This window comes from Hyperoodon ampullatus (assembly GCF_949752795.1).
Source record: "Hyperoodon ampullatus genome assembly, chromosome: 10".
Classification (NCBI taxonomy): domain Eukaryota; kingdom Metazoa; phylum Chordata; class Mammalia; order Artiodactyla; family Ziphiidae; genus Hyperoodon; species Hyperoodon ampullatus.
In genome coordinates this window covers 81294627-81420176 of record NC_136923.1, presented here as the reverse complement: position 1 = coordinate 81420176, position 125550 = coordinate 81294627, and the positions used below count along the sequence as shown (strand labels likewise).

The 125550-nt window shown below is 43.8% G+C and overlaps 4 protein-coding genes and 1 pseudogene across 7 annotated transcripts; all 5 read left to right on the top strand.

Moving 5' to 3' along the window:
• Positions 1-20429: 20429 nt before the first annotated feature.
• LOC307059232 (uncharacterized protein) lies at positions 20430-20549 on the top strand (the record flags this gene model as incomplete). Its single annotated transcript, XM_079713045.1, has 1 exon — positions 20430-20549. The coding sequence occupies one exon, from the start codon at positions 20430-20432 to the stop codon at positions 20547-20549; it is 120 nt and encodes a 39-aa protein (XP_079569171.1).
• On the top strand, positions 20545-51431 carry CILK1 (ciliogenesis associated kinase 1; the record flags this gene model as incomplete). Its single annotated transcript, XM_079713044.1, has 13 exons — positions 20545-20679; positions 24014-24068; positions 28492-28613; positions 29619-29698; positions 36308-36440; positions 37695-37866; positions 40138-40305; positions 42583-42894; positions 44264-44460; positions 44568-44716; positions 46791-46919; positions 50187-50309; positions 51277-51431. The coding sequence occupies exons 1-13, from the start codon at positions 20579-20581 to the stop codon at positions 51429-51431; spliced, it is 1896 nt and encodes a 631-aa protein (XP_079569170.1). The 5' UTR covers positions 20545-20578.
• Positions 51432-59394: 7963 nt separating this feature from the next.
• GSTA4 (glutathione S-transferase alpha 4) lies at positions 59395-73289 on the top strand (the record flags this gene model as incomplete). Its single annotated transcript, XM_079712950.1, has 6 exons — positions 59395-59484; positions 65947-65998; positions 67484-67616; positions 68494-68635; positions 70438-70569; positions 72460-73289. The coding sequence occupies 6 exons, from the start codon at positions 59395-59397 to the stop codon at positions 72580-72582; spliced, it is 672 nt and encodes a 223-aa protein (XP_079569076.1). The 3' UTR covers positions 72583-73289.
• Positions 73290-88601: 15312 nt separating this feature from the next.
• On the top strand, positions 88602-103494 carry LOC307058965 (max dimerization protein 1-like; annotated as a pseudogene). The gene is made up of 5 exons: positions 88602-88682; positions 91222-91273; positions 92478-92607; positions 95250-95391; positions 102679-103494. The product of its transcript is annotated as a max dimerization protein 1-like (transcript).
• Positions 103495-107914: 4420 nt separating this feature from the next.
• LOC307058828 (glutathione S-transferase A2) lies at positions 107915-116282 on the top strand (the record flags this gene model as incomplete). 3 transcript variants are annotated; one of them, XM_079712521.1, is made up of 6 exons in its annotated part: positions 107915-108001; positions 110071-110122; positions 111344-111473; positions 113139-113280; positions 115077-115208; positions 116071-116282. In XM_079712521.1, 6 exons carry the CDS (start codon positions 107915-107917, stop codon positions 116194-116196), a joined length of 669 nt encoding a protein of 222 aa, XP_079568647.1. In that variant the 3' UTR covers positions 116197-116282. The 3 variants fall into 3 exon arrangements, with proteins under 3 accessions (XP_079568647.1, XP_079568646.1, XP_079568648.1); XM_079712520.1 differs by having other exon boundaries at positions 111341-111473; XM_079712522.1 differs by lacking the exon at positions 115077-115208 and having other exon boundaries at positions 111341-111473.
• Positions 116283-125550: the final 9268 nt, after the last annotated feature.

Below are 125550 nucleotides of genomic sequence, written 5' to 3'. Positions count from 1 at the left end.
ACAGTTAAATTCCACTATCGTCACAGGCTGTTGTAACGACTAAACTTTTTAAAGACACGGTCCTGGAGGTTGAGAAAAAGAGGCGCTCAGAAGAGTAGCGGTAGGAGAGAAAACAGCCCCCCGCAACGCCCGTCTCACTACAGATCCCATCATGCAACGCGGGAGGACGTTGCGGCTCCACGGCTCCGAACCTCGAGTCCTGCGGAGACGGCTCCCGCGGCGCACTGGGATTTGTAGTCCGCCGTTCCCCGTAGAGCGCCAGCCCTCACTTGCCGTCCGGACACCGCTTCTTACAGCCCAAACACCTGATTTCATTTCCGCAGAAGACACTCTTGTTTGTCAGGCGGTGTATTATTTTCCCACACTTTACATTGTTTTAAATACTGAATTTTGAATGCTCTCTGCTCTGTGTAAACCTAGTCTTGGGGCTTCTTACCTTCATTCAGCAAACATTTATGTAGTCTCTAAAGTTTCTACTAGGTGTGGGGTACCAATAGTCATCAGGTTTCCAAGATCCTACTCGTGGTTCCACGGGTTCACAAGAGTTTAAATCTCTTATCCATTATTTTCTTTTATTCTATTTATTTAGATCTTAGTAATGCAGCACATTTTTCTTCAGAAAATAGAGGCAAAAAAAAAAAAAAAAAAAAGGGAGGGGTTCAGAATGGTGAGCCACAATAAGGAAGCCCCAACTGCTGTCTTTTAATATTAGAATCCACCCTTCCGATGGGTGTGTTTTCATTTGCATCCTAAGTTAGCTACCTATAAAAAGTACATTCTTGTTTAACAGGGACTAAAAATTTACTAGTTTTCAGTTTTTATAAGAGACTAGGGCTTAGGTCTTTTAAGGATGATTTTCCTCCCAATGACATCTTTCAAATTGTATTTTGAAATTTAAATCAGGGGAGAAAGATTAGATGTATGGATTTATAATAGAAGAAAATGTTATTTGTGGCTCATGAATACAAAATATCAGTTTTGCAAATGAGGAATGGGGTATTGAAATATTTTCAGAACGAGTCTATTTCATTAAACTTGTTGAATGCTTAGTCAGTTAGCACAGATGATTTCTATTATTCTAGTAAATAAACAAAAAAGTTTAATAAAATAATAATTCATACTTTTAACAATAAATTGAGCACCTATTTTATTAAAACGCTGTTATGTTTCATAGCTACTAATTTTCAATTTTAGGTCAGTATCCACTGTATCCACTAGGCTTCTTTACAGGGTTGTATTATCTCATCATATTATATAATACTTACGTGGTTATAATTTTCCCGAGGCTAGGACTACTGACCTAAGCCACTTACTAGCCCAGTGGACCCTTGTTAAAGGTAGATCAAGACAGTCCATTTGCCAGTTGCTTGGACAACTGAATTTGACTAAAACTGATCATTTAAAATACTTTAAAAATCACTTTTTCTGGGAGTAGTATATGATTTTTTAGGCTGCCTCCTGTCTCCCTATCTTTTCATTGACAATGACGTTCAATTTTCATTTGCCATATGGTTTGGGTGTTATATATGTAAACATGAAGGTAGATAAATGTTATACGTTTGCCAAGTGGCCAGATGACCCTTTCCCATTTGAGACAGGAAGTCTAAGGAAGTTTGTCCTGTATCTTGTAGGTTTCTTCAATAGAAGCAAGAAGAAAGAGGGATTCGGGCCTTTTGCATAGATTCGTCTTAGAAAAAACAATCTTTTCGGTTCTTAGAATTCAAAAACAAAGATAGTGAGAGAAAATTGATATGAGCTGGGGAATTTAAACTCAGAGAAAGATCCACAATGTGTGAAAGGATTACTGCTTTATTAATTAAAACTGTTGCTTAGGGCCGTGTGGTTTCCCTGACCAGTAGCATCAGCACCAAAATTCTGGGGAGAGGGCCCAGTTATATGTTTTCACAAGCTATCCCGGTGATGCTGATGCCTCCAACTAAAGCCCCCTTGGCTTGGGGCAGTTATGTGAATTTAAATCGAGGACCTCAAAGCAATTTCTTTTTTCAAAGTGGTTCAGGGCCAATCCTTATAGGATGATTTACCTCCGCAATATAACTAACGACACAAGTGACAGTGTTTAAAAAGTGTTAAGTGTTAGACTTCACATAACTAGTCAACACACAGAGGACGATTCTGTAGACCATTATCTAGTCTGTTCCCCACCTAACAATCCAGTTTTCCAAACTAAAGTTGCTCACAGTATAAAAACTCTTGAAGTTCAAATGGATGCTAACAGGCAGTCTGGTTTTTATTTAAAATTTTTTTTATTATGGTAAAATATATATGACGCAGTTTGCCACCTTCAACCACTTTCGGTGGCACTGCAGTTAACGTTTTTTAAAGCCAGAAAAGTGTGTTCACCTCGATCACCTGTAATGAGATGTCCTCCGAACATGCATCCTCAGCCTGCACTTCTCCATCCTGATGCCCGAGGCAGCCGATCTGCAGTAAGGCGAGCTTGTGGAGCTGGAGGGCGCGTTGGCGGTCGGCGGGCCTCAGGGACCCTGGGCTCCAGCGGGCCCCGGGTGGAGAGCGGAGCGCGCGGTTCGGCGCCTCCGGCGGCCCGGCCGCGGTGCAGGGACGCGCGGGGCCAGCGAGGGGGAGCTGCAGGGTAACTTTTCCCAGGGAAAGAGGCCGGTCGTCCCCACCAGAAGCCTCCCTGCCTTTTGTTTGTTTTCCTGCCGGAGGCTGGAGAGCGGCCGGGTGCCCAGCCGCTCACCATGCGCGGCGCGGCCCGCTCCCCTCGGCGGCGCCCCCGGGCGTCCCTACGCGGACCCCTCGGCCCGTCCTAGCGGGGGTCGCCCTGCTCCTGCTCCCGCTCCCGGGCCGGTTCGGCGCCCGCCCTCCGAGAAGCCGCGCTCCCCGCAGGCGCGGGCCCCCGCCTGTGCTCGCGGCGCCGGTAAGTGGGGTGGGGATTAGGGGCTTCTGCCGGGTGACCTGTCACTCGGGGTGATGGACCGGAGCTGCGAGGGCCCCCAGTGCAGTGGCCCCGCGAAGGATCGGAGGGCGAGGGAGAGGCTCTAGGGCTGTAGTTTCTCTCCGCGGTCCTGTGGGTCTCTCCCTCTTGGCAGAAAAACTCCCGCTTCCTCGGAGTCTGGAAGATTTTGGTGGGTGTTTACCTTTTGGCGTTAAAGAAGGGAAAGATCCCGGCCCGATTTGAAGCCCCTTTGGTAGGATATGGAGGACCTGCTTTCGGAATTTTCCTGACTAGGCCTTTGACTGTCCCGCAAGAGGTCTGAGCAAGAAATCCTCACACATTTATGTGCAACCATTTTTCACTGGGTTTCTTTCTGCTCTGATTTCTTTCTTACTAATCTGAGTAGATGTTATGAGAGGGATGCTGAAGGACTTTACAGAACCACCGTTTCTTTTATAATGCACCTTTTAAAGTTTGACTTTGACACTAGCATTGAGGGCTTTTACTTTTAAATAAAAAAGTAGTTGAATGCCTTATTCTGCAGAAAAGAGTATTCGTTTCCACTTATAACTAAATAAAGAGCTGCTTTTGCTAAAGCTGAATTATACTAAGAAAATATCACCCTGAATTTTGCATCCAGAGCTAGACTTCTCTAAGGTATTGGCACTTGCTTTCTATTTTTGCCTGGAGCACTCTTTGTAGCAGTTTGATAAGTACAGTTTTCGTTTCTCACATTTTCCAGTGAGTGGGCTTTCAGGATGTGCCCCCAAAATGAACTGTACTATTGCTGAATATAAAATTAAAATGAACTTTAAATTTGTGTAGCTAACATATAAATTATTAAGAAGAATTTGTGCCTCAACCATATGTTAGCTGTGCTAAGAGTTAATGTATTCATAAATATGCACATTTGAAATAGTTTCTGAACAAAGCACTGCAATTTGGTAAAGAATTTGGCCTTCCTATTTGAGGACCAGTAATTGTGGGTGTAGAAATAAGAGCAGTGGTGTGATTCTTTATTTAAAATGATACCCTGTACCACTGCTTGCTTCCCTAAGGTCCAGCCCTTATAGTGACCCTGCCTGTCCACTTTACCTTGTCCCCTTCTCCAGAGTCAAAACTAGTGGCAGGGCAAAAGCGGGCAACCACATTTCTAAGTGAGACCAGTTTAGTTTCAGATGATGGAAGGATGGTTGGAGGGTTGATGGAGCTTGTTTGAGTGGGCAGAGGTCTGTCCTAGCCAAGGGAACTCAGCATTTAGTCACAAAGAAATGCTTTTTTCTCACTGAAGTTTCTTACCTACAGACTGTGTGTAAACAGGCTACCAGGATAAAGAAGCCAGGCTTTGGGGGTTTTATGTGTTGACTGTTTCACATCATCAAAGCTCTTTTTCTACTTTCATTGTTTTCTTCTCATTGTTTTTTGAGGTTCCCAGTAATGGTGGAAATCCTGTCAGTCTTGAACCTTTTGGAATTCTCTTTAACAGTCTTTTCCTTCATTTCCTTCATCCTTGCTATCAATGAGTCATGAAGACCTTTGACATGTGATTTATACAGCACCCTCCCTCCATATTCTAATCCAGAGGCTCACCCTTCCGCTCCTGCAGACTGGGGCAGCCTCTGAGCTAGCCCCCCAAGCTGGCTCTTCTTAGTAAGTCCTCACTGAATGTTTGCTGAATGAGTGGATGGATGGATGGAATGCATGAATGAATGAATGAGACACACACCTTCTGGTTTCTTCATCTTTTTGTCCATCTAGTCTTTTAAAACTATCAGTTCCTCACTTCTCTCCTTGCCTTGCAGCTCTCAGGTCCTCTCCCTTCTCAACTATCTCAAGTCTAAAATAATTTGCCTGATTTTTAAGGCCTTTCATAATCAGGCCTCACGCCTCCTATCTAAATTCTATTTTCAGTTCAGCATACATCTTTGCACTCTATGGGTGTGGTCTTCTTTCGAGCCTGGTCTACTAAGGGGGCCAGGATGGTTCCTGCTCAGATCGCTGTCCTAGAAACCCTCACCCCTCTCCCCCAACTCCTGTGCACATCTTACCCTTCCTCAGAGGAGGAAGCTAAGTCCTCACTTCTTCTATAACATCTTCTGTAACTATTCATTTCTCTTCTCTCTCTTGCAAGTCTCCAGATACTTGTTTCTTTTGTAATACACCTTTTAAAGTTTGACTTTGACACTAGCATTGAGGGCTTGTATTTTTATTTATTTATTTATTTATTTTGGCTGCGTTGGGTCTTTGTTGCTGCGTGCGGCTTTCTCTAGTTGCGGACAAGCCGGGGCTACTCTTCGTTGTGGTGCGCGGGCTTCTCATTGCGGTGGCTTCTCTTGTTGTGGAGCACGGGCTCTAGGCGCATGGGCTTCAGTAGTTGTGGCTCGCGGGCTCTAGAGCACAGGCTCAGTAGTTGTGGCGCACTGACTTAGCTGTGCCACCACAGAAGCCCGAGGGCTTATATTGATCTCTCATTGGTTTAGGTTATTTTAAGCCTCTTTAGGGCAGGAGCCATATTTTCTACATGGTAATGTGGGGTTGTGGGCTTTGAAGTCAGGCAGAATTGAGGTCAGGACCTCACTCCTCAGTACTCATGTGGCCTTATGGATTCTCCAAGCATTAGTCCTTGCGTGTAAAATAGGGGAAATGCCTCCCCACCTGGCTGCAGTGTGGAGATGGTCTTGGTGCCTGAACAGCACCTGGAACACACCTGACAAAAATCTGCTCAACCCTCCAGTGACTGGGAGAGCCCTGAACATGTAGCAAATATTTGGTAGATGTTTGTCAGCTAACTTGGAGTCAAGTCATGGCTGGGTCTGGAGGCCCAGGGGATGGCAACCATGCAGAATCCTTAGTAAGTGTTATCCTGCCCTTACTTAAAACAGCTTGAGCTTAGGTTATTCCTGGTGACAGCTCTGCTTCTGGGATCTGTTGCTGTTTTTCCGTCTGAACCTTGCCAGGAACACGACTGCCTTTAAATTTTTTTTTCACTGCTTCTTTGCGGCAAGCTCCTCCATTTCATTTTGCAGGATCTTGCTGAGTTGGAGTTGTACATAGCACTTCTGTTTTTCTGCTTGTGAGGGTATGTGTGAGTGTATGTATTTATGGTAGGACGTGTTGCCTAGCGATTTCTTGGCAGAATTCTGGGTACAGTGACCTTTCTGTGTATGTTGATCTGTCAGCCTGTGAATAGTGTCTTAACTGTAAATTGTCTCATCAGCTCTCTTGCTTGACCGTGGCCTTCTGAGAAAGGCCTGTAACTAGAGCATCAGAAACCTCCTATCTGTGGGCCTCAGTGTTTGTGGTTGCTGTAGGTGACCCGGAGAACGTGCAGAGGTGTGCGCCAGATGACTTACACACATATCTACAGTGTAACCATGTCCTAGGTTGTGGCTGTGCTTTCCTTGAAACAGTTTTAACTTCCTTATTAGTACACCTGTGTGTTCAAGAAAATTACCTGGTAAAAGCAATTTGCTGAAGTAAATCAATACCTGGGGCAGATTGCATTAAAATGCTAAGTTATGGAAGGAAGAAATCAGAGGCATCTTTACTTGTAGCCAAAGAAGTAGAAGCAGTGGAGGGTCCCCTCGAGATGGTAACCAAGGTTGATGTAGAATTCACACTCACTCTCTCTGCTTCTCGTGAGGTGCTGTCTGATGCTCGGAAAATTCTACTGCTCAACAGATCCTAGGGAAATACTCAGTCCAAGCGGAGAGCTTCCTTTCTTGATTCCTTCCAAGGAAACGGAAGCATCCTTGCACTTTAAGTGCCTGGCTCACTGTGCTTTGAAAGTCGAAACCTTCGTAGAAAGAAGTGCCTGGGTTTGGACTCACCTGTGCAGCTGGCTTCAAATCCTGGGAGCGCTGACTTTTGAAGCTGTCTCAGAGTTTGAAGAAAGGACGTCTCTGGAGAGCTGCCACTTTTGTTTTCTATGTAGTTTCAGGATTAGCAATACCTTCATGTACTTTTTGCAGAAGGGGAAGTGGGAGCATTTGTTACCTCTTTCATCGACTATGAAAACATTTCTTATATTCACACATTTAAAACTCTGCTGCCCTGAAGGTAACAAGAATTCTGTCCGTTGGGCTGCAGCATCTCCGCTGTAAAGTGAGGGTGTGTAGGGCAGTGATCATTCAGGTCCCTTATAGGGAAAAAAGGTCTGATTCTATAGCCAGGTTTCCTCAATATTATACTATGCCTGTGTTCAACTTAGGTCCTTTTAAACTGAGCATTCAATCTATGCTAATTAGCATTAGGTTATATATTACCTTACTTTCAAGTTTTCCTAGATTTTGTTTGTCATCCTCAGTTTTTTTTTATTTAAAAAATACTGTTTTTAAAATAAAATAACACAACAGTGTTATTTCCACCATGCTCTTAGTAGCCACTTGATAAGTGTACAGTGATGGCTGAGGGCTTGTGAGAGCCACATATTTGTGAGGATAGATCAATGTGAGTCATTTTTTATCTTTCTGTAGGTGTAGTGTGGTCTGTGATAAAGTGCTGATAACATGTGACTGCTCTCGTGGTTAATATAAAAGATAATGGCCCAGAACCAAGAAGATAAAGGAGTAGTGGTGTAATGTCCAACTACATATTTCACAATACCATGAAAGTTAATCTGCATGAGTTTGTAGTTCCAAGAAGACAATAGTTAATGGTTCTGTCCTCTTGGACACTGCCTGTGCTTTGAAAATGAATGTACTGATGATTGATTTAACTCAGGCAGAACCGAGTGAGAAAAACGTAGGTTATATATGCCTGCCTGTCATCTTAGCTGTTAAAAAGCAAATGTTTTCCTAAATTGTTATAAAAGCTTTTAGAAGGATTCATAATTTTTGTGCCCTAGTCTCCATAGAGCTGTTCAGTTTTGCAAAGAATCCATGAGGGATGGCAGTAGGAGTGGGGTTGATGGTATAGGAAAATTAACAAAGTGACCCTTTATAAACCCATAAGTTACCATTCATTACTTTATTCATTCAACACATCTTTATTTTGAGCACTTGTTTGGGCCACCCGGGTGCCAGGTACTTGTCTGGTTGCTGGGAATACAGTTGTGAACATAACAAAATTTCTGCCCACAGGAAGCTTATATTCTCGGGATACACACAGTCTGTATATGTAACCCTGTGACCCACGGGTAAAGGAGGATTATGTGGAAAGGGCTAAAGTACTCTGCCTCCATGCAGGGTTTCCTGTGTTTCAGGGGTCCACACATCATGCCCTGCAGGCATGTCCTGCTGGCTGCCTGTGTTTGTAAATAGACTTGTACCGGGATGCAGCCGTGCCCATTTGTTTCCGTGTCGTCTGTGGCTGCTTTTGTGCTACAGCAGAGGATTTGAATAGTTGTGCCAGAACCCTGCCACCCTCACAGCCTAACGTATTTACCGGCCCTTCACAGAAAACATTTGCTGACACCTGCTCTATTTTATTTTTATGTTAAGCCTTTACGTCCTCGATATGTTTTATTGATTTGTTTGTTGTTACACATGGTGGTGAAGCATCTTACGCTGCGTGAGATCAGCCCTGAGTTAAACATGCTGTGATATTTGAGGAGCGCTTGAATGTGTCACATGTTCTGATTCACTCCCTCATCTTCACCTCGCCCTCCCTTGCCCACCCTTAGAACAGAGGGTGGCAATCAGGTGAGCAACTGGGGCTGGGACCACGGCCACCGCCTGCGTGAAGCTGGGGGACTGTCACCCCAACTCATCCGCAGTCTCCCACAAGTCAGAGGAAAGTTATTCTTCCTCTGGGTCTTCAACATTTCCTTTCCCTTTGGTTCTTCACAGCCCACAGACCACATAGAATGATGGGTCCTAGTTTAGAACTAATCTACAAGCAACGGAAGACTTTACTTTAGGTTTGGGGCACAGCGCCCATTGTGGGAGAAGTGATGGGAAGCGGTAGACCCTTCTCCTGGGATTTAGGACTTGGTGCATGAATTCTCCTTTCAGAAGCTGGAGTTGAAGGATGTGAGGGAGGTCAGGGCATGAAACAGTCTCTGGGGAATAGAAGAGGGCAGCCCAGGTAATGGACCCTCTTCTCCCATCCTTCCAATTAAGTCAGGAGCCAGAAGCATCCTTAATGTGCTCCTTGTCACAGGAAAGGCAAAGCACGTTCCACAATAAAGGAGGCTCTTTTGGCATTGTAGCTGCTGTCTCCAGTGCAGAAAAAAGCACTGGTCCAAGAGGCAAAATATTTAAAGGACATTCTTGCTAAAATGTATGTGGGCAGAAGAATTAGGTCCCAGAGAGAAAAATTAGAAATACAGATGTACTATTTTTAGTACCTTTTTAAAAGAAATGTAACAATATTAACTTTACTCTTGTAAAGTTATGAAATGTTCAAACCTAGAATTCATGCCAGTTAAGGTAAAATGGAACTCAGAAGTGCCAGGAGAAGGGCCATTGAGTGATTTTGCACGTGATCTAGTTTTCCGATGAGGACAGGTGGAAGCAATGGCATCTTTTCAGTGGAAAACGATCAAGGCTCAGGGAGAAAAGCTCTTCACACAGGTCTGAATGGTGGAAGTGGAGCTGGTAAACCACGACTCCCAGAGATGCCCACTTTTGCGTACAATTTTCTGTCTCCTATCTTAAAATATGAGTAATTGTGGCATTTATTCAATGACTCTTAAGTTTTCAAACTAAAGAGCGGACCACCCTGTGCCTGGTTGGTTTCCCAGGCTGGGAATGAGCAGGGCACCCGGTGTGAGATCCTGGCTGTGAGCAGATGATCTGCCCTACTGAGGACTGAGCCGAGGGCAGGGAACTGGGACAGACCGCAGGAAGGTTTCCCCAATGTCACCTAGCCAGAAGAACCATAGCATTCATTTCAAAGTTTGTCTGGAACCCTTTGAAAGCGAAATACAGCTGTGCTGCTCTGTGAGTTGGGTACAGCCTAACCCAGAAGCTGAAGGCCTGATCTGACGACACTGTGGGGACCTTTCTGTGATTCTTTGGGACCCAGTAATCCCAGCACCATGGTGGGAGGGCCCAGGCAGCCTGCCTGCTTTAGCCTTTCTGCAGTATTTACTATTCTCCCATTTCAGAACTTCAGAACATTTCTGCTCAGGGCAAACAATCTGAGTACCATGACTTTGCACATGAAGAAATAGAAGCATTCTGTTTTGAGATACTTACCAAGGGTGGTACAGAAGATACATAGCAAAGACTAAAATTCATGTTTTGACCATTCAAACCATGAGTTCCTGCTAGTGTAGGCGGAGCATGAGGTATGAGAGCAGAGTTGAAAGAAGCATGGTGACTGTCCGGGACAGGCCTGCGTGTCATTGACCACTGGGGAGGTGGGGACAGGGCACCGTGGCCTCTTGGGGAGAGAGCCGTTGGCTGTGTCTGTGCAGGTTGGGGCAGGAGGCCCTGGAAAGGTGATGTTTGAGCTGGACTCGGAGGTAGGAAAAGGAGTAGATTCTGAGCTTTGGTGTCTGGCTGAGACAGTGAGACACTTATCCTGCTCTGGACGGGAGACGATGTATAGCACACAGGGTCCCTCTGGGGCACCGTCTGCTCTTTGCTAGCTTTTGTGCATGTGATGGGAAAGGTGGAAACGTTGATCTGTTTTTTTTCCTTAGACAAGTGCCAGCTTGATTCCTGACCCAGAGAGTCACAGAACCACAGAATAACGGAGCAGGAAACCACCTTGCTTCATTAAGTCCCGTGCCCTCACCTCACAGAAATTAACCCGAGGACCAAGAGATGCTCCGAGTCACAGGTGGTCTGTGCCAAGTGGAAACTGGGACTCAGTTCCTCTTTGTCTGCAATCACTTGCCTCCCCTGTAGGCAGTGGCTGCTGGCAAGGTCCCCGCTCGGTCCACTGAAGTTCAGTTGTAGAATGAGGCCAACTAGAGCATGGCCACATCACCGGTTTCCATATTTGGACTTTGAGCTACAAAGTACTTCTTTTAATTCCTCTCGTTCTCAGATCCTCAAAAGATTTCATAACCTTTGGATCTTTTGCAATCTCTCCCTTAAGTTTGGTGCAGTCGGCCCAGGTTCCTATCTCACTGCCAACACTTATTAGTTACATAACCTTGAACAAGTAGCTGGTGTCTCAGATTCCTTATCTGTAAAATAGGGGTAATAATAATAGTACCTACCTGGTGCCGTTGTGAGGACTGAATGGATTAATATATGCAAAGCACTTATAACAGTACGGTATACATAGTAACTTCTGAAATTATTATTACCTTTTTGGCTTATTTGATATATTAGTAAGCTACGTGTGGATTGGTTATCGTGAGTGATTATCCAAGTTCATTCTTGGAGTCTGAGTGGTATTTAGAAGTACTGCCCATTAACATGTTAGCTGATTCCCCAAGTTAATGGATGGGCTGTTACACCCCATTCCCTTCACAGGCAGTAGTGACCGTCTATACCAGGAACTGTGAATTCAGATGCTCTCAGGGGCAGAGGAGGAAATGTCAAAGGATCAAGGAAGCTGGATATGTGCTTGTTAAACAGTAAGGAGTTGTTCTTCTCTTTTAAAAAGAGAACAACAATTTTTCTTTCCCTCCAGTTGTTCTTCGAATGAGGTTTTTTCCAGACTTTTTCCTTTGTTACTTTTTTTTTTTTTTTTTTTTTTTGCGGTACGCGGACCTCTCACTGCTGTGGCCTCTCCCATTGCGGAGCACAGGCTCCGGACGCGCAGGCTCAGCAGCCATGGCTCACGGGCCCAGCCACTCCACGGCATGTGGGATCTTCCCGGACCGGGGCACGGACCCATGTCCCCTGCATCGGCAGGCGGACTCTCAACCACTGCACCACCAGGGAAGCCCCTTTGTTACTTCTGATATAGGCAGAGGAATAGAGAAATATTTTTCTTCTTGTAAAACAAGTGGCCGTGAAGGTGCAAAAATAAATGGCAACTAAAAAAAAAAAATTAGCAACTGACACGACATTCATTTTAGGGACACAGGGAGGTTGGGGACAGTGGCGGGATAGAGGGCTCACGCTTGGCCTAAAAGCCCAGTGACCACCCTTGTCTAGCTTTTATTCCTACGGAGGACAAAGGACCTTGTGTTATCAGCTCTTCAGTTTTTCTAGAGCTACCCCAAATCTCGCTATTTATATGAAAGTTCCCATTTTAAAATATAAACTCAAAGCATATCTGTGAATTCCATCCTCAGGCTGCCTGTTTGCAACCCCTGGTCCACACAGGGTAGAATCTCCATATGCTAATGTCATCTACTGAGATTTCAGCCAGAATTGTGAAGTCTTGTCTGCTTTGTAGAGTTAAAGAGAAATACTCTCTATCGTTCAAAAAGGACTGCCTTTGTACATTGGGTAACTAAGCATTAGATTCTTGATTTCATTCCTAAGACACTAAACTTTGTATGACTAGAAACCACGGCTGCCATAGCTCAGATGACTGTGGGAGTCTTTGGGAGGTTTCATTGGATGGTAGTATCTCTCCCCTGAAGATATCAGGTCCTAGTCCCTGGAACCTGTGAGTTTTTCCTTAGTTGGCAAAATAGACTTTGTAGATGTGATTAAATTAAGAAATCTGAGATGGGGAGATAAACCTACCTATCTCTAAATGGAGATAGGTTTAGTGGGCCCTAAATGGAAACACTAGTCCTCATAAGAGAGAAGCAGAGGGAGATTTGATACAGAGAGGAGTCAGTGTGACCACAGAGACAGAGACTGGAGTGATGTGGCCACAAGCCAAGGAACACCAGCAGCCACCAGACGCTGGAAGAGACAAGGAGGAAGTGAGCCAGTACCTCTGGAGGAGGTGCCAATACCTTGATCTCGACCTAGTGATACTGGTTCTGGACTCTGGCCTCCAGAAACGTGAGAGAATACATTTCTGCTGTTTTAAGCTACCAAGTTTATGGTAATTCGTGAACAGCAGCTGTGGAAAACTAATACTGTTAGTAAGGAAAAAATTTTTAAATTGGTTTTTGCCAGTGATGCATGCATGGATCAGTAAATGACATGTCCTTGACCAGAGAAATTAGCCATTATTTAGGGATCAGTGGCCCTAAGCCTTCCTTGAGATTTTTGGCTAGTGGTCCACATGGTGACTTCTTGCTTGTACAACTGTAGCACTCTGGTCATCTCTACCCTGCCAGAAACTTACCCCAAGGGCCATTCCCTGGTCACTGTGTGTGTTCCAGAGGAATGCTTTCAGTTGTCCTTGACAGAATATCTGATGGTGGCTTCAGCAACAAAGACTTTTGATTAGGTCATATAACAAGAAATCTAAAGCAGATATTTTCAGGGATCGTGCAGCAGCCCAGTGATGTCATCCAGGATTCAGCTACTTTCTTTTAATCCATCCTCAGCAGTTGGGATTCTCATCTTTAGAGCTGATGTCTCATAATCACCAGAAGACTGTCTCAGCTCTGAATATTACAGCTTTATACAACCATGTTCAAGGCAGAAACACAGGGCAAACTCTTTGTCAGCTGTCTCTATCAAAGAGTAGATTCCCTCCCAAAAGGCCTTCTCTTCCCTCACCAGCTCACTTTCCTTTCCGTCTCGTTAAGTCAGAGCCATAGTCCCACTCCTAAACAGTATTCAGTGGGAAGGAAGTACAATAGAATTGTTTGGCTTGGCTTCAACTGATCATTGTTCATGCCCTGGGGCTGTAGTAGGTGGCTGCCATCCCTGATTGTACTGAATCGTGAATAAAATCAGAGCTCTATAAACTAAGCAGCAAGAGGAACGTTGCTATTGGGTAGGTCAGCAATGGCATCAGTCATATCGCCCTTCTTTTTCCTAGTGCGTTGTCCGTCACCCTGCTGTTTTCCCAGAGCAGCAGTGAGTTTTTGTCCTTTCCTTTCAGAGTATAACATGAGTCATCATATTCAAGCCACCACAAAAATGATGAACAACTGGACAATACTGATCTCAAAAGTCAGTAACCACTTCCTGCTAGGATATGCTCAGAGTTCACTATGGGTTGAATGCTACTTTTTGTCTAATGCTAATTTGAATAATACCACTTCATTGTTTTTAGTTTATGAAATAATTCAGTAGAGAACAGAAAGCTCAGATAGTTGTCATGGTTCTGTTCTCTAGATCTGTATATAGTGTAACTAATTCTCCTCTCTGATGATACTCCTTTGTACCCTTAAAACAATCCCCACAGCTTCCTAAGTCCCTTTTTCTTCATGTATTCTCTGTTTCTTCAACTACTCTTCTCGTGCTTTCATTTAGGCCCCTTATTATGTTCTTGAATATCTTTCTGGAAGCTTGTCATCCAAAGTTGAACAGTAATTCAGGTGTATGTTGAGATTGTCATGTCCCTTGTTCTGGATCCGCAGCTGCCATGTTGCAGAACTCCAGTGGACACCATTCATGTAGTGTTCTATGAGTACCCCAGAGTTGTGCAAGGTATTAGCATTGTCTGAATGTTGTCCTCCTAATAAGAACTCCAATAATGCACTATCTTTGGGGGAAAAAAAGTAAAGCAACCTTAGAGCATCTCCAGTGAGAGGTTTTGCACATATCTCAAATTCAACACCTTAGAAAACAGAACCCATTGTGTCTCCTACTCTCTATAACATTCATCCTGTCTGGTGCCTTTGTTCAGGCCTTCCACATATTTCACCTGACTATTGCAGTACCCTCCATCTAGTCTCTCTGCCTCTAGTCTCTCTATTCTAACATCAGTTTGAATAGTCCAGGGGGGGTCTCCCTCATGTCATTTCCCTGCTTAAAAGCCCCAGAGAGCTCCCGTGTGGCAGGGTAAAGACCAAACTCCTGCGTGACAGATGTACGCCCTCACAGCTGGGTCCCACCCTAAGTTTCTAGCCATTCCCTGCATTTCCTTACTGCCTTCTGTGGCCTTTATGTCCTAGCCCTGTACTTCACAGTGGGGTTGCATATTACAGTCCCCTGGAGGGCTTTCTAAATTATCAAAACTCAGTCCCCAACCTCGACCTGACTCTTAGAGGTGGGGCCTGGGCATCAGTATTTGTTAAAAGTTCCCCAGGTGATTCTGTTGTTCACCCAGCGTAGGAACCGTAAGCTCTCGTGAACATGCCAAGCTCTTATACCCACCAACCTTTTGCAGAGTTTCCTCCATCTGTAATTCCTTTCTCTCCCTTTTCTGTGTAATAAAGCTTTGCTCATTCTTCAAACCTCAATATTACCTCTTCTCTGAAGGGGTGTCTGATCCCTCCCTCCTCCCAAGAGTTTGTTGCTCTCTCTACCATGGGCTTATAGCGTTTCCTACATTTTCCATGTACGTGTTGATCAGGAGTTAAAGGAAGGACCCTTCTCTTATCCATAATATGCCCCAGAAGCCTTGCATAGTGCTTGGCATCTTGGTAAAGTTTGAATAAAATTGTCACCCTGACTTCAGTGCCTGAAGAGACTCTAGTCTGATCCATTTTACAGTCGGTATGTAATTACCTGAAATAAAATTAAAAAGCAACCGCCACGTGTTGGTGAGGGTCAAATCTTGCCAGAGAAATGGAATTTTGTTCTATGATAATGTGACAGACAGTAACAAGGAGGAATCATAGGGTGACTGTATACTGAATGAATGACCCACTCTATCATGATTTCAGTAAAGTTCTTAATTTTTTCAAGATAACTTTTTCTCAGTGATAATCTAGGAGGACATTGTTCCAATTATGCAGTTTTAGTAGATGAGGAACTAACTATCAAAGAAAGGCTTCTATGATTAATAATTGATAGATATGAATTATTATTAGTATATCTAATGCCATTGCAAAAAAAAGTGGGGGAGAGCCCACAGGCTACTGGAATGTAGATCGTTATTAAGTTTTGGGTGCCACAGTTCATCAAAGACATGGAGAAATGTGTGAGGATTCAGAGATGAATGCCAAAGATAATTAAAGGAGTGGAAAACAGGTCCTATGAGGAAAGGTTGTGTAATTACAGCAAGAGGAGGTTGAGGGATACACATTTGATTACTAATTTGATGTACATCACATTTTCGTGAGATAGTTTCTTTATATTCACACACAAAAAAACAAAGCGTGAGGAAATAAGCTTAAATTAGAATAGGCCTGTTTCGGTTGGACATTAAGAAAAATACTCTAACTGGATTACAAAATGCAAATCTGATCATGTTATTTTCTTGTTAAAAAAAAACCCTGGTGGCGCAGTGGTTGAGAATCTGCCTGCCAATGCAGGGGACACGGGTTTGAGCCCTGGTCTGGGAAGATCCCACATGCCGCGGAGGAACTGGGCCCGTGAGCCACACCTATTGAGCCTGTGCATCTGGAGCCTGTGCTCTGCAACAAGAAAGGCCACAACAGTGAGAGGCCTGCGCACCGCGATGAAGAGTGGCCCCCACTCGCCACAACTAGAGAAAGCCCTCCCACAGAAATGAAGACCCAACACAGCCAAATAAATAAATAAATAAATTTATTTTTTTAAAAAAAACTTAATTGATTTCCCATTGTCTCTAGGTCAAAGACTACTTTAAAAAAATAAATAAATAAAGCATGTAATTTATGAGTTAGCTGATTTTTGACAGATCAAAGTTCCAGTGATTTTTTTTTTAAGGAAGATGACATACAACAATGATTTGGGAATTTTAATTTGTTGGAAAATGAAATTATGAATGATGCAGAAATCATATGTCATATCAAAAATAGATGGAGATAGATATGAAAAGGAAAAAGAGAGGAAAACAAACACAGAGCCCAAAATTGCTTATGTTGTGGCCCAAATGCTCTTTCTATGTTATGCTGAGACACACCTTGAATCCAAAAGAGTCCACAATGCACAAATCGTGAAGTGGAGGAGCCATGATGTATGATGTGTTCTGTCTTATGAGCAAGTTCATATTAGGTTTTATTAGGTAAATCTACATTAAAATGTTTTAGGCTGAAAAAAATGCTTAAGATATGTATTATCTTTTTAAGGATTTCCTTCCTCTACCATTTTGAGAATTTTTTTAAACTTTTAGTCTAGAATAATTCAAACATACAGAGTTGCAAGAACAGTACAAAGAAGACCCATACACCTTTTCCCCAATTTACCTTGTGTTAACATTTTACCCCATCGTGTGTTTGTTCTCTCTCTCTCTCTCTCTACACACACACACACACACACACAGAATTTTTGTTTTACCACTTGAGAATAAATTGCATATATTATGGCCCTTTGCTTACAAATCCTTCAGGGTGTATTTTCTTAGAATAAGACTATGCTGTTTCACAACCACAGGACAGACATCAACTTTAGTAAATTTAATACAGATACAATACTTTAATCTAGCATCCATATCCTAATTGTTTCCATTAATGACCTTTATAGTGTTTTCTTCTCCTTTAGTATAGGATCCAGTCAAAGCCTTATGTTTTTTGAAATGTCATTTGAGGCTCTCAGCAAGCAAACTTCTGGGGTTAACTCTTTCCAGTTCCAAGCTCCCACCTTCCCCTCCACCCCAGATTCAAGCCCCTGTGCCTTCTTTTCTGCTCCTTGGAATGCTAGAATCCCCTACATTACAAAACACCTACTTTTCTTTTTCCTTCAAGACTCAGTCTTTTATGAAGACTCTTCTTACTGCCCTCCTGAGCCCAAGTGGAATCAACCAAGTTAGAAGCCAGGGGGCTTTCTTCTTAACCCCTCCCCACATCCTGTACCCTCAGTGTACATGAAATATCTTAGTGCATATTCATGAGTATGCATCCACCCACTCTCATCCTCTGCCATGAGACTCTAAGATCTTTAAAAAAAAAAAAAGGACCATATTTTATTGGTCTTTGTATCCCCAGGTATTAACATAAGGTCTGTCACACAGGAAGTGCTTTATAAATATTTATTAATCAGCAATAGAATCTATCACTGTAAAGAGCTGCTGAAGGAAGTTGTAAATTGTCTGATCCTGTAGAGCTTCAAAAGAAGGAAAATGCTCTTCAAACCAGGGGACTTAAAATGGTTCTGTGGGGAAATGGGAATGAGTGGGAGAGGGGCAGGTAGGCTTGATCTCTAAAAGGTTTTCCAGTTATATGGTAGAATATGGTGAAATCAGGAATAACCTTTACAGTTCTTAAGGTTTCTCAAGGTCATGCAAAGCCTTCACAAAAACATAGACTAGAATTACTTTTTAATTTTTAATTTTGAACTAATTTTAGACTTTCAGAAATGTTACAAAAATAGTACAGACAGTTCTTAGCGATTCTTCACCCAGCTTACCCTAATATTAACATCTTCTATAACCATAGGACAATGATCAAACTCAGGAAGTTAGCATTGGCACAGTGCTGTTAACTAAACTATGACCTTATTCAAATTTCACCAACTTTTCCACTAATGTCTTTTATCTGTTCTGGGATCTTATTCAGGTTCTCACATTGTGTTTAGTTGTCATGTCTCCTTCTTTGCCTCCAATCTGTGACAGTTCCTCAGTCTGTCCTTGCCTTTTATGATCTTGACACTTTTGAAGAGTGTCGGTCAGTTTTTTGTAGCATGTCCCTCATTTTGAGTTTGACGTTTTCTCATGAGTGGATTGAGGTTCTGCTTTTTTTTTTTTTTTTTTTTTTTTTTTGCGGTACGTGGGCCTCTCACTGTTGTGGCCTCTCCTGTTGCGGAGCACAGGCTCCGGACGCGCAGGCTCAGCGGCCATGGCTGACGGGCCCAGCCGCTCCGCGGCATGTGGGATCTTCCCGGAACGGGGCACAAGCCCGTGTCCCCTGCATCGGCAGGCGGACTCTCAACCACTGCGCCACCTGGGAAGCCCGAGGTTCTGCATTTTTGACAGAACACCACAGAGGTGATGGTGTGCCCTCCTCAGAGCATCATATCCAGGGTACATGGTGTCGTATGTCTTAGTAATGTTGATGTTGAACTTGATCACTTGGGTAAGGAGGTTTCTGTTAGATTTCTGCCTGTGGAGTTACCATCTTTCCCTTTGACATTAATGAATGTCTTAAAGATATTTTGTTTTTTTGGCTGCTCCATTTGGCTTGTATCTTTGTTCCCCAACGAGAGATCGAAGAAACTGGGCCTGGTAAGTGAAAGGGTGGCCAGGGAGTTCCCAAAGATACTTTGAAACTATGCGAATAGCCTGTTTCTCCTCAAACCTTCATCGACCAATATTTGCATCCATCGGCGAATCTTGTCTGCAACAAATTATGACGTTTGCCTAATAGCGAATTTCTTATTTCCCTCTTTCCTTCTACATTTATTGACTGGAATTCTTCTGGAAGGAGAAGCTGCATTGACTGGATTTAGATGCAGAATGTCACTTATTCTATCATTCTTTTCTGATCTTTTGATTTTTCAGATTATTAGTTTGACAGATGTATTTTTTTAATGTCTTTAGTGTTCTTATTTAAGCATTTACATTTTATTAATGTTTGCCTAAAGGCATTGCAATCACTTAAGTTATGTACTGCATTTTCTTCATTATAGGCAGACTGAATGACACTCAATTTTATAAATGAGAAATCAATGACTTATCTTTTTCTTTATAAATTTATTTATTTTTGGCTGCATTGGGTCTTCGTTGGTGCGTGCGGGCTTTCTCTGGTTGCAGCAAGCAGGGGCTACTTTTCCTCACATATGTGGGCTTCTCATTGTGGTGGCTTTTCTTGTCGTGGAGCACAGGCTCTAGGCGCGTGGGCTTCAGCAGTTGTGGCACGTGGGCTTCAGTAGTTGTGGCATATGGACTCTAGAGCACAGGCTCAGTAGTTGTGGCTCACGGGCTTAGTTGCTCCACGGCATGTGGGATCTTCCCAGACCGGGGCTCGAATCTGTGTTCCCTGCATTGGCAGGCAGATTCTTAACCACTTCTTCACCAGGGAAGTCCCATGACTTATCTTTTTAAAGAACACAACTGAAGGACTTTAAAAGAGACACATCCTACATGCAGGCCTTAAAAAATTACTAGTTCTTGGTTTAGCTTCTGAATATATAGTAATAAAAATAATATTAATATAAAATACTGTTGTTGCCTAGCCACAAACAGTTCATGGAGCACATGTAAGTTCTATATCAGGAGAACCTTAATTTAAGCATTTCTTGGCCTTTGTATGTTTACATTGTTAATTGTAGCTGAATTACACAGAACACAGTATATTTAGCATGGATTCTTGTAGCTCAGCAATTTCCATCGACCATAGTTATCATGTCATGTTTGCCTACAGTGGTTAGTCAGCAGAAAGGCATCAAATTGCAGCTGATTCATTTCTGAGTCAGTGATAAAATTACTTTCCAAGAACGCTGTGTCTCATTTTATAAAAAATTGGAAAAGAGCATTATTTAGACCAGAGGTTAACAAACTTTTTTTCTTGTAAAGGGTACAATAATAAATCCCTTAGGCTTTGTGGGCCATACAGTCTGTGTCACACCTACTCTGCTGTGTAGTGTGAAAGCAGCTGCAGACAATATGCAAGTGAGTGGGCATGACTCCAGTGTTCCAGTAAAACTTTATTTACAAAAAACAGGTGGCAGGCTGGGGGTTACAGCTGGCCCCTGATTTAGACAGACATAGAATGTACATTAACATTTATCCTTGTCTTTCATTTTTTTCTATAGGCAGAAGACTCATCTTTGAAAATATGTATTTGGGAGATAGTCACGTTCTATTGAATACCTTGTGCTGGTGCTGCCATAGAAAAATCTGGTTACACTCCGGGGAGGTCTGCTGCGGCTGCAGGACTGATCCGCCTCGGCCCTGAGATGAGTGTCCGGCCTGTGCGGGCACACCATGAATAGATACACAACCATCAAGCAACTCGGGGATGGAACCTATGGTTCCGTCCTGCTGGGAAGAAGCATCGAGTCTGGGGAACTGATTGCTATTAAAAAGTAAGTTTTATCCTTCATGCTCACGAATCCATCCTCAATAACACATTGTCAACATAGTTTTAACTCTATGCTCTCCATTCCTCATCTGTGAAAAGTTTCTACAGGGGAGGCATGGAGAAGAATCTCAGACATTGGTTGCTGTGGGTTAGATGACTGTGAACTCTGGGATGCTCATGTTAGAGTCTTAAACACATCCCCATGTTAGATGCACTACTTTGCATACAGCTCTAGTACTTGTTCCCAGGATCTTCTCATATGGGGAGTTAGTAACAAGCAGATTAAGAAATATTTTATAGGAAAGGAAACTGAAACTGAGAAATGAAATGACTTATTTTGGATCCTTTACACATGTGATAGTCTGGTGACTACGGTTTTGCTCCCCCCATCCCACTCGCCCTTTGCAATCTGAGTCCAGACCCATTGTATTAGTTATCTGTTGCTGCATAATAGTTTACCCCCCAAAATTGTGGTTTAAGACAACTATCTCACAGTTTCTGTGGGTCAGGAGTCTGGGCCTGGCTTAGCTGAGTTCTCTGCTTTGGGATCTCTCATGAGGTGGCAGTCAAGCTGCTAGCTGGTGCTGGGATCTCATCTGAAGGCTGGACTGGGGAAGGATCCACTTCCGAGCTCACTCACATGACTGTGGGCAGCATTCAGTGCCTTGGGGGTTGTTGGACTGAGGGCCTTAGTCCTCTGCTGGCTCTTGGCTGGAGGCTGCCCTCAGTCCCTTGCCATGTGGGCCTCTCCAAAGAGCAGCTCACAACATGGCAACTTGCTCCATCAAGACATGGAAATCAAGAAGGCAATGAGAGTCTTCAACCAAGATGGAGGTGACATCTTATTGCATTTGTAAACTAATCACAGAAGGGGTATCCTCTCAAACTGCTGTATTCTATTGGTTAGAAGCAAGTCATTAAAAGAAGGGGGGTTATGCCAGTTTGTGAATACCAGGAGGTGGGGGGCTTTGGGGACCATTTTACAGTCTGCCTGCCACATCCATCTATATCCAGTTGCCTTCTCAACATCTCCATTTGGATGCCCTGAAGACATTTCACACTCATCATACCCAAAACTGAACTTACATACAGCATATAATGCCTGTCTTGATAAATGACACATTTCCATCCCCGCAAAGTCGGGGAGTCCCCCGACACCCCTCCCTGTGCCCCAGCATTGGTCATCTGGTCCTATAGACTCTAACTACCAGATATTTTCTGATCCACCTACTTCTCCAATTCCCCACTGCTAACCTCCCATTCAACTCATTATCATTTACCACCCCTGCCTCTAGAATACTTTCCTCTCTAGGGTTCCTGGCTTCCATTCTTACCCCTGTCCATTCCAGCCTGAAGGAATTATATTAAACACGTGAGTCTAATTGTCTAAAATCAATTGTACCAAACCTTCTTTGCTGCCCCATCGTGTCCCCGCCCCACCTGACTTCAGCATGCTGGGGTATGCAGTGATGTGCCCGCCACCAGTATCCCACCTCAGGTGCACGTGCTTGGTCCACAGAAGGTCCCCAGCAGGACTGAGCCCCCATTGCCCACTGCAGTGTCAGCTCTGTAATGTGTCCTTTCATGGGTTTCCCCCATCTCTGTTCTCAGGTTCCCTGCTCCTTGCCCTGGGTTCCCGGAACCACCTCCCAAATCAACTCCCTGCACCCAAGTCCTTGCCTCAGGCTCTGCTTTCAAGGATCCCAAACGAAGAGCTTTTAATGTCTTCCTATCAGTTTTAGGGTCAAGCCCCCAATTTTACAACTTGCTGCTTCACTCGGCCCCTGCCTGTTTTCTTTGGCTGCATTTCCTCCCACTACTCCCTTGCCTGCTTTGTCCTGGCCACACTGGCCTTTCGGCTTCTTGAACTCACCAGATACCTTTCTGCCCTCTGTCTTCCCATGCTACTCACTACCCTGTGCCTCCGACCAGGACAAATTCTCCTGGTCCTTCAGGTCTTGGTTGAAATACCACTTCACTGGAAGGCTGTTTCCTGATACTCTAGACAAAATTAGGTCACGTTGGGGTCCACTTTCATGGTGCCCTGTCCCTTCCCTTCATGGCACTCAGCACAGAAGTCGATTGATGACCTGCCTTCCTGCTCCGAGGTTGGTTCCATGAGCAACGTCTTGCCCATCATTGTGTCTCCAGTGCCTGGGCCTCTGCCATGTGTAGCAGGGGCTAAAATATATCTGGGGCATGAATAAAGGAAATGGTCACTCAGCTGGGAGACAGTGTGGGACAGACTCTCAGAGTGAGGGGGAGAGATGAGACTTGATCTGTTATTAGCCAGCAATGAGACCCTGGTGAAATGGCATAACTTCTCTGTTTCTTAGTTTCCACCCATCCCATCTGTCTCATGGGGCTGCTGTAAGATTCAAATGAGATGATGTGGTTGAAGGGCCATGAAAGAGAGAACCCTTAGATTTCTGGCCAGCTCACCAGGCTGTCTGTCTCTCCCCTCAGGCTCTGGACCAGGGATTGGCACACTTTTCCTGCAAAGGGCCAGACAGTAAATGTTTTAGGCTTTGCAGGCCATGTGGTCTCTGTCATAACCCATCTCTGCTGTTGTAGTGGGAAAGCAGCCATGTATCATATGGAAGCAAATGAGTGTGATTTTATTCCAACAAAACTTCATTTATGGAAACTGAAACTGGAATTTCAGATCATTTTCACATGTCACAAATCATTATTTTTCTTTTGCTTTGTTTTTCCCAACCATTTAAAAGTATAAATGCCATTCTTGTCTCATGGGCTGTATAAAATCAGATGGTCGGGTGGAATTGGCCCATGGGCCATAGTTTGCCAACCCCTGTACCGGAGTGTCCATCCCTGTGCCGTCCAACATGGTGGCAAGTAATCATATATCATTTAAATTTAAATTTAAAATTTAAATTAACAATTCAGTTTCTGTGTTGCCCTAGCCTCACGCCAGGTGCTCAGTAGTCACCTGTGTCTAGTGGCTACCATACTGGACAGTACAGAACATTTCCACCAATACAGAAAGTTCAATTGGACAGCTCTGGTCCAGATAAAATAAGCCTGGGAGTTTTTCCTCCAGGGCAGGGTTAGCTAATTAGTGACAGAGCAAGATAGCAGTCCAGGCCTCTTTGAAATGCCCTCATGCTAACTCTGCTGGGAAATTTTGTGCTGGAGGATTGATTGCACTGCCAGGTTTTTAAATAAAATGCTGTTTTGGATAGTACAGTATCTGGTAGAAATTGGAACCCACTTTAAGCACTGCTCTTTAGGTTCAGAACGAAAACATTTGTTTTTAAGATAAAGCATAGCCAGTTACTGGGAATAAATGTGCTATTTGTTTCTTTCTTCTCTTTTAGAATGAAAAGAAAGTTTTATTCCTGGGAGGAATGCATGAACCTTCGGGAGGTCAAGGTATTTATTAATACACAAAGGGATAATTTATGGTATGGTTGATTAAAATAGCTTTATACATGCATAGATTTATAGTTGATACAGTTTGAATTGTTTCACTGATGTTGAAAAAGGAGGCAGATGATAACGTAATGCAGCTGACAGCTGAGAGGAGAAGATTGCTGTGCTATTTATGTGTGTGTACTTTTTTTTTTAGTTTTTTGATGTGTGTGCATGTACTTCTTTTTAAACCTTGGTAATAGTGCTGTTAACTAAACCACAGATTTATTCAACTTTCACTAGTTTCTCACTAGTGTCTCTTTTCTTTCAAATGGTGATGAAATACACATAATACTTACCTTTTGACCATTTTTTTAAAGCTTTGCACAATTTTGTTTACATAGCAAACTGGACAACATTAGAAAATCTGTCATACCATCCAGAAGTTGAACATATGTATTAATCACATTTTGTAGCCATCTCTGGAGAAGGCTCCTTTGCACATTTTCTGCAAACAATGCCTATGCATTAAGGTTAACAACAACTCAAAGGAAAGTGGCAGGTTGCCAGGTAGATAATCAGAGAAATAGTCCAGATTGTTAGAATAGCGATAAAGGTGTCCCGTGCTAGAACCCAAAGGACTCAAAATAGATATAGAACTGCGTATTTGACCTAAAAATGGTACAGTTCAGTGGTATTATGTACTTACATAACGTTGTACACCCATCAGAATGGCCCATCTCCAGGACTCTTTTCATCTTGCAAAACTGAAACTCTATGTCCATTAAACAATAACTCCCCATGAATCCCTCCTCCCAGCCCCTGGCCAGCACCATTCTACATTCTATCTGCCGACTACACTAGGTACCTCATATAAGTGCAATCATACAGTATTTGTCATTTTTGTGACTGGCTTATTTCACTTAGCAGAATGTCTTCTAAATTCATCCATGTGTCAGGATTTCCTTCCCTTTTAAGGCTGATTCACATTCCATTGTATGGATCTACTATATATTGTTTATCCATTCATCCATCGATGGACACTGGGACACCTTTGGCTATTATAAGCCTTCCCATATCTTTAAACTCCTTTCCACTGGCTCCTTGTCTTCAGTCTATCACCGTGCCCACCGTTCTGTCTAACCAGGCTCAGCCCTCCCTCCCCTGGAGCTCCCACCCCTTCCCCTTCCTGACCTTACCTTCCAGAGCACCCCCTCCGCTGTCACTTCCCCCCACCACTGACTTTCCACTTAACTGAATCAGGCATTCACCTCTGCAACTCTACGGAAGTTGCTCTCCTAAAAGCCACCAGCTGTCAAGTCCAGGATCACTGGGACTTCCCTGGCGGTCCAGTGGTTAAGACTCTGCGCTGCCAACACAGGGGGTGCGGGTTCGATCCCTAGTCGGAGAAATTAGATCCCACATGCTGTGCGGCGTGGCCAAAAGATTAAAAAAAAAAAGTCCAGGATCATTTTCTCAGACATTTTCTTGTCTGTGGACCTCTTCCTCCTCTCCTCTCCCAGGTCTCTGTGACTCTGCTTTGACCCACCTCTTCTACCTCTTCTTGCCTTTCACCAGTGGTTCTATGATTTCAGCCTTTAAGTATGGATAATTCCTCACATTCTCTTCTCAGCAATTTTCTCCTTTGCTCTGGCTTCTCCTCCTGGGTGATTTTATTCATTTCCCCTTGCTTCAGCAGCCCCATCACATCTTTTCTCTTTCTTATGCATTTAGACCAGGGGTCAGTAAATAGCCCACTGCCTGTTTTTGTAAATAAAAAAAAATTTTTTTAAACGGTTGGAACGCAGCCATGTCCATTTGTTTATGTATTATCTGTGGCTGATTTCACACTACACTGGCAAAGCTAAGTAGTTGCAGCAGGGACCATATGACCTAGAAAGCCCAAAATATTTACTCTCTGTCCCTTGACAGAAAAGTTTGCTGACCCCTGCTTCAGTCCCATATATCCAACTGCTTAGTGGACATCAGCGTCTGAATTTTCTAGAACGTCTGCCTCCCTCAGTGCTCATATTTTCTCCCTCTTGAGTTAATTATCATTTACCCCTGCACTCAGAAACCATAGCTCATAGCAGGGGCCTGTGCTCCCCTCTCCACACCTCTCATCTCCCCAGCACTCAGCTGTTCACTCACACACCATCTACCATTTATTGAGCAGCTGTTATGGGCCAGGCAGCACCTTACGTGCTCTGTCTTATTTCATCCCCACAACCACCTGATGAGGAAAGTCTTAGTATCTTGAATTTCCTGATGAGCACAGCTGAGGCCCAGAGATTCCGTAATTTGCTGGAGGGAAACACAGCTCTAGGCAGCAAAGCTTGGTCTCAAGCCCAGGGTCTGTCAGAAGACTTCAGTGGGCATCCACCTGGCATCCGGGCAGTTCTCATCCCTCCGACACCGGGTGGCCACTCGCTTCCACGCCCGGTCTCTGAGCAGCTCCCTCCTGACGTGCCCTTGCCCTCCCACCGAGTTTGTCCAAGCCTGATTCTTCCTTCAAGTCTCGTGTATGAGACTCTCACCGACCACTCAGAGCTTGCAGATTACTCCTCCTTGAAGCATCCCCCTGATGTGCTCCTTCTCTGCCTGATACGACTGTCCCGCCTCTACATCTTTTTGGAAGCCTTTCCCAAGCCAAAACAAGATGCCTTCTTTCTGGAAATATACCTCTTGAAAATGAATCACATGAAGTCCTCCACAAAATTAATTCATGTTTTAAATTAATTCTTTTTCTATTAAACTGATATAGACTTTAACTTGCCCCTGAGCCTCACTGAGAAACAAGAGCTGGAGCCACTCTTAGACTTGGGCCAGTAATTCATGCTCAAAACACACTTGCGGCAGACGGTATCCTACTCCTTGCCTAGAATTCTCTTCTTGCAAAGCTTTGAAACCGACTTCATTTTCCTCTGAATGCATCTGCCCTGTTCATTCTGCTGCTCATCCACTGGACACCTCAGCCATTGCTGGTGGTGCATTTTAAGCAAACAAGCAGGAAAGACGCCTGCAGTCCACGAGAGTCTGGTGAATGCTTACAAGTTAGGCAATGCTTGCTACTCATGGAGAACCAGAAATCTAACCCAACTAGAAAAAGTAATCAGCCTGTTGGGTCATTCTGGAAGGATCTGGCCATTTGGCCAAAACAGCTGAGTATTTCCTGCCAGAGAGGCACTTGGCAAAAGCTTGTCTTTCAGGGAAGAGGTTCCAGAAGAGTCTTATTTTGTTCTCATTCACTGGCCGTATTTCCTCCCTCTTCCCAGCTGCTTGAAGTAACTCGGTTATATTGCACATTCCCCAGCTCTGATCCCTTGGGTGCGTTGTTACTGAGTGTCCTTCCAGATTTGGCCACTCATGTTAGCACTTTCATCTTCAGACATTCTGTTTGTTTTATAGAAGGAATGTTCCTTTGAAGGAAATTCAAAGATAAAGAGGGCTTTACAATTTATTATTATCGGACTCACGTCTCTATGAGGAAGAGGCTTTTTGAATGAAAGGGCTCAACCCCCTGCCACGGTGACCCCTTGAGGCATTCTTGAAGGAGACGGTCTATCAAATTCTGATCACCTGGTGAGCAAACCCACAGCTGGGTGTCCGGCTGTCACACATGAACTGGATTACTGCTCACCAGTATGAAAGTGTATTTGTTCACTGTGGACAGAGCTAGTGATGCAAATGGAAAATAGCTTGCGCACGGCTGCACTCACGTGTGTGTTCCAGGAATAGGAAAACCACACATGCGCATGGGGAATAATCACAAGGTCACTTACCATTTTCTGAGCCACCCTCTGTTCCTCATCCCCCGCTTGACTTTTTTGCCTTTGCTGTTCTTGGAAGCAGAGGTGTCTCTCCCATCTCACCTCAGGGTCTTTCCAATGAGATTTCTCCTCCTTCTCCCCTCCTTCTTCTCCTTTAACACTCACCTTGTAAGGAGCACTATACGTCCCATGGACACACATGTGTCCGAAGAAAGTTGGGAAAATCAGGCCGCCAGCCTCTGTCTGAGCAATTTCCTGTTCAGAGTGTCTGCAGACTGCTGGCTGGTGATCTCAGCTCCCAGCAGCTGCCTCTTCAGTATCAGATCAATCAAAGCCTCAATGGATTCCCCTCTGGCCACTTTCATGGCGTGAATTCCATCACCTGGAAGGAGTGCACCCAAAATAGCCCTGGCCCACTGCCTGGTCCTGGGGGCAGCCAGAAGTTCCAGTTATGGTCAAGTTCTTACCTCCTGGTCAGTTAATTGAAATAGTTTTTCTACATAAAGTTAATACCAACTTCAGAGAAATACCATTTATTAACATATTGTCAATAAAAAATGAATTGTGACACTCTGTGTTTCTAGAATTAGGTGTTTCTCCCTAAGTAGATGTGGATTTACTTTTTTCAACAGCAGACTTGCCCTAATTTTTTGTTTTTCTTCTTCGGCTTTCAGTCTTTAAAGAAGCTCAACCATGCCAATGTAGTAAAATTAAAAGAAGTTATCAGGGAAAATGATCATCTTTATTTTATCTTTGAGTACATGAAGGAAAATCTTTACCAACTCATTAAAGAAAGGTACAGTGTGGTCATCATGATCTTAGAAATACATGTTGCAAAGTGGATGTGTTTTCCTTCTGCTTTTGTTTATTTTGTTCATGCTGCTTGGCCTTGGCTGTTTAAAGCTGCCCAAGAGATGAAGGGCCCCACCTGCATTCCTGCTTTGGAGGCCCTGTGATAACGGCAGAGAAGCTGCTTTCAGTGCAGCCGTCTTGAATGTCTTAATAGGTTATTCACCCTAACAGGCTCAGAGATTTAACAGGTACTCTGCAGCTCTCCTTCCCACAGGACTGTATGGGCATAGTGACCACAAGTGAGGGGTGTAGCAGCTTCATTCATTCTGAACCATCCATCGGAACTTCCAGGTTCCTTTCAGTGCCTTTCTTACTACAGTGCACAGGGCTCGCATGCTGGGGAGACAAAGAAACTAATAAAAAAACTTACCTGTGATGGTCATTTTGGACCATTTTGGAAAAGTAAACCATGTAGAACCTCTTGGGCACATTTTCCTGGTGGCAGGTGAATGCCATTCAGAGCATCCTTCTGAGTGATTTCAGTGAACAAATATCGTTTCCATTGTCAATAACAGCAGAGAAGCTGTGTGGTTTGCCCAACCAGGGGAAAATGTCACTATCCACTGCATCTCATAAGCCCTTCATCTGAAGGACCTCAGATTTCCCCCATCAAAAATTTTTAAGCTTTAATTATATTATGGAGAGAGGAGATTTTTATATGATACATTGGAGGGAATTTTTTTTTGGTTTGTTATTAAATGTTTGATGGTTTCTTTTTTGTAACATAACTGGATATATTTGGTGCTTATAAGGTACGCTTTCTTACATGGATAAGCAGTTGTTTTTCTTTGATCTTTATTATCAGAGGATCTAGTCAAATTAGCATGTCAGCAAGTGTTTTCTTAAATTCTTACTGTATAACCAAAAGAACATGAAAACAGGGGCTTTGTTTTCATTAACAAATTTCATAAATCTAGATTTATAACTTTTTTTCTTCTGCCCTATACAGAAATAAGTTGTTTCCTGAATCTGCTATAAGAAATATCATGTATCAGATATTGCAAGGACTCGCATTTATTCACAAACACGGTAGGTGATTTGGAGTATTGTGCTTTGGAATAGCAGTGAAATGCTGTCATCAGGTAGAAGATGTAGGAAGCATCAGTGTCTTTTGTAATTGACTCCCAGAAAAAATTGAAGAGTTGAGAGGCTGACAATGGATTTTGGAATATATTATCTTCTGTAGCTTGATTTCTGAATTTCCCTCATTATTTATCATGTCTATGTGTTCTCATTCTTTAGGCTTTAACATTAAGCTTGTTAGCTACAGATCTAAGAGTTATTCCTGACCATTAACTGGTGTATTAATCAGGAACCTACGATTAGAATTCATAGAAGCTTCACATATGATGTTTAACCTACTAACTAACACTGCTTTGCTGTGACTTTTCATTTTTTTATGTATTTCAATTTCAGCTTGTTCAGAAGGGTACAAAGTGGTCTAACAAGATCTATGCAACCCAGGAAAATAAAATACACTTAAAATAAACAAAGAAAAAGGCAAAACAAGGCATGGACATAGCCGGGGTGAGGTTAATTGACAAAATACACGTCAGCAAGTTTTACTTAAGTAGAAGAAGCAGGCCACAGATGTGAGCCTGAGTTTGCTGTCAGACAATGCAGAATGTGAAACACGACCAATTACAACCTACATGGTTCCTCCGAGGTAGAAACAGTTCAGTTGCTCAAGAGAAGCAGAACTGTTCTTGGTACTGATACCAGAGAGGTTTCTGTCATGGATCCTTATGTAACATGACTTTATGGTAAACACAGTGACAAGTTACATGGGACAGTTTCAGGTCCTCTTCCTCAATATAGGCCAATTACATCACCTGATCAGAGAAAATGGTCCTACTGGGGCCCAGTATGATTCACTCTGGGGATGGTCTGGTGAGCCCAGGGAGAGATTTAAGGCATCCAGAAGAATGGATGGTCATATACCCTTCAGGAAATCCTCCATCACTATTGTTCTTAGCTGAGCTTTTGAACAGTATTGAGTAGCAATGTATTTGTAGTTATATTTCCAGCAAGTCCTGAGGCATTACTAGTCTGGGTTACTAACTGGCCACAGACCCAACTTGGTTTGGGTCGATACGTTCTCATGAACGCAGAGCCTCGGGATGGACGTGTCCACCAGGGGAGCCAGGAGTCCCTCAGAAGGCCATTTGAGGTTGCTTTGACATACAGACAGATGGCAAGCTGATCTTGCATAGGCAGAAATCTGTTCCCTCCCAGTCTAAGGGTATCATTGCCATTGCAAATATTGCACCAACCAATGAGTTTCATTACCCAATAAGAAAATTGGGCGGAAGCCCTTTGATGATACAGTCAGTTCAGATTTGACGCAAATTGGCAGTGAGGGGAAAAGACATTGTGCTGCATGGTACGTCTGGGACCCTTCCCAGCCTGCTCTGTGACCCCTAAGCAGCCATCACATTTAGAGGCCAAACGAAACACAAACAGACAAACAGAGGCTGTCTGTACAAGTTCTTGGAAGCTGCGGGCATGTGCTGAATAATTGGAGAGTGGTATGCAAGCCCGTGAACCAATTCTAGTAAAAAGTTTTCAGTAAAAGGTATCTCTGATTCCACTGACACAGGTAGAAGGGGCACTTTTGCCACAAGAATTTCCCAAGGGATGGTATGAGTTTGCAAAACGCTGAAAACTTCTGGTATGGTGTCTTTAGGGACAAATAGGAGGAGAAGGGGGCACTTACTAGATTTGAGAGCCCAGGAAAAACAAATGATGAGAAATCAAAGGGATTCTCCAAAGAGAAAGGTCAACCAGAAGTTTTCACATAGGGACCCGTCATAGTGTCTCAGTTACTGGGGCTCTTTGCTCAGTACTGGGAACTGCATGGTGGATCTATAAGAAAGTTGATACGTGTTGGCTTTCTCTTCCTTTCCTTTTTGTTGCTTTTTGTGAGACTCAGATAGCTGTTGCCAGAAACAACTTGTATCCTTTTATCCAGGTCTCTACCAAATCCCATCAAATCAACACAGATGCGCACGCACACACACGCACCCATACTTGTGCATACACACGCACACATCTGCGTGTACACATGCACATGTGCACCTACACATACGCTCTCCCCTCAATACCCACAAATGCACATGTATGCACACACACACGGTACATATTCGTATCCAGTAATTTAGCATCCCTAAATTATTGTGTCAAAACACCTCTTTGAAACTCTGCACTGTCAGTCTTCTTTGCACACCTTACATACTCCGATTGTGTTCAGAAAGGGTGGAAGGGAAAGCTCAGTTAAGGACGGTCAGACCTCCTTTGCTTTTCTAACCCCAGCACCATGCTTCTCCCTAAGATTCTTGTGGAGACTCTCCCCCAGCTGAGTGCCAGTTCTAGTTTGAGCTTAATATCATTTCATCTGTTACTTTATTTGTTTCCTTGCCAGTTTCTCAGGTAGAGAGGACAGGTGGTATCTATTCCTTTCAAAGAAGAGGAAACTGGGCTTCCCTCGTGGCGCAGTGGTTGAGAGTCCGCCTGCCAATGCAGGGGACACGGGTTCGTGCCCCAGTCCGGGAAGATCCCACATGCCATGGAGCGGCTGGGCCCGTGAGCCATGGCCGCTGAGCCTGCGCGTCCGGAGCCTGTGCTCCGCAGAGGGAGAGGCTACAGCAGTTAGAGGCCCGTGTACCGCAAAAAAAAAAAAAAAAAAAGAAGAGGAAACTGAGGTTCAGAGAGGTTTAAAGACCTGCCAAAGGCCCCCCTGCATTAAAGCAGTAGAGCGGAGATTAGCTCCGATATCTATGCCCATTTGCTACACTTCTCTAGAAAAACCTGTCTCTTCTCACAGAGAACAGAGAACAAGAAGTGAAGAAAGTGGTGACAGTAATTGGAGGTGGGATGGATATTCATTTTGCAGGTTCTATCTCGTTTTCATTGATAAATGATTTTTGAAAACTTTTGAATGGTTTTCATGCGGTGTTGACTTAACTTTGGAGCTTTATGTTGTTCTTTTCTTCCAGTCGCGGAAAAAAAATAATCAAAAGTGCTTTGCAGATTTGTCTTGTGAGTTTCAGGCTCCTCCCTGTTGTCTGGTTCTCACTGTGAGAAGGTGCGTTCTGTCCCTGGGAGTGGACTCCTTTGGGAGCAGAGAACAGAGCCGCAGGTGGTTGCCATGGCCATGCCTCATGTCAGTGACTACTTCCCCCCACAGGGAATGAAAACTCAGCTCCACTGGGTGCTGATCGAGCAATGCCAAAGCATATATACTTTGCAGGAATTAAATAATTAATGCAAACCATGTTTCATCCTTGTCCTGCCCTTGCAGATATCCATGCAGGAAAGCCAGAACGCCTTAGGTGGCTTAAAGGACAATGTTTGGCCCCAAGAGGTGGTTCTCTGCTACCATGTTTCACCACTGTCTTGCTGTGCATGACCTTGAGTCAGCCCTTGGCCTTTCTGTGTGTTGCTGTCCTCCTGGCCTTCTTGATAAAAGCACTGTGGGTTTAAATTCAGTAATATCTGTGAAATTACAACTTCCCTAGCAGGAAGGTGTGCTACAGAAATTCATAATGTTTAAGTATTCTCTGGTTATTTCCATATATTCCTATCAGATTCCTCATGAACAGAATGTGGAGGGGAGAAAGCCTTCTTTGTGGCTTGATGTTTTTCTTGCCCAAGGGTTGTTAATAAAAAGAGGAAGCTCAACGCATTTTCTGCCAGGATGAAAGAGAAAATCCCTCTGTTATTCGACTGACATGGGGTACCCTGAAATTAAATTGGAGGCCTGTTCCTGTGTTCTGAAAGCCAAACAATTTCGAACAGGAAGATTCTGTGTTAACAGCACTTTGCTGTTGCATGATCTCTGAATAACCCAGCAATAAGGGTTTCCACTGTGAATCAGAAGCTCAGAGGGAGACGTGGGCTCATTGTTACAAGCCTGAGTGCACACATCAGCAGAACACGTACCCAGCCAGGAGTCAGATCAGAACTTAGTGCCACCTCCTCACAAGCGGGGTGGGGGGCACGTCACCGGCCTCGCGAGCCTTAATTCTTATCTGCAGCAAATGGAGCTGTGTCTGCCTGTCCCCCTTGCCAGGTTGTGAGGAAGATAAAATGAGAGGATCCGTACTATTGACAGTGACAGGCTCTTGCAAGGTGCAGATGTGCCAAGCACTGCACTAAAAGCTCTACAAATATTGACACGTTGAATCCTACAAAACAACCCCATGAGGTAGATGCTGTTATTTCCCCATTTTGCAGAGGAGGAAAGTGAAGCACAGAGAGGTTAAGTGATTTTCCAGACAGATTTGAAATCAGGCAACCTGATCGGTCTACACACTTAACCCCTATGCGGCGTTCCCTCTCATAGTGATAAAATCGTGATGCTTTGTTAAAATAGAGATGAAAAGTAAACGTACATGACAGGAGAGTCTTATACCTTAAATTACCAAGGAATAGAACTCATGGGTATAAGGCTGATAATAGTTATTGCTATTATTCAGTAATGAAAAGAACAGAGGGCCAGATATTCTACAGACATATTCACAAATGCTTCCTAGTTATAAAGGCTTATCCTCGAATACAGTATAACAGATGACATATGTCAACTGACAAATACAGTTTTCATCAGTCATTTTTAAAGAGTCTGTTTGCAGTTAAACTTTTTTCCTAGCCATTTTCCCTCTGATAGTTTATTTTGGGCCTGAAGTATGATCCATAGAAAGGAAAGCTGCTTAGAGGGATAAATGGGGAACCAGAATCTTCTCTCTCCTCATTTCATTAGTGCCCACGTTCTCTGTGGAAGTAGGATTAAAGATGAGTTAGCTGGGAAAGGATAAAGCTTGACCGATGGGAGGAGGTGGTCAGTGTGTACTGGAGCGTGACCTGTGTGGAAGCAAGGTCCAAGGTCTGGGGTCCAAGAATGATGCTTGTATCTGAGTATAGTTGATGTGATAGGATGAACTGAACAGGGAGAAGATGCAGGTTTGCTGAGTGGGTGTTATATAGGTGGTGGCAGGGGCAGTTGCAGTGGGGCCTGGGGGTGGAGGACATTGCATTATCAGAGAAATGGCACTTAAGGTTTGGAAACAACAGTTTAGCCCAACTAGAGGAGAAAAAGGGAGTCTAAGAGGAGAGACAGGGTGAATCTGGACTTGAGAGGACCAGCACCACAAATCAAGATTGGCTGTCTGGATCGACAGGACAGAGCAGAGCCGGATAGTACAAGAGCTCTGACACATTTCTTGGTAGGATTGTGACTAATTCATCCCCCGCCACCCCCATGACTCACTTTTCCCATCTGTTCGGTAAGAAAATGATGTCTGCCGTCTCTTTTTTTTTCATGCTTTTGATGCTCTGAGTGTTTAGGAAGAGAGACCATCGGTCTCACAGGTCATATGTTTTAGGGGCCACAGGAGCCTTGCTGGATGCACTGGCAAAAGATCCCTTTCTCATAACTGCTTGCGTATTTACACATTTTTAAGTCAGAGAAAGGGCAGAAAGGACAGATAGGAGGTATTTTGATGGAAAATGTGACACAGCTCCATGACTGTCTGGGGACAGATGGGTCCAGCATAACTACAAGCTACCTGGATATCATATCAAACGTTCAAGAAGGGGAGATAATTTGGGAGAGGAGAAGAGTGGTTTGGGACAGGTCAATGCAAGGGTGGCAGGGACATCAGCTGCTGTCCCATCAGAGACACAGGTCTGGAGAGGATTTAGCAGGCACGTTAGAGGTGCAGACTTGAGCACATCAGCACAGAGGTGGTTGAGGAATAGCTGACATCTTCAGTGATAGCTCTTCCTTCCTCCCGTAAATGTGCTCCTTAGAATCCAACTTCACAACATTGGTAATGGTGGCAGGTAACCAATAACCCCATCAGCAGCATTGACACAGTTGTATTTCCGGTTTTGATGACCCATTGAGATTTAGACTCAGGTAGAATGATGTCTGTCAGTGATTCTCTCTGCAAGAGGAAGGTTTGGGGTCTTCAGAGGCATGTAATGCTGATCTGTGGGTGTTTGAGTCTCTCCTACATGTACCCCTAAAGCCCTGCGGTAGCTGAAACAGGCTTCCCATTCAATGAGTTATCTCTGCCTTTCACAATGTGAATTACAGATGTACCCCTGTGCTTCTTTACTGGGCAAAGTAATCAGTATTTGACATTTAAACATTTGTTTCAACACACACCAGAATCTCAGATACGAGTAGGTCATGTTCATAAATCCCTTATTTCTTAAACAAAAAATGTGATTGTGTTTTTGCTGTGATGTAAACTCTCAGTAACCATAAGACTTGTCTTTTGAAATGGTTTTAATCTCAAATTCTTTCTGGCTGACTGGGGCAAGGTAGGCATATTTTTTTCTTGGAGTGACAATTTCTTTTTGCCAAGTTATCTCAGCCCATAATGGAGTTTTGATATTTTAAAAGAAGTTTGCTCTCTTGGAAAAAAATTATGAAGATCAACTTTTGAATGATTTGACATTTTTGAATTTGTCAGGGGAAATGAATGGTCCAAAGGACTCTGCATTAACATTGAGATGAATGTAGAGCCTTCAGTGTCATACCAGACTATCACTGTCATGAAAAGAGCAATACAGCTGCAAAGAGTAATGCAGACACGATCTTGCCTCTGAATTCCTTCTCCACCACCTCTTCAGGCTTCTTCCATCGGGACTTAAAGCCGGAGAACCTCCTCTGTATGGGACCCGAACTCGTGAAAATTGCAGACTTTGGATTGGCCCGAGAAATCCGATCAAGACCTCCATACACAGACTATGTATCTACCAGATGGTGAGTACCATCTTCCTCAAAGGATTTAATTGCACTTCTTTAAAAATATACGATTATACTGAGGATAATATTAATGTTTGCATTTCTTATTTTTAAAGACCATTTAAAGACCATGCGATTATACTGAGGATAATATTATTGTCACAAATACTAATTTTCCACTAAGAACACCATTTGAAACACATATGTGTAGGAATGTTGGCATTGTACAAGCTTAAAAGCTTGTATTATAGGGGCTTCCCTGGTGGCACAGAGTTTAAGAATCTGCCTGACAATGCAGGGGACACAGGTTTGAGCCCTGATCCGGGAAGATCCCACATGCTGTGGAGCAACTAAGCCCATGCGCCACAACTACTGAGCCTGTGCTCTAGAGCCCTGAGCCACAACTACCGAAGCCCGCACACCTAGAGCCCATGCTCTGCAACAAGAGAAGCCACCACAGTGAGAAGCCCACACACCACAACAAAGAGTAGCCCCTGCTCACCGCAACTAGAGAAAACCCGTGCGTGGTAACAAAGACCCAACGTAACCAAAAATAAATAAATTTATTTTAGGAAAAAAAGCTTGTGTTGTAAACAATTTTAGAAGGAAGTCTAACAGGGAGCAGGGAACTATATTCAATATCTTGTAATAAACTATAATGGAAAAGAATCTGAAAAAGAATATATGTATCTGAATCACTTTGCTGTACAACAGAAACTAACACAACACTGTAAATCAACTATACTTCAATAAAAAAAATTTTTTTAATGGAAGTCCCTTGTGCTTTTCCATAATCTAAATAATATTCTGTATATAGAGCTTCCAGAAGACCTTTTCCTAAAAGAGTTGTGTAAAAGATTCTCCAAAGACCTGTCTGAAAATCAGCCAGTTGGTGTTATTAAAACTTTCAGGCTCTAAAAATTTGATTTAAGCAGTTGGCCATGACCAAGAAGAGCCTACAGACCACTAGTTCCATATTCTCTCTCGCTCCTTTCCCTCCTCTCTCACTCGCTCTTTTCCTGTTCCCTTTCACTGTCTATATTTCTTGAAAATGCTATAGAGCAGAGGCCTGTCAAGAAATGCTCCATAGAAAACCCTGTGTAGCAGAGCAGTCCAGCTTTACACTGCAGCTACGGCTGTTGCATGATGAGTCCATGCACCGCCCTGAGCTAGACAGAAAACAGAAATACGGAAACGCTCGGAGGAGCTGATTGTGTATTTAGTTTGCTTCTGACCGGCGGGTGTGGAACTAGCTTCTCCTTGGTCTTGCAGGTACCGGGCCCCAGAGGTGCTCCTGCGGTCCACAAACTACAGCTCCCCCATCGACATCTGGGCCGTGGGCTGCATCATGGCAGAGGTGTACACCCTCCGGCCACTCTTCCCCGGGGCCAGTGAGATCGACACAATCTTCAAAATCTGCCAAGTGCTGGGGACACCCAAAAAGGTAACGATGTGGGACAAAGGCCTGTGGGACAAAGCTGCAGCTTCCTGTGTTCCCTGCCGCCCGCCCTGGGCAGCACCGGCTCGTTCTGGATCTTCCTCGCCCTGGGTAGTCCTCCACGCCCTCCTCCTCCCCTGCAGTGGAAGACTTCCTGGCTTCCTCTGCTTTTCTGCTCACGTCCTCTCCGCTCCCTTGCAGAGCTTCTGCGTTCTCGTGGCTACAACTCTTATCCGTGCAGAAGTCTCCTAATGTGATCTGTAGCCCTCCCCCTTTCCTTTATAACTCTGGTCACAGATTTACATCTTTCTCTGGGATTTTTCCGGGACACCCTCACCCTCACCTCCAACTCAGCACGTCTGACCCAGACTGCTTTTTGTTTCGCCCCCAACCAGCCTCCTTCGCTCATTCCCCACTTCTGCCTGTGGTCCCATGACATCCCAGAGCCCAGCCTTGAGGCTGAGTTTCAGTTTTACCTTCTTCCTCTCTCCCTTGCTCCCCTTTTCCTTTATCCCAGCAGTTGGCCCATAGGTCCTGCTATCTCCAGCCAGTATCTCAGACTGAAGCCCTGCCTGTGTCTGGGGAGGGGGGCACCTCCCCAGTCTTTCTGCCTTCAAGTCTTTTCCCTCCAGCGTTTCTTCCAGTCTGTGGCCAGACTTATTCCCCTAAAGAACAGCTCCGGTGCTGTCCTCCCCTCCTAAAAATATCTACTGCCCAGCCCCCTAACTCTCATTCCTTATCCGCCACTTGCACCCCTCCTGGCTCTGTGCTCTAGAATCTCCCGCTTCTGCCAAGTGCATGTCTCACGTGCCCCAATCCCACTCTTCTTCCAAGACCCTCGTAACCTTTCTCTCCCTATTCCTCTAATCTCTGCATGTTCAACTGTGTCCTGTGTTATTAATATATCATCTGTGTACATAATCTGTTTCCTGGACCATAAGCTCACCCAGGGAACGGATTTGTCTTGTGTTTCTTTGCATTTATTTTACACATCCTAGCACCGTTGCTAGTACAAACCAGACCCTCAAAAAATTTTTTTTAATTATCTGAAGGGGGCTTCCCTGGTGGCGCAGTGGTTGAGAGTCCGCCTGCCGATGCAGGCGACACGCGTTCGTGCCCCGGTCCGGGAAGATCCCACATGCCGCGGAGCGGCTGGGCCCGTGAGCCATGGCCGCTGGGCCTGCGCGTCCGGAGCCTGTGCTCCGCAATGGGAGAGGCCACAACAGTGAGAGGCCCACGTACCGCAAAAAAAAAAAAAAGATTTCCAGACTCTCCTGCTGGAATCTCTCCCTCCTGTGGATGACTGTATCTCTACCTCTCTTGTGACCTTTGTTACTTTTTATTTTGTGTTACTGTGTTTTTAAAATAAATGTCTTATTTTCTCTTTTGGATCATAATATCTTTAAGGACAGGATTTATATTGGATTATTTTTTGGATACCCAACAACATTAAGTATATAGGAGGCCCTCGGTAACTAAGTGAATGAATGATACAAGCTATATATTCTGCCACTTCACTTTAAAAAAATAAAAAGCAATTACATCAGAATGTGTCTTATAAAACAGGAGTTTGTTGGAACTAACAAGGATCTTAAAGACTGATTGCTCAGCATCTTCTGTCATTCACTCCAGCACTGAGTGCCCCATAGGTCTGATGCATGAAAAAGTGGAGGACTTGAGACTAATAGCTCTCCTGACTGCTGGGTTTCTAAGCGTTTGTACTTTGACTCATCAAGATGGGGATATAGTAGTATGTAGGCTTTCACAAGTTTATTTGACCAAGAACAAGGTGTTCTGTTTTATTTTTTCCCCAAAAAAAATCTCATTAGCAGTTTCTAAAACCTATGTCTCATGGAACGCAATTGGGAAAATACTAATTTGGTTCAACCCCCAAATCTCAAGAGGTGAACTGTCTGGTGTTAAAGTTATAAAATAAGTTGGTGTGGGGAGTTCCCTGGTGGTCCAGTGGTTAGGACTTGGCGCTTTCGCTGCCGTGGCCCAAGTTCAATCCCTGGTCAGGGAACTAAGATCCTGCAAGCCACGCGATTCAGCCAAAAAAAAAAAAAGTTGGTGGCAAATCCAGTGTCTTTCCCACTGTCCCCCAGCCTTCCTGTTCTTTGTGTCTCTCTGTTAGCATCCTCCTGCATTTCAGTACCCACAGTGCCACCGCCACCATAGTGAGTATGGACGTGGCAGTGACACGTCATACATGCCAGAATATAAAGTCCAATCACAGCAATTGGCTGAGCAAGATTTTCTACCTTTTCCTTCTTTCAGACTGACTGGCCTGAAGGCTACCAACTGTCCAGTGCTATGAACTTCCGCTGGCCCCACTGTGTGCCCAATAACTTGAAGACCCTGATTCCAAATGCCAGCAGCGAAGCAGTTCACCTCTTGAGAGACATGCTGCAGTGGGATCCCAAGAAACGGCCAACAGCCAGTCAGGTTTCCTTCCATTTTCTTCTGATGCGTTTCTCTCGAAGTTCATGTCTAACTGTGAATAATTCCTATAAATCTCATGGGAAGTATTTTATTAGGCATTATGTATGAAAACTACTATTGAATACCAGTAATAGTGAACTATATAAGGTAGAAGAACTTAAACTAGTTTGAAACTGTCTGTGTCTAAAGTAGTTAAGGTTTAAACAGTATAGTTGCTTTGCAAATTGCCATACAATTCACGTCATATATCACCGTATATGTGGAAATGAAAATAAACATATATCCACCTGTCTTTGGCAGATGTTTTCAAATATATTCTCTATGAGTTAAGATGATGTAGCAGTTTGTTTATAAGGCAGTACTGGTTGTTGAAAGGCAATTTCAAAGTGAAGATATCTTGTAAGATCCAGATCACTCATTTTACAGATGACAGAGAGAGAGAGCTAGGATAATAATTGTAATTAGCATTTTATAGCACTTTATAGTTTGCACATGCTTTAGTATGTTTTTATGTGATTTTAACGCCGTGAAGCCTCCATGAGATAGGTGTTAACTGTTTTTATTCTATACATGAGAAAACTGAATCTCAGGAAGTTTAAGTGATCTGCCAAAAAAAAAAAAAAAAAGAAAGAAAGAAAAGAAAGCTTAAGTGATTTGCCTTAATAACTCCACCAGTAACTAGTACAGATAGTGTACTCTCAATGGCAGTTCTGTCACGTAGATGACACACCTTCTGTTTTCCCAATTCCATACTTCCTGTTTTCCCAATCCGCCCTCCCCCAAGGCCACTTTGACTTAGATTATAAAGTGCACCCAAGAGACTTGTAGTGCCGTGGGCTTCAAACACCGCCAGGCCTCCTGCCAGCTTCTTTCTGTGGTAGTTGTACCTGGCCCCTTCTCAGCTTGTCTCATTGATAATCCCACTGCTCAGAGAATCAAAAAGGTGACCAGTTCTAATCAGAGTCAGTGATTTGGCTGAACGAAAGTGACAGAGGCACTTGAAGACAGGGCCGACATGACGTTAGAATTTGTGAGTGCTGAGAGCTGACGGCTGGGGGGATTAAGGAATGGGAGAAAAGCAGCTGTCCAGTGGCTCAAAGAAGAAACAGCCAAGACCCTGGATGGCTCAGGAAGGTTGGAGAGCGCTCAGAAATGCGCTTCTGGTGATGAAATTCACAAATGGTTTCAGGGCAGGAAGGAAGCTTTCTGATGAACCCAGTTTTTTACAGATGAAAAGTTTTTTAGAGAAGAAAAGAAAAAGATTCTGTAAGGAACCCAGGAACCAAGAGAGGAATGTGTACTTTTAAGAATAGTATCAGAAAAGCTAAAAATACCCCCAAGTCAGTTGAGACTTGCAAAAATACCTGGGACTACAGAGAAGACTTTCCGAGTTAGATATCAGGGTCCAGGATCACTATGGGAGTATCCACGTTATTTGCCTCTGTATCTACACTTATTATCATTACAGGTGTTTATAGCTATGTCCCAGATTCATTGAGAAAGGTTATGTTGTATTCAATGACTTCCACTCAAAAAGACTAGGGGATATTTCAGAAAGAATTGCAAACCCAGCACTTTAAGATTTATCCCTCGGCGATCCAGAGAGCGTGATTATTTTGATGGGCAAGGTTTAACTGTAGCGTGCATTACACTCTTGGTGTTTCTGGTGTTAAAGCAGACGCACCTGCTTATTTTATTTTTTTTTAATTGAAGTATAGTTGATTCACAATATTGTGTTAATTTCAGGTGCACAGCAAAGTGATAGTTTTATATACATTTCTTTTCCATTACAGATTATTACAAGATCTTGGAGATAGTTCCCTGTGCTATACAGTAAATCCTTGTTGTTTATCTGTACCTGCTTATTTTATATTTGATTTTTCAGAGTCCTCCTGGATCGTTATACTTGGCTCTCTCCATTTTATTTTTTTTCTTTCTATGGACTGAAGAAATGGGCTTAGAATGATGAAATATTATATTTAAGACACACAGCAAATAAGTTACAAAGCCAGGATACTGGCAGAAGTAGCAAAGGGCATAGCAGTGAACCTGGGCACTTTACCCAAGTAATTTAAGTGTGGCAACCAGTCTGTACATTTTACACTATTTTAGATAAGGAAATTCACAAAGGGTGTTACAGATTCAGGATGCTGTTTTATCATTGGTTTGGGCTAAGCAGCTGTAGTAAACCGGTTTCGTGAAATCTAGCCAGCAACCCTGAATGGTGTCAACCTTCCTGGCCAGATTCTTCTCCTAAAACAGCCTTATGTGTCGTTCCAGGCGCTTCGATATCCTTACTTCCAGGTTGGGCACCCCCTGGGCAGCACCACACAGAGCCTTCAAGATTCAGGAAAACCACAGAAGGATGGTCTGGAAAAGGCAGCCCCACCGCCTCACATAAAGCCGGTCCCTCCTGCCCAGCCCCCAACCAAGCCACACACGCGCATTTCTTTGAGGCAGCATCAAGCCAGCCAGCCCCCTCAGCATCTCATGTACCCCTACAAAGCCGAGGCTTCCAGGACGGATCACCTTCCAGAGGACAAGCCGAGCCCTTTGCTCTTGCCAGCCCTCCACACCAAGCATCCCCAGGCAGTAAGCAGGAAGATTCGCTTGAGAGCCCTGTGTCTGGCCTGTTCCTCTTCTGACCCTACTTACTGAGTGAAATATTTTCTTTTTTCAGCAGATAAGGTCTAATTATCATAGATCTGTCTTTGCCATATCATGGAATTGTGAAAAGAGCCTTGGCTTTGGAGTTAAAGGTCTAAATTCAAGTTCTGGCTCTGCCTGTGAATTACAATGCCACGCCTGGGGGCCTGGCCGTGGGGTGGTGGCCGAAGGCTCAATGTGGCCCCAGATCACTAGGGTCTCACATCTCGGCTCTGCTGTTTCACAGCTTTGTGACCCCGTGCAGGGTACCTGGCCTCTCTGCTCCTCACTCCCTCATCTGTGAAATAGGGGTGGATGATGAGAGCGCTGGTCACTGTTATTATCAATCCCTGTGGACTCAGTGTCCTCACCTGGAAAAGGAGGATCCGAATGCCTGTCTTGCTCATCAGACAGGGCTGTTCATGGGATTCAAAGGTCCTGCTGCTTGTGAAGATGTTTTGAAAATCATCACATGCCCCGCTAATATTTGTAGATCATTATTCCTGTCAGTGCTATCAGTCGATGCTGGTAATGCCAGGCTGTTGATGGAGCCCAGCTCTTTCTTTTCCTCTTGCTGTTCAAAAGGAAACAGTGAGTGTTAGTCAATAAGATAATAATCTGACACGGGAATCTGGTTTCCATTAGCCTTACAGTGCTGTCTGAGAGTCTGATCTTCTAACACCTTTATGCAAAAGTAATACTTTATCTGTCAACGAGCATTCACTCAGTGAGTGCTGGCTCCCGACTAGGGCAGCGTGAGGTGACAGGGATGGTGTCTCCAGACTGTCCACTTTACCCCCGCCCCCCTGCAGCGGCAGTGGGTGTTTGGAAATTTCTTATTGTAGCTAATCCTGTAGTTAAATAGGATCCAGGTCTACTGAGAAGGCAAAGAAGGCATTAATTGCATTGTTTTCTATAAAAGAGCACGTGACTGACACTTTAGCTATATTCTCTTACTTTCTATTTAGGACCGTGTCAATCACACTAACTCTTTCAGAGATGAGCCCTGTTTGAGCATCCAGCCACTTTCCTCATATGTTGAGAAGTACCTTAAATTTCTTTTTTTAAATCCTTATCTTACACAGCTTAGCGTCCCCATTGAATGAAAACTGATGTAATCTGTGCAGGATGAGTGACACAGGTCTGGGACTGTTTGCCACCGTTGTCCTTTCCAATAAACTGTGCATATTGGGGAAGGAAACGCCCCAGAACCCTCCTTTACATAACCGAGAAAGTTCAGAATGGGGATGACTTGTGGGTGAGCTCCGTTAATACCAAGTATTGCTTTTTCCCCCCCGCCTCCTTGTATACACAGAAAATTCTCACTGGCCTGGAGCACAAAAATGGTGAGATCAAGCCAAAGAGTAGGAGAAGGTGGGGTCTCGTTTCCAGGTCGGCAAAGGATTCTGATGGCTGGGCTGACTTAGATGACTCGGATTTCGGCCCATCGTTCACCAGGATTGACCTGAAAAACAAGAAGAGACAGAGCGATGAGACTCTGTGCAGGCAAGTGTGGGCTCCTGTCTGTGCACGGATCGCACCTGGGGTCTGTGAGGTCATCTTTACGTCGGAGGAGCGGCCCAGCTCGTGCTGACCGAAACCATCTTCTCCCCACTCAGATTTGAGAGTGTTCTGGACCTGAAGCCCTCAGAGCCCGTGGGCACCGGAAATAGCGCCCCAACCCAGACATCCTATCCCCGGTGCGACACGCCCACCTTGAGGTCAGCAGCCAAGCAGCACTACCTGAAGCATTCCCGGTACCTGCCTGGTAAGAAACATTCCCGCCTTTGCTCTGATCACTGATAAGAAATCGTGTCCCTGGAATCACGTGCTCACAAAGATCCTGTTTTGGATGGCAAGTGCTTGGGGCTTCTCTTCCGAACTGGTGGGACCACCATAGAAATATTAGCTGAAGCCCAGGCTTCACATTCTTTCTTTCTTTTCTTTTTTTTTTTTTTTTTGGCCACATGGCATGCGGGATCTTAGTTCCCTGACCAGTGGAAGTGCGGAGTCCTAACCACTGGACCGTCAGGGAATTCCCAGGCTTCACATTCTTATCTTCTGTAGTTGCCTAAGATAAGAAATTTGGTAGAGGAAACCGGGTCCAGTCCCCAGGGAAGGAGTAACCGGGAAGAACCAGGCAGCTTGCCCGAGGTCTCTCCAGAAACTGCCAGCCCTGTGTGTTTTCTCAGGAAAGCAGATGGGAGCTTAGTCACCCCATGTGGCTGTACCACAGGGGTTAAGTGAAAACATTGTAGTTGGAGGGTGCCCAGACCTCTCTCCGCATTCTCTGTATTCTAAGCGTACAGTGTTAGCCAACCGTTCATTCACAATTTCATTCCATCAGTAAATCCGTATTGTACAGCATCCCATGCTGGGCACTGAGAATCTGGTGGACACAATAGCCAAGAGGGACCACTAGGCTGCCCACCTCTAGGGCCTCCATTCACATCACAGGCTATGCGGTGACTTTAGCCAGCAGCATGTAGACAGTATCCTCCCCCTCATATTTTCTAGTGGTGGGAGACAGACCGTAAATAAATGGACACACCATAGCCACAGACGGTGACAACTGGCATTAAGGGTGATGAAATGGGGGCAGAGGCAGTACTTTAGACAGAGTGGTTGGGGAAGGCATCTCTGAGCAAGTGACTCCGAGCTGGGCCCCAGCGATTGGGAAGGAACTCCACGTGCACAGAGACATGCTGAGCAGAGGGAACAGCCGGTACAGAGGCCTGCAGGCAGGAAAGGGCTTGGCTTGTGAGAGGCCAACACATGGCCCGAGCCCCGTCAGAGAGGATGAGGTGTTAGATGCATGAGGCATCTTTGGGGGTCTTATAAGAAATTTGGATTTTATTTCATGAGCCACTGGAAGCTCTTGAAGGGTCGTAGCTGGCGGAGTGACATGCTTTTATTGACATCTGTGTGCTGCATGAGTGAGGGGCCCACAAGCTGTCGCTGTTGTCCAGGTGGGGACAGTGGTGCTCAGACCCAGGGTGGAGACCTAGGGCGGGGAATGGAGGCCCTGCTGATGCACTGATTCCCCACTCTTGATTGGGAACAGGCCTCCTAAATACTGCCAGACCTCATCAGGCTTGGCACTGTGGCCTTAGGAGATTGGCCTGACACTTCCCAGATGACAGGGTATGGGGGTGGGGGCAAAGACTCCAGCTGCAGTGAGCACAGTCAGAGAGAGTTATTTCTTTTGGGCTCTAAGGGTTGAAGAAGGGTAAAGGATGAATTGAGTTTTTCTGTTCTGAAAGCTACCTTCAAGGCCTGATAGGAGTGGGAAGTGGGTGGTCCGGGGGGCAGTGGTTTGTCTTGCAGTTGAGGTCAAGGCAGCCTTGGGCATGAGGGAGTCAGTGAGGGTCATTGGTATAGACCAGAGTCACCTCTGATAGTCCATGTCAGGTTGAGAGGATGGAACCTCAGAATTCAGAGAAAGGAGAGCAGAGGCTGCAGAGCTGGGCTTGGGGGTGTGGAGGGACAAGAGAAGAACTCGGGCAGCTAAGGCAGTGGTCTGCGAAGGCGGATGAGTAGGAAGGCCAAGGGGCACAGAAGCCCAGGACTGCACCAGGTGGTCAGGACATCAGACATGGACAGATCTGTTGGTAGAAGTTGAAGTCTGCCAGGCCGCCCACCAGTGAGACAGCACACTCACCCCGAAGATGGCATCTTTCCTCTGCCACCTATCTGATGACAGCATCCTGGTCAGTTTTTGCTTTGATTTTTGAAACACAGGAAGTCTTTGACAAATTGGATTCTGCGTTCGTTTCATCTCTGACATGGGATGCAAGATTAAATATAAATTTTGCCTTTGAAAAACATTTCTTCCCTATTAGGAATAAATATAAGAAACGGCATACTCCCGAATCCAGGAAAGGATTTTATTCCATCTAATCCATGGTCTAGTTCTGGTTTGTCTGGAAAATCTTCAGGGATGGTATCGGTGATCAGCAAAATAAATTCAGGTAAGTAATGATGATTAACCCCTAAATGGTAAGAAGCAGATTCTCTGGATGTGGCAGGGTGACAAGCCGTGGAACCACAAGGGCCTCTGGTGTGAAAACCCTGGGCCTCTTTTCCAGGCCCGTGCTGCTCTCTCTCACCTGGCAGCAGGCCTTGGGGACTCCGCCGGTTCCCTCGGGCTCTGCCGTCAAGAGTAGCAGGGGACGAGAGCGGTCTTCCCTGGTGCGAGGGAAAAACAGTCTTACCAGTCTGGATTCTGAGGCCCTGCTCTGTGGTGGGCGACCTCCCGTGTCACACTTCACTGGGTCTGCCTTGCTCTGGCTTCTCCCTTCTGTCTGATGGCCCAGCCTTAGCCCGGGGCATCCGAACCCCTTCTGGTTGGAAGGTGGACGGTTTGGAAGCCCCTGCCTACTCTTTAGATAATAGACGGATGTATTTCAGAAGTCCTCCAGGCAGACACACCCCGTGCCCAGTAGACAGCTTCCCCTGCTGTGGGCTGCTTCCCCTTCCACATGCCAAGTAAACATCTGGGCTTCTCTTCTCCCTGCCTTTGTCCATTGCGTGTTCATGTATTTTAAGGAATAGAAAAAGGAAAGAGAATATATCCACACCCACGTACCCACCACCCAGCTTATAAAAGACTCTGCAAACACACACGAAGCCCGGAGCCTTGCCTTTCCTCCCTTCCTCTTTTCCTCTCCTTCCCCGCGAGCCCCACTCTGCCTGAGTTGGGTGTTTATTATTTCCATGCTTTGTTTTTAGTATATAAGAAATACCTAGTATGGTTTTGCATGTTTTAAAATTTATATGCATATAATCGTGGATCTCCACTCATTTTAATAATTATATTATGTATGCAGCAATTATACATCCATAGAATATATATCACTTATGTATAGTATTACATATACAATATATATAAGTGTATGATACACGATTTATTATTTATACTAGAATATAACTTTTTTAATTCAAGTATAGCTGCTGTTCAATATTATATAAGCTACAGGTGTGCACTATAGTGATTCACAGTCTTTAAAGGTTATGCTCCACTTATAGTTATTATAAAATATTGGCTATATTACCCGTGCTGTGCAATATATCCTTTGTAGCTTATTTTATACCTAATAGCTTGTACCTCTTAATCTCCTACCCCTATACTGCCTCTCCTCCCTTCCCTCCCTCACTGGCAACCACTAGTTCTCTATATCTGTCTGCTTTTTTGTTGTTACATTCATTAGTTTGTTAATATTTTTTTAACATCTTTATTGGAGTATAATTGCTTTACAGTGGTGTGTTACTTTCTGCTTTATAACAAAGGGAACCAGCTATACATATACATATGTCCCCATATCCCCTCCCTCTTGCATCTCCCTCCCACCCTCCCTATCCCACCCCTCTAGGTGGTCACAAAGCACGGAGCTGATCTCCCTGTGCTGTGCAGCTGCTTCCCACGAGCTATCTATTTTACGTTTGGTAGTGTATATATGTCCATGCCACTCTCTCACTTCATCCCAGCTTACCCTTCCCCCTCCGCATGTCCTCAAGTCCATTCTCTAGTAGGTGTGCGTCTTTATTCCTGTCCTGCCCCAGGTTCTTCATAACCAGTTTTTTTTTAATTCCATATATATGTATTAGCATACGGTATTTGTTTTTCTCTTTCTGACTTACTTCACTCTGTATGACAGACTCTAAGTCCATCCACCTCACTACAAATAACTCAATTTTGTTTCTTTGTTAATGTTTTTTAGATTCCACATATAAGTTATATCATACAGTATTTGTCTTTATCTGACTTATTTCACTTAGTATAATGACCTCCAAGTCCATCCGTATTGCTGCAAATGGCAAAATTTTGCTCTTTCTTATGGCTGAGTAGTATTCCATTGTATATCTATACCACGTCTTCTTTATCCATTCATCTGTTGATGGACACTTAGAACATAATTTATTCATTCCTTCTCTTCTTGACCAACATGTAAGTTGTTGACAGTTTTCACAGTTAGAGCGCCAGAGTGAACATTGATGCCCCCTATAGGTGGTGTGCACGTGTGAGGTTTCTGGGTATGACATAAACGCGTTAGCTTAAAGGCTGTGCTCATCTTGGACTTCACAGATTTTGCCCAGCTGCTGTCCAGCAGGGTGTGGGAGTTGTACTCTGCCCTTGATGCCTCTTGGTACTGTTGAGATTGTAAACGGGTGCTCATCTGAGGGTGTGCAATGGCATCTTACTGTGGCTTCAACCCGCATGCCCCATTGACTAATGAGGGTTGATCATCTTCTCTTGTGTTTACTGACTCTACGTTTTTTTCCTTCTGTGCTTTCCTTGTTCAAATTCTCTTCCCATTTTTCTTCTTATCTATCTAGTCACCAAAATTGCAAAATGTGCTCCAGCTGACCAACACGGCTCCTCACACAGGAGCTCCAGACCCTTTCTCCCACTCTGCCCTGAGCAGTTGCCAAGAATGCTGTGTGTTGTGAAGACAGAGAGCGACTCTCCCCCTCATGAACTCTTCCAAATTGATATAACTTCCGTTTGTATAACATTCTTCGTTATTCCGTGTGCACCTTGAAGCCTTAATAATAAGGCTCATTATAAATCCGCATTCACCCATCCGATACGTATCGATTACTTGCTATATGTAAGGCTTTCCATGAACCGCCTGGAACACTAAGATGAATAGCACCCAGTTCCTGCCCTTAAAACTGTCTCAAGACAGAAATGACATAAAAAGTGAACGTATTTAATATATTTTAATAAGGATTAATTTTCTGGTTCTGGACAAGAATACTTAGCATAGAATTACTTATAATAGCTAAATAATTAACATAACCTGTATGCTGATCAATAAGAGAATGGTTAAATGAGTTATGGTTTAACCATATTCTGGAATTTGTATATACTGACATGGAAGGCTAACTGTTGTATATTATGGAGCAGAAAAAGAAAATTCCAGAACAGCTTTAACTTATTATTACAAACAGAAAATTCCAAATTTCCCCTTTTTTTAAGCAAACCAACCTACCAGCCTCCTTGTGGGTACAAGCTACAGGGTCAGCACTGTCTTTGCACACCCTCGCCCCATCCCCCAGTGTTTCCAGCAGTGTGGTGTGGTGGAATGCTCTGCTCGGAATTCACTGTATTTATCCTAATTCTTTTCCCCTGAAAGTCAAACCTGGTTCTCTATTGTCCTGCCCCACTGTCCTTTACCCCCATTGGTGTCCTGTGCATGTCTTTGCAGTAACAAGCTTTTCCTTTTGCAAATCAGTTGGTTCCACCTCAACAAGTTCTAGTGGACTGGCTGGAAACTATATCCCTTCCTTTCTGAAAAAAGAAATCGGTTCTACTGTGCAGAGGGTCCACGTGGCACCTATACCTGACCCTTCCCCTGGTAAGTTCTATTTCAGATTATTATTATTCATGAATTGATTCAACACACAGTTATCATACAACTGCTTTGTGCTGGCCCTTGTAGGCCTAGGGTCCACGAGTGAAGGAGACACAAAGCTCCCTGTCCTCCTGGGACTTGTACTCTACAGACAATAAGTAGACCAAATAAGATGCTCCAGAAGTGCTAAGGGGAAACTAAAGCAGGGAGTAGGGAGTGTGGGGTGCGGATGCATTTTACATAGGGCGGCCGAAGAAGACCTCACTGCAAAGGAGCCATCAGGTAAAGATCTACAGGAGGTGAGTGAGCAAGCCCTATAATGCAGGCTCTTGGTGCCTGGGCCTCCAGGTAGGATGGGCCTGGTAGATGCAAGGAACATCAGGGAGGCGGAGTGCAGGAATGGTGTGAACAGGGGGAGGGTAGCAGGAAGAGGAGGTCAGAGAGGTGATGGGGGGATGCCCCCCACAGGTCACTGTAAGCTCGTCGTCATGACTCCGAGCCACATGGAAGCCCCCAGAGTGTTCTGAGCTGGGCACTGAGGGGATCTGACTTCTACCTCCAGGCACACTCAAGCCCTGTTGTCACTAGACTGAAAGGGCGAGCAGGGTGGAAGTAGGGAAACCAACCAGGAGGCTGTCACGATTATCCAGGCGAGGAATGAGGCTGGTCTGGGCCAGTGGTGATGGTTGACCTGGGCCAGGTTTCGGGTAGGTTTGGAAGGTAGAGCCAATAGGATTTGCTGAAAATTACAAGTGGGATCTGAGAAAAAGAGAAGGGTCAAGGATGACACCAGTAATTCTGGCCTGACCACTATAGAATGGGGTTGTCCTTAGCTGGGAGGGAGGACTCTGAAGAGGCGGCTGCTCTGGAACTCTCGTTTGCTAATATTTTTGCCACCAAGATGCTCTTTGCTGCATTTTGTTTGCATGGGTCCCGTATCAGTCAGACCCACCTTTCTCTTTCATTGCAGGTTATTCTTCCCTGAAGGCTGTGAGACCTCATCCTGGGAGACCTTTTTTCCATACGCAACCTAGAAGCACTCCCGGGTCGCTGCCCCGGCCTCCGGCCGCCCAGCCCGTGCACGGCCGGACAGACTGGGCTGCTAAGTATGCATCTCGGCGATGACTGTCACGAAGCCCTTTGTAGGGGACAGCAGGACACTCTCCCTCAGCCAGCTGGTGTTCTACCTGCAAGAGACTTTCGGATGGTGGGAAAGCAAACACTTTATAGTTATTCTTCTGAACTGAGACATTTCAATATTCATTTTTAAAGTTTTTTTTTTAAATATTGATTTGAATGCAGTACCTTTTTTTGTACAAAGTTATTTTATTCTAAAACTGGGTCCCATTATTTTCTTAAACAGCAGCATTTTGTATATATGGATTATGTTTTAGCATTTTATACAGTCAACTTTGTAAGGAAGTTTTTAAAGATTAATTGATTTTCCTTTGGGGTTCCAGATAATATTTTATACAGATTTTTAAAAATAGAATAATAATGATGCAGTATTGCAACAGGGGTGCAATTTAAGGCTACACGATAAAGGGTTTTTTCCTCAATGTGTGCAGATATTTGTGAAGTGGTTAGATTTTAAATGTGGCATATTCGGTACTTTAGGCTTTTTTGGACTGACCTCAGCACCAGAAAACTGACCATCTGCCGTTCTCAATCCCATGTTATTGGTTTGACTTTTTGATACCGCTGTGCTGTTCTAAAAGTACTATTACATAATTCACTTTGTTTTCTTTTTACTCCCCAGATGAAAGAACTCTAAGTAAATATTTTTAGAAATGTTTATAACACCCTTTTTGGTGGTTGGAGATATCCAGCTGAAACCAAGCTATGCCATGATATTCTATTTTCTTCCATTTTTGAAATCAACTTGTATAAGTACCCACAAAAAAGGAAGCTTTTCAAGCCAAAATGTTCTCCACGTAAAGGTTAACACGGTCACTTAAACTGTATCCCTGCCAAGATGCATGATCCAAAAGCTAAGTTTCAAAGCAGCAGAAGATTTTTTATTATCCTAACCCTCAGAATGTTGCATTTAGCTCAGTTTTCATGGCAACTTGGGGAGCAGGAAAGATAGATGGCAGAGGTCCCACTGGTCTGGGAAGTCACAGCCACCATGATGTCAGTGTCTGTCACGTGCCACATTCAAAGAACTCTTAACCCTTGTGTAGTTTCTTTCAACAGTGAGAACTCTATATGGTGGGCAGAGGCTGTTCCATTGAGAGGAATGTTTACAGCAATTTTGAAAATGACAAAGCTAGTTTGGAGACAGAAAAAGACAAAAAGTCCACTCTGATCCACCTCTGTGGGCACACTCGCCTCCACTCATGGTCACCTGAAAGGCAAGAGAGAAGGTCACCGTCTGTAAACGCGACATAATCTCCTGAGTATATTGACTCACCTTCTCGCAGGGCTCAAGTCACTCTCATTTGGTTCCAGGATATAGCAAGTTGAGCCAATGAAATTGTCATTTTTGTAGATTAAAATGAATATCGGCACTTTGATATGGTTCAACCTAATAAGTTGGTAAATTTTTGCTTTGACGTATTCATAATACGTTGCAGCTTGAACAAATCAGGATGGTTCCCAAGGGGCCCTCACCTAAAATCAGGGAGTAATTTGTGCTCTGGAGAGTCTGGCTCAAAAATATACTTGACCAAGCACCATGATCGCTGGGGGCATGAGAAAAGCACATGATGGATGTGGATTTGAGAGGTAATATTTTCCTGTTAACAAACTGGCAGCAAAGCTTCAGGAAATAAAGATGTATATGTAAGCACAACTTGAAGCTGAATTCATTTCTGTATTATATTCTCATTATCTCAAGCAACAGAAAATGTGTTTTCAGAGATGAGTCCTTTACCATGAGGTTAATATTTATTTCCCCTTTCTGTATTATGTATAAAAAGTAAGTTAATCTGAAAGCTTACCCAGCTTGCTGGAAAGCTGGTTTTAAATTGTAAATACCCCCTAGAGAACCAGATGGATTGTGAATACCATATTCTTGGCCCTCTAGCTTATGTTAAGGTCATTACATTTTTTTTTAATTGAAAAACCCAGTTACCTGGTTATTACACATTATAAAATTGTTTTTCTATTACTTTTGTAGGGCCCAAATTCAGAAAATATTTCACTTTTCTTCTTCTTCCTCTTTCATTTGTTTATCAGCAAACAACTTCCCTTGGGAAGCAAAACATGTTTATTCATTTGCAAGTCAAGTAGCTGACGCTGCATTGAGCAAACTAGAAGGCTGAAAAAACTATGTCAATTCTAAAGAACTAGCAAAATCCTATAAAGTTCTCTTTTCCCCCCGCCCTGAAATGGGTAAGGGATAAATTGAGCATACAAGCTGTTTACTATAGAAGCAAATAGTCACCATTATTTTGTTAAGTGAAAATGAAATGCTACCTGTTGCCTATATTTTTAGTTACTATAGACTTACAAAATCTACTGCAAGACACCAAGAAGAATGATGAGTTTAACTGTACTTATCCACGTCTGTACCTCATTTCCAGGCAGAAAGCTTTCTGGGACGTCAGGAAATGGTACAGTGCCCAAAGGTTCAGTGACAGTGGTATGCCAAAGGGTATGTGTGTGAACTGCAGGGAAAGTTGCATGGGCATAAAAGCTACTCTTGGTGTGATTGTTAATTTGACAATAAGCTGCCATTAATTACTAAGCCCTCACCCAGCTCATGTATGATTTAAATAGGAAGAAAACTGATTTTTAAGCAATATTTTAGACATATCTCTTGCCTAAAAGACTATATACGTCTAATAAACTGACGCTATGTCATCATCTGGAGTTATCAAAAATTGAATACAGTCAAGGCAACCCATGTAACGCAAGAATCGTTTTGTTTTTAAGTACAAATTACCAGTACTGTTGGAGTTCATGGGCACCATGTTTTTTCATGAGGTGGCATCAAGCCATTGTTTTGTGCCATTTAGGAGAGAAAAAGAATGCAGGCTGTATGTTTCAGCTCAATGTATGATCCAAAGCAATATGTTTATAAGAAAATGTTTGACATACTAATTATTTTATATCATTTAAAGCATACTGTAGCAACTTGTTTGTTTAATATACGTGGTTAATTTTTAGAATTATTTTTTACAATTTCCAACCAAAGTACTGTATTTTATATAATTTATTGTGAGGACCTTCTCATGGAAACCCATAGAAGACAAACTGGGGGCATATATCACGTTAATCTGTATTATCAGTTTCTTATAGTCACTGTGCAAATGTGAATTTAAAATGACCTGAACAGTCTTCTGATGTGGATATTTCAGTGCTGACAGCAATTTAGTCTCCTGGTTTGATTACAGGGGAGTAACTACGAATATATTTAATTATAAAGCAAATAGTCATATGTTGGGAAGGTAGGAGGACAGAAAACCACTTACTCAAGCCCCTTCTGAAATAAAATGTTCCTTTTTTGAATAGTTTGTCCTAAGGTGTTTAAAAACATTAACTTTACTTAAGGAAAATTCTACTCCAAATAAAGTTACAGCTTAAGAAAAATTGATTTGAGTGTTCTGTTTTTGTTTTTATGTTCTTCCATCAAACAATAACATTACTATTTCCTAATTTGGAATTTTGATATTTTATAACTTCTCCTTAACGCTTAATATAGTGTTACTGCCGTGAAATTGAAAGCATACACTTAGACTAGCAGTAGGAAGCGTTGTCTTGCAATGTGGAGGCTTTTTAAATCTAGCTTTTAGCAAGTTAGGTGACTAGGAATATTTGAAAACAAAAAGCAGGTCAAAACAATTTCTTGTTGCTGATTTCATCACGATTAATATCTACCTTGCGTTTTTCTAGCTTTCATAGTACACTCACATGTACAATATAAACCTTCAAAAGAAGCTCCTAACTTCATGAATTCCATACAGAATTCCACAGGAAATTCTTCTCCCAAACATTCTTTGAAACCTTAAAAGAATTTTGAGGGAACATGATTTACCAATTAACCTTGTATTGGTGAATCCGTAGGTGATGTGCCCTTCCCCATCAGAACATCCCTGGACCTGGATGGGGGAAGGGTCAAAGACTGAGATGAGTTCCCGGGGCCTCTGAATATATTGATATATATCAGGTAGGTAGAAAGACACCATGAGTAAGACTGTCCCAGGCTGAGAGCAACTCCAAGGGTCTCCAAGAATAGAATGATTTCAGGCGCTTCCAAGGAGCAGAATGACCTAAGCATACCTGTTGTAGAATAGCAGAATTATTATAACAGGAGTTTTTAATTTCTCCACAAGCTTGTTTAATGAGAGTCTTATGACACTGCCTTAGTTTCTCTTTCAGGTAAACACGATCACTAGGATGATATGACCCCTAATTTATTAGGTTGGACGTATGAGGTGTCCATTTTTGTAAGTTAGAAAAAATTAGTAAAATACCAACAATTTGATATGGTTCAACCAATTCGAAATAAGAAAATGGAGATAAAGGTTTGGCTGATCAACAACGTTTATAATAATGCCTGTCCTACCTAGTTCAATGAAAGCGAATCTTTGTAGAAAGGTGGGTTGGAAAATATTGATAAAGTATGACCACCTTCAGCAGGTTTGGAAAATATGGCTTCTGCCTCTCTCACCTTCCAAGATGGCCCACACTGTCTGTGGAGTGTGTATTTCTATGAATAAACCTCCTTTCACTTAAAAAAAAAAAAGATATATATGGCTTCCTACCTATGTCAACTTGAGTAATCTCTGTGTTAGGTCAGAGTTAGAAAAATGAAATTGAACACATATTGCTTTTCGTATTTGAAAGTGACTTTCCTGACTCTTGGTGTGCCCAGCTGTTCTTGTTTTTTCTTCTTACTTTACATATTTTCTCTGTCTGGATAAACTCACCCTTTTGCTGCCAAGTTAATCCATCTCAGTCCTCTCTTCTGAGTTGTCACTGGCCTCTTTTTTAATTTTATTTTTATTTTTTTATTGAAATATAGTTGATTCATAATGTGTTAATTTCTGCTATACAGCAAATTTCTTCAGTTATACATATATATATAATTCTTTTTTTAGTATTCTTTTCCATTATGGTTTGTCACATAACATTGAATATAGTTCTCTGTGCTACACAGTAGGACCTTGTTGTTTATCCATTCTGAATATAACAGCTTACATCTGCTCACCCCAACCTCCCACCAGCCTCTTCAACTGTCTAGTGGACATTTCCAGTTGTACGGCTCACAGGAATGAAAGACAAACCTACTCATGATTATTTCCCCCAAACCTTTATGGAGCTAGAACCAAGGTATCGTCCTTTCATTCATTCATTCATTCATTCATTCTTTCAACAAGTGTCCTCTGAACACCTTCTTTGTGCTAAGCATTATTCTAAGAGCAGGATATACAAAAGTATATTGTAAAAAATATGAAAATCCCTAACCTCTTGGAATATACATTCTATCAAAATTTCAGACAGATAACAAAATAAATAAAATATATAGTATGTTAGATGACAATAAATGTTATGAAAAATAAACAAGGTGGAAAAGGAACTGTGTGTGTGTGTATATGTGTGTGTGTTTGGGGGGGGCATCATTCTAGACCTTTTCTCTTTCTCCTTTCCACCTCATTAATATTTCACCTTTTCTTACCCATCTTCTTCAAATTTATGATGCTACTATAATTCACACGGACATTTAACAGGTCTCTCTTTCCCCACCCCACACAGTCCCAATTCATCCTCCATGTTTCTGCCAGAGAAATCTATGGAAAATAAAATCTGATCTTGTTAGTTGCTGTAATTGATCAGCAGCACAGGCTTCTCAAACCAGGTACTCTCAAAAACCCCTCCTGGATGAAAACAATAATCAACAACATGTATAGCGTGAGAAATAGCAGAAGCTGCCTCTAGAAGCAAGAGATAGTTCTGAAGGCCTTTTGGAGGCATATATTTTTATCTTTAAAATTCATGTGAATTTTTCTATACTAACCTTGACGGTTTTAAAATATTTTAAAGTTCTAACTTATTTACCAGCCAAGTTACTTTTTTAACCCCATTGATACCTCTACCCCAAGGCCCCCACTCCCTTCTATCCAAGAAGGTGCTATGTTTAACCTGTGGCTTAAAGCAGTTTTGTCGAACGTGTACAAAATGAAGGAGAAGCTCAAGACGATTCACTGGATCAAGGAAGAAAGAAGGAGGGAGAGGAGAAAAAAGTATAGTATATATAAATATATATAATATATAAAATATATAAAATATATATTATATAGAAATATATATTATATATTATATAAATATATAGAAAATATGTGTATATAATATATATTATATAAATGAATATATTATATATTAATTATATAATCACACATTTAATGATGAGTTGTGCTACATAGAAATTATAAAATTACTTGATCCTTTTTTTATTTTTTAAGGACATTGTCAAAAGAAAGGCAGACTGCCACGTGCAGCGCCTCATTTGGATGTGTCTGGAGTCTTGGAAGCTTGACTACCCTACGTTCTCCTACAAATGGACCTTGAGAGCTTGTTTGGAGGTTCTAGCAGGGGAGCGCAGCTACTCGTATACCCTTGACCGAAGAACGGTCCTCCTCTATCGGGGAAGGTCGTCCTCTTCGACCGAGCGCGCAGCTTCGGGAGGGACGCACATGGAGCGGTGAGGGAGGAAGGGGACACCCGCCTAGCCAGCCAGATCAGCCGAATCAACCCTGGCGATCAATGGGGTGACAGATGTCGCAGCCAGATCGCCCTCACATCCGACATTATTTTAGAGAGCGGGTAGTATATAAACCTGAAGTGATTTTTAACTTTTTGCATAGGTTGACTTGTTTTCTAGTCGGATCTCTAAAAGTCACTTTAAAGTCTTAACCCAACTAACACTTAAATGATCACTTAATCCCTAAAATTGCTAAAATTGGTGCTAAAACGGGCTCAATTTGGGGTTGTTTTCATATTATCCAGCATGCCGTGCAGGTGGGAGGGGCATGCTAAATAGTGCCGTGTCTGTTGGTGAAATCCTCCGGAGCCTCGCCCACCGAGAGCGCCTCGGGCCGCCCACGGGTCCCCAGGCTGCAGACCGCTTGCTGGGCGCTTTGTGCGGTTCTGGTCACTCGAGCGGACCCAGGTCTGTCTCCCTTCTGCCGCCCCCACCTGCCCTTTCCCCTCGTCTTGTTTCTCCTGGCTCCGAGCTTCTCAGTCTCCCTCCATCCCGGAACCACCTCCGCATTCATCCTATTCCTGTCTTCCTGCCCCGGTCCTTTGCGCCCCCGCCCCCATCGGGGCAGACGGGGGCCCCTGGGCTGGGGTGGGGGTCTTGTTTGGCTGCTCGGTGTGCGTATCATGATTAACCCGCTCTGTGGAGTCGGCAACCCTGGGTGGAAGGCAGGGTCGGATTGTCCCCGGGGCGGGCCGCGCGGGCTGAGCGGCCACGCGGAGCGCCGGGAGCCTATCTCGGCCGCCGATCGGTGGCCTGGGCGCACCCGGGGCTGGGGGCTTGTGTCCGGGCGGGGCGGGGCCGTGCAGGATCCGGGGCCGCCACCGCGGGCCTGCCCACCGACGCAAGCCTTGCGGACAGTAGTAATCCTCGGCCTCCCCACCTCCCTGTTGCTGTGAGGCTCAAATCTGATGCGTGTGAAAGTGAATTTTTGCAGAGGTTCCACGGGTGTGTACGTCTCCTCCGCGGCCCTTGGCGTCTGGGCTGTAAAGGCCGAATTTGGGAAATCTCAGATTTTCAAGGTCAAAGTATATGATGTTCTGATTCTGTGAAGTCCCGTGCTGCTAGTACAGATAGATGTCTTTACAGCAAATGGCCCCAGCTTCCCAAGATCCAGAGTAATAAATCGTAACAATATGAAACGGTATGAAAGCCAAGTGTTGTGTTTTGTTTGTTTTTTAAGTTTTAAAATGGTGGTCTGTTTTTATTGAGTGAGGGAAAACGCAGTTAAAAAAATGAAAACAAAATCCCTTCCCTACCAACCACCACAAAACCCCCCAAACAGTTTTCTGTGCCAAAATCCTGAATATTCATTTAGCGCCTGAGCTCTGGGTTCTTTTGCGAGGAGCTGCTGCGTTTGTTTTTCAGAAAACCTGAAAGGCCATGATGGCTACGAAGCCCAAACTCCACTATCCAAATGGACGAGGCCGGATGGAATCCGTGCGATGGGTTTTAGCTGCTGCTGGAGTCGAGGTACTCTACCTATATGCTGTTTCTGCACAGATTTGTCCTACAACGTTGAGACTTGAGGGAAACGTCAATGGCGGAGCCCTGTCCTCTCCCACTAATATTACAGACCTGCTTCACTGAGTCAGAAGAGTCCTTCCCCTCAAGACTTTTTCTTTTTATAAATAGAATGTAGTTGATGAAATTGTATTTAACTTTCAGCTTTAATCATTGTCTTCTGATCTACCACCAGTAAATATTTATTAATGAGGAGAAAAGGAACGAACCTGCAATTTGCCAGTTAACAGCCAGAACTTTGAATATAGAATCTCTAGGTGAATTTCATATTTATTTCAGTGGCTTCAGACTGGCAGCCTTCCTATCTTGTCTGCATTCCTTCCTGTATGCTTTGGCCCACAATGGTTTTGGTCTTGTTTTTGTTCTGTTCTTGTAGCTTCTTGTTTATGGAAATTTTCAAGTACGAGCAAAGATAGGACATTGCCATGAGTTCCATGTACCTGTCACTCAGCTTCAACAACCATCAGCTTTATGCTAATCTTGTTTCATCTATCTCCTCCCCTCTGCTTGCTTTGTTGGGAATATTTTACGTTTCATCTGTGAGTACTTCAGTTTTGCTCTCTAAAAGATGAGCATTTAAAAACATAACCACAATACCAGTATCGCACCCGACAAAATTAACAGCTGTTCCTTATTATCACCTAACAATCTGATTGTCTCAAACAGGCCTTGTTTCAGTCTGGATCTAAATCAGGTCTACACATTGCATTTGATTACGTTTCTTTCAGTATTTAAAAAAATCTGTAACATTTCCTCTGCATTTAAAAAAAAATAAACTTTGCATTTGGAAATAATTTCAGATTAATAGAAAAGTTCTAAAGACAGTGCAGGGTGTTCCCATGTAACTGTCTCTGTCTCCCTTAATGAAAACATCTTACCTAACCACATCAAAACCAAGAAATTAACATTGGTGCATAACTAAACTACAGATTTTATTCAAATCTGATTGGTTTTTCCACTAATGTCCTTTTACTGTTCTGGGATCCAACATTGTATTTAGTCATTATGTTTCCTTAGCTTTCCTCCATCTGTGACAGTTTCTTAGTCTTTCCTTTATTTCACCACCTTGACAGTCTTGAAAAGTATTGGTCAGGTTTTTTGTAGAACCCTCCACATTTGGGGCTTGTCTGATGTTTTTCTCATGATTAGACCGGGTTTGAGGGAAGAAGACCACGGAGTGAAGTGTCCTTCTTATTACATCATATGAGGGGTTACGGGACATCATGAGTCGTCACTGGTGCAGTTAAGCCTGGTCACTTGGCTCCTTCGTTCATCAACTAATTTTCCCTCTGTTCTTTGGAAGAGAATCATTAAATTCAGCCCACACTCCCCAAGGATGGGAATTAAGCTCTACCTCCTGGTATCTGCATTTAGAATTCTTATGTAAGGAAGATTTGTCTCCCCCCCCATTTATTTATTTATTCCATCATTTATTTATATCAGCATGAATTTAAGTATATTTATTTTATCCTTTCGATTAAAATTCAATAATACTTTCTTTTGTTGCTCAAATAGCTCCAGCTTTGGCCACTGGGGCTTTTTCAGGTTGGCTCTTGTGTCCTTTCCATGTAGCCCTTTTTACTTTTTTTTTTTTCCTTCAGCATTTTCTCACTTTCTGACACTCCAAGATGCTCCAGGCTCATCTTGTATTTTCCTTGCCCTAGCCCTAATACTTCTCCAAAGAGCCCTGGTCCCTTTTATTAGAAAATGGTATTAGCAGCCAAGATCTGGGTGCTAAGTGTCTGCATTTGTTTCTAGTGCCATTTGTGGAAGAAACTGCGTATAGAATGCCCCCCATTCTGGATTTGGTGGCTTTACTCTCATTTTAACATGTTCTATTCTCTATATTTCCTGTAAACTACTAGTTGGATCCAGAAGTCTGATCAACTCCAGGCTCCTTTTTTTCTTTCTATCTCTATTTTTTTTTTCCTGCCAGACTGCGGCAGAGGTGATACTGCGATCATATTTCTCTTGTGCGACATCCGGGGTACATGATGTCTGCCTGTCTCATTTTCAGCGTTGCTGAGTTTGATCAGTGTGTTCCTGTGACCTTAGCCCGTTCCACACAGTATGAAGTTTCCTCCTTTCAAGTGTCGTTTGCAGCCTTGATCATCACCATTGTTAGAGGTTACAAAATGGTGATTTTTCTATTTCTATCATTTCACCTAAATTTATTAACTGTGATACTGTCATAAAGAGTAATTGTTCTCTGATGAACTACTTAATTACCTTGAAGTACAGTTCAAATAAGAAAAGCAGGATAAATGCTTGATTCTGCCACTTTATCAATTTTCAGAATAATGAGTCGTTACCCTAGCAACCTCCAGAGGTGACAGATGAGGGTGGATGGGTTTGGGGTTTTGTTTCTTATTGTTGGTTTGCTTATTGTTGGTTTGCTTTCATTATAACTCACCACACAGTGTTTTTACAGTTTTCTAAATTAGTCGATATCATTTTTATATACAAATTCTGATTTCTGACTTCTCTTGAGAAGTTGGAAGATCTGATGATCCTGGGGCCTCATTTCCATAGGGCAGCAATTGCTGCTTCTGAGTAGGGACGGTCCCTAGACATGGACCTTTCTAGTCTGCACAGTCCCCATCATTCCCTATTGTCTCAGGACATATTTTCTAATTTTGTTAAGAGGAAAGCGAAACAATTCTTGATCCTTTGACTTGAACCTAGTCAGCTTATTTATGTCACCTGTCTAACCCCTGTATGCTTCTGAGTTTGCAATTATTTAATAGGTTTTGGAGAGGGTGTCTTATATGTGTATGTACTAGAATCCCTTGTCAAAGCTCCTCTTCCCTAGCTTCATTCTGCCCCTCCTACTCTGCTGTGAGTCAGCATTCTTGGTCAATCCTAGAAACCCAACCCTAAGTAAGAAAAACAAAAAGGAACATGGGTCATGTGGTCTACCTGCCCTCAACCAGGCAGGCAGGTGGGGTACAGTAATTAGCCCAGCGTGGGTCTCAAGCCCACTCCACCAGGGTGGAGGGAGCTAGACTGGCCTCCCTCACGAGGGCTGACCACGTGGTTTGCAGGAACAATTCCCAAAAGGTGGTACCAGAGGTCCCTCTCCTTTCTGTGCCCAGTGACATTTTCAGCTACATTTGTGCTCATACAGATCTGAAACAGGAGGGCCAGGCTGGCAGCCGCTGGGTGAGTTCATGATTCCCAGGGTCACGGTGTCGGTTAGAGCCTGATGTGTAAAGTATATGCATCCCAGTAACTAGGTACCTCGCACCTGCTGAGAGACAGCCTGGCCTAATTCAGGGAGTCCTCCATCTCACGCTTGGTTTGAGCCCTCAGACCTTGCTCTGTGCTGGATGCTGCTTCTTGGCTGCTTGGAGCTTCATGTGCCCAAAGACCACCCCCACCCCAAACCTGGTCAGATCCTCCTTGTGGAAAGGGGGATGAACAGTGTAAAAGAGAAGATGTGAAGGCCACAAACTCCTCATTCAGGACTTCTGGGCAGTTCACTTAGAAGAAGGGGGCGTGTGAAGAGGGGGCGTGTGAAGAGGGAGCACGTGGTGTGGACGCAGGCACTTCTCCAAGGATCCCAGCGGAAACAGCCCCCCATCAGGGCACAGAGACGGCTGATTGTGTGGATGGAAGCCACACGCTGTCTGTCCTTACAGCCCGGAGCAGCAGCCAGACAGTCGCCAGCTCCTCCAAGCTCTGCCTGGTGACTTTTTCCCTTCCTCTCTCTCCTACCCTCTAATCTCCTGTTCCGGTGCTAGATTCTTCTTACAGACCAAGTTTTATAAAGTTTGACTGAAGAGAGTTTCTCTAGTGAGAGAGAGCATGCATTTTGCTACGTGTTCCCAGAAGTCAAAAACCAGAATCGGAACAATTTGGAAGGAATTTAAAAAACTTTTCTTTTAATTAAAGTATAGTTGATTTTGGGTGTACAGCAAGGTGATCCAGTTATATATATCTTGCACATTTTCCATTATAGCTTATAACAAGATATTGAATATAGTTCCCTGTGCTGTACAGTAGGTCCTTTTGTTTATCTGTTTTATATATAGTAGTGTGTATCTGCTAATCCCAAACTCCTAATTTATCCCTCCCCCAACCCCTTTCCCCCCTGGTAACCATAAGTTTGTTTTCTATGTGTATGAGTCCGTTTCTGTTTTGTAAATAAGTTCATTGGTGTCAATTTTTTTTAGATTCCACATATAAGTGAAATCATATATTTGTCTTTCTCTGACTTACTTTGCTTAGTATGTTAATCTCTAGGTCCATCCATGTTGCTTGGAAGGATTCGTTTTTTAAAAATGTACATTTCTGGTCTCTCCCAACTACTGGATGTGAATCTCTGAGGGATGAGCCTAGACACACACACACACACACACACACACACACACACACTTCCCCATGTGCTTTATAAATGATCATGGTCATAAAAGTGTGAGAGCCGTGGTGCAGAGGGAACACCACCAGCATCACACCTGACCAGCTGGGCATTTGGACAAATGCCTAGAACATTCTTGCCCTGAAGTTAGTACTTCCTGGGCCACAGATGGAGTGCCTCTAGGGGCATTGAGGCCCCCTCCTCACACGGGAGGACCCTGGGAGTAGGAGAAGCCATGCCTACACATCCTGATGCCCGTTGAGGTGGAAGAGAGAATGGCCGTGTCTATGCTGTCAGCTCTGCCCCTCCTGGGATGATGGGGCAACGCAGGGAGAGATGCTGGTGGGGAACCATCTGGGGACTCCGTGGGCATGTGAAGGACATCAGTACATTAGCACGAGTTTTATCTATCACAAGACAAGAAACTTTTCAGTGTTCTTCACCCCCCACCCAGCCTTTTAGTTTGAAAACTTGAACACCTACAGAAGAGTTGTAATAGTACAATGGACACCTTCTAACTAAACTGACCAGTTGTTAACGTTTTGCCATGTTTGCTTCCTTCCCTCTTCTCTCTCTGCTTTCTTTATTCTTTGTCACTTGAAAGTAAGTTACAGACATCAGCGTGTATCTCCCTGTTAAGAAAGAAAGAAAGAATTGTTCTAATAACCGCAATATCATTGTCACAACTAAGAAAGTTAACACTAACTTTACAACATCTAATATACAATTCATATTCAGAAGTTCCCTCTCGTCCCCCAAAAGTCTATGAAACTGTTATTTAACTATTTAGCAGTTATAACTGCCCCTCCTCCCATCCAGGATCTAATCAAGATTCAGATATTTGGTGGTTATTTCTCTAGTCTTTTCATCTATCAATAGAACAGAGCCTGCATTTTGTTCGTTTCTTCCCTACCCTTCACTTAACAGAAAAGGAATGTGTGAAGGAGGAATTGTCTCTCTTGCATGAATTTCTGCCAACAGAAGTAAGGAATCAGTTATGTGACTTGGAGGCCAGATGACATAAAGAATTATCAGAAGAGGGCTACCTGGCTAAAGTCGATTCCCTTTTAAATAAAGATTTGCCCCTGAGAGCAGAATTCATGCTTTTGGTCGGTAAGAGGATAGATGGCTAGGAAACGGGAGCCAGACAAGTGGTGAGGACCACAGAGTGCGAACAACAGAGGCAAAAAGTCCCCCAGACCATTTTCCAAACCTTGCACATCCTGGAGGAGCTTAAAAACAAAACAGGCCATTTATGTTACAGAGTGTCCCACATCCTGGATATGCCCCATTTTCACCTTGCAGTTTGATCCAAGGTAAATCGGTTGGCGAGCTCTTTCTGCAGTGGTGCAGCGTCCTCACTGTGTCACAGCAGGGAGCACGTGATGTCTCAGGGTGTCCCCCCGTGGGGAGCTGAGTTTGACCACTTGGTTAGGTGGATGGTGGGATCTCCAGATCTGCAGAGATGTTTTTTCTTTGTCATAATAAGGAACTCGTGGGGTGACACTTTGAGATTGTGTGAATATTCTGTGTCCCATGACCCAATGATTTCAGCATCCATTATGATCCTTATCAGAATCAGTTATTACATTATAGGGTGAAAATTGGTGATTTTCTAATTTTATCATTAATTAGGAATAATTCTACATTAAGTAGTGCTAATTCTGTAAAAGAGAGCTTTTCTTCTCCCCTTTTTTTTTTAGAATCATCATTTATGGACACAGGGATTTTTTTGTTGTGTTCTAATCCATAACTGATATCACTCTTTTCGATATTTAAATTGTCCCAGATGTGGCTAGAAAATCCCTCGGGTAGGGTCCTGCATGCCTTTGCTTTTGACATATCCATTAGTCTTTGAGTACGTCCTCACTTTCTGACATAACAGAGTCAACTTTTTCTTCTGGGAGTCCAGTTACATTTAGAAACAAGATGTGGGTACTGAGTATGCTCTTTCTCTCTGCTTTTGAGGCAGTTTAACTTGGTATTTTCAGTCCTGAACCTGTAATGACATTTCGCTTCTTTTTTGGGGGGGGCTGTCTTTTTGAATTTAGTTTGATGAAGAATTTTTAGAAACAAAAGAACAGCTGCAGAAGTTGCAGGATGGTGAGTATCAAAATGTATTCCTGTCGGTAATGCTGATTTTCTTTTCTAAGAACCCATATTTACGTGGAAGGGCAAAGATACTGCTGACACTAAGCATCCAGACCAGGATCCTAAAACCAGACAAGCAAGAGGAAAACAGTAGCCGAAATTGCCAGGAAGTCTCTTCGTATTCAGTAGTTCTATAAAAGCTGGCGAAAGGGAAGGAGCCGTTCCTCCCTCCGTCCCAGTGGGCCACCCTTCTCCATCTCTCTCTCCTCCCCCACCCACCTCTACCTTTCCCCCTTTTCTTCCTCTCCCTCATCCCTTCCCTCCTCATTTTCCACCTCCTCCGAATTACCTGAGGCATCTGCACCTGCTTGAAGTACGCAGGTAAAAGTCACCATTTACACTGGGCTGCTTTCTGAAATAAGTACCAAACAGGTGTGACATCAGTGAAAGGCCCCCTTTTAACTCCTGGCCACACCCTCCCTCCACACCCAGGCCCCTGTAAGCATCCTCTCTCCCGGCCATCAGCAGGGTCCTGAGGCCCAACTCAAGGCTCCTCGGAGAGGGACCAGCTCTGCAGGGCTGTGATGCCCCTGTCATGAGTGACACTGCCTGGCGTCACTAGGCCTGTGCTGAGTACACATCTCCCCTCGACCCGCGTGTGCCCCCAAGCCTTGAGCCCCCCCCAGGGCTGGGCTGTATGCTATACTTGAAACTTTCCCTGACGTTTGGTGTGGGGAAAGTGTTTGAGACAGGCTTCTTGAAGAAAGTAGTGGGTTACTTTTTGACCAGTGACAGCGTACTTGGTGGTAGGTGGACTGTGGCAGTGGACGCCTGTACGTGAATATCAGCTGGTGACTTAGGTTTCATGATCAGATTGTCAAAGCAGTGCAGTCATAGAACATTCTAGAATGATGGGAATGTTCTGTTCTACAATGGCCAGCGCAGGAGCCACCAGCCACCTGTGGCTTTTGAGCACTTGTAATGTGTCCAGGGCGACTAACGAAGTGAGTTTTAAATTTTTCAAAAGTTTGATTAATTTAGAGTTCCCTGGTGGCCTAGTGGTTAGGATTCTGGGCTTTCACCGTTGTGGGCCCAGGTTCAATCCCTAGTCAGGGAACTAAGATCCTGTAAGCTGTGCATTGCAGCCACACACAAAAAAATTGATTAACTTAAATTTAGGTTTAACTATACACACGCCGCTTGCTGGCTACTGTATTGGACAGCGCACCTCTAAAACAAGGTCTTCACTATGTCTCCCCTACCCTTTGTCACTGAAGCTAGGTGTTTTTCCTGGGGTGAAAATCAAAAGGGAAGATTTGGATCAATGCTAGTTTTCAGGCTTGCTTTATGGCTAAATCTGCACCCCTGAATGTAGTTGGGGGAGCTTTACACTGTTTCCTAAGGCTGTGATCCCACTGTCCCTTTTCATTCAGCAGAGCATGTTTTGATGGGGGTGCAGGGAAGAGATCACTTCTAACTCTGGGCTTCCATTCCCAGGTAACCACCTGCTGTTCCAACAAGTGCCAATGGTTGAAATTGATGGGATGAAGCTAGTGCAGACCCGGAGCATCCTCCACTATATAGCGGACAAGCACCATCTCTTCGGCAAAGATCTCAAGGAGAGAACCCTGTACTGTGGCCCCTCTGGCGTGTTCTCACTTGTCCACTTAGCAATGCTTAACTGATTAGTCGTCCTCTACAGCACACCCATCCACTTCATGTCCTGTATCGTTAATGGGAACAGGGAACAAACCCCCAAAAAGGTCAAGACCAGTTGGAAAATCAGTACAGAGAGTCTGAGTAAAACGAGAGAAAGGAATTGAATTCAGATATTAGAGCCTGTGTCTGGGGTGTGGTGCAGGTTTCAACATGTTTAAATGCTTTGATAGTTTTTTTTTACCTTTCTTGCAAATGTATTATCACTGAGTATTAGGAATAGGAAGCTGCTGTGACATTCAAGGCCCAGGATACTGTGTACTGGATTATAATTTGAACTCAGAGCCTGGTCCTTGTACCTCCTGGATCATGACCCAGGGCAAAGTGTTACGCTCCAGTGTCCTGATGAGTTTCAAGTATGACAGGGATAATAACAGCACATTCCTCATAATGCCATAGGATTCAATGAAATATTGGATATGGAGTCTTCAGCACTGTGCCTGGTACACACCAAGCATCCTATAAATGATACCCACTATTTTTACAAATGTGAAGCTCCACCCACACAAAGCCTGGGTGCTGGAGTGAGGGTGGCGGACTAGGGGCCAGGAGAAAGGACATTCGTGGCTCTTGTGCTTTGAGATGTGTGACAGGTGTTTCTGAAGGATTTTTCTGAATCACAGCTAGAATTGACTTTGCATCTTTGCTCTAAAGGCACAGGTGGAGATGAATGCTTCTTGGTGCTTAAGTTGCCAGAGCCTTAAGAGAAAAACACTCTGGATACTTAATTGTGGAAGCCAATGAGTTCAAAGAGAGGGGTGACTGAGAAAACGCTTGTTTGTGTTTTGAAGGATTGACATGTATGTGGAGGGGACCCTGGATCTTCTGGAACTGATTATCATGCATCCTTTCCTCAAACCAGACGATCAGCAGAAGGAAGTGGTGAACATGGCCCAGAAGGCTATAATTAGATACTTTCCTGTGTTCGAAAAGGTAGGTGGCAGTGAAGCCAGTGAACACGGCATCCCCAGACCACAAACGCCCCTTTCTGCTCAGGCAGAGTAAAGCTGAGCCCTGCTAGACCAACCTCCTGGACGCCTGAGGGCTCACACGTGCCATCAGCACAAAGCCAGGATGTCTTGGAACCTCCCAGACTCTTCCAGAGTCTTCCATGTTTTCTGGGAAAAATATGGGCTCACCCATGTGTGCATTGTCATTGCTGACATTCGCCAGGTGCCACCTTGTGCAGGATACAGAAGAGAAGAAACCACCTACTTCATTCATTCTTTCATCATCCTACCTGATAGTTTGGTATAAAGAGAAGAACCATTGCTGTTTTATTTCTCTTCCCTGTGCTCTTTTTGTTTTCTCTTTTGTTATTTCTTGTCTCATTACCGTATCTGTTTTTCTGAGCTTCAAACTCCTCCTCTCTTTTCCTCAACTGAGAGGGACTATTTTAAATGCTTCAATTAAAAAACAAGAGAATGTGAAAATCTGGAATTGGCAGACTTCCTCTGGCCATTGATGTGGAATTAGATGTAAGAAGGAAGAGAGATATTTTCTGAGTGTTTCTGTCCTTGGTTTCGTGGCCTCTTTTTTTTTTTGTTTTGTTTTGTTTTTTTGCGGTACGCGTGCCTCTCACTGCTGTGGCCTCTCCCGTTGCGGAGCACAGGCTCCGGACACGCAGCTTCAGCGGCCATGGCTCACGGGCCCAGCCGCTCCGCCGCACGTGGGATCTTCCCGGACCGGGGCACAAACCCGCGTCCCCTGCATCGGCAGGCGGACTCTCAACCACCGCGCCATCAGGGAAGCCCGGTTTCTTGGCCTCTTGCCCACAGGCAGTTTGTGAACGTGAAATACGATGATGCAGAAATGTGCTGGGACGAGGGAGGAACAGGTGCCTTGGAGAAGGGTCACTGCCGGTTCCTCTGTCCCTGTGGCCCAGACTGTGTCAGGGCTCCACCGAACATATGAGCTAAATAATTGTCACTTTCTTTTTACCCATAATGAAATAGAATCACAGAGAGACTGGGTGACATGCCTAAGTCAGGAGCCAGGACTGCAACTCTGGACCCTTCGTCCTCTCCCTGTCCGGCTCCAGTAGCTCTGTTTGATTTGGAGTCATATTAGAGTCCTTGCCACACACACGTAAACACACACTCACACTCATGGGCATCCGCAAAGGGCATCTTCCCTGTTCTACCACTGTTCCTTGCCCCTTCCCGATCACCATCTATTCCTATGAATCTCTGCACCTGTGTTACTCTCAAAATGGGAGTCAGGATGAACTCTCATTCTTTTAATTTTCCCTGTCTTAGAAGATGTGAAAGGAAGCCTGCTTTTTTACTGTCATGTCTAGTTTATGACTGTGAGTCCTGACACACAGAAACACAGAACTGGCAAATGATATTAGACTCCTTAGACAGAACCAGTGGCTTACGTTTTACATCACTTCCCCTGAATGCATCAGGGCTAATTCTTTTCTGTAGATATATTTATGGAATAGAGGTATCCTTTTAAAGCCCTGGATGCTAAATCTAGAATTAATATTTCCTTCCCCTTTTTAGGGTCTCGTTCTGATGTAAAGCAGATACTTAAGGATGCTTTCATTTCTACACCTTTTTCGCTCTCTCCCTCTCATATAGGGAACTTCTTCTTAGCTGATGTTATTCGTAAAAGGATAAAAGGACAAGGTTGTAGTTTCACCCCTTCTCAGGTACTGCACTGATTCCACAGCTTCATCATTTTCTCCATCTCAAGTATTATAACCACCGTAAAATGTTTATACCCTGCAGGTTTTACGGGGTCATGGACAAAGGTTTCTTGTTGGTAATCAGCTGAGCCTTGCAGACATAATTCTACTCCAGACCATTTTGGCTCTAGAAGAGAAAATTCCTAATATCCTGTCTGCCTTTCCTCACCTCCAGGTACATAAAACAACATTTGAGAAGATTGGCCCAGAACTTTTAGGCCTTCCTTCGATATCTGTTGTTTGGTAGGCTGTGTATGTGTGTGTGCACGTGTGTGTGTGTAATTCTTTTAGGTTCTAGTTAGTAAAATGAAATGAAGATGCAGACTTGAAACTGGTTTTCTGGTTCCCAGACCCTTAGAGCTGAAAGATCGTTTACATGTGAAAGAAGTTGTCCCTCGGTATTGTTGCATGACTACACTCTTGCAACAAACTCCATACACAGTTTGCCAGTAGGGACCTGCTGTAGATGTAGTTGTAGGAACCAGGGGCTGCTCATCTGCTTGTGCTGTATGTGCTGACGGGAGGACCCGATAGTCACCCTCAAAAACAGCCTCGTCATCAGGGTGTGGCTCCCTTTCTCAGAAATAACATGGTCTCAAATTGGAAATTTTGGAGCCTGAATTCTGAGAGCTAATAAGAGGCACCCTAAACATCACCCCAGAGAATTCTCACCATTCTTCTTCCTCAGATTCCAAGGACAGACTTTTGTGCGTGACTCAGTTTATGTTTCAGTGTTATTCTTGCAGGATCGATCATAGAATTTAGAAGCAGAAAAGGGCTTAAAAAGCAAGTTTCATCCAATGCCTTCAATATATTGAATACATATGAAGAAATAAGAGACCCAGGGTAAAGACGTCAGCAGCCTGATGGCCTCGTTAGTGGGTATCTCAACTTTGTCTAGATTCTTAGCCGAAGATTGTCATATTTACATAGAATTAAGTGACATAATTATTAGAGTTTTTGTTAATGTTAGTGATATATGTATGAATGTTTCTGTATGTTTGTATGCCTGCTTAATTAAGGCTGTGCTTTGTACATAGTAGACATTTAATAAATAGTAGCTTTTTAAATAAATGACCTCTTTATTTTGAAAGATTTTGTAAGAATTATTATATATGATGGATATACAGTTCTTCGTATAGTTCAGAATTTTCACCAGATCAAATGGATTTTTCTTCTTAATTACTGAAAATTGGTAAGATTTGACTCTATTAATGAAAAATAAGTTTTTTTTCTTCCATTACAGTTTACGTGAATATCTGGTATCTGATAACTGAGCCCTAGGCTACAAAAAATGCAACTGGCCATCTTTCACACATAGCCAGAAAGAGGATTTATTTGTTAATAGGAGTAAAAATGTCAAGGCAGCTGAATCTTAAAATGTAACTTGTACTGTCTGATGAATTTTTAAAACAATTTTATTTAAGTGATTTTTATTTAAATGCATTTTTTCTGAGATCAGTACATTTGAGGTACTTCCTATGTCTTTTTTGTCCTTCCTTTTTTCATTTAAGCAAGTATACTCCTATCCTAAGTATCTTTTTTATTTTTCTGTCTCTGAAAAGAGTTCACATCTCAGTATGAACCGTGAGATTTGTTTAGAGCCTGGCCTAGATTCCAGCCACTGTTGGCAGAGATTATAAATGATCATACCAAGAGATCAGACCCTAAACAGGTGCTGGATGACAGTTCTGTTTGGATCTCTATAGCAAATATTTATTGAACGTATTCTGATGGACCATTTTGTGGGGGTTTTTTTGTTTATTTTTTTATTGAAGCATAGTTGATTTACAGTGTTGTGTTAATTTCTGCTGTACAGCAAAGTGACTCAGTTATACACATATTTATATACATTCTTTTTTATATTCTTTTCTATTGTGGTTTATCCCAGGATATTGAATATAGTTCCCTGTGCTGTACAGTTGGAACTTGTTGTTTATCCATTCTATACGTAATAGTTTGCATCTACTAACCCCAAACTGATGGGCCATTTTGCACCGCCCTATTTTCTTAGAAATGAATACCTTTGCTTTTAGCCTTGAACTTTTGCATTTTCCCTTTTCAGGAGTTCACAGTGAAAATAAGTAATATCCCTACAATTAAGAAATTCCTTGAACCTGGCAGCAAGAGGAAGCCTCCCCCGGATGACATCTACGTGAGAACCGTGTACAACATCTTCATGCCATAGGACAGCAGCACGGCTGTGAGTGAGCGCTGTCCCCCAGAAATCGCTGTGTCCACAGTTGTGTCTTAATTGAAGCCAGGCTGCCGTGATCCAGCTCTGTCATGGTGCTGTGTATATTGTTCCTAAGTTGGTCTTTCATGTCAAGGAGATCTCTTCTAGAAACATCAACCTTTTTTGTCCAGTGAGTGATTGTTACGGGACCTCTTCTGAACACCTTTTTGGAGGGGCCGGCATTTAAGTTAGATCTGTTCTGTCTACTCATTTCCTGGTAACGAGGATGGGTAGGACTTCATGTTGTCCCCTGAGCTTCTTTTCTCCTCTCCTTATCCCATTCTCAACCCCTCCAGTCTCTTCCTGTTTTTAGTGTCTAATAACAATGGAATTCACTAGGTAGTGAGTAACTCTCCTCTGAGCTATAATAATAATTGATCCATGGTAGTAACGAATGCCATTGATATTTGCCAAAATAAAGGATTTACAATTCATTGCCCTGCTGCTAGAATTTTTAAATTAAATCGTTTGGAATACATTCGCATGGTTCAAATATCAAAAAAGTATAAAAGGCTATACAGTTGAAAGTGTTCTTTTCAGCCCTGTTCCCCCAGTTTTCTTTGGTTCTGCTCCCTACAGGCAAACATCATTATCATTTGTATAATCCTTCCAGTTATATTTGACACAAGTATAAGAAAATAAAAATATATTTAACTTTTGTCCTCTTACTACCCAAGAGGTTATTTGGAGGCTTCTAATTTTTTGCATTTCAGAACTAAAAGTTTGGCTTATTAATACTACTTTCAACATGTGTTGACTTACATCTCGAATATTAATTGAGCGCCTGTTATGTGCCAAGCATGGTGCCAGGAGACAAAACCTTAGATCAGAGGTCTAGATCAGAATTTTTTGCTTTAGAAAAAATTCACCATGCAGTAGGCAAGATAGATGTGTCAACAGCAGAAGTAATTTTAGAAAAGAAAGAATTGCCGCTTTGAGAGTATCTAATAATTAGGAATTTAAAAACTGGAAAAAGGCAAGTGTTTGATCCGCATCTCATAAAGTGGACACACTCATTCCTTACTACAGGAGGGATTTTTGCCCAGATGTGAAAAACAGACAGTTGTAAGGTGATCCTTAACGCCTGTCACAGTCAATGCAAGCCCCTCAGGGTTTTATTAGAGGAAAACGCAACGCAGACGTGAAGATTGTTCTCTGTCTTCACATTTTCACAATGCAAGCACTGTGTCGTCGCTCTAATATTTAGAACTACTGAAGGAGCAAAGGCAGGGCAGCAGGTGCACCACCGGGCAGGCCCGAGGAGCATTGGTGGTCCCGGCTAATGTTTCCGCCAGCCTCCTGGGAGCAAGAGAACAAAAAGAAGAAAATGGGGATGGGGATGCAGTAAAGAGTCTCACCTTCCCCAGAGACAGGTCTGGTCTTTTCTTCTGGGAGGTGATCTCTAAGCCTTGGAATCTCTCCTACCATTTTGGTGGGATTTTACTATCCAGAGACATGCCTGATAGGAGTATCTGTTTGCCGGGGGCCCTGGGCCAGCCAGATAACAACTATATGATATCGGGTGTAGTCTTTGAGCCGCACCAACAACGTGATGTTGGGCAGGGGCTCCGGGTCATGTGGTGTCAGCTCCACTCTGGGGGGGCTGGAGACAGATCAGCCACGTGGGTGGTCAGTCATGCCCACGCGATGGCGCTCCTATAAAATTCTGGACTCAGACGCGGGTGGGCTTCCCCAGTGACAGAATTCTGTTGTCACACGTGCTTCTGAAGGAGGAGTTAGCGCTGTCCATGGCTCTGCAGGATGAAGACCTCTGGGCGCTCCAAGCCTGGAACACTCCTGGACTCTGCCCTTTGCATCTCTTCCCTGGGCCGATTTTTTGGTGTGTGTGTGGTACGTGGGCCTCTCACTGTTGTGGCCTCTCCCGTTGCGGAGCACAGGCTCTGGATGCGCAGGCTCAGCGGCCATGGCTCACGGGCCCAGCCGCTCCGCGGCACGTGGGATCTTCCCGGACCGGGGCACGAACCCGTGTCCCCTGCATCGGCAGGCGGACTCTCAACCACTGTGCCACCAGGGAAGCCCCCTGGGCCGATTTTTATTTGTATCCTCTCCGTGTAATGAACCGAAGCCGTGAGTATGACCGTTTTCTGTGAGTTCTTTGAGTACTTCCAGCAGATTACCAGACCTGAGGGTGTTTGGGGGACACTCCCTGAACCTGCAGTTGGTTTCTGAGCGAGGGTGGTCTTTTGGATTACTCCTTCCAACTCTTCACGGAGGGGAAACGCTTTACACTCATTTGGAGATTAATTTACACGTGGGAACCAGACATTGGCTTGATAACACCGAGGGGTCTCTATCATTGAATTTTATGGGATGGCAGGAAATTTGAGCTGTTATAAGACCATTTGGCCGGGATTTTACTACCCAGGGCCACTGCCTGATACTATTACTCAAGGACCTGCTGTGTAGACTATAAGCCATAGCCCAAACAGTGCTTTGGGAGTTTTAATTCTCTTAGACACAAGAGGGCCCTCAAGGCTGGCTCTTTGAGAAAACAACCAGGGAGGAAGTTGGCTTCTGCACTGAATTGGAGGATTAGAGAAAATAAATATGACAGGCCAAGCTGCTTCCTCTGAAGACAGGTTCCCACGTCTTTCTGCTCACGGTCACGTGACCTTCAATTGTGCAGTTCACTTCTCACGTTGGAAACAAGCTCCCCTTCCCCATCCTGCACAGGTGGAGTCCCCCAGCTTTTGGGTCCAGACCCAACACCCTCCACCCTCCCATCTTCACGAGCCACTGGACTCCGGTAAAAGAGCAGGCGGTCAGGCAGCGGATCGTTGTCCTCAAAGACGTCAGTGTGTTGAGCGTTCAGGAATGAACTAGGTAGGACCCGTGAGGCCAGGAGCCGGAGCAGAGGGGACCCACAAGGCTCACTGGCTAGACACCACAGCAGCTGAGCCAACGGGGTAAAAGTGCACACCTTCGTGGGTCCTCCAGTGTCTGGGACAAAAGGGGGAGCTGGACGGGTGTGGGGCTCTGGTGTCTGACAGAGGAGGAGCTGCAGCACCTAATGAGCCTGGGACCCAGCCTAAGCCACTCAGAGGGGCTTTGGCAGACTGGGTGCCCGAAGGAACACCTGACACTCTGGACCAGCTGCCTGGGGGGCGGGGCGATGCATGGAGGTGCCAGGCTCCTGGGGACGGGTCAGCAGAAGGTGAATTCTAGGGGACAGGGTCTGGTTTTATATTGCATTTAATTGGCATTTGCTGCAGATGGCAATATGGTTTTGTTCTTTTCAGACACATTACTCCTAGAATCTACACTTTACTCCTAGAATCTATGCTTTACTCCTAGAATCTACAGTTGCTTGGCGACATAAGCCGATGCTGCAATTGGTTTATTAATTTGCCATTGTAAGCCTGCTGCCTTTAGAACTGCAAGATGTTCCTGACAACTTCAACATAGTGGCTATCCGGGGGGCAGCTTCCTCTGACTCCCAGGCTGCAGGAACTTCTTAATTGTAGGTATGTTGCTGACTCTTGTTTTAAATGCCTGAAATGTGAAACAGTAAAATCAGGGTCTCAACAGTAGTCACAAACTTTAAGAAAAACCGAAACTTTGTCATGAGAGGGAGAAGCTGAGATTGTCAGCTTGTGAGGCCCAGAGTGTTGACTCCAAGTTAATCCTCAATACACATTTCCTGGATATTCCTGAGAAGGGTAATACAATTGCTGGCCTGTTTCTCATTAGTGAAATTTTCTTACTGAAGAATCATTGAGGGGCTTCCCTGGTGGTGCAGTGGTTAAGAATCCGCCTGCCAGCACAGGGGACATGGGTTTGATCCCTGGCCCGGGAAGATCCCACGTGCTGCGGAGCAGCTAAGCCTGTGCGCCACAACTCCTGAGCCTGCGCTCTAGAGCCCGTGAGCCTAGAGCCCGGGCTCCGCAACAAGAGAAGCCACTGCAGTGAGAAGCCCGTGCACCGCAACAAAGGGTAGACCCTGCTCAGCGCAACTAGAGAAAGCCCGCGCGCAGCAACAAAGACCCAATGCAGCCAAATATAATTAAATAAATAAATAAATTTATTAAAGAATAATATTCTGATGTGTGAAAATTTTTTTAAGCTCGTCAACCGTGGTTGATGGTTACAGTGATTACGAAATCACTGTTCTGTGTAAAGAGGAGGCTGATACATTTCCGGCAGCGGCCTACAGAGGGCACTGTTCTTGCTGTCTGCATCAAGACCAGGACCATCGAGGGAAGAGTGAGGAGAGATTTCAGGCGGAAGGATCTCTCCGACACCCACAGGGATGCTGAGTATTTGAGATAGAAAAAAAGTGGCAAATGACAAATCAGGAGTAAGATAATGGCTGACACCAGTAAATCCTAAGAGGAAGCAGGGGAGACAGAGAGCGTCCGGGAAACATCATTTTGCAACCCTGAAAAAAACTTGGACAATTAAGACAACCCTATTCCACTTAACAGAGACACCTGAAGCTAGGTTTTGCTTTGGTCGAACAATTCCAAGTAACACTGAGATTAGATATAACTGAAGAATATTTACACAAATTGACCCAAAGATTCCCTAGCCTTTGATATACACTCTTTAAGGGTAACTATTATGTTCTAAAGCTGTGAAATTTGGAACTCGGCCCCCGTCAGGGGTCTGTTTGGTGAGGGATGGAGAGCTATCCAGGGTGATGTTCCAGACCCAGCTGTGGCTCCTCCTGGAGGGGGGGTCTCTGGTCTGGAGCAGGGCCCCTGCCAATGGCTTGGGGTACACAACTTTACCACTCTAAGCTGCCGCTGGTACGTCCCGCCCAGGCTACGCACTGGATCAGTTTCTGAGCATATATCCAGGTTCATGGCCTTACTTGTGAAATGACTTAATGACCCACCAGACTTCATGCTGCTTCTTCAGGACCACCGTGGGGCATGGCCTTCCTTATGCTGTACCCTGTCCCATCAATTCCTCCTCCCCATTCAGAGGACGGATGGACTGATCATCAGTTATGACAACCCAGGCCAGTCAGCACCCCTTGCCCAGTAAGGCCTGAGCTCCAGTCAGTCAAAGCCCAGCCTGGGGATTGCATTTAGCAAACAGCCCCATCTCATCCCCCACCTGCACAGCCATGGGGATGGTGTCTCAGAGGAAACTCGGCCCACTCGGTGTGGGATGACTTTTTCCTCTGACTTTCACCAAAGCCAAGAATCTGACCTGATAGAAATTAAGTCGAAAAAGAAAAAAATTGTTTGGAGATGATTCAAAACTATAAACCAGTTTCTTTTCAGTATCATCGCATGGTCTTGATAAACAATTCAAACAGTTTGGAAGGCTTTTACAGTGAAAGATAAAATCCTTTCCTCCTTGGATTGTTTTCAAAACCAACCACTTCCTGGGTCCTCCCTCACTCCTTGCCCCAGCGCCTCCCTTGAGAAGCCGAGCACCTCGTGGTTGAGTTCCCAAAGCTCTAAGCCATATTTGCCTTGTTCTGCTTCATGGGTTTTGAACACAAGCCCTAGGTCTGACCCCAGCCTGGCACGCACCCCAAAGGCACTGGCAAAGGCACAGCTCCCTAAAGCCCCAGCAGTTTTCTTTGCCCGATAATCCCATTAAGTGCAACTTGCTGTCTTTACTATAAGAGTCCTAATTGCTTCGTCCTTCCCTATAGGGTTCTCTTTGGGCCCAGGACCTGCTACACAAGCTAGTAGGGTAACTCTGGGTGCCCAAGGAAGTGAGCCTCAGAGATCCCAATGGCCCCCAGCAACATTCAAGGTCCCACTTTTCCTCTTCCGACACCGGGGAGTCAGCTTTGGACAGAAAGAGAAGGGCAAGTGAAGGCTGTCAGCTCAAACTGCCCACTGAGATGGAGGGCGGGTCCTTGTGGGTCCTGGTCCTCTCTTCCAGGAGATGCTGGGATGGAACTCCTGGTACCAGCCTTGCTCTCCCATTTCAGGAGTTTGGAACTCTTGACAAATGAGAATTTTTCTTGCAGGTGACTGTGAATCTCCCCTATTTCAGTTAAAGCCTATTTTTGTTTGTTTGTTTTGGGCCTCAGCATACAAAGAATTAAAACCTAGGCAGGGGCCCCATAATGGCCCCTCCTAACCTGATGTTGATATTTAATCATCCCTTTGAACTCTACCCTGGACATCAAATCATGTGTTTGCTGTATGAGCTTCTCAACACAGGGCCAGAGAGAGGAAAGTTAAGAACAGGTCAGAGATGTTCGCTCCCACTTGGTCACCAGCCCGAAGCAAAATTGGGACAGAGGGGTTGGCTTTTGGTTTCCATTTTTTATTTTTTGGGTGGGGGAGTGGAGGGTGGTTTGCAAGTTGTGGTTATTGCTTTTAAAGAAGGAAGGGGTTTATTTGCACATATGTTTGAAAGAGCAAGTGTGAATTCAGGGACTTCAGGCCATCGGGACTGCCCACATATCATTGCATGTTGGCCTCAGTCTCTTCCTTGTTCTGTGGTTGGCTTATCCTTCACCAGGGTGGTCCTGGGGCACAGCTACAGCCACAACGGAACCAGGTGGAGGGGGCAAGAGAGCTTCCTCAGAGGAGTGGAGCTGGTATTACCCGGAGAAAAAGGAGGGGTGCTAGGCAGACAGAACCCCACAGGCCCACAGCTCCCCAGTTTACAGAGAGGGAAAGTGAGGCTCAGCAGGCCCCTTACCCCACAGGCTAAGCTCCCACTGTGGTGTGCGGCCAGCATGGATTACATTCTGGTTTTAGGGATGGAACAAACTAGAGAGAGGAGCCACATTTGTCTAAGATCACAGGCTAACGAGTGGCCCAACCAGAACTTGGATCCCGAAGTTGGGACCCATGGTCTTCTCAATATATTTGTCAGTGGCCTGGTGTTCAGTTTGGGAGACTGAAGATAGGTAAGAAATAGTGTTACTGAATCAAGTCCGCTGCTCGCCACTCAAAAATCATTACTTGAGAGAGGCAAATGTTGGTAGAAAGGAAAGTTGCTTTAATCAGAATGCCAGGGACTTTCCTGGTGGTCCAGTGGGTAAGACTCTGTACTCCCAATGCAGGGGGCCCGGGTTCCACCCCTGGTCAGGGATCTGGATCCCACATGCATGCCACAACTAGGAGTTCACGTGCTGCAACTAAGGAGCCTGTGTGCTGCAACTGAAAGACCCCGCATGCCACAACTGAGACCTGGCGCAGCCTAGTTAAATAAATAAATAAATATATGTTTAAACAAAAAATCAGAATGCCAGCAACCTGGGGAGATGGTAGACTCAATGTCCCCCCAAAACCACCTCCAAATATTCTGCTTTGCCATGAAAGTTTTTAAAGGGAAAAAGGGAAGTAATCTCAGTTAATCATTGAGATGGGGGGTTGGAGTCGTCGCCATCCCCCACTGTGTGGAGGCTTGTGTGCAGCCTTGTCGACTTCTCAAGATTTTTCTTTAGATGTTTTCTTGTTCACACAGTTTGTTCAAAAGACTACTGAAGAGGAAGCTAGGGAAGAGATCTGGTCATCTGTTAATTACTCTTTCTTCATTTCTACTTCCTTAATCTACAGAAAGAACCAACAGGTTAGGCAAGGTATTGTGTGATCAAAAATTTGAAAGGTGTGCAAGGGCAGGAGATGAGTAAAACATGAGGGTGCCTAGGGTAAGGTTACTGTCAGGACAAAAGGGGCCTACTGCAAAGAGCTTTTTCCTGCAAAGAGCTCTTTCCTGCCAAAAGCTGCTTACAATAGATCTTTCGCAGCAAACTTGGACCTGGTGTTTCTATTCATAGCCCTCAGCAGCCATTATAATGCTACGATTAGTGTATTTCATTTTTTGCCCCAAGCCCATTCCCATCCAATATCTATTGGATACTCCCCAAATCTTGTAAGGGTGGACTTTTTTCTTTCAGATTATTACACTATTGGAACTTGATGCATTGTTTTTTGGATAAAACTTTTTACTGAAGTAAAACAATAATAAAGGGGACAAATCTTACCTTTACAACTCAATATTTTTTTGGTTTTGTTTATACAAATGCCACGTTGCTATGCTTGAAGCAGCATCACTGAGGGATAATTGATATATTATAAAGTATTCAATAATGTTTAGTAAATTTAGATAGTTGTGCAAGCAGCATCTCACTCAAGCTTTAGAACACTACCTTCACCCCCCAATTTTCCCTGTTCAGGTTGATTGCTGTTCCTGCTGGGGAAATCTCAGAAGACCCTAAATCAGTTAAGGACTTTGAGGTATGATGTCAAGAAAATAGGATTTAATGCAAAAGTAAGCTGTAATTCAACTGGCAGTTTTCCCAAAGGGCAAGAATTTGCAGACTGTTCTAGTACTTGAACATGAATATTCCGGGCCCCCTAACGCAGAGCTTTCCCACCTGTGTGTCCTGGAGGGGTTGCAGCTGGAGCAGTCTAGTAGATTGCCCCTAGGGCTTACAAGTATTACCAATTCTTCTCTCTGCCAGTTTGTGAAAGGTTGGGAAGTTGCCCTGGGGGCACTGATGGTGGATCCTGAGTTAATAGTCTCATGAGTCAAGTCAGCTTTCAACATCACCTCACTTTCCTAGCAACGGTTCTGTGTTCATCACAGCTTCTCTCTTTTTTTTTTTTTTTACTTTTTAAATTTTATATTGGAGTATAACCAATTAACAATGCTGTGCACTTGCAAAGCGACTCAGCCATACATATACACGTATCCATTCTCCCCATAACTCCCCTCCCATCTAGGCTGCCACATAGCATTGAGCAGAGTTCCTACAGTAGGTCCTTGCTGGTTATCCGTTTTTAATAGCAGTGTGTACATGTCAATCCCAAACTCCCTAACTATCCCTTCCCTCCACCCTTCCCCTCCTGGTAACCATAAGTTCATTCTCTAAGTCCATCACAGCTTCCCCTGTAGATTTTTCTCCAGGGTTAAGTGTGTGTTGGCAGGTTAAGGGTGTGTTGGTGTGTCAGGAGCATTCTGGTCCTCCTGGAAATTATTTTCTTCTTGTAAAATAACAGATATCTCTGGTTTGTATATATGTCTCTTATGTGTGTTTTATTGTGGTAAAATATGCATGACTTAAAACGTACTGTTTTAACCATTTTTAAGTGTACATTTCAGTGGCACAAAACACATTTACACTGTAGTGCAACCATCACCGTTATCCATCTCCAGAAATTTTTAATCATCCCAAACTGAAACTGTGTACCCATTAAATAATAACTCCCCATCTCCCTTACCCCAGCCCCTCGTGACCTCTATTCTGTTTTCTATCTCCATGAATTTGCCTATTCTAGGTACATCATTGTAGTGTGTAACTGCGCGGAACTCTATGGGGACTTCCAGGGACAGGCCCCTTCCCCCAGGTCCTCTGCTTTAGTTCCTCTCTGAAATACCTAGCTAACAGTTTCTGATGCATTTTTCCTGAGTTGTTTTACATATGCTAAAACCCCCACCAAATGGAAGAAGTTAACTCCCTGATGACCATGAGCACTTAACACCCAGACCTACTGGAGCCTCAGGATTGATAATGTTAATTAACCCCTGTGACACCATTACCTTGCCGTCAACCAATCAGAGAATTGTACACGAGTTGATCACATACCCTGGGACACCCCTCCCTCATCTGGCCTTTAGAAATGCCTCCCTGGGGCTTCCCTGGTGGCGCAGTGGTTGAGAGTCCGCCTGCTGATGCAGGGGACATGGGTTCGTGCCCCTGTCCGGGAAGATCCCACATGCCGCGGAGCGGCTGGGCCCGTGAGCCATGGCCGCTGAGCCTGCGCGTCCGGAGCCTGTGCTCCGCAATGGGAGGGGCCACAACAGTGAGAGGCCCGCGTTCCGCAAAAAAAAAAAGCCTCCCTGAAACCCATCACGGAGTAGGGCTCCTTGTCTGGCGCCTTATAATAAACGCTGCACTTTCCTTCACCACAACCCAGCATCAGTAGATTGGCTTTACTGCGAGCAGGCAAGTGGACCCAAGTTTGGTTCAGTAAAAAGTGGAATCATACAATGTTTGTCCTTTTGCGTCTGGTGTATTTCACTTAGCATAATGTTCCCAAGGTTCATCCACGTTGAAGCATGTGACACAATTTCACACGCTGTCTCGTTTGTTTTTAACGAAGTAAGCTCCCTCCTGTTGTGTTACCTCCAAAGGCACTTTACACAGAGGTGTTTCAGGACCTGCAGAGCTGACAGACAGACCCTGGGCTGGAGGACCCTGTACATACCGTCCTTGCCCAAGAAGCCGACTGGGATCCTGTTCTTTCCGGATTCTCTAACCACAGCCCTCTTCCCCTTCACAATTAGTTCTCGGATTTATGCAACCTCTCTCTACGGTTTGTCCTTTATGTCTCATATTTAACTGTAGTGAAAGCTTTGTCCCTTCAAAAAGGAATTTCAGGTATCAGGAAATAGGTATGGATATATCAGGGATCAAGGGTCCCTCATGCTGTAACTACACAACATTGAGATTAGAGATTGCTTTAGACAAAGGTCATGAGAAAAAAGTGACATTTACCAGGCATATTCTATGGACCAGGCTCTCTTCCAGGTACTCTATATCTATTATATGATTTAATCCTTTCAACAACATTCCAAGAGACATATGATCATTTGAGTTTGCACAGGTGAGGAAATTGAGGCCCTAAGAAGCCTGAGGACTGAGATACCCAGAGCCAGGACCCAGATGAGGGGAAGAAGTTAGGCTTGCTCCTGCCAGGGCCAAGGCGCCTTCTTCTTCCAAAGTTAATAAAAAATGATTATAAAACACAAGGCTTTAAAAAGATCCAGAAATGGTTGGGGAGAGAGTATTCCATCTCATTTCCCAGCATGACCTCTGATGGCATTGAGTCCAGCCCTGCAGGGACCTCCTTGCTTGGCCTAGCCTCTGGTGAGGGCCTTCTAATAAGCAGGTCCTCTAGACTGGTGGCCCAGTGTGGGAAGAGGGGGGTGGGTGATTCACTTTCACTTCCCTGGTAGTGGTGGTGGTGTTACCATTACTGAGTCCAAGCTCATATTGCTCGCTACACAACAGGCCAATAAATCGAGAGATGAGGTGTTGAGACAAGGAATAGAGACTTTATTCAGAAAGCCAGCAGACCAGAAGATGGTGGACTAGTGTCCCAAAGAACCATCTTACCTGAGTTAGAATTCAGGCTTCTTTTATACCGAAAGGGGAGAGGTGTGCCTGGTGGCTGCAGACTTCTTGGTGCTGGAATCCTTTGTTCTTGCAGCTGTCCATGTAGGTCTGGTCACAGTGTTCTTGTACATCTCCAACAAGACAAATATTGTTCTCTGTTCTGTAACTTTTTATCTCTGTACGTATGGAAAAGTGCCATACTTTCAAAGGTCAGAGTCTTGAGAACGGGCTATTCTGTGTATTTCAGCCTACAGGCAACAGTCTTTTACAAAAGGTGCAGAGCCAGCATGACTAAGCACAGGAAAAAGACCAGATCTAATATGGAGTCAGATTTGTTCTTCCTTATTACAAGACAGCACTGCCTCTTTCCTGCTGTGTTGCCCATCTTCAGACCTCTCTCTATGATCCTCCAAAAGGGAGAGGCAGCCCTAGTCTCTCGTGGGGAATGGAATTACAAAGGCTTTTTCATGTGAAGGATTATCCCCTACCTGAACAATTTCCAAAATCATCCTCTGTTTAATCAGGGAATCCACATCAAGAAGAGCAAAAAGATACCCTTGCAGTGTCTGGTTTGTCTATAAACTCTAAAGACAGATGTGTATTCACACACATGAAATGAATTGAACAAAAATTAAAAACCAGGAGAGTTTGTGAATCCAGTGGTGGATTTAGGCTCAATGCTTGGTGCATAGCAGACCCTCCTCCGTAAATCTCAGTTTTTCTCTCCTTCCAAACCTGCAACGAGGAGTAGAGATTTGTGCTGATGACCCTGAAGATGACATCTGCCTCCAAGTCAGCCAAATATGAGCTAGGAGGCCTAGAAATCCACAACAGAGATACATCTGGTGGCAGCATGGTGGCTGGTCCAGGGCAGGGAAGGCTGCCTGCTCTCAAATGCCTGCCTGGCCCTCCTGCAGTTGGGGTTTGCCCCTTAGGAGTCTCTCTAGGTCTGGGCCCAAAGTTCAGTCCTGCTCCCTGTAATTCAAAAAGAATTAAGCATTGAAAAGTGGGATTGTGAGGAAGGGGGTACTTTACTCTAGCGACAGAAAGATGAAATGAGATCTCTGCATCCTTTAACACAGGTATCTGCAGGAAAATAAATGTTCTGCCTCACATGTCAGAACACTGTAGACATCGCTGATAGAAAAGAGATAACACCCCCAGGTCAACAATTCTGGCTGAACAGTGCCTTGTGTGTCTTTTGACCAAAGCGAAAGATTAAGACCAACAGCCTGGGCTTCCCTGGTGGCGCAGTGGTTGAGAGTCCGCCTGCCGATGCAGGGGACACGGGTTCGTGCCCCAGTCCGCGAAGATCCCACATGCTGTGGAGCAGCTGGGCCCGTGAGCCATGGCCGCTGAGCCTGCGTGTCCGGAGCCTGTGCTCCGCCATGGGAGAGGCCACAACAGTGAGAGGCCCGCGTATCACACACACACAAAAAAAAGACCAACAGCCTGACTGTAATCAAGGCAGAACGCTGTGTCTGAAACCCCGATTCTTGAGACTTCAGCTGCGGGCCCCAGTGTCTCCTACCCATCGTGGCATGGATGGCTCCATCTGGAGAGCACTCGGGTCTGAACTACTCACATGGTACACGCTTATCCCTCAAGTGCGGCCCCAGACCAGCAGCGTGGGGAGTCCCTAGGAGCTGAAAGGCAGAGTCTCAGGCCTGGCCCCAGACCTGCTGAATCAGAATCTGCATCTTAACGAGATCTCATGTATCTACGTGCCCACTGACGTTTTAGACACCGCCTTGTATTCTTACTCATCTTTCCAAACAAACACAGTCTTGGCACCCCACGTAGAATATGACCCTCACCAGGTGTGAGAATGTTCTATCTTCTTTCATCCCTTGTTTGCTGCCTATACCATAGGAATCATCAAGCATTTGCGTATTAAGGACAATTCCAAGACCCTGCCTCCGACTCAAACTAACCAGACACAAAAGGTACCCAGGAGTAGGGTTGTAGATTTAGCCAATAAAAGTCCAAGATGCCAGTTAAATTTGCATTTCAGTTAAGCAACCAATAGCTTTTTGGTACAAGTATGTCCGAAATGTTGCCTGTGTCCTGTATTTTATCTACTCAGGAGTCAAAGTCCTGGGCTGCCCTGTCCACCTCCCGGCTCTATCTCTGCCTGCTTTATATTTGAGACCCTCACATGGTCCCGGTGGCGGTGGCTTTGGTACATGTTTCAAACCCCAGTTCATGGTTTGCTTCCTTTCTTCCACTGAGGGTGAGAGGCATATGGTGAAACTGGCATCAGAAAGACCTGGCGTCTGGCTCTGGCAGCTCGGTGACGAAGCAAGTTTTATCTTTCTGAGCCTCTGTCTCCTTCCCTGTAGAATGAGGGTATTGGTCCTCGCAACGCCATATATATAGTGCCTGGAACAAAATGCATCACCGCTCCACCTCCCTGGCGGCCTTGATTACCTCTTCATAATTGTTGTCCTTGGATCCATACCCTTATCCAGTAACAACTCCAGAGAACGGGATGTGAACCGCACTTACGATATAAACCAGGGCTGCCTCCACGTAACATCTGTTACTGGTCTGCCCTGAATTCAGCTCTGATTTAGGCAGTTCCTGGGTTGCAAATTTAGGTTGAGATTCTTTACTCTAGTTGCTTTCTAGGTAAAATGTGGTAATGACATGGTTGTTATTTTTGCACCTATGGCAACTTTTTGTTTGAGAGGAAACGGTATTTAACCACCACCAATCAATGAATTTACGTGTCAGTGGTCTAAATTGCAGTTCTAACTAAAACGTGTTTGGGATTTCCATGCATTCCACAAGGAGCGTGTCCTTTTTTTCCCCTTCCATTTCCACCTGCGTTTTCTGTTCTTTTTAAACACAATTGCTGACACCACTAGAGGTTAGCAGAGGCAAGAAGACCCATTCTATCCCTGTTGGCAACTCAGTGAGAAAGGAAATTGAATTTTTCAGCGGTATTTTTTCCCAAATGGGAAAAAAAAGCTGAAATTGATGTATATATTTAATCTTTATTTTTATTAAGTATTTATACAAGCCATATATATATATTTGAGAATATCTGAATAATCAAAAAGTTAAAGAAGTACCAGTTTTATGAAGTGTGTTGCTTCTACAGTTTAATTTGATTTTAAGGTAAAATTAATAGAGAGTCCCAGCACCAGCACTTAACGTTGCAGACGAAGCTTAGGGGTCTGGGTTACAGTTAAGGAAACAATATTTCAAAATAATAAGAGGAGCTGGGATTAAAATATTACATCTGCCTGCTTTCCTCAGTCAAGATTTTGTTTTGTTTCTTTTTTAAATATATTTTTTTAATGTGGACCATTTTTAAAGCCTTTATGAATTTGTTACAATATTGTTTCTGTTTTATGTTTTGGTTTTTTGGCCGGCAGGCATGTGGGACCTTAGCTCCCCAACCAGGGATAGAACCTGCACCCCCTGCATTGGAAGGTGAAGCCTTAACCACTGGACAGCCAGGGAAGTCCCTGGTTTGGGGTTTTGGTTTCTGTAAACCCATCTAACATTGTTCACAATAGAGTAGTGCCCGTCAAGGGCCACTATAAATCTCTTCCAGACACCCAAGAACTGGGAAATTACTGAAGACTGCAAGTCTGTTCTCCAAAAAACCACATCCTGTAGAGACTCAGCCAGCCTGGGTACTGCTGTGGACCAGAATAGACATAAACCCACCCCCTTTTCCTGCACCTTGCCCTCTGAAGCCCAATAAAAGACTCAAACTCCCACCCTTCGGTGCCGATGCCACTCTATGTGTCTGGCCCCTTTTCTCCCTTGGAAAGTAAATAAAAACTCTCTTTTCTCTCATTACTAATATTTCTGTGAATTCTTTCACAACCTATGTTGGCTCACCGAACAGTTTCCAGCTTGCCCAATTTTTGTTAACACGGATATTTTGTCCCATGGGTTTGCATTCCGAGCCTGGACCAGGCTTGGTCTTCTCTGTTACAGACACTCACACACAACATAACTATAACTGAAATGAAAGTTTTAGCAAAAAGTACTTAGCCTTACTATGTATGATACACCCTGGTATTTACTATTATATTGCAATTGAAAAATGGTAATTAGAACCCGCTGTGTTGATTTCACAGTCCACAATGGGCCACAACCCATAGTTGGCAAACACTGGTATGGAGAAGTTCCAAGACATTGGTGTCAAATAAAAGTGCATTTGAATAGGTTCCCCACTTGTTTTAGGTTAGTCGCTTAATCTCTAGAGACATCAAAATCCTCAACTGTAAACTTAGAATAATAACAGAATTTACCTTAAGTAATTTTTATGAACATGAAATGAGGATAAAAATGAGAAATGCCCGCTATGTGGTAGACACAAAACATATGTTAGTTCCTCTCCATATACTATAAAGGTAATGTACTAACATCTCTTTCTCTAGATGGTAAAATAAAATTCACCCAGCAGTGAAAAAATACAGAATTCCAATAGAAAAAAAGGAATGAGTTTCCTCTTCTGTGGAGAGAATTTAGAAGGGCTTGGGGACAGTCAAGCCAGGATTGAGCCCCAGTTAATGTTTTTGAACAAGTGCATAATGGCAGCCAAAGACTGACACTGCTCCCTGCCCCTCTCTGTTAAGTGAAGTTTTCTGGTTTCAAAGCCCCTCACAGGCCCAAGGTGACAGCTGTGTAAGAACAAAGCTACTCTGTTTATGTCCTCAGAGTGCGGACAGATGCAATCTGAGATTTGGTTTGGTGCAATTTCACAATGATGCCCACTGATAGGTGAGAATTTGGTCCAAGGAAGAACCACATGGGACCCCTCCAATGCTGCCAGGAAGAAGGCAGACACTACCCCTTCTGTTCGAACATACGTTATAAAGTGCAATTTGCTTCTGTGGTCTGATTCATCCAGCGTCACGGTAACTGAGGGACTGCTATCATGGCAGGAAAGCCCAAGGTTCACTATGTCAACTCATGAGGCAGGATGGTGGCCATCCGGTGGCTCCTGGCTGCAGCTGGAGTGGAGATAGATCCTCTTAACTTGGATCTAAATTGACTCTCAAAGTGCTTTTCTCGTATAAGGTAGGAGGCTTCCACACTTGAGGAGCTGGAGATGATTTTTCATTACATAAAAGTAGCTGCACATTAAAAAAGAAATGGATTGATTTGACCAAATGAATATGTAAATGATCCTGCCCATGGAAGAGCAGGAAAACAATTTTTTTTCAATTTTAAAGGAAACAAAAGAAACATCAACTAATCCAGTTGCGTGAACCTTATTTGGATTTCATTTCAACAAGCTGTAAATATTATTTGTGACACATACAACAAGTGGAAACTTGATTGTTGATTGAGCATAAGTTATTAAAGAACTATTGTTAATATTTTAGGTGTGATTTTAGGTTTATTATTGTGTTTATGTTCAAAATAGTTCTTACGTTTTAGAAATATGCATCAAGTATATAAGGATGAAATGATATGCTATCTAGGATCTTCTTCCATTTTTACAAGAAGGGGAGGGTGGATGGTCATATAGATGACACAAGATTGGCTTGAGCTGATAATTATTAAAGATGTATGAAGGGTATGAGAACCACTGTACTTTTATTTTTGTACATGCTAGAAATTTCCACAATAAAAGGATAAATGTATATAATATTAGAAAATAAATGTAGTTAAAGTTGATATAATCACAAATATGGGAATGAGCCAACTGTAACAAACCATCTGTTAAAGATTTAATATATTGGGCTTCCCTGGTGGCACAGTGGTTGAGAGTCCGCCTGCCAATGCAGGGGACACGGGTTCGTGCCCCAGTCCGGGAAGATCCCACATGCCGTGGAGCGGCTGGGCCCGTGAGCCACGGCTTCTGGGCCTGTGCGTCCGGAGCCTGTGCTCCGCAACGGGAGAGGCCGCAACAGTGAGAGGCCCGCGTACCGCAAAAAAAAAACCAACAAGATTTAATATATTCACTCAGCAATGATTTGGCGGGGGGGCACCTTTAGTACCTGGCTCTGTACTAAGTTCTGGGGATACAGAAATGAATGAGACAGACACAGTCCCTGCCCTCAGGCAGCTTACACTCTAGTGAGGATGCAGACAAGTAAGTAGGTGATTAAAAGAGGGGTGGGAGCATCTAGGAGGACACCCAAGCATTTTATAGTGTTAAAATGCCATATTCCCAGGAGCACATGTGGGACTCTGTTGAGTGCTTCTCTCTAGAGGTGTCACTGAGAAAAGCACATCTTAACTCAGGTCAGAAGGACACAGCAACTCCGTGCGGGTTTCCTGGGGAGGGGGTCATGGACAGACTCCAGAGATCTGGTCCCTCAGGGGAGAGCAAGCAGTAAAGGAGGGTTTCAGGTGAGGTGTTGTCCTGCAAAGGGAACCTCTAGTGTGCTCTCTTAGCCTCCTAACAGCATGTTTACCTAAGCCTCGGGATTGCACTTTCTCGATTGCTTCATGAATGCACAGGACGTTAGCCTTGTCTGTTATCAAGTTCATGAAGAAACAAGTACATAAAAATTCAAACAGTGCCAGTTTAGGTTGTTTAGTTTCTATAAATCAGCAACCCACAGTTTTCGCTGTGGTCCAGCTTTGGGGCTCAAGGATGTGTTCAGAGCCCCCAGGCAGGATGAGTTCAGCACAGGAGGCTGAAGTCGGGGGGGCGGGATTTTGAGAGGATCCCAGGCCACCTCTTCTTCAGCCCAGCTTGACTGAGGAGGGTGTGGGGCAAGGCTTACCAGAGGCTCTTGGTCAGGACTTCTGGGTTCTCTGGGCCCAGAGGCTGATCCTCACAACCCCGTCTCCATCGGTCTCACAAGCAACATCACACCAGCAAGTCCTATCCTACCTCGGCCACCCTCCCACACTGACCACCCACCATCCCTTATGTTGTTTTGAACTGGGTGCTTTATAAATTGTTTCCCACACACCTCACTGTCTGTATAGTCTGACCCTATAGGATTATGTAGAGGCACAATAAACTGTTCCACTGAGCAAGTTAGAAACCCCCAATTCTCAAACTTTTCACCATCAAGACCCCTTTTCAAAATATAAAATTGAATGGAGGAAGGTAATATACAGCAGAGGTCCCTGGTGGCAGCATCTTGGGGGTCAGTGGCCCCATGGATACCCCATGCTGGGGGACACCCAATACCCTGTCCTGATCTCACAGGGAGAGAAAGTCTTTCCAGAGATATTAAAACTCCATAACTAAGGAACTTCCCAGTCTCTTCCCACCAGTGATATCCCCCTCCCAAATCACTACCTAATCACTGACAGAGGTGGAGACAGGGTGGAGGTGAATTGAACTTGCAAAATAAGCAGTTACATGCTGCAACCCGTGCTTTTATCTTGGTGGCTCTAATCTAAATTTCCAGGTGGCCGTGATCACTGTCCTCTGTGTACCCTGCCAAACTCAGAAATCCTAGTCTCCATAGTCTGCACCAGACAGAGGCCATGCTGTGGAATGAAATAACAAAAATGCTGTGGAATGCATGCTCAGTAATGCTGTGGAATGAAATAATAAAAATTCACTGACTATTTCTGCTTTCCAGTTTGAAGAGATATTTATGGAAACTTCAGAAGACTTGGATAAGTTAAGAAATGGTAAGACCAAGAAATTAAATTCCTCTGATGGGAGGATCTAGTAGAAGTCATAAGTTGAGGTTTGAACCCCAGCAATGCCATGTGTGTGCACGGTGGGAGTGGGGTCAGTGGAGAGGGAGAAGCATGGTTAAAGGTAAGGGGTGGGGCTTCTTGAGCAGGTCTTGCAGCTCACTCAGGACTAGGAAGGGCTGGAACTCTGAGTATTTGCTAAAGGAACCAGCCCTGGTGCCCTGTGAATGCCCTCTCTGTGCACTCCCTGCCTTTCTGCACCGTGAGTGACTGTATCAGTTCAGGATGCCACACAGCCCTCCCGCCCAAGGAAAACAAATGCATTAGAAAGAAGAGGGGAGAAACAGGCCCAGCAGTTGCCTTGAATTCTTTTCTCTGGCAAGTTTGACAAGGTAACAACCTAGCAATATTGCAGACTTGGTGAGCAGGGAAAGGGACCTCCACATACAAATCTCTCAAAACCTGCCTTATATGATGTGAGACTTACTTGAGAACTTCCCATTTGAAATGGCAACCTATTGCAGCTTCTTCCAACTTCTTTCTAAAATATCCGTGAAGACAAATTGACACAGAATTAAAAGGGACCTCCCATGTATCTGAATGGGAAATAAAAAGAGAAATGAAATAATAAGTTCAAAAGTAAAAGGCAAATTGATAGGAAAAAGAAGGACTATAGGAAGCTAAAACCAAAATGCCACCCTGCTTAAATGTACCAGATCATTTTAGCATTTCATTTTATATCTGCAGTTATTTCAACATTTTTTCATCCTAGAAGGGTGTAATTCATCAAATACTTCACTCTATTTCTTTTCTTCTTTCAAAAGAAGGGAGTTTGGGCTTCCCTGGTGGCGCAGTGGTTAAGAATCCACCTGCCAATGCAGGAGACACGGGTTCGAGCCCTGGTCCGGGAAGATCCCACATGTCACGGAGCAACTAAGCCCATGAACCACAACTACTGAGCCTGTGCTCTAGAGCCTGCGAGCCACAACTACTGAACCTATGCGCCGCAACTACTGAAGCCCACACGCCCTAGAGCCTGTGCTCCTCAACAAGAGAAGCCACCACAATGAGAAGCCCACGCACTGCAACAAAGAGTAGCCCCCGCTGCCCGCAGCTAGGGGAAGCCCACGTGCGGCAACGAAGACCCAACGCAGCCATAAATAAAAATAAATAAATAAAAATAAATCAAAAGAAGGGAGTTTGATGTTCCAGCAAGTGCCCATGGTTGAAATTGATAGGATGAAGCTGGTGCAGACCAGAGCCATTCTCAACTACATTGCCACCAAATAGAACCTCTATGGGAAAGACATGAAAGAGAGAGCCCTGTACGGTATTTTTTCTCCTCTTTCATTAATGATTAATAGGAACGATCTAGGTCCTTCCCTGAGTGAGCAGGATGTGCTCACAGGGGTCATGACCAACAGCAGTATAGACCTTAGTGGGTATAACTGAGTACAGTAGAGACCTATGAGGATGAGGGAAGAGTGGAACTTGGAGTGGAATCAAGAGCTTATGAAAGAGGATGTGGTCCATGGATATAGTACAGTGACAGAGGTTTCCAAACACGGATGAACTATAAAGCCAGGAGGATGCTGGAACCATGACTCCAGGAGCTCAGGCTGGACACCCACCAACAGCTAGAGACAAGGGACAAAGTGTCTGAGTGTCTAGAGGATAAAGACTGGAAAGGGAAGGATCTAAAGGAATTGATTCTTACGTTTCAGAAATTTTAGAATGATGACCAGGAACCTAATTTATCAGTCCTTTATATGGACTGGCCACTTGACAGAGTAAACAAAGGCTGGTCCTCAAGATGCCAGGATTATCTGGAACATTTTACTGTAAGTCTGAAGCAACCAGATTTTTTTTTTTTACAACTTTATTCGAGTATAATTGCTTCACAATGGTGTGTTAGTTTCTGCTTTATAACAAAGTGAATGAGTTATACATATACATCTGTTCCCATACCCCTTCCCTCTTGCGTCTCCCTCCCTCCCACCCTCCCTATCCCACCCCTCCAGGCTGTCACAAAGCACTGATTTGATCTTCCTGTGCTATGCGGTGAAGCAGCCAGATTTATTCAATACAAGCATATTTGAGGGAAAATTGTTCTCTGTTGTGATGGGGCCACATGACTGATATTAAAATCATGTAATGAACTGTGAGCAGTTACTCAAAAAGTTAAACATATAGTTACCATATGACTCAGCAATTCCACTTCTAAGTATATACCCAGGAGAGTCAAAAATACATCCATACTAAAACTTGTACACAAAAGTGCATAGCAATGTTGTTCATAATATTCAAAAACTGGAAGCAAACAAAATGTCCAACAACTGATGAATTGATGAACAAAGGGTGGTACATCCATACAATGGAAGATTTTTAGCCATGAACAAGAGTCAAGTACCAATGCATGTGACAACATGAATGAACTTTGAAAAATACTAAATGAAAAACTCCGGACACAAAAGGCCACATACTCTATGATTCCAAATGTATGAAATGTCCAGATGTTCAAATTCATAGAAATAGAAAGTAGTTGAGTGGTTACCTGGGGCTGGAATGTGGAAGAATTGGAGAGTGACTGTCAAGAGTACTGGATTTCCTTTTGGATAAAATGATAAAAATAATGTTCTGGAATTAGAATGTGGGGATGGTTTCAGAATGATAGCATAATTTAAAGGATGAAAATGATGCCATGTGAAAATATTTCAATAAAGGTTTACTTTAAAAAACTCCTGTAGGAAGCCCTGTTTGGAACAAAAACAAAAAATCACCCAGAATATACATTGTTGAAACTGTGTGAAGAATTGAACTATTTCACGATATATTTTGGGGTTTTTTTTAAGATTTATTTATTACTTATTTATTTATTTTATTTTATTTTTGGCTGCATCAGGTCTTAGTTGTGGCACACAGAATCTTTTGTTGTGACGTGCAGGTTTTCTCTCTCTAGTTGTGGTGCACAGTTTCCAGAGCGGTGAGCTCTGTAGTTTGCGGCATGCAGGCTCTCTAGTTGTGGCGCTCGGGCTTAGTTGCCCCTCCACATGTGGGATCTTAGTGCCCTGACCACGGATCAAACCGCACCCTCTGCATTGTAAGGCGGATTCTTTTTTTTTTTTTTTTTTTTTTTTTGCGGTACGCGGGCCTCTCACTGTTGTGGCCTCTCCCGTTGCGGAGCACAGGCTCCGGACACGCAGGCTCAACAGCCATGGCTCACAGGCCCAGCCGCTCTGCGGCATGTGGGATCTTCTCGGACCGGGGCACGAACCCATGTCCCCTGCATCGGCAGGCGGACTCTCAACCACTGCGCCACCAGAGAAGCCCTGCAAGGCGGATTCTTTACCACTGAACCACCAGGGAAGTCCCCTCACGATATATTTTGGGTGGAGTCTTGAGAAATGCAAACAAGGCCAGAGCCAGGCAACCGTATGTGGAGAGGGTTGTGGAGCCACGTTCTGTGGGAAATAGTTGGAGGAACTACTGATATTGGGCATCTAAATGGTCCTGGTGGTGTAACAGGATGGGACAGGGAGAGGGATGTGACTGGGACCGTAGTGCCAGGACTCTCTCTGGACGTGACTGAGGCGGTACTAATGCATCACACTGTACACAGAACACACCACAACAGACATGGCAAACCCTATGTGTGGTTTCAGTGGTTACCTGTAGTGATTCACCCATTTCTCTCTTGCCTCTGACTCTGGATGAGTCACTGGTGTGCTTTGTCCCTATATTTGATTTGTGTATAACCAAAATATTAGACATATATCTACCTTAATGGCTTGTTCTAGAATGAAATGTTACAATTAATAAAACTCATAACTGAATGACTGGCATAGAAAAATGCACCCAGTGGAGGAGAATTACTTTCATCCCCTCCTGATGCCCCACTCTTATCCATTCTTAAACTATAAAATCTAAGGCAGGAGACATTTGACAATTTGGTCATTTTGTCTTTCAGGATTGATATGTATTCAGAAGGTGTGACAGATTTGGGTGAGATGATCATGCTTTTACCAGTGAACCCACCTGATCAAAAGGATGTCAAGGTGACCCTGATCCGAGAAAGAACAACAAACCGTTACCTCCCTGCATTTGAAAAAGTAAGTGGACTGTTTAGTATTTTTGGCACTGAGATCAAAGGACCAAGAAAAATAGTGCCTGGCATTGCAGGGGCATTGACCTTCACCTCTGTGAGTATTTCTGAATACTAATGTAACATCCTGATTCTCAAGGTATTTTATAAAAATCGACTATGAGGAAGAATTGTACCAGTTTTACCCAAGTTGTAATGTTTCAGCAAAATTTTGATTTACTTAGACCCCGTCTGGAATTCTCTACTTGATTACATTTCGTGGTTGTACTTAGAGCTTGGGCTGTAGAAGCTCTGAGAGCCACACTGGAGCCTGGAGTAGATGGATCCTGCAGAACACAGGGCAGGGGCTTTGATCCAAGAGGAGCACAATGACAGCAATGCATCAGAAAACATTCTGGTAGCATGTGTAGGGGGACATGAGACCAGATGCCCTTCAGGAGAATGTGGTACTGTTTCGGGGATGAATGAGATGTTTCTAAACAGAGATGGGGGCAGTGGGGTGGGGAGGAAGAGACAGAGGAAAAGCTGTTCAGGAGAAAATAATCTACAAATTTTGAGGACATGGCTCTCAGAATTTTGAAGAAAGTCATACAAAACCAGGGAAATGATGTTCCATCATTATACCTAGTATATATCTTAGTTAATGTTTCTCTTTGAAGGTAAGAGGAGAACATTTCAAGATCAAAACTACCTGAAATCATGCGAAACAAAAATCATGAACCAAAAAAAAAAAAGACTTAAAGAGATTCAGGAGGCTTACATATAAATAAAAAGATTAACACCAACACCCACATCTTTATAAAGCATAGGGTCATTCTTTCATTTATTCAGCAAATGCTAATTCATTGCTTGCATGTCCAGCCATGATATTTAAGGAGTGAAGAATTTAACAGTAATCACAAAGCACACCCTCCTGGCCCTTGTGGTGCTGAGTGTTTATGGAACTTTCACATGATGATAAGCTCTTCAGTGATTGCAGTTTGAGTACAACTATACTTTGAAAACAAAGGGCCCCATGACAACATAAGTAAAAATTATATATTACAAAATATGTTTATTGTTTGTTTGTTTGTTTGGCTGTACTGCACGGCTTGCAAGATCTTAGTTCCCCAACCAGGGATCAAACCCGTGCCCCCTGCAGTGGAAGCATGGAGTCCTAACCACTGAACTACCAGGGAATTCCCTATTACAGAATACGTTTTGATGTTATTATATTCTTTTCCAAATAATTATCCGTTTGTCCATACTTCTATATGTATACATAAGCTGAAAGTGTATTTGCTAAAATGTTATTATCTTTAGTTGGTGGTGCTGTGTGTGTTTTTTCTCTTTGTACTTTATGATTTCCAGATTGGTGGAATATTTTAATAAATATCACATATTTCCCTAACATATTATTATAAAACATTTCATACATTCAGAAAAGTTTAAAGATGTATAAAATGAACTCATATGAACCCACCACGTGGATACCAAAAAGCTTTGTTTTCCATTATCATATGTCATTATCTCTCCATTCTTGTTCTGTCAATCAAACGTATTATTTTGGATAGATTACAAAGTGACCTTAAGTCATCAGGGAAGTTCATTCCCAGACATTACAGCATGTGGATCGTACATGCTGCAAATTAGGAGTGCAAGCGTGGAGTGCAAGTTAGGAGTCAGGGAGATGGGAGTTCAAGTTGATCCAGGTTTATTTCAGGTCCCAGAGAGAGAGACCAGGAAATCAGGAAGCAGAAAAGAGGAGAAATGTAGACTCTGAAATGGTTTTCTCAGGGTTGAAGAAGACTGTCAAGAAGTTGGAGTCACCGCCCAAGGGAGAAAGATGAGAGAGATATGAAGGACCATGTCATGAAGCCCAGGGCTGCACACTTTAGGGTGTGGGGCAACAGAAACACGGTGCAGACAGTGCTAAGCCCTTGGCCCAGGGGAAGAAGCAAGTAAGGCAGCCAGAGTGAGGTGGACCCAGGACAAGGAAATGGTGGCCGGGCTTCCACTGAGGATGAGGAGGGAACACCAGGGACCCACTTGGCCCATCTTACTGATTCAGGGGGAGCAGAAGTCTTCTTTATTGAGAAGCCTCCTCAATGAAAAGCCCAAGTAGCCCCCACTCACCACAACTAGAGAAAGCCCACCCGCAGCAACGAAGACCCAACACAGCAAAAAAAAAAAGTCATGTTTATGGCAACACTATTTAAAATAGCGAAGACATGGTAGCAACCTAAATGTCCATCAACAGATGAATGGATAAAGAAGATGTGGTACATATACGCAACAGAATATTACTCAGCCATAAAAATGAACAAGATGGGGCCATTTGTAGCGACATGGATGGACCTATAGACTGTCATACAGAGTGAAGTAGGTCAGAAAGAGAAAAATAAACATCATATATTAACGCATATATGTGGAATCTAGAAAAATGGTATAGATGAACCTGTTTGCAAGGCAGAAATAGAGAGACACAGATGTAGAGAACAAACTTACGGACACCAAAGGGGGGAAAGGGAGGGTGGGATGAATTGGGAGATTGGAATTGACATATATACACTAATATGTATAAAATAGGTAACTAATGAGAACCTGCTGCAGAGTACAGGGAACTCCACTTCGCTGCACAGTAGAAACTAACACAACATTGTAAAACATCTATACCCCAATAAAAAAATAATAATAAAATAAAATAAAATTTATTATGTAAAAAAAAATAAAATAATGCCATTTGCAGCAACATGGGTGGACCCAGAGATTATCGTATTAAGTGAAGTAAGTCAGACAAAGACAAATGTCATATGATAATATATTGCTTATATGTGGAATCTAAAAAAAAAATGATACAAATGAACTTATTTACAAAACAGAAATAGACCCACAGACCTAGGGAAAAAAAAAACTTATGGTTACCAAAGGGGAAATGTTGGGGAGGGATAAATTAGGAGTTTGGGAGTAACATATACACACTACTATATATAAAATAGATAACCAACAAGGATGTACTGTACAGCACAGGGAATTCTTCTCAATATTTTGTAGTAACTTATAAGGGAAAAGAATCTGAGAAAGAATATATATATGTATATATATGTAAATATGTATAACTGAATCACTTTGCTGTACACCTGAAACCAATACAACATTGTAAATTAACTTCAATTTAAAAAGAAAAAAAAAGGTTTAAAAAAAAAACTGAAGAAAAAAAAGCCATACTTCAATACTTCACTCACTGGCAGAAAGGGTCCAATCAACCTGAAATTTTGTATTTAATTTTTAATTGCCGACCTTGAAAAGATATTAACCAGTTGTATCATGATAAGGGAATGACTCATCATTTTTCTTTTTTTAAATCTAGCATGGAACCAGCGGCCCTGAATGCTGTGGGAGGGGCTTTTCCCTAACCCGACTCTCCCTGCTTCAGATAGGAGGAGTTCAGTCGACTGTAACAACAGCTTATAAACACATGTGGACTTGGCATTGAGGTGCTGAGCCAAGTGGGAGACAGACTTTCATAAGGTACGTACTGATTTTATACATCTGTATAGTGTGCTCATAGCACAAGAAAAACTGTTTTATACTCACATTGTGCCTTCTTGCTGTGCTTAGGGGACAATTTTAGTCCATTGCTGTTGGATACCTCATTACAGAAATGTAAAAATGAAGAATTTAGAAACCTAGGCGTGAGAATTTAGATCTGAGAAAAATTAATGATATGAGGAGAAAAAAGAATGGTAGCATTTTAGACAATTGGAGAATATGACCAGTGTGTGAGGGAGTGTAGGTGTTTATGCTGGGGTAACTTTCTCTGTAGAAGTCGTCAGTTCACAACAAGTGCAAATTGTGATGCTGTAATACTGTGTGGGCTGGGAAAAATCAAAATTAAGATTCATTAAAATGGGAATAAGTCTGAATGTCAACAGAAAATCAGAGTGGGCTGTGGCAATTCCCCTTCTCTCTCTGGGATTCAAGCAACGCATGGCAAACCTGCAAAGGAAGTCTTGATGGGAAAACTACATAATACGGGAGCAGAGAATTAGCTTTTAAAAAGTATAGAAATCCACCTGGCTAGAAGGTACAAGTCATTCAGATTGGAATGTAGGCGTGAACAATGCACTGTTATAAGTATTAATGTTGGGGGGAAAAAACAAAGGCCTTAGACAGGAGAGGTTCAGTGAGATCCCTTGAAAGTCCTAGAGCTGTCCGGGGCAGGATGAATTCATGGGAGAATTATAGCACCTGAGACTGAAAAGAGAAGATATGGATACAGCAACGAGGAGAAGCACTTTGCAAGATGCTACAGACACCAGCATTTGGATCCCATGACACGTTGGGGAGAGTCATTAACTTGGAGGTTGAGATGCAGTGGAGCTGGGGCCACCTGGGCAGGTGGGCAGCGAGCTCTGCTTTCTCAGCCTGCAGCCGTTCCCCTTGCTTTGCCCTCCTTGGCTAAGAGAATCATGGTTCTTGGGTAGAACCAATAAAGTGAAGTCACTGATGGGCCCTTTATGCGCTGTCAGCTGTCTACAAACCTGTTTTTCTGACTAGATTTAAACCCCTTTAGGGCAGCCACCACATCAGGCTCTTATCGTGTTCCCCAGCAGCCATCATTTCTTAGCATAGGAAACTGCCCAATGAGTCTTAGTTGAGGAAGTTTGAAGGAAACTTGTTAAGAGAAGGAAATACATTTACACGTCAACCAGAAACAAGGTGCTCAAGAAGGATCAGTGAAACGTCTGCATTTCCAGGGAAGAAACAGGAGGTAGGAGACAAGGGATCTTTTCCATCAAGTGTTGACAGTGAGACCCTAAGCTCCTGCTCTAAAAAGCAGTGGGTGGAACCCACTGCCATGGCTGGAACCCATGCAAAGGGGCTGGGGGACCAGAAGATTCCGGAGTTGTCCAGATCAGGGAGTGAGTGGGGCTGGGGCCAGGCCTGAGGGGAAAGGCAGGTAGGGTGCATGGTTCAGGGGCAGAACCAGGGGTTAGCTGCGGTCCTGGGGTTTCGAAAGGCTGTGTTCAGTGCTGTGCCAGACTGCACTGAATCTTCGCCAAAAACTTCCTGCATTCCAGGTTAACTAATCAGTGAACATCACTCATCTTTCACACAAGTCAAATAAAAAGGGAGCCATTATATGACTTGGCTGAAAAAAAGTCTGGATATGTATAAAATCTCATTCCTACTGGAGCTATAGGTCAAGAGGTAGATAGGTAGATAGATAGATAGATGTAGATAGACAGACAGATACAGACAGAAGAAAGAAGACATGTGGGCTATCCTGTGTGCTCAGAGACTTGCCTGTCTCTCAGGAACTGAGAGCAGGAGGGAAATTGGATTTCCTGTCCCTATTATGAATTTTTTATACCTTATCTAGTTTTCTCAACCATCCTCACTAATAGATATAACTATAACTATGTATATATATATATATATATATTTTTTTTTTTGCGGTACGCGGGCCTCTCACTGTCGTGGCCTCTCCTGTTGCGGAGAACAGGCTCCGGACGTGCAGGCTCAGCGGCCATGGTTCACCGGCCCAGCTGCTCTGTGGCATGTGGGATCTTCCCAGACCGGGGCACGAACCCGTGTCCCCTGCATCGGCAGGTGGACTCTCAACCACTGCGCCACCAGGGAAGCCTGATATAACTATATTTTAAAAGAGAACATTGAGGTACAGAGATAAGACAACCCCCCCTGGGTTTATGTACCTTATAAAGGAAAGGAGTTGGGCTTTGTCTCTAAGCCTCCCTTCTTTCTGCTAAGAAACGCTGTCCTTAGGAGCACCCCCAGAGACACAGATCCTTTAGTTCACAATGGAATTATCCCAGGATACATTCCTTTTAGGGAATATAAGCCTACTTCTTTATGAAGGTCAAATATCGTTTTCCTAGTGCTCAATTTACTCACAGTAAATTTTTAGGATGTCAGAGTAAAACAAGGCACACTTTTGTCCATTTTTCCTCATATCAAGCCCTTAAGAATCAGCTAACAAAAAGGAACTCGTGAATTTGATGTTTCCTTCTCTTCTTCCCATTTAACTGTTAGTTGGCTAACGGATTCCGAATGGGGAAAAAATTAATAGACGAGGGTCTCAGAGAGCAGCAGAGAGACTGCCTAAGCATTACTTGGTTGGGCGGTGGCAGCCTGGGACCAGAAGTCAGAAGATGCCTTCAAACGACCCTAATGCTCACAAAACGTGTGAGCTAGGAAAGTAGCTTTATCTCTTTGAATTTCAGTTTCCTTCTCTTGATAATAGGATATTAGAAGCTGTTTCCCGGGGTTGTCCTGAGGGTGGACACAGTTGCTAGATATTGAGTGTGAATCAGGAACACACGTGTGTGACTGATGGCAAATCATTGAATCTCTCTCGTTCCTCATTTTCTGGGGACCAGGAAGTTTACGTCACCTTTGCCCCAGCCTTGAACAGGCCTTTGGAAACCTCTTATTTGAAAGGTGAAGAAAGTTGCTTACAAGGAACATACGATAAAATATTACATAAGTGAAAAATTCATTTCCTTTTGTAAGGTGATCCTCAGTCACTGGATAAGGGAGCTTAGTGTGAAGGGGACCTGTGACCTCTGGTTCACAGCAGCACCCTTCAAAGAATTCTGCTGAATCACAGCACCTCCGTTTCCCATGACAAAAAAGTACACAATCTCCAATTACAAGACAGATGAGTTAAGTATGTTTCCAAAGGATTCTTTACTTTCTAAAGGTTAGACCATTGAGTCCTTACTTTAAAAATGTGGATGTTGGGACTTCCCTGGTGGCGCAGTGGTTAAGAATCTGCCTGCCAACGCAGAGGACGTGGGTTCGAGCCTTAGTCCTGGAAGATCCCACATGCTGTGGAGCAACTAAGCCCGTGTGCTCTAGAGCCTGCGAGCCACAACTGCTGAGCCCACGTGCCACAACTACTGAAGTCCAGGCGGCTAGAGCCCGTGCTCCACAACAAGAGAAGCAATAAGAAGGCAGCGCACCACAACGAAGAGCAGCTCCTGCTCGCCGCAACTAGACAAAGCCCGTGTGCAATAACGAAGACCCAATGCAGCCAAAAATAAATAAAATAAATTTATTTTTAAAAATGTGGATATTGAAAACTTTTATATCTAAAATCAAGTCATAACGTACTTTTCAGGGAGATCTTTATTGGGTAAAGAGAAGTCTATTTTTGTCCCAAACGCCACAATCACGAAATATTGCAAGAGAATCTTAATGTTTTTCAAACGGAGCTTGAGAAACTGTCCGCGGCCGTGGCAGCGGCTGCTCTTCTCTGGGTTCTGTCACGGTGGCCGGTTGTGCCCAGCTCTCCGGTCCCCTCCCCCTTCCGGCGCGAGGGGTCGCCAGGGAGGCTCTCTCAGCCCTGCTCTGTGGGGTCCACAGGGGGGCGTGGGTGCTGGGCGGCGGCGAGCCGGTGGGCTGTGGGGCTTGTTCCCGGGGCCCCGGCGCCCGGTGCAGAACGGTGGCGGCGGTTCGCGTGAGCATCCAGGTGCTGCTGGAGGCGGCCGACCGCCTGGAGCGGCGGGAGAGAGAAGCTGAACGCCGTATGCCTCCATGTTACCGTGCAATAACAAGGACAGAGATGCCTTAAAACGGAGGAGCAAATCCCACAAGAATAACAGCAGTAGCAGATCTGCTCACAGTGAAATGGAGACGAATAGACGGACCCACCCTGGCTTGTGCCTGGAAAAGTTGAAGGGCCTGGTGCCCCTTGGTCCGGAATCAAATGGACACACTACGCTGAGTTTATTAACAAAAGCCGAAGTGCACATAAAGACACTTGAAGGTTGTGACAGAAAAGCCGTTCACCAAATACACCAGCTTCAGCGAGAGCTCGACACCGGAAGAGGCAGCTGGAGAAGGTGGGAATCGAGAGGATACGGGTGGACAGCACAGGCTCCACCGTCTCCTCGGAGCCTGCGACTCCGGCAGGGAAGAGATCGATGTGGATGCCGAAAGCACAGACTGCCTCACCGGCGACCTGGCCTGGGGCAGCAGCAGCGTGAGCGACTCGGAGGAGCGGGGAAGCATGCAGCGCCTGGGCAGTGTGGAGGGCTGCTCCAGCTCCAGCATCAAGAGAAGAAAGCTCCAGGACGGTCACAAGACGCGTCTGGGTCTCTAGGAGAGCGTGGTCGCTTCGGCTGCTTCCTACCCATCGGTTCTGATTAGGTAGCTTATCGGACCTGCTCACAATTCCCTCGCACGTCGGCTTCCGTGTACCACCGTCACCAAAAGCAGCTGTGTGAAAGTTGTCAAGGAAGTGCTTAGGATTGTGGGTTTCTTTTCTTTTCTTTTCTTTTTCTTTTTTTTATTTAAGTCCCCATCCCCATCTTGAATGGGGTTGAGCGGGCCCCCGCACCTGCTGGCGTAGGGTAGGCACAGCCGAGCCAGTCAGTGCAGCTAGGGCACCTAAGGGCATCACAGACCCGTTATTGCTCAGTCTGGGGTGGCTGAATGCCACTCGTCCCTCTAAGAAGTTGGAGGACGCAGACCAGGATTGTGGGTTTCTGATTGCATCCTCTAGCTTCTCTCTTTCTCTCCGTAAAAATTCGTCTCTGAGAGACTGTACATTCCAATCAATTTGAAGCACCCAAGAATTCTTAGACCGAATAAGCACTTCTCACGTCTCGGCCATTTCCCCCCTCTTATTTACTGTCCCGGTGTAGTCTACCAGACCTTCCTTAAAGTTTTCTGGCTTCCTATGTGACTTGCCTAGCAGAAATGTCCGAATGTGTCTTGTGCTTAGGAAACTGAAGGAAACAGACTTTTAAAGTTGAGATCCTGATCTCAGAACTTCAAAGTAAGCTTTGAAAGTGGGATTTAAGAGCGCTTAACCATGGCCCTCACCGCCCGTGAGCAGGCAGGAATACCTCCAGAAAACACACCCTTCACACACACCCCGCGCCAACACCCCCAACCCGCGTGTGGATGGGAGCAGTATTTCTCACTCTCAAATGGACCCCTTGCGAGCACGTCTTTGGGGTAGCACAGCTAATAAAAGTTCCAACATCGTTTGTTCTCACGAACAGAACGGTACAATCCATTTTTGTGCGCTGTTCTTGGGATCGTGCTGTGTCCCGCTCTCCCAAGACACATTTCCCCTCCAAGGTGGTTTTATTCTCCTTGTCTCTGGAACATTTTTTTTTTCCTACCTCAGAGATAAATGAGATCTCCATTTCCCACTTAACACAAACTGATTATGCCTCTTTTTTGTTTGTTTTCTTTTTCTGAATAAGTGACATTTTGTCCAATTCTAATCTATTTTCCTATTTAACTTTCAGCAATAACTGAGCTTTGGCGCTAGCTGAGCTAGTGTGCAACATCAGTGAAAGGAAAAGTCCACATTTCTACTCTCTGTTGCAGGTGAACAGGAGGGGATGGTACAGTGTTACTAGAATTCCTCTCCTTATTGATTATTTTTGGACACACCCAGAAACTTCTTTAAGGAGGCTTTTGGATTAATAGTTTAAAAGGCTGATCTTTCTTTTTGGTTATGATTTCTCCCTTAAGTGGTCTCCCACTTTGTAGCATTTTTGTTTAAGCTGAAACAGAGCACATGTATATGTACATGACACATTAAATCTATAAATACTATTTATTCATTTTATATAAACTAATGTAATGGAAAATAAATTCTTATGACTGTGCTTTTATAGATGTTCTAGAAACTTTGTATGTAGGTATCTACAGACTTGGTTCATTTCTCCTTACTATTTTTGCATTCATATTTTTGAGGTCTCGATGTTTTCAGCCTCTGGTGAATCTTTTTCATTGAATTTGAACCATTTGTAAAACCTGTGATGCTGAAACAGAGCGTGCGTCACAAAGTGATGAGAACATTCTTAAATCCACAGCCGCACTGCAACTTCAGGGCTCCCTGGCTGAACCAGTAGTGGTGGCGCCTGTGCCCCCGGCTGGCCTGTGGTCTCCCCGGCCCCAGCCTCACGTCCTCAGCGCCTCTTCCTTGCCCACGACTAAAAGTTCAAGCACGCTCCTCACGGAAGCTCATTCAGGATGTGAAGAGCAGTCGAAACAAAGATTACTTTCGTGTTTATTTTGTCTTTTTATTGATTTCTTAATGTATTAAATTTTTTAAATTGGAAGTAATGATTCCTAAATGATTCCAAAGTCATCTGTAATTCTTCTATTTTTATTTTGTTCTCTTTTTCTCTTCCTTTCATCTCTGGATGCGGGGAGGGGCAGGTGACACAAAGGACTTTTTCTTTTTTATTGTTGGAATCTTTTCCAGTTACCAGCTGAAGATTTGCACTGAAATACAACTTATATGCCTTTTGCATTTTTAAAGCCTGCTTCCTGAATTTAAGCAGTGTGATAGTGTTCAAAGAGCCAGTTCAGCCTGTAACATGTTTGAAAAAGAGATATCTGCACTTTGAGGTCCCTTTCGAATGCCATTCGCTAGACCTCACAAGCATTTTAATTGCTACATTCAAGCGCCTCACAAGTCCACGATGCTGGGTGCTGTACAGCATCGAAAACTCAAGACTTTGGGAAAAGCTTGTGGGCTTGTGCTGGGGGAGTGAAGGGAACAAAACTTGTGTATTTGTTTGTTTAATTTAGAAATAAGGCACCTGCGAGATGCCATTATTTTCTGTATTTTAATTGTTGTGCCTTTGAGTTGAACTGCATTTTTGTCTTTTGGTTGAAATATGAAATGTACTGTCCCAATATTAAATAGTAATTATTTGAAAGAAAAAACAGATTTGGATAGAAAATGCAACTGTTTCTCCCTAAGTCCTGGCTTTGGGACTCCTGCTTTTAATAAGTCCTGTGTGTTTCCCATTCACACCCATGATGGAACTAGTTCTATCTATTGTCGAAGCCTTTGAGTTTCATTCTCTGGTTCCCTGCTATGTCCACTCCTCATGCAGGCTGCTGTAGACCAAGGGCTTTCAAACTGCACTCACCCGACAAGACCCAAGTATCTCTTACCATTACAGTGAACAAATGAGTGTGTACACGTGCTTTCTTTCGCCCATACACGCAACAAAACTAAAAACTCATAGAACGATGCTTACCTCTTCAACATGTAAGGCACTCTGGTATTTTCTATTTTCTTCTACTTTATTTTAAAAATTGGTGGATTTCACAATCCACTGAAGGATTGTCATGCATATTTTGAAAAACATGAATATGGAAAAATGAAGCCTAGACTTGGGTTCATATAGAAGTAGATTTGAATCCCAGGTCCGCCACCTACTTTGAGCAAGTTACCCTAGACACCTCAGTACCCCCAACTGTAAAATGAGAGCAATGACAAACTTCACTGCAGTTGATTTTTGTAGGGATAAATGAAAATAAATTTGTGAGAATGCCCAGTGTATGACAGACATTGAACAAATCTTAGTTCCATCCCATGCTGTAAAATTAATGCAGCAACATCCCTTGTTCTAGGTATAAGATGTACCAAGAGAGGTAATGTAGAATTCCAAAAAAAAAAAAGGAAGGAATTAGCATCCTGTGTTTGTAGAAAGAACTAGGAACTTCTGAGCGACAGTTAAGCAAATCTGAGCCCCGTCTCAGCTTTTGAACAAATGCAGCATAACAGCCAAGGAGCTGAAGACAGACTCTGCAGCTTCCTTCTCACTGTCAGCGAAGTCCTCTGGCTCCAAGGCCCCTCCCTCCCAGGCTCCCAGGGCCTGCATCTGTGTGGGTTCCAGCCCTGCCCTCTTTTTAATCCTGGACGTGGATTTCCATGAATGTCATTTAAGCTCTGAGTGTCTGTTTCATTAATGGAAAAATGGAGATAATAACTATTTCATGAGACTGTTGTGAGGATTAAAGATATAATGCATCCAAAGGGGTTAGTGTTGGGTCAGGACCATTAAGAGGTTTTTTTGTTTTTTTTTTAATGTTGGCGGTAGGAGTTTATTAATTAATTAATTTATTTTTGCTGTGTTGGGTCTTCGTTTCTGTGCGAGGGTTTTCTCTAGTTGTGGCAAGTGGGGGCCACTCTTCATCACGGTGCACGGGCCTCTCACTGTCATGGCCTCTCTTGTTGCGGAGCACAGGCTCCAGACACGCAGGCTCAGTAGTTGTGGCTCACGGGCCTAGTTGCTCCGCGGCATGTGGGATCCTCCCAGACCAGGGCTTGAACCCTTGTCCCCTGCATTAGCAGGCAGATTCTCAACCACTGCACCACCAGGGAAGCCCCATTAGGAGGTTTTTAATAAATAATAGTTCTCTAGTCGTTCTGCTCCCTAACCCCCAGCCATGCATCCTCACCACAGACTCACCTCTTAGCCTGCCAAGACAATCAGATTTTACCCAATGGAGACTGGACAATGGTTTGGTGCAATTTCCCATGGTTGGCTGTCGGGGATGGGAATTTGGGCCAAGGCAGATATTCCAGGGACTCTTCCGACTCTGCGACAAAGGAGGCCAATACTTCTTCAGCATTGTTGGTGCTGTTCAGTCATATATCATAAAGTACATTTTGCTTCTGTGGTTTTATTCTTTGTTCATTCATTTACTCATTCATTCATTTATCCATTAAGGTTTAGAGAAACCAGGAGACTGCCATCATGGCAGGGAAACCCAAGCTTCACTACTTCAATGGACGGGGCAGAATGGAGGCCATCCGGTGGCTCCTGGCTGCAGCTGGAGTAGAGGTAGGTCCTGAGTTTGTTCATCTGAAGTTGAATCTAAATTAACTGTATCAAAGTACTTTCCTCACATAAGCTAGGGGATTTTTCTTACTCAATGACCTGTTAAGAGTTTTGCATTAAAACAAAGTTGTCAGTTATTTAAGAGATAAACAGATTTGTCCTAATATGTTATTAAAATGGCCTCTTATTAGAGAGAATAAACAGTTAGAGTAAATTTAAGAAACTAATCACATTGTGGGGGCCTAATTTGGATTTTGATTTTTAAAATTATAAAATATTATTTATGACATTTATACAGTTGTTAAAAACATGAACATTAAATATCAGTTGATATTTAGTAAACTTTGTTAATGTGTTAGGTGTTATAATGTATTGTGGTTATTTTGAATAGTTTTAATGTTTTAGAAATATACACTGAACTATTTAAAGATGAAATACAAGATATCTGGGATTTCTTTCAAATTATTACGAAGGGGAGAGGGGGTAGGCATATAGATAACTCACAGCTGGGTTGAGCTGATAATTATTGAAGCTGGTTGATGGATACAAGGAGGATTATCATAATTGCTGTTCACTTTTCTGTACGCTACAAATGTCCATAATAAAAAGACAAAAATATACATATTAGAAGATAAATGTAATTAAAGTTAAAACATAAACCAGAAATACAGAGAGGGGCGGATTGTAACAAACTGCCTGTTAGCTTTAATGCATTCACTCAGCAATGAATTTGTGGGGCACCTTGAAGTGCTAGGTTCCCTGCCACGTCCTGGAGATACAGGGGTGAACTAGACAGACACAGTCCCTGCCCTCAGGCAGCTTACACTCTAGTGAGGATGCAGACAAGTAAATATGTGATTAAAAGAGGAGTGGGAGCCCCTAGGAGGACACCCAAGCACTTTGAAGTGTTAAAATGACATATTCTCAGGATCAAGTGTGGGACTCTGTTGAGTGCTTCCCTCTAGAGGTGTCTCTGAGAAAAGCACTTCTCAGCCCAGGTCAGAGGGACACAGCAGCTCTGTGCGGGTTTCCTGGGGAGGGAGTCATGGACAGACTCTGGAGACTTGGTCCCCCAAGGGAGAGCAAGCAGTAAAGGAGGGTTTCAGGTGAGGTGGCATCCTGCAAAGGGAACCTCTAGTGTGCTCTCTTATCCTCCTAACGGCATGTTTACCTAGCCCCTGGGCAGGATGAGTTCACCTCCAGAAGGTAAAGTAGGGGGAGATGCTGAGAGCATCCCAGGCCTCCTCTTGTCCAGCCCAGCCTGACTGAGGAGGGTGTGGGGCAAGGCTTACCAGAGGCTCTTGGTCAGGACTTCTGGGTTCTCTGGGTCCAAAGGCCGATCCTCACAACCCCATCTCCATCGGTCTCACAAGCAACAGCCCACCAGCAAGTCCCATCCTACCTCGGCCACCCTCACACACTGACCACCCACCACCCCCTATGTTGTCTAGAACTGGGTGCTTTATAAATTGTTTCCCACACACCTCACTGTCTGTATAGTCTGACCCTATGGGATCATGTAGAGCCACAATAAACTGTTTAGCAAGTTAGAAACCCCCAATTCTCAAACTTTTCACCACCGAGACCCCTTTTTAAAATATAAAGTTGAATGGAGGGAGGTAATATACAGCAGAGGCCCCAGGTGGCAGCATCTTGGGGGTCAGTGGCCCCATGGGTACTGCATGCTGGGGGACACCCAATACCCTGTCCTGATTCCACAAGGAGAGAAGGGCTTTCCAGAGATATTAAAACTCCATAACTAGAAGAACTTCCCAGTCCCTTTCCACCAGTGATATCCCCCTCCCAAATCACTACCTAATGACTGACAGAGGTGGAGACGGTGTGGAGGTGAATTGAAGCTGCCAAATAAGCAGTTATGTGCTGCAACCCATGCTTTTATCTTGGTGGCTCTAATCTAAATTTCCAAATGGCCATGATCATTGTCCTCTGTGTAGCCTGCCAAACTCGGAAATCTTAGTTTCTCCATAGTATGCACCAGACATTGGTCATTCGAGTTCAATAAAGTTATGGAATGAAATAACAAAAACTCATTGACTGTTTCTGCTTTCCAGTTTGAAGAGATATTTATAAAAACTCCAGAAGACTTGGATAAGTTAAGAAATGGTAAGACCAAGAAACTAAATTCCTCTGATGAGAGGATCTAGTACAAATCTTAAGTTGAGACTTCAACCTCAGCAATGCCATGTGTGTGCATGGTGGGAGTGGGGTCAGTGGAGAGGGAAAAACATGGTTAAAGGTAAGGGATGGGGCTTCTTGAGCAGGTCTTGCAGCTCACTCAGGACTAGGAAGGGCTGGAACTCTGAGTATTTGCTAAAGGAACCAGCCCCGGTGCCCTGTGAATGCCCTCTCTGTGCACTCCCTGCCTTTCTGCACCATGAGTGACTGTATCAGTTCAGGATGCCACACAGCCCTCCCACCCAAGGAAAACAAATGCATTAGAAAGAAGAGGGGAGAAACAGGCCCAGCAGTTGCCTTGAATTCTTTTCTCTGACAGGTTTGACATGGTAATATCATAGCAATATTGCAGACTCAAATAACCAGGTGGTGTTGAATTAGTTCGAAGTCCAGGTGAGCGTGTGAGGAGGGAGATAAAGAGCAAGGGGCAGCATCAGTGGAGTTGGGAAAACAGGCCTGCCCTGCACACCATCCAGTGGTGGGATTTGAAGAGCATACAAAACACTCTATGGGGCTTCCCTGGTGGCGCAGTGGTTGAGAGTCCGCCTGCCGATGCAGGGGACACAGGTTCGTGCCCCGGTCCGGGAATATCCCACATGCCGCAGAGCAGCTAGGCCCGTGAGCCATGGCCGCTGAGCCTGCGTGTCCGGAGCCTGTGCTCCGCAACGGGAGAAGCCACAACAGTGAGAGGCCTGCGTACCGCAAAAAGCAAACAAACAAAAAAACACTCTATGTAGGAGTCTCTCTTAGAACTGACCTTAATGCCATGAACCCCATGAGACTTACTCTGAGAATTTCCCTTTTGACTTGGCAACTGCCTGGTGGAACTTCTCCTATATTCTTCTTAAAAATCCATGAAGACAAATCAAACACATAAAATAAAGGGACATACCATGCTCTGAATGGGAAATAAAAAGTTAACTGAAATAATAGACTGAAAAGTAAAAGGCAAATTGATAAGCAAAAGGATTACAGGAAGCTAAAAGCAAAATGGCATTTCCATTGAAATTTTACCAGGTAAAAGTTTTGTTTCCTTTTATGTCTTCAGTCATTTCAACAAAAATTTTGATACATAAAATGTTTCAGTTCACCTTAACAGTATGATTCATCCAACATTTCACTCTATTTCTTTTCTTCTTTCAAAAGAAGGGAGTTTGATGTTCCAGCAAGTGCCCATGGTTGAAATTGATGGGATGAAGCTGGTGCAGACCAGAGCCATTCTCAACTACATTGCCACCAAATACAACCTCTATGGGAAAGACATGAAAGAGAGAGCCCTGTACGGTATTTTTTCTGTTCTTTCATTAATGATTAATAAGAACAATCTAGGTCCTTCCCTGAGTGAGCAGGATGCGCTCACAGGGATCGAGACAAGGGACAAACTGTCTGAGTGTCTAGAGGATAAAACCTCAGAACGTAAGTATCTAGACGAGTTGATTCTCCAGTTTCAGAAATTGTAAGAACGATAACCAGGAACCTAATTTAACAGCCCTTTATATGGACTGGCCACTTGACAAGGGTTTGCAGAGACTGAACCCACGACGCCAGGGTTATCTGGAACATTTTAATATCGGTTTGTAGCAGGCAGATTTATTCAATACAGCCATATTTGGGGGATCTCCTCTGTGTTGTGATGGGACCACATGATTGAATCATGGAATGTGGCAGTTACTCAAAAAGTTAAACATAGAGTTACCATACAACTCAGCAATCCACTACTAGGAATATACTCAAGAGAATTAAAAATATTAAAAATACAACCACACTAAAAGTTGTACACAAAAGTTCATAGCACTATTGTTCATAATATTCAAAAAGTGGAAACAGCAACATGTCCATAAATGCATGAACAAAGGCAGGCACATCCATACAGTGGAATGCTGTTTGGCCATGAAAAGGAATGAAGTCCTGATCCGTGTTACAACATGGATGAACCTTGAAAACATTCTCTTACAGAAAGAAACCAGACACAAATGATGCATATTGTATGATTCCATTTGTTTGGCATGTGCAGAACATTGCTATCCGTAAAACCAAAAGTAGTTTAGTGTTTGCCAGAAGCTGGAGGGAGGGAAGAATATTGAATGCCTGAAAAAACACTCAGCATCTCTTTTGCAAGTGATGAAAATATTTTGGAATTAGAGTATGATGATGGTACAGAATTCTGTGACTTTACAAAGAAAAATCACACAATTTTACACTTGAAAAGGGTGACATTCTGGTATGTGAATTATATTTCAATAAAGCTTTTATTTAAAAAGACTATTGTAGGAAACCATGTTTGGAAGAAAAACAGCAAAATTACCTGGAATATGCACTGTAGGAATGAAATGAAGAAACGCACTATTTCAGGGGATATTTTGGGTGGAGTCTTGAGAGATGCAAACAAGGCCAGAGTTGGGCAACAATATGTGGAGAGGGTTGTGGAACCATATTCTATGGGAAATAACTGGAGGAAGTGCTGGTTGGGCATCTAAAGGGTCCTGGTCGTGTAACAGGATGGGACAGGGAGAGGGACATGGCTAGGTCCGTGGTGCCAGGACTCTCTCTGGACATGACTGAGGTGTTACTAATTCATCACACTAACTGTGTACAGAACCCACCACAGAAGAGATGGCAAACCCTAGGCGTGGTCTCAGTGGTTACCTGCAGTGATTCCAGCCGTTTCTCTCATGCCTGTGACTCTGGACAGGTCACTGATATGCTCTGTCCCTACATTTGGTCATGTATATAAAAAAAATATTAGACATGTATCTTCCTCGATGGCTTGCTCTAGAATGGAATGTTAAAATTAAGAAAAAGCATAACTAAATCACTGACATAGAAAAATGCACCCAATGGGGGTGACTTACTCTGCCGCCTCTTGATGCCCCATTCTTACCCGTTCTAAACTGTAAAATCTAACGCAGGAGACATTTGACAATTTGGTCATTTTGTCTTTCAGGATTGATATGTATGCAGAGGGTGTGGCAGATCTGGGTGAAATGATCATGCATTTGCCACTGTGCCCACCTGATCAAAAAGATGCCAAGACGACCCAGATCAAAGAGAGTATAAAAAACCGTTATCTTCCTGCATTTGAAAAAGTGAGTGGACTGTTCAGTAGTTTTGGCACTGAGATCAAAGAACAAAGAAAAATAGTGCTTGGCATTGCCCTTCACCTCTGTGAGCCTTTCTGAATACTAATGTAGCACCCTGACTCCAGGGCATTTTATAAAAATTGACTATGAGGAAGAATGGTAACCAAGTTTTACCCAAGTTATAATTTTTCAGCAAATTTTTTTTTTTTTTTTTTGCGGTACGCGGGCCTCTCACTGCTGTGGCCTCTCCCATTGCGGAGCACAGGCTCTGGACACGCAGGCTCAGCGGCCATGGCTCACGGGCCCAGCCGCTCCGCAGCATGTGGGATCTTCCCAGACCAGGGCACGAACCCGTGTCCCCTGCATCGGCAGGCGGACTCTCAACCACTGCGCCACCAGGGAAGCCTCTGTAGTATATATCTTAGTTAATGTTTCTCTTTGAAGGTAAGAGGAGAACACCTCAAGATCCAAACTACCTGAAATCATGCTAAACAAGAACCATGAACTGAAAAAAATAATGATCGTAAGAGATGCAGAAGGCTAACATAAAAATAAAAAGCTTAACCAACACCCTCATCTTTATAAAGTTTAAAACACTTTCATTTCACAAGTATTAATTCATTGCTTATGTGTCAGGTCCTAGTCAAGGAGTGAATAATAGTAACCAGAAATTACATCCTTCTGGCTTTATGGAACTCATAGTTTAGGCACATTCACATGGTGGAAACCGCTATAGTCATTGCAGTTTAAGTACATCTGTATTTTGAAATCAAAGACCCCCATGATAATATCAATGAAAAACGTATATTACAAAATAGCATTTGATGTCTTACTATGTTCTTTAATTTTTAGCTATACTTCTATGTTCATACATAGTCTGGTAGGATATTTGCCAAAATGTTATTATCTTTACTTGGTGGTGATATGTGTGTTTTTGCCTCTATGATTTTCATATTGTTGCAATATTTTAAGTAAGTATCATATATTTTTTCCAATATTTTATTATGAAAAATTCAACACATAGAAAAGTTGAAAGAGATGTACAATCAACTCATACATACCCACCACCTAGAATCAAAAATTAGTATTTTGTTATTATGTTTGCTTCATCTTGTATCTCCCCATCCTTTTCTCCTCTGATCAAACATATTATTTTTGGGGGTGTTTCAAAGTAAGTTGCAAACATTAAGTGCAATCACCCCTAGACAGTTCAGCATGCAAATTATAACATATTCCACAGTGTTATTGACAGACACAGGTGGAATAAGAGTCAGAGTCAATGTTGTCAGGGAGATGGGAATTCAGGTTGACCCAGGTTTATTTCAGGTCCCAGAGGGAGAGACCAGGAAATGAGGAGAGCAGACAAGAGGAGAGAAGAAATACAGACTCTTCAATAATTTGCTTAGGGTAGTAGAAGGCTGTCATGAAGGTGGAATCACTGCCCAAGGTGGGGGAGGGGAGAGAGAGAGACGGATGAAGGGCCACATCATGAAGTTCAGAGCTGCACGCTTTAGGGTGTGAGGTCAACAGAAACACGGTGTATATAGTGGAAGCAAGTAAGGCAGCCACAGCGAGGTGGGAACAGGAAAAGAAAATGGTGGCCTGGCTTCCACTGAGGATGAGGAGGGAACAGCAGGGACCCACCTGGCCCGCCTCACTGATCCGGGGGCAGCAGAAGGTCTGAAGGTCCACACCCACCCAGTGAGGCTCAGAGGGGGAAGTGGGGCAGGGGAGACAGAGGAAGAGCATTGGGCCCAGCCTGCCCGGGCCTGTGTTCCTGATCTGACCCCTCCATTCGCCAGGTGTTGAAGGGCCATGGACAAGACTATCTTGTGGGCAACAAGCTGAGCAGGGCTGACATCCACCTGGTTGAACTTCTCTACTATGTGGAAGAGCTGGACCCCAGCCTTTTGGCCAACTTCCCTCTGCTGAAGGTGAGCTCTCTCACAGCCTTTGGGGGCCTCCCACATCTCCCACCTCGGCATCTGCTCTCTGGACCCTGGGACTGTGATGCTAGTGTCCCCGACACTGTCCAGGCCTCACTGCCCCCAGGTCTCCACAGTTCACTCCAAGGCCTTGGTCTGGGGCATGGAAAGAATCTGGTCACGCCAAAGACATTGGAGATGGTCGCTGCCCCGAGGAGAATGACTCGCCTTTTTCCAGGAGAGAGACCCAGGACTTAGCGCCTCTCTCTGCCCCTGTTCCATTTCAATCTCTTTCCTCATTTCCTCTTTGCTTCCCTCTCTCCCAGGTGTGTCTTCCTCTTTCTTTACGTGAGTCTGTCTGCGCAGGTCTGCCACCATCTCATTTCTTCCCCTCAGCTCCTGTTCCTTCTCTTACAAGTTCATTTCTCTCTCCCCATTTCTCCCTCTCTCTGAGGGCAGATTGGTTCTGACTGGCCTCATTGTCTACCTTTCATGTTTTCTGTCTTCAGTTCCAGCCCAATTCCCCTATACCTTCCTGTCTTGATATCTTGGAGCCTTTATCTGTGTTGTCGTGTGAGACACATTACTCATCCTCGTATTGCACGACAGGGTGAATCTGCAGAATTTATGTGTAGGAAGAATATGAGGAAGACTTGAGCTGAGTGAAGTCTTAAACTAAGACATCTCTGGGGAAAACGTTATTATGCTTTTATCTTCCTGCCTCATTAGGTGTCTGTGTCCAGCCTCATCCTGGTGCTGATGGAGGGGCCTTGGCTGGTCCTTTTCTGGGAGGGTCTCAGAGTCCCTGGTTTGTGCTCATGACAGGGCTGGTCTTTGGCTGCACTCTGAGCTGTGCTATTGTGCATTGCAGGCCCTGAAAACCAGAGTCAGCAATCTCCCTGCCGTGAAGAAGTTTTTGCAGCCTGGCAGCCAGAGGAAGCCTCCCATGGATGAGAAAAATTTGCAAGAAGCAAAGAAGATTTTCAGGATGCAATAATGCGGACATGGCTGCCCAGAACACAGGGAAAACTTCAGGAGATTGAAGTTTTCCAACAGTGAAGTGCTTTACCTATATGTAACAGATCCTGGCTACTGTGAAGCTAATAAATTTTCCAAAGTATAAGGGCTAATTTAATTAGAATGCTGATTTAGTTGCAGAACAATCCATTTTGTTTTGATCACATACGAAATCATGATCTCCTCCTAGAATGTGCCTGGGACTTAAACATAAATAAAGGGAGAGAAAGTGTCATGGACTCTGATCTGTTCAAAAAATTGTCATATACCAACTATCATAGTCAAAAAGAGTTAAGTAGAAACTGTCATCTGATATTCTTGGTGACACAAAGATAGTCTTTTTTGCATTTTGCTGCCTTTCTGACCCACAACCTAAAAACTTTTCTTCTCTTTTTTTTTTCAGAGGACCTTTTTCCTTCAGGTAATCAAACTTTCTTCCTATTCAGTTATGGAACTAATATTTATTTTATATCTAATATGGAACATTCTGTGTTCCAGGAGCTCAGTAACTAAGGGTAAACAAGCCAGATATAGTCCCTGTCCTCAAGGAGGTTACACTAGTGAGAAAAACAACAAAATGGGTAATTCTAATCCAGAATCATGCTGGCCTTGTGTATCATGCTCCTACAGATCCTGTAACAAATGACAACAAGTATAGTGGTTAACACAATGGAAATGTATTCCCTCACAGTTCTGTAGGCTCTTCTAGGCTCTTCGTGTGAAATCAAGGTGTGACAGGGTCATACTCTCTCTGAAGGCTTTAGAGATGATCCTTCCTTGCCTCTTCCTAGCTTCTTTTTTTTAAATTTATTTATTTTTTCATTTATTTAATTTTTGGCTGCACTGGGTCTTTGCTGATGCACGTGGACCTCTTCTAGTTGCTGAGAGCGGGGGCCACTCCTTGTTGTGGTCCACAGGCCTCTCATTGCGGTGGCTTCTCGCACTGCAGAGCACGGGCTCCAGGCGCACAGGCTTCAGTAGTTGTGGCTCGCAGACTCCAGAGCGCAGGCCCAGTAGTTGTGGCACACGGGCTTAGTTGCTCCGCGGCATGTGGGATCTTCCCAGACCAGGGTTCGAACCCGTGTCCCCTGCATTGGCAGGCAGATTCTTAACCACTGCACCACCAGGGAAGCCCTCTCCCTTTTTCTTAGTTTCGTGATTCACACGCCTTTCTTGCCAACATGCTGTCTCACTAATGCCATCCAATCCTGCTTCATTACAAAAGGCCAGAATTTTCATGAAATAAATAATGTATTATCAGTGACAGCCCTCCCCGCTCTGGAGCTCAGGCTCGTGAAGAAGGCTCTGAAAAGGCTCCAGAGTCTGACGTTGGGCAGAAATGCAGCATGTGGCAGGGCCACCTGGATGAGTCCCAAGAGCGGCATGGTAGGGATATGAAGGAAATTAAACAGGGTCTGTAACAGAGACTAACTGTAGGGGGAGGCGAGGGGAGAGCTCTGCTCTATTTTTTCCTGCTTTAATGCAGTATAACTGACAAATAGAATTGTACAATATTTAAAGTGTATCATGTGCTGTTTGATATACACCATGAAAGGATTGCCCCCATCAAATTAATTAACACATCCATCATCGCCTTACATATTTACTGTTTTTTTTTACATCTTTATTGGAGTATAATTGCTTTACAATGGTGTGTTAGTTTCTGCTTTATAACAAAGTGAATCAGTTATAATATACATATATCCCCATATCTCTTCCCTCTTGCATCTCCCTCCCTCCCACCCCTCTAGGTGGTCACAAAGCACCGAGCTGATCTCCCTGTGCTATGCGGCTGCTTCCCACTAGCTATCTACCTTACGTTTGGTAGTGTACATATGTCCATGCCTCTCTCTCTCTTTGTCACAGCTTACCCTTCCCCCTCCCCATATCCTCAAGTCCATTCTCTAGTAGGTCTGTGTCTTTATTCCTGTCTTACCCCTAGGTTCTTCATGACATTTTTTTTCTTAAATTCCATATATATGTGTTAGCATATCGTATTTGTCTTTCTCTTTCTGACTTACTTCACTCTGTATGACAGACTCTAGGTCCATCCACCTCATTACAAATAGCTCAACTTAGTTTCTTTTTATGGCTGAGTAATATTCCATTGTATATATGTGCCACATCTTCTTTTACTTTTTTAAAATACAATATAGTGTTATCAACTAGAGTCACCATGTTATACATTAGATCCTCAGACCTTATTTGTCCTATAACTGAAAGTTTGTACCCTTTTCCCAATGAGAGCAGTACTTTATTTTTTTTTATTTTTATTGGAGTATAGTTGATTTACAATGTTGTGTTAGTTTCTGCTGTACAGCAAAGTGAATCAGCTATACATATACATATATCCCCTGAGAGCTCTACTTTAGATGGGTGGTACGGGAAGGTCACTCTGGGGAGGTGACATATAGGGTGAGACACAAAAGTGAGAAAGAACCAGACATACAAGAAGATGGGCAAGAGGGCTCCACACGGAGGAACCAGAATTTTCAAAGCCTCAGCATGGAAAGCAGCGTCTTTGGTACACCAAGCCAAAGGAGACATTGCTGGAGAATGGGTGTGCCATGTGGCATGAGAAGGGGCAGAAGATGGCAGATGACACGCTCCTTCAGTCCTGTCAAGGAATTTGGATTTTATTCTAGGTGAAATGGGAATCCAATGTCTGGCTTTCTTCCATAAGATTTTGCCCAGATGATACAGTATTTTGGGAGGTATAGTTTCACACTATAGCTATTTGAAAGCATAGCTTGAACTAAAGAAGTAAAATTCATCTGCTTCTGCACCAAAAAAGGATGGAGAGAAAACTGAAAACCAGTCACAGAGTGTGGATTTGCCAAACTAAACTAAATTAGCTTTCTGGAGTTTCATGGATAAGTATGCTGGTATAATTTGTAAAACTTGTAAAATAAATGAATTGTAAATGACATTAAAAGGACAGGGGTCGAGAATTCCCTAGCAGTCCAGTGGTTAGGACTCTGCACTTTCACTGCCGAGGGCCTGGGTTCAGTCCCTGGTCGGGGAACTAAGATCCCACAAGCCGTGCGGCCAAAACATAAAATAAAATTCTTAAAAAAAAAAAAAAAAAAAAGGACAGGGACCAACTAATAACCTTAATTAACACTACTATTTACTATTTGCTGGTATAACTCACTGAGAAGGTAAGTGTGGATCAAAACATTTTAATAGAATCATTTAAACATACTCAGGGAGCTACCTGCTTAACCTCACCAAATCATTTCAAAACCTAAAGCAGCCCTATAATAGTGGGAATAACTGCCTCTAATATTGTGGGGGGTTTTTTGTTTTGTTTTGTTTTTCTGCGGCACGCGGGCCTCTCACTGCTGTGGCCTCTCCCGTGCGGAGCACAGGCTCCGGATGCACAGGCTCAGCGGCCATGGCTCACGGGCCCAGCTGCTCCGCGGCATGTGGGATCTTCCAGGACCGGGGCACGAATCCGTGTCCCCTGCATCGGCAGGCGAACCCCCAACCACTGCGCCACCAGGGAAGCCCCTAATATTGTGTTTTATAAATGGATATTTTTTTAGGCCCGTTTGTGTCTACATTACTAAATTTCTGTAAATGTGTGTTTTGGAGCTGTAGTCTTCTGTTTGACCTGTAATATCTTAGCATGTGGAACAAGAATTATTAACCTGCTTTGTGCTATGGACCCTTTGGCAGTATAAGATAGACTCTTAAATCAGGAAAATATTAAAAACAGAATAAGATACATGGGATTACCAAGGAAACCAATCATATTAAAGTATTGCTATTAAAATATTAGAAAACACATCTGTAGTAGGTAATATATGTACATTTTTAAATACATATTTTAAATAACAAGATCTTGTGACAGGTCTAACAACTTCTGTGATTTTGAGGTAGAAAAGAGTACAAACAATAACAAATGGATATTTTTATGCTAAGCTTTCTTGAAACAAAGCTTCCAGTACAAGAATGTATTTGTGGACTTCCCTGGTGGCACAGTGGTTAAGAACCTGCCTGCCAATGCAGGGAACACGGGTTCGAGCCCTGGTCCGGGACAATCCCACATGTGGCAGAGCAACTAAGCCTGTGCACCACAACTACTGAGCCTGCACTATGGAGCCCGCGAGCCACAGCTACTGAGCCCGTGTGCCATAAATGCTGAAGCCCACGCACCTAGAGCCCGTGCTCCACAGCAAGAGAAGCCACTGCAATGAGAAGCCCGCGCACCACAATGAAATAGAGAAAGCCTGTGCACAGCAACAAAGACCCAATGCAACTAAAAATAAATAATAAATTAATTAATTTTTAAAAAAAGAATGTACTTGCGCATTCACACAGATGCTCCATGCACACATACATCCGTGAAGAAAGCATGTACTAAATGCTGATGGGCTCGGTGCTTTGTGACCGCCTGGAGGGGTGGGATGGGGAGGGTGGGAGGGAGGGAGATGCATGAGGGAAGGGATGTGGGAACAGATGTATATGTATGATTGATTAACTTTGTTATAAAGCAGAAACTAATAAAAAAATAATAAAATAAAAATAAAAATAAATAAATAAATAAATAAATGCTGATGGGCTGCATTTCACTTAATTGCAAAGTTCCATATTTTAAAATTCTTTGAGAATTTAAAAACATGAGATTAAGGATAGTTAGGGAGTTTGGGATTGACATCTACACACTGCTATATTTAAAATGGATAACCAGCAAGGACCTACTGTATAGATCAGGGAACTCTGCTCAATGTTATGTGGCAGCCTGGATGGGAGGGGAGTTTGGGGGAGAATGGATACATGTATATGCAGGGCTGAGTCGCTTTGCTGTGCACCTGAAACTATCACAACATTGTTAATCGGCTATACTCCAATATAAAATAAAAAGTTTAAAAAAGTAAATAAAAAAACATTAGATTGATATATAATATGTCATTGGGATTTCTTAGAGAATTGATTTTGCCTAAATTTTTTCCAATATATTTTAAATAAATTAACTTGTTTGCTTATCTATTTATTATCTGATTGGTGGATTTTATATTTTTTTTACAAAGTCTCATTTTCCACTGTCAGAAACTATTTAGTTCCTGGTATCACTGATCCTTCTGCAAGAAGACTGAAGCACAGACCTTTCCAAATCAGAGCAGCGTGTTGTAGGCCAGCATCTTTTTATGAGAACAAAGCAAACCTCACTTTATATCATAAGCGGGACATAAAGACTTTCCATACACCAGAAAATATATATTCAATATCCCTTAGATGGACACAGGAAAATGAACTGTGTACCAGGTTACTAGATTGACTTTCATAGAAAGGAATATCCTTAGTCTTTCTCTTAAACTACCCAAGAATTCACATTACTAAAACCCAATTTCCATGGACAACGCAGAAGGGAGGCATGATGTCAAGACAATTGGAGACAAAGTTCTAGAATGTAGGCTGAGGATAAAAAAAATAAAGGCATGCAGTTACTGGTCTACTTAATTCCTTGTATTCTTACACACTTTAAACAATGGATTATGCCCTTTAATTTTTTGACTTCAAAGGCACATTTGAAAGCTGTGAAATTACCTACTGAGCAGGTTTGCCTACCTGCATAAATTCTTCTGGCTAGAATGAGATAAATGCACAATAATTGCTTTTAATCCCTCCTTAATACCAAATAGGTGAAGAGAATTGTGATCAGAGTTCTTAGAGTCTATTGAGCCTTCTTCTTATGATTTCCCTTGACTTCAGTAAAAAACAGATTCAAAAGTAAGTAGTTACAAAAGGAAAGAGAGAGCTGGAAAAAGCTGGTGGAGGACGATATCTATTAATACTTGTTGCTCAAAGCTCTGCTTGGTGTCATTGGTCTGAAGACGTCAGTACTTTCTCTTAAGCAAACAAGTTCAGTTGTTAAAATCCAGAAATTATTCTAGAATATTTTTACTGTATGCGTAACACTTAAGTCACAGATACTAAAAATATTTCTAATTTTTTATGTTTATAATAAAGTTATAAGTTTAATGAAAGACACAGTTATGATTCAAATGGTTTAAAATGAATTAGCCATATTAATTCAGCCATATTTGCCAAATACTATTGTTACTCTCTCGCCTCATATTAATAATATGTAAAATTTGAATGAGTAGACTGGAGATTTACCATTATATGTTACATATATGGATATTTTATTTTAAATATACGCATGTGAGCATGCAATATCAAGAATATATTTCTAAATAAATCATCAACCTGTTTTCCATGTTTGAAATTTTCATTTTGAGTTTATTTAAATTCTTTACATATCTTTTTTGGTTAGTCGTTTAATTGAAATCAAGTTTTATATAAATCATGGTACCTCAGTTTTGACCTGTACTTTCATATCATTGTAAGTTTTTCAAATTATTATAGAATGATGGTACATCTTTTCAGAGGTAACCCACCTTAATCTAATTTCGTTCTCTTTTAGGAGATAAACACCCCAGTAAAATATAAGGTCAAGACATTTATTCTTGAAATATTTAACCCAGCCAACTAATTTAGACCCTGGCATTCAGAATATGCTTTTGCTTTTAGGAAATATTAAAGCATTTCCAGTTTTGCTATTCAGAATAAATTCTACCCAGGTCATCTATCCGGGATTCTAAAACTTCGAGACGTATTAGAGCCTCAGAAATTATTATGAAGAACTGACCCTTGAACACAAAACAAAGGTGTCAACAAAGGAAACATGTTGAATGTTCCCTCTATTCGGTGTAATGTAAATGTGTGTGTTTTATGGTTTATTTTCTTTTAATAATTAATATTTTACTGATTGTTAAAATTGATTCTAAGCAGTGTCCACTCTGAAAAGGGAACTTTATGTTGTATGTGGAGATAGGGGTGAATCAGTTCAGAAATTCAAGAGTGAATTTCTTTCTATTTTTATAACTGAGTTTAATTTCTATTTTGAGCCCCATTCCACCAAGGGAACAAACTAACTACATCTCAGACAGTCTCCTCCCCAACATACACCCCCATGTTTTCCCCAGGGTTGTATCTAAGTCTCCAGGCACAGGGAGAGAACATCCTGTCCTCAACAGACAACCGTCCACCCAGGAGGCTGCCAAGACATCCTCATTCCCACCTAATCTCAGGGGGACAGTCTTGCAGAAAACTGCTGCGCCCTTCATTTGAATTTCATGTGTCTTTTTTTTTTTTTTTTTTTTTTGCGGTACGCGGGCCTCTCACTGCTGTGGCCTCTCCCGTTGTGGAGCACAGGCTCCGGACGCGCAGGCTCAGCGGCCATGGCTCACGGGCCCAACCGCTCCGCGGCACGTGGGGTCTTCCCGGACCGGGGCACGAACCCGTGTCCCCTGCATCGGCAGGCGGGCTCTCAACCACTGCGCCACCAGGGAAGCCCTTCATGTGTCTTTTGACTTTGGAACTGTGCATTGGAGACACCCGCTCACCTCGTGCCTTGCTGGGATGAGGAGAACTCTGAGACGATCGCAAGCCCATCTGCCTAGACACAGCACCTAGACATTTCTACTCAATGCTTTTGAGTCATTCCGAGTTTGCAAGACGCAAGCAAACATTCCCCGGGTTCTCAGGTACCCTAAGCCACACTGGGATTCTGGCGTTTCTTAGCTTGCTTCCTCCAGCCTTTGACCGGGATGAAGTGAGGAAAGAGCAGTGTTTCCTCTTTGGGATACTTCCGTGTCTCACTTCCGTTCCTTCCCCTCCAACTCTCTCCCTCAACCTCAGTTCCAGAGGGTAACTGGGCTCCTTCCCAATTCTTCTAAGTCATTTGTTTGTGGCACATATTAGATCAAAAAAGGAGGCAGTTTCTTTGGCGTTTCTCCCCAGGAGAGGTGAGGTATAATTCCCCTCCCCTTGTGTCTGAGCTGGCCTCAGTGACTCACTTGGAACCTATAGAATATGGTGACAATGATACCGTGCTTAGATTAATCACCAGAAAATGCTCTATATGCCAGGGAACACCTCAAAGACATTCACTGGGCAAACATTTAAGAACTTCTTTCCTCCATGCCCCAGATTGACCACACGATCTTACACTGACCTGGGGTCTTTACTGAGAACATCATCAAAGCTGATTCATCTTCTGTAATGTTCAAAAACCACAATCAGCTGAGTCAGCATAATCATAAACAAAGAGAGATAATCACTCTCTTTGTTTGGTACGTAAATATCCCTGCAGAGGGAAGCCTTTGTCCCAAATCATAACAATAGCTGCCAGTTATTGGATGCTTACTCTCTGCCTGTGACTTGATAAGCCCTTTGAGAGCATTACCCCATTTAATGTTCACCTTAATACTACGGGATTAGTGTAATCATTCCTATTTCCCAGATGGAGAAGTGAAGTTCAAAGGTTAAGTAACTTCTTAGCAAATAAAGAGCAAGACTGGGATTCAAACCAGTTCTGTCTGTTGATTCTTTGTGGTGGTTGTTTGTTGGTTTGTTTTATTCTTTATACAATTTTTAAAGGTTACACTCCATTTTACACTTATTACACAATATTGGTGTCTGTTGATTCTTGACACACTTGCCTGGAAGCATGCGCCCTCGCCTCTCAGCCCTTCGTCCCCAGCTGACCCAGTGTGCACGTCAACCCATCCCACCCGTCCCCCACACCTCCCTGAAAAAGAAACAGCGGGGAACTTCCCTCTCCATCCTAGTAGCTCCCGCAGGAATTTCAATGTTCCTCCATAGCCCCATTCTCCCCCCTCTTCACAGGTGACGGGGCCCTAAGAAGTAGGCTCTAGACCCCAGCTGAGCTGATCAGATCCTTGTCCTGTATCTTTGGATTTGGGGTCAAGAATTTTCACCAGGTCTCTCTCCAGCTGCTGTAGCTCTGATACATAAAACGTAGGAGCTACCAGTGGTTATGTTTGCCACTGTGTGAAGGGAGTAGAGATGAGAAACAGAGACCGGTAGAGCTCTAGCCTCTGGTCCCTGCTTTTATGATACAATGATGTGACCTCAGACGGACACACAGTAGGGCCATTAGACGGTCACCTTCATGAGAACCAGGGTCTGCCTGGTCTTGCTCACTATTGCACCTTCAGCACCCAGCAGGGTGCCTGGCACACAGCAGCACACAACGAACAGCTGTTGGATGATGAATGACATGTTCTGATGACATTCTATTCTTTCCTTCCCTCCTTTACTACATATGAAGGGTCTTGACTCAGGAAGGTTAGGGAACTCTATTATTCAAACAGTCTGGTTATTAATGATGTTTTTCATTCTTCCACCCACCCACCCATCCTCTGCTCCATCATCAACCCATGAACCAGGCGCTTCTAGGAACTGAGGATAAAAGACAGAAAGACCAGGGTCATCGAGGGCTTTCTGGTCTTGGTGAGGG